The sequence below is a fragment of the Streptopelia decaocto genome, assembly GCF_964273445.1.
Source record: "Streptopelia decaocto genome assembly, chromosome: 24".
Classification (NCBI taxonomy): Eukaryota; Metazoa; Chordata; class Aves; order Columbiformes; family Columbidae; genus Streptopelia; species Streptopelia decaocto.
This window is the reverse complement of record NC_138679.1, coordinates 3,984,454-4,126,181: the sequence shown is the minus strand read 5'-3', so window position 1 is coordinate 4,126,181 and position 141,728 is coordinate 3,984,454. Positions and strand designations below refer to the sequence as shown.

Here is a 141,728-nt window from a genome sequence, read left to right as displayed (position 1 = left end):
AGGAATAGGCAGGAATCATCCTGAGGGGTTTTTCCAATACATGGTCAGATGCTCAGACTGTCGTACCAGTTCAACCTCATGGACCGGGCATCTCTCCAGAAAATCTGTAAATATGCCCTAAGCACGCAGATGACACTGAAGTATCAGGGAACAATTCAAGATGAAGCAACTTTGAAAGGGGGAGCTGAAAGTTTGGGTTGCTCTGTGGGTTGCTGTTTCAGGTCCTTGAAGATTTCAGTGGAAACCCCAGATCTCTGGAGATTTGTGTTCAATGTGGGAACCTTGGACTTGAAAGGCTGGTGGAATCACAGAATCACACAGAATCACAGAATGGACTGGGCTGGAAAAGCCCTCAGAGCTCATCCAGTCCAAGCCTTGGTCCAACTCCAGTCCATTGACTAGATCATGGCACTAAGTGCCATGGCCAATCTCAGTTTCAAAACCTCCAGGGCCGGTGAGTCCAGCACCTCCCTGGGCAGCCATTCCAATCTTGACCACTCTCTCTGCACAGAATTGCTTTCTCATCTCCAGCCTCAATTTCCCCTGGCAGAGTTGAAGCCCATGGCCCCTTGTCCTATTGCTGATGCCTGGGAGAAGAGCCCAATCCCCACCTGGCTAGAACTGCCCTTCAGGTAGTTCTGGAGAGTGCTGAGCTCAGCTCTGAGCCTCCTCTTCTCCAGACTGAACAACCTGATAAACAGACTAATACTCCTGCGCCCACGGTCCTGCCTGGTGGGTCCCCAGACCATCTCTGTCCCCCAAGAATGTCTCCTTGACTCCTGCTACTTCTTCGCTGTGACACACAACAGGTCACAGGCTGCGTGTTTCCGTCCTTGTCACTCGGGGGTGTCAGAGCGATGTTGCTCTCGGTGGTTTTCTTAACCTCTTTAAACCCTCACTTGTTCTTGAAATGAACCAAAAAATATTTACATTGCTGCAGAATATATTGCCAAAATTAAAGGAATTCCGGTTATAGCAGTGACTACGCTGAAAGTATTCCCCAAACTTTGGAACTTTCTTTGGATATAGACTTAGAAATATGCAATATTGCGGAAACTATTCTTTATGGTATAATTAAAAACCAACGCGCACGTTTCTGTGGAACTTGGACGTGGGGGTGGCACTACTTCCACCTGGTAGAGCGTGAGATAATTGAGTTTGTTGTGAGCGTGTGAGGGCTGCACTCACATAAAGCTACACCAGGTTGCCTCAGGTGACACCGTAACTGCCCCTGGAGTGGGAGTTATTAATGTTTGCAAATAGGCAAAGCCCTGAAGAACGGAGACGGTATCTGATGGGGGTAAGAGAACTGATGGGGGTAAGAGAACTGATGGGAAGAGCCGGAGACGTGGCGCTACTGGAGATATCCCAGTGTTAGGTGGGCACCTGGGCGTGTGTAAACACTCTGTGTCGGTAAAATGGGCCTGAACCCACCGGAGAATTAATCTGCATTGCTAGGTCCTTCACATTGACTGCAGGTGGTGGCCAGATAAGATTTGATGTATGTGAAATTTAGGAAAAGCAACAGTGTGAGATGATGCAAAGGGGACGGGTGGAGGGAAAATGAAGAGTTTGCTGATATGATGCTACCAGGTGGTGCTAAAGCAGAATAGCTGGAGAGAGAGCAAGTTGGAGCAGCTGCAATGCTCCAGGAATCAGAGCTCCCAGGGGTGTTTTGTTTTCTGTGCAATTAGCTGGTGGAAAGTATAGCAATGACTGTAAACCCCTGGAAGCGCGCAGAGCAAGGAGTTGTCCCTCTGCCTTCTAGTGGCAGATGTGCTGGCCATAGCGGGTGCTGGAATGAAGCATTGCGGTTGCTCTGAAGTGATTCTGGGCACGTTTGGTGTGGTTTATAACACACTAATATTCATCTATTCCTGTGTAACCTCCTGAAGCGGGAGGGATCAAGGTTCCCGACTTTAAAACAGCAACTCCCTTGGGGACACAACTGGGACAAGACTCATTCTGGGGGCTTTGAAGCGGAGTTAATGTGGAAACAGTGACACTGGGGCAGTTCCCATGAACCAGGGGTCCCCCGTGTGGGCATGGGTGTGGTGCTTTTCAGCCAAAAAAGGGCGAAAAATGAATCATAACACCTTGGGGGAGAGGTCAGTCTTCCCATGATGTGTTTGCTTCGGGCTCGGCTGTTGCTGCTGCCACCACGGGAAGAAAAATCCCAGAGCAGCGGCACGGTGTGGTGGTGATCAGAGCTTGTACATGGGGATGGAGAGGATGGAGAAATCTCCTCCGGTCACACAGAGAATGACAGCAGAGCGGCTGTAAGGACGTTCACAGGTGGTAATTTGCAGACTGGGGAGATCACAGCTCTCCTAAATCCTTTTGTCTCCCCCAGGTCTTGCTGATGGTTTGGCAACGCAGCAGGGCCTGTTGTGATAGGACAAGGGGTGATGGTTTTAAACTAGAGGAGGGAGATTCAGGCTGGACATGAGGAAGAAATTGTTGGCCCTGAGGGTGGTGAGAGCCTGGCCCAGGTTGGCCAGAGAGGTGGTGGATGAACCATCCCTGAGACATCCCAGGCCAGGCTGGACGGGGCTCTGAGCACCCTGAGCTGGTGAAGATGTCCCTGCTCGTGGCAGGGGTGGGACGACATGATCTTTAAGGTGCCTCCCAAACCATTCTGCAATTCTATGAACATCCCGCTCGGTCCCACCTTGAATGCAACTCGGGCAGGGCTGAGCTGAAGCTCCTGGCCCAGGGCCAGGGTGGGAGCGATGTCCTGGCTGAGGCTGCTTGGGGACCATCACGACCTTTTAGCGCACTGGAGACCCCGACAGAAACGCGTCAGTCGCACGAACTGGTTGTGGCCTCAAGCAAAGGCCGTTTCTCCGCCGCTGGCTCCCGCCAGATCTTCCCAGCCCAGACTCAGGGCCTCACATACCCTTTCAGATCTGCTTTTCATGTGTCTCTCCCCAAAGAAGGGCTGGGACAACGCCAGACTCCAGTAAACCATTCTGACCAGTCACCCAGCGCTGGCAGGTTATGTTGCTGGAACAAACTCCATCCATTGCCTCTCTATGATGCTTCTAGTCCAGACATCCTCCTCCGCTTTTTACTGCCAGCATTGTAATGAAAAATGGCTCTTCTATTATGTCTGCTTCCATCTGAATCCCTCTAGGAAAGATCTCGTGTTCTCCAGCCTTTTGCTGCTGAAATTAGCACTGGCATCCTGCAGCATTTCAGGGCTTGACTCTCCCATCTAGCGCTGGGAAGAGTTACTGAGGCTGCAGGGACAAGAGGTGTTTGAGAGCCAAAAGTGTCCCAAAGTAGATGTTTAATAATAACACAGTGCTCCAGCAAGGCAGCAAAACGATCCTGCGAAGAATGAAATATATATGTATATGTTCTTGTGCAATCCAGAAAGGGTTAAGCTGTGGCACAGCATTTGGGACAGCTGCAGAATGCTGGAGTGGGCACTGGGATTGGAACCAGAATGACAGTTTTAGGTCACTCACAAAGCTTTCTAATTACGCTTTTTTGGAAAAAAAAAATAAAATAAAGAAATGGTGTGTTTTATTCTGTAAGTGCTGAACATTCCACAATTGCTGTGTTTAATAAATACAGCGGGGGCTCCTAGGAGACTGAATGGGGCTGAATGAATGAAGTATGTGAGACATCTGAAACCTATTAGTTGGAGCAAACTGTTAGAGAGGCAGGAATTCTTCTCTTTTTGAAAATATTTATATATTTTGCTTTAATGTCAGGCCAACATCTTATTTGGGGTTATGTTCCAGTGGAAGGAAAGGTGCGTCGGGGGGAAACGCAGGGGGAAGGGAGGTACATTTTTGGTTCATTCCCAAAAGGAGCAGCAGGGCTGTGTGGCTTTAGCAGCATTCTTTCCTTTCGGAATCGAACCTGGCGGATGGAGATGTACGGCAACATTGCCCCAGCTTCAATGGGGGATTAATTTCTTGGGACCCCATGAGTTTTGGGTAGTAAAATGGGCTCATCAGACCCAGAGCCGCTTGCCTGGGGCACCAGGAAAACTCTGCAGTCCTCCCAAGATTAGGTTTATGGATGATTTAGCTTGTTTAATCTGTTTTTGATATTTAGAGAGGGATTAGAGCGCACAGCCAGAGTCTTCTCCAACACCCGGACAGCGCTATGAAGTCAGACTGGTGTCCAGACCAGCGAGAATGACGCCACATCCCTTCCTGCTCTGTTCTCTGCGACGTAAGGTTTCCACCCAGGCTTTTCCGTCTAGTGCAGGAATTAGCTCATCTACTTCTTAAAAGGCAAACAAGTAGGGAAGATGGATGGGAAGAACCAGAGAATAAGCAGAGCTAACAGCTCTTTAGGACCCATTGCACAGGTGTCTCTGGAAAGGGGTTCAGCACAGAGGGGCTGACAACACCCAGCTTCAGGCTGGACTTACTTTGAGCTGAACTTGCCCTTGTCTAGCGGCAGAATGCACCAGGGAGGGGACACAGCGTTGTTTTATCTGTTGGACAGATTTTTCCACCCTGGACATGTGTTAATGGGAGTGCCAGTGAGAAACGCTTTGGAAAAAAGTGTCCAAAGTGTGAGCCAAGAGTTTCCTTCATCAGCCTTTTGCTAAGGTGTGTGATTTATCATGACCTTCGCCTTGCTCATACGTATTTCTGAAGGTTTGTGTCATCCAGGCCCCTTGGAAGCACCATTTCTTGATCTTGTAGGACTGTCTGGACACGTTGCCCTGCAACCTCCCACCCTGCAGCTGGACTTTGGGGAGGGCGAGCGCTCTCTTAGCTGGAAACAGGTCGTTAGGAGGTGAAGTGACCCGTGTAACGTGATGAAGATGAGCTGGAGCCTCAGCATTGAATGGAGCAGCTCTGTCAGGTGCTGAGCAATCGCTGAATTAAACACAACTCTGTTTAATTAGAAGCAACTGAGAGCAGCACTCGAGGTCAGGGAAGGCAGAACTGCAGGCTTGGGAGGATGGCAGGGAATTTAAGTGATGTCTCGAACCTTAGACACAGTGACTGCTGGAGGACATTTAATCAGGTCGTTAGAGAGAGTCCAGCGCAGCCACCAAGATGCTGGAGGGAGTGGAGCATCTCCCGTGGGAGGAAAGGCTGAGGGAGCTGGGGCTCTGGAGCTGGACAAGAGGAGACTGAGGGGGGACTCATTCCTGGGGATGTGGAGTCTCCTTCTCTGCAGACATTCCAACCCGCCTGGACACCTTCCTGTGTCACCTCATCTGGGTGTTCCTGCTCCATGGGGGGATTGCACGGGTGAGCTTTCCAGGTCCCTTCCAACCCCTGACATTCTGGGATTCTGTGAATTGATGCAAAGGAAGGTCTGCAGTGGTCATTAAGGGCTCAAAAGAGTGGGCAACACTCCGATCTGATTTATGCGATAGGTAACTCCGGTGTAGTAAGAAAAAGGTGTGTGACACCCAAACCATTAGTGACTCAAAGTCAACAGCAGGTGGATGGTGGTGTGGCTGGCAATGCCAGACAAAGACAACGTTTGCAAACAGGCAGGAGCTCCAGTGGTTTTGTGGCTTCAGGATGTGCAGGTGTGCACAGGGTGGATCCTGGGCAGGAGAGGCTGGGAAGAGCCACTGTTCATAACAAAAATGTCACTTCGGCTGGAGAGCAAACCCAACGCTGGTTAACTCTATGTTGGGAGGCAGTTGATACCAAAACGAGTGACATTAGAAGTAGCTTAACCGAGTGAAATCCAGCCTTACAGAGATGATATTTTCCTCATTCCCCAAATCACACCACTTTAAAAATTTGTCCTGTTAAGAGATTAGAAGTGCAGCTGACTCAGTGTTTTAGGAATTCCAGGGTAGGTGAACAACCAAACAGTGCTCATGGCTGGTTATCACATACAAATAAATGCTGAGTAAGCAGCATTCAGCAATAACTAAAACATCTGTGTGTTATCAACACTGTTTTAGTCACAAATCCAAAACTTCAGTGAGCTACTCTGAAGAAAATTAACTTCATCTCAGCCAGAACCGATATAATTAATTAATCAATAGATGACCTCGAACTGAGGAGGAATCAGGGCAGCATTTCAGGTACAAGGGACATGTTGCTCTTGTTATTGGATCTTCCAGATCTGACAGCTCTGTGCAATGGCAAGATGTGGCCTTTTGGTGATTTTTGGCACAGGTTTATTTTCACAGGGATATTCCTGCTCAGTGGGCACAACTTACCCCACTTTCCTGGACTCCAGCTTCTACTATTTCTCTGGGAGTTTCAGCTGTACATAATGCAGAGGAGTTTTGTGGTTTTCTTGCCTCCATGGGTCAGCCTGAGTTTGATTCCAGCCCTTCCTTGTAGGGAATAACTGAGTGTCAGCACAGTGGCTGGAATAGATAATTTGCATCACAAGAAATAGCCCAAAAGCTTTGACCAGAAGCGCCGCGTTCTCGGGCTGTGAACATCTTGTGCTCGCTCGCTGTGCAAACAGCAAATTCGGGCTCCCTTGCTGCTTGGTTGTGTCTGAACACAGAGGTTAAATACCACAAGAATGGTTTGTTTTCTTGCCAACTTGCCAGAAATGAGGTTCCTGGGAGATATCCAAGCCCGTTGTTAAACCCAACTGGGTTTTGGTTGCTCTGTCGCATGTGAACCTGAAGCTCTGGGGATCCCATTGACCCCACTGCCTCTCCTGGCATCGCACCGACCCTTCACAATCGCTCTGTGTTCACGCCTTTAATTTCTTTCCTATCCATCTTAGAGCAGCTGGATATTTCTCTGGTTTCTCTCTGAGGCCATGAACCATGTCAAACGCTCTAATAAAGCAGAGCGATATGACTCCCAGTGCATTTTGTCTCTTCGAAGCTTTACTCTGCGAACAAAGGCAATTAAACTGTTTTCTCAGGGTGGTTTTCATGGGCCCCTATTCCCCCATGTTCTCCTAAAGCCTCTATTGCTTTGTTAAGCGTAGCTACAGTTGTCAGGTTTTCTAATATGCTCCGTTCCTGCCCATGGCTGCGGTTATCGCTGGCTGGCAAATGTTCTTGTTGCATTATAGGCAGATGTGCCCAGAGTTAATGCTGGAAATGTCCCATTGGGTGATTTCAGGGAAAAGAAGAGGACACAGCACAGAGGCTGAGTGTAAACTGCTCAAACAGGAGCCGAAATCTGATGCAGATGATGTGGAAGTGGCAAAGGAAGTGAGAGGCTGACTCTATATAATATTTTTTAACAGCTTGTAACACTTTGGATAGATGGAACGAGTCCTTCCGCACCCCAAACTGGCACAGAATGAATTTCCTACCTGCCCATTTTCTACCGCTGCAGCGGTGTCTACGTCGATAGAGCAACTGAAACGCACAACACACCTCGATGGGTAATGTATATTTGTCATATATCTCCGATTCCCAATATATGCAACAGGATGCGTTCTGCTTGTGTGTATTATTAAAGACAGGGTTATTTTAAACTGAAGTCACAGTTGTGTGTGTGCACCACTGCAGGTAATTGTGAGGAGGTGATAATTGCGCTGCGGCTCCTGGACCACGACGGGTTGTTCCTTGGCCGAGCTTGAAGGGCCTTGCTGGGCATCTCTTGGGAGCTGTTTTGCCATGTTGCAGTGGCACGTTGGGGCTAAAACACCCCAGCGGGACTTCTGTGTTATGTCCCTAGCGCCAGAAATGCTCAGGCTGAGCCCGGCAGATCCAAACGCGCGGCGTGGGGAAGCGGCCAAGAGCTTGGCCGCCGGCCTGGGCTCCGAGCGGAGCGCGGCCCGAGCTCAGCGCCGTGGCAGCCGTCCACATGGAACGTGACGGCATTGGAGAGCTGCACCTCTGCGATCCCCAGTTCCAGGAATGTTCTAGGAAGTGGGCAGAATCCTACTGGTTTTGGTGAAAGTTGGAAAAAGCCTTGAGATTTCCCCTCGGGGTCTCTCCGAGCGCCCATGTGGCACAGCAGCCCCGTGGTGTTCGGATGATGTTTAGGGGTCCGAGACCCACTGCCCCCCATTTAACCTGTTTTCCTCTCTTTATTCCCTTTCGTTCACCTAAACCTCTTTCTCTACAGCCAGCAGAAAATGGGCTTTTCTACTTAATACCAAAATAAACACATTACTATCCAACGGGGAGGGAAGAGAGAAGGGGGAGAGTGTGGGGTTCAGTTGTAAAAGGAGCAGAGTGGCAGAGAGTGGTACGTCCCTGCCTGGGGAGTTCTGGAGGTGATAAAGTAAAATACCAATGGGCTCAGCAGAGCTGGGATGGGACTTGAGTCCTTTTCCAGCTCCTACAGCCTTAGGAGGGTTAATTGAGGGATTTCTTTCCCATTTTACTTGGGCAGAGACTACGAAACCAGTGCTGAGCATCTGGGGTTTGTTCCAGGGCACTTCTTAGCGATGGGGAAAACACAAGTAACTGCAGCAGATTCATTTCCCTGCTTACGAACAAGACGATGTAACAGGAATAAAACGGGAAGCGGAAAAAGAGGCTGGTGGGGGCGAAGGGTCTTGCAGTGGAATGGCAGAGCGTGGAAATCTCCAGGAATATTCTGGGCATCTGAATATTCTCTCTATCTTAGTCCGGGTTTCATCCACCCACTGGGAGAGATTAAAATCGTGCTCTTATCTCTTGGGAAATTGCTTGTGAGCACCAAGAAAGCATGAAGGACTTTGAAGAATCCGACTCTAGAGGCTGAAGTTGTTTAAGAGGGAAGATTAGATAAAATATTTTGGAGCATATGGGGCTCCTTGACCAGTCCGTTGTTGCCCATCCCCGGCTGTCAGACCCTGAGCGATCCCAGGAGGAGTTAACAGAGACCTGGGCAGGAGCCAAGAGCTCTTGCCGGCAGCTTATCTGCCCCACCAAAATATCTGATGTCTGCGGCTACGGACATGCTATTGTCCTCATAAAACACAACAATAACAACCAAACAAGCCCTGCTATTCACTGCTCAGTATTAAAAAAGGGCAGTGGAAATGTAAGAATATTTATTAAAATGGAACCATGTGTTTCACATAGTCCCATCTTCATAAGCTTATGCGCATCGCATGGATGTTTATGTTCTGCTCTGGTGTGTGAGGGGTTTTTTCCACGCCTGTTAGTGATTAGCCGGAGGGAGCCGGGATGAACTCATGTCTCCAGTGAGCGGGACCAGGAAACCCGGGTGATACGCAGCTGCGGGAGGGACACAAGCGTCCTGCAGAACCGACTCGCTCGTGTCCCTGCGGAAACAGCCGGGGAAACGCAGGAGACGGGGCTGAAAGGACACGGGAAAGAGAGGATTCCAATGGAAAAACGAAAGAGGAGAGAATTGTCCTCTGGCTCGTTGCAGTAGGTGTGAATTCAAGCTGTGGATTGAGAATCTTCTCTGGAGATGTTCCTTAAAGCTGAGGTGGATCTGCAGCGATCCTGTCCGGTTTGGGTTCACACCGGCCAGCATGGAGATGGCTGTGGCCACTGGCCCTGGGTGTTCATGGCTTCACAGAATCCCAGAATGTCAGGGGTTGAAGGGCCCTGGAAAGCTCATCCAGTGCAATCCCCCATGGAGCAGGAACACCCAGATGAGGTGACACAGGAAGGTGTCCAGGCGGGTTGGAATGTCTGCAGAGAAGGAGACTCCACAACCCCCCTGGGCAGCCTGGGCCAGGCTCTGCCACCCTCACCCCCAACAAGTTTCTTCTCGTATTATAGTGGAACCTTTTGTGTTCCAGTTTGAACCCATTGCCCCTTGTCCTGTCGCTGGTTGTCACCCAGAAGAGCCTGGCTCCATCCTCCTGACACTCCCCCTTTCCATACTGATCCCCAGGAATGAGTCCCCGCTCAGTGTCCTCTTGTCCAGCTCCAGAGCCCCAGCTCCCTCAGCTCATCCCCTTCTGCCGGGAGACTCGACAGGTCTCTGGGGTCTCCATCACCCGTGAGGTGTCCTGAGGATGGCAACAAAACTGGAATCACGTCCTCTGAGGAGCAGCAGAGCTCTCTGGGTTTATCTCCTTTGGAGATAAGGAGGTTGAGGGGCCACCTCATGGCTCTGCAGCTTCCATGGAGAGGACATGGTGAACTCACCTCCTTGGGATCTAGGGACAGGATGCCTGGGAATGGCTCAAAGCTGCATCAAGAAGGTTCAGACTTCAGTATTTTTGTTGAGGCTGGGTGTCATGGACCATGGAGGGAAATACGTTGGGTATTTGGGTATTTTTAGTTGAAATTGTCAGTGCCATGGTTGTTATTTTTGTGTGGATGAACAGCCTGGGGAAGGACGGGGAAGTCGTCACACGTACAGGTGCGGTGACATTTGTGTGGTGATACAGCTTCACGGATTCGGAGGCCAGAAGGGATATTAGATCATCCGAAGTGACCTCATGCGCATCAGAGATGACTGAATTTCACCCATTTATCCTGGTACGGAGCCTAATCCCTCCGTCCGACTGGTGCATTTCTGCATTTCCCCCTGCGGGACACCCAGACCAGGGGATCCGCGGCCCCCTTGGCAGCTTGTTGTGATGGCAAATCACCCTCACTATTAAAAACGCTTCCCTTATTTCTATTTTGTAACCATGCAGCTGTTTATGTTTTTTTCCCCAATGGTAAAGAACTATTTTCTATCCCGCGTTCTCCTCCTCCCCCAGGGATATTAATGCACAGCAACCAGTTTATCCCTCAAACTTCCCTTTGTTTTGATAAACCAGGTAGCTCAGCCTTCCCAGCCCTGTGACCAGGGACTTTCCTTAGGCCTTTGATCATTTTTGAGCTCAGCTTTACAGCCGCTGTGGCTCAGCTCATTCCCTTTGATGCCTTATCCATACCGAGAATTTGTCCAATTCAGGGTCTGCAAATACTCCTACCAGTACTTTTACATTTATTTCTGTGCGTCTGATGAAAGGTCAGAAAGCCGTAAATATTGTATGCTCATGATCCATACCAATAACTGTTTTTAACAACTCTTAACGTGTTGAGTACACACCTTATGGGTGTAATTAATGTAGAATCTGCTCTGCCAGTGTTTTCTGTTACATCCACACTGTCCTTGAACCAAACTTATTTATGAAACATTACTGGTCCAGCAAGCTTCGCTGTATGGGCTGATATTAGCTGAACCATTGGCCTTTAACTTGTTATTAAATTACTCCCACAGATTTATATCGTAAACAGTATAGAGAGCAACACAGGCCATATGTGTAAGCCTGTGTTATTCAGGAAGTCAAATTTGGTTGTCGTTTCGTTCCTTCAGGCTTTTAATTCCCTCTCTTGGTGAAAGTCTGGAAAACGCACCCAAAAACAAGACCTATGGGAGCGGTGTCGGTGGAGTTGGGGAATGACCTATTAGAGAGCAGCGCAGGGGAAAGGGACCTGGGGGTCCTGGGGACAGCAGGGTGAGCATGAGCCAGCACTGGGCCCTTGTGGCCAGGAAGCCAATGGGACCTGGGGTGGGTTAGAAGGGGGTGGTCAGTAGGTCAGAGAGGTTCTCCTGCCCCTCTGCTCTGCCCTGGGGAGACCACACCTGGAATCTTGTGTCCAGTTGTGGCCCCTCAGTTCCAGCAGGACAGGGAACTGCTGGAGAGAGTCCAGCGCAGCCACCAAGATGCTGGAGGGAGTGGAGCATCTCCCGTGTGAGGAAAGGCTGAGGGAGCTGGGGCTCTGGAGCTGGACAAGAGGACACTGAGGGGGGACTCATTCCTGGGGATCAAGATGGAAAGGGGGAGTGTCAGGAGGATGGAGCCAGGCTCTTCTGGGTGACAACCAGTGACAGTACAAGGGGTAATGGGTGCAAACTGGAACACAGGAGGTTCCACTTAAATATGAGAAGAAACTTGTTGGGGGTGAGGGTGGCAGAGCCTGGCCCAGGCTGCCCAGGGGGGTTGTGGAGTCTCCTTCTGTGCAGACATTCCAACCCGCCTGGACACCTTCCTGTGTCACCTCATCCGGGTGTTCCTGCTCCATGGGGGGATTGCACTGGATGAGCTTTCCAGGGCCCTTCAACCCCCGACATTCTGGGATCCTGTGAGACCAGCACCTTTGCTGGCAGCACCCCCGTCCTTCGGAGGCCACGTCCGCCGCCTGCGCCGTGTCACACGTCAGCCAGAGCTGCCTTTTTCAAGGGAATAACTCACGGAGCTGTTGGCACTGGGGAAAATTTGCTTCTGCTGTTAGTTCACAGCTGGCACCAGGCAGGGAGAGCTGAGAAGAAAGAGGGTGTTTTGCATCTCCCAGGGAAGGCAGAGAAGTAAGAGCTGAACTATTAGCTCGAGTCTATATATGTTAAAAGGAAACAGATTTGCTGCTGGCTCTTGGTTTATTCTCTTTACACTGAACTGGAAAAGAGACCCTGCAGGCGACGGACTAAAGACATTCGGGTTATTGTGGCCAAACAATGACATCAGCTGATAGACTAACTCATAACAGAGGGCGACGGTGACTCGCACACGACCCTGACAAGCACAGCCTGTTAATGAGCCAAAGGAATAAAAAGGAAAATCTATTTCCCCAGACCTTGAAATATTAATAATATTTGCAAGAGGACAAAATAATGATGCAACTCCCGAGAGGCGCAGAGTGATCTTCTGCCAGACAGCCCAAGACACAGAGACGTCTGCTCTGTGTTTCTGCTGAGGATGCTGAAGGCTGCGCTGAACTCATGATTTAAGACAGGAATTCTGCATCCTCGCGCTCCAAGCCATTTGTAAATGTCCCTGGTAACTGAGCGATTGGTGGACACAGATTTCTTCTCATCTTTCTGTGGTTTTCAGTAATTCATTTTAAATGTATCCTGGATTATTCTTAGACAACAGGGTGAGACCAGTAGCCAAATAGACCCTTGCATGGGGTTGGTCCTTGGTTTGTGATAGTCCAGGTGGATAAACCACCCATACCCAGGTTTGGAGCAAATCAGTGAAAACTCCTCCAGCCAGTTACCATTTACTGTTCAGGAAATAAGTGGGGTCATGGTCCAGTTTAGATGTCACTGCCTGGTTTAATGGTCTGGACATGATCCATGACATAATAGTTGTTTTCAGAGCAGGAGAACATCCTTGTTACGCTAATATGAATGGAGCTACTGCCCTCATCTTTTGGTACAACATGACTTGTGGGTTGCAGAATGGGGCTTTGCTCCAGTGTCGCAGTTTCCTGCAGAGAGAATTCAGGTCTGAATCTGCTGCCGGGGATGGTTGTTGTCTGTGGCACCGGGCTGCAGTTACGCGATGGTAAGAGTGTTCCAGCACACGCTGTACTGTTCCAGCTCCCAGGTTGCCTGTGTGGTCTGGCAATGTTCGCAACGCAGATGCAGTTTTGTGCAGCACCTTCTGTGGAGGCAAATCTCAGGACAAGAAGTGAAGAGAATGTCCAGGCAGTATGAAACCTGAGAGAAGTTTGCGTTTACCAACCGATTCTGCACAGGCAAGCAAAGCAAAATCTGTGGAGCTCCTCTCCTTCAGTTCCAGCAGGACAGGGAACTGCTGGAGAGAGTCCAGCGCAGCCACCAAGATGCTGGAGGGAGTGGAGCATCTCCCGTGTGAGGAAAGGCTGAGGGAGCTGGGGCTCTGGAGCTGGACAAGAGGACACTGAGGGGGGACTCATTCCTGGGGATCAATATGGAAAGGGGGAGTGTCAGGAGGATGGAGCCAGGCTCTTCTCAGTGACAACCAGTGACAGGACAAGGGGCAATGGGTACAAACCGGAACACAGGAGGTTCCACTGAAATTTGAGAAGAAACTTGTTGGGGGTGAGGGTGGCAGAGCCTGGCCCAGGCTGCCCAGGGAGGTTGTGGAGTCTCCTTCTGTGCAGACATTCCAACCCGCCTGGACACCTTCCTGTGTCACCTCATCTGGGTGTTCCTGCTCCATGGGGGGATTGCACTGGATGAGCTTTCCAGGGCCCTTCCAACCCCTGACATTCTGGGATTCTTTGATTCAACAGAGCAAACCAACCATGTGATACAGATGATGTGTCGCTGGAAAAGAATTAGAGAGGATCCATCCAGGGCAATGCGGCTGCATGAAGAAATGCAGCAGTGATGAATGAGCTGCCTGGGATATCAGAATCACAGGATGGTTTGGGTTGAAGGGACCTTCCCAGCCCCCCAGTGCCCCCCCTGCCATGACAGGGACATCTTCACCAGCTCAGGGTGCTCAGAGCCCCGTCCAGCCTGGCCTGGGGTGTCTCCAGGGATGGTTCATCCACCACCTCTCTGGCCAACCTGGGCCAGACAGAACATGGGCACACGGGGACTCCTCCACATGTGAACATGTAGGAAGTGCTGTGTAAATCCTTCGTGGGACGTTGATGAGGTTCTTAGGAACATGGGCTAGTGCCAGAGTTGGGTTAAAGGTTGGACTTGATGATCTTGAGGATCTTTTCCAACCAAAATGATTTTATGATTCCATGACATCCACATCTCTACCCATCCAATGTGCATCCCTGCGCACGCCTAGAGCTCCAAAAATGGTTTAGTTGAAACTCTCTACTTTGAGTAGAGCTTGTACAAGGGTTCGAGAAGGCATCATTTGAAAGAGAACTATTAAAAGGCATTTGCTTGATAGGGAGTGGAGATCCCAAGAAAGAGTCATTGTTACAGGGTGAGATCTATTCAAGGAAGAACAGTGCAGCTTTAACACAGTGTTCTGCATAACTGCAAAAATTAATAAACATATAATGCTTTGTATTTGCTTTTAAAGCCCTTTACAGACCTTGGCTTGCATGCGGCTGAAAGCTGTAGTGCCTGGTACATTCTTTTCAGTGACTTCTCTAGAATTTACTGGGTTGAGATGGGTTGAAAATGCCTGTGTTTGAAACACCAATTGTGCGTCCAAAGGGCAGTGGGAACATCCCTTGTCATTCCCATTGCACATTCACACTCTGCTCCTGCTTTTGGGAGTCCTGAGGAATCACTCGTTTGAAGTACCAAACATAAATAGGTTTTGAAGGGCAAAACTTCAGAGCTCAGTGGTCTCCACCAACCTGAATTGTTGTGTCTACTGAGAAAGGAAAACAAAATATAATATAACATCATGCATTGGCAGAGGATACACCAGATGACCTCACAGGTCTTTTCCATCTGAAAAAAAAAGTCATACACAGGACAGCTTTTATTCTCCAAATAAATAGCTAATTAGTCCAGCTGCTTTCACCTTTACGTAATGGGATGGTTGTTATTTGCCTCTGTGCGATCTGTGAAGAGGTGGGTTCAGTCGGGACTGGACAACGTGTGAGGAGGCACCTCGTTTGGAAAACACTCGTTAGGCGCACAAAGCGATGGTGCCTTGGAAGCCAGCGGGGAGAGGAGCAGCTGGCTCAGGACACGCACGTTCAGGTCTTAAAACCATAGGTTCGAAGGGACCTCCAGAGACGTCAAGTCAACCACCTGCCCAAAGCAAGTCCAGTTTGAGCACATTGTCTGTGCATGTTGAGTGGCAGTTGTCTCCAAGAATGAGACTCCATCGTCCCTCTTCAGGGCGTTTGACCCGTCTTTGTACAAAAACGCCAGGCTGGACGGGCTCTGAGCACCCTGAGCTGGTGAAGATGTCCCTGCTCATGGCAGGGGGGGCACTGGGGGAGCTGGGACGGTCCCTTCAACACAAACCATTCTATGATTCTAAGGTTTTATATTGAAGCTGAATTACCCTTGTTCTAACTTGCATCCATCACATTTTGGCCTTTCGTTGCGCATCTCTGCGAAAAAGCGTCTTTGTCTTCTCTGTCCCCTCCCGTGTGGTGGCCACAGATGGTAACAAGACCCTCCTCCCTTTGCCTTCTCGCTGAACAAACTCATTTTCCACAGCCTCATATATCATGTTCTCCAAGCCCCAACCATCTTGGTGGCCTCTGCTGGACACACTCCAGTACATCAGTGTCTTCCTCGTACTGGGGAGCCAGAAACTGGAGACAGTGTCCAGATGTGGTCTCCCCAGTGACGAATATTGGGGAATAATTGCTGCCCATGACCTGCTGGCCACACTCGTGCTGATACAGCCCAGGATGTGGTTGGTCTTTCAAAGCTGATGGAGAGCAGCCTCGCAGTGACTCCGGCCAGCGCCATCAGCACCTTCAGATGTGTCCCAGCTGGTCCCCTGCGTATTTTTGGGTTTTGGGGAAATAACAAAACGTGAAGTTGCCGCTTTCCAAAAAGTTTACGTGCTTTGTTTTGACTGCGAGAATTTGTGGACGGTTCCAGAACTTCAAACGCTTTTTTTCCAGAAAATTTACTTTCCACAGGAAAACTCTGATCCATCATCACTTGGGATTTGTTTGTAAACTTCATGAAGTTGTGCTTATTGTAGTTTTAACTAATTGGTCATTTTTTTTGCATGGTGTAAAAAGACCAGTAAGCAGCAACCTCTCCAGTCCCTGTGGGTTCATTCCTTTGCTCCGTCTCCTTGCGCCAACTGACTGCTCCGGGCTTGGATTGTGCACAACGATCATGAGCATGAACGTGTATTTTAGTAATTTATTTGCACTGAAAGAAAAAAGCACATTCTTTTTCCTGAGGAATGACTCCAACCTGTGTTTTGCTCGCAGCCGGGCTCAGAAGTGTGTGGATGGGCTTGATCTTCATCTTCAAAACGAGCTAATTGTGGATTTCACCACACTGATGCTTCTACAGAGTGAGTTGTAGGGAGCGATATTACCACTTTCTCTGAAATTCCCCTCTTATTTTCACTTGACATTAGTTCACATGGAATTTGCAGATTTTGGATTTTCTGCTGGGGAAGTTGCTTGTGTGTTGACTGTGGATTAGAGGGGAGAGGTTCTCCTGCCCCTCTGCTCTGCCCTGGGGAGACCACACCTGGAATCTTGTGTCCAGTTGTGGCCCCTCAGTTCCAGCAGGACAGGGAACTGCTGCAGAGAGTCCAGCGCAGCCACCAAGATGCTGGAGGGAGTGGAGCATCTCCCGTGTGAGGAAAGGCTGAGGGAGCTGGGGCTCTGGAGCTGGACAAGAGGACACTGAGGGGGGACTCATTCCTGGGGATCAAGATGGAAAGGGGGAGTGTCAGGAGGATGGAGCCAGGCTCTTCTGGGTGACAACCAGTGACAGCACAAGGGGCAATGGGGACAAACTGGAACACAGGAGGTTCCATTTAATGTGAGAAGCAACTTGTTTGGGGTGAGGGTGGCAGAGCCTGGCCCAGGCTGCCCAGGGGGGTTGTGGAGTCTCCTTCTCTGCAGACATTCCAACCCGCCTGGACACCTTCCTGTGTCACCTCATCTGGGTGTTCCTGCTCCATGGGGGGATTGCACTGGATGAGCTTTCCAGGGCCCTTCCAGTCCCTGACATTCTGGGATTCTGTGATTACCGATGTCCTGAAGAAAATTCCGGCTTCTCTATCTGAAAATGGTTTTTAGGCTTGGCTTTGGCAGATCCGAGCAGTAAGCGGCTTGAAATCCTGCGCACGGCGTTGAGCAGAAGTTCCTAGGATCTGGGGAGCTGCTCCAGCGTTCTCCATCTGTTCCAGCGCCGTTGCCAAGTTAAACTTCTGTGCTGCAGATTGCACAGGGGGGAGAAAAAGAGCTACAAATGAAAAAAATTTTTAAAAAGTTTGAAAAGGGGAGACTTTGAATTCAACCGAGGGAAAAGAGAATAATGTGGGCCTCTCTGGGGCTGGAGCAGCTGTGGTGGGGAGACTTCACATCTGGCTGGAGATGAGCACATCTGGGGGAGACGTCCACCCCACGGCCCCCTCGAGCCAGGGCTGTTCGCAGCCCCCGGCCCACCGGAGGGCAACAAGAAAGGTGTTTGCAGCCCTGATTTGAATTGCACAGGAAACCAAGGGATCGCCTTACTGCTGGCAGGAGAAAGAGGCCATTTTTACATTCTAAACAAGGCAGCTCCCATGTCAGAAGTTCCACAGTGAAATCCCACTGCACTCACTGCATGGCTTTTTATGAATAAAATCTTAATAAATGTCCAGTGCTTGATTTTTCGCAGCAGACTCGCCTGGCTTTGATCTCCACTTGCCTGGGCTCGGCGCGGCCGCTGCTGCCTGCCAAGCTAAAGAGTGAAAAAAAGAAGTTACTTTCCTTAGGTTTAAAGAAAAGTGTGGTTTTTTAAACGTCTTGGCTGTCGAGTTGTGTGTTATACATCATGCCTCGGCCCCAGCCCTTCTCTCCCAATCCAGAGCGCACACTGAAACAATTTCCCTGTGGTTTCCCTCCTTGGTGGAGCCGAATTCCTAGAAAACAAAAGGAATGTTGCAACTGTGGTCACAAGCTCTAAGGCTGGAAATCGTACACACGGACGGGAGCGCTGGCTGGAGCAGGACGCTGATAGCAGCTTATCACGAGCAGGGACCTCGGGGTCCGTCTGTGCGAAGGAGATGGGTCTGTTCGGTTCGGTACGTGTCCCAGTTCCCACAGGAACATCATGACATGTGTGCAAAATTAGGGAATATTTCTACAGCCCCGGGAAAGGCAGAAAGCAGCGTGGATCCAGTTGTCTCTGTTGGCCCTTTTCACCCATCCCTGAGGTCAGCTCAGATCTTCCCGTGGCTTCCAGAGGTAAATCTGTCAGGATCTGGATCCGACCTGGACCTGTCTAAATACCCCAGACTGGAACACAAGCCGCAGGGTGGACACAGACTTATCCAAGTTCATCCACATTGAAGACTTTTGAGCAGGGGCTGTTGCAATAGGGCAGGGGGTGATGGTTTTAAACTAAAGGAGGGAGATTCAGGCTGGACATGGGGAAGGAATTGTTGGCCCTGAAGGTGGTGAGAGCCTGGCCCAGGTTGGCCAGAGAGGTGGTGGATGAACCATCCCTGGAGACATCCCAGGCCAGGCTGGACGGGGCTCTGAGCACCCTGAGCTGGTGAAGATGTCCCTGCTCATGGCAGGGGGGGCACTGGGGGAGCTGGGAAGGTCCCTTCAACACAAATCATCCTGTGACTCTATGACTCTGTGAAGTCAAGCAAAGCTGATAGAGCCAGGAATGCATATCACTGGTGCTCATAGTGGTGACCCAGTTTTCCTCCATGTGCCCAGAAGGCTGATCCAGGGGTGCTGGTGGAGAGCTGGGCTGGTCATGGGAACCTCATCCCCACTGAAGAGGTTTTGCTGCTCTCGAGGCTTGTTCAGAGCCGTGTGCCAGCGTGGCCACTGCCCTCTGGGTGTCAAAGGGAAGCCCTGGGAAGGATTGGCCTCAAGTTGCACCAGGGGAGGTTTAGATTGGATATTAGGAAAAAATTCTTCCCAGAAAGGGCCGTGGGGCATTGGAACAGGCTGCCCAGGGCAGTGCTGGAGTCACCATCCCTGGAGGGGTTTAAAAGACAAGGTTCTTAGAGACACGGTTTAGTGCTGGAGTTGGGTTATGGTTGGACTTGGAGATCCTGGGGGTCTCTTCCAACTGAAATGATTCTATAATTCTATGTGTTTGGAAAACATCATCATCCAGAGCACAGGGCTGTATCCTGCTCCACAGGTGGGATCCTGTCCTGGTGCAGAGGGAAACGTGGACTCATTGCTCTGAAATGACTTTGGTTATTGGTTGGACTCAGTGATCCTGAGGGTCCCTTCCAACCAAAATGATTCAGTGATTCTATGACTCCAGCAGGACCTGAGTGATGCCAACCCCACTGCAAGGGCATCCAAAATCATGGTGGTTCCTCTGCCAGCTTGGAACCGACCCCTGCCAGCCTGAGCAGAGCCCTTTGCTGCCCAACCTCCATCTCTTCTGTCCTTCACGAGTGAGCACAAAATCCAGGCAATGACATGCAAAGGGCAAAACCAATGAGTAAGTGCCATCCGCTGCTCTGTGTTTGGCATTTCAGCAACTTTATTTAAGCCATCCCACTGCTCCTCACACTTCTGAGCTTTTCCTTTGCAGAGCTTTCTGGGCCATGAAACAATCCAGCTGAGAAACATCAACTGTTCCACCGCTTCTTGTTTCTCGGAGGGCTAATGTGCATCCCAATGTTGCCTGAAAGAATGAAGATTTTAGCTCCAGCTCCCTCGCCCATTCCCAGCTTGAGCTCTGCCATGAAGGTACATTGGGTGTGAACGGCAGAGGTAGGTTACACACTTTGGATATTCAGTTTACTCCTCCAGTTTCCCTGGGAACCAGGTAGACCCAGGAATGATTTGGGTGATTACATTATTGTGGATAAAAGCAACGTCAAAACACGCAGCAACCCAGGGGGAAAACAGATGGGGAGCCAGACAAACAAACCACGAGTGTTTGTAACTCCCTGTGGCCAGCAAGAAGGGCTTGATGGCAGGGAAATAAAGAACTGGTTGGAGGCTTGAATGGGACTTTGAAGGAGATCTTGCTGGGATGCCTGGATCCTGGGGCTTGCTGTGCCCTAATCGCATGCAGCTGTGCAGAAAAGCCCTGCTCTAGAAAATCAGGGAGCTAAAAGCATTGTGTTTGTAGAGGTTTGCTTATATTGGGGGGATTAAAACACTTCTTAGCCCCCCAAACTGGAATGCAGGGGGGAAAAGTGAGTATTTCCCTCTTGTGCCAGTTATTTGTAGGGCTGTATCCCACTGCAGCCCTCAGGAAATGTTAATTAAATGTGTTCTCTGGGATCAGATACGTGTGAATTAAGACAGGGAGTGGATTGAGCAGGATTGTACCTGGAGTATTGTGTTCAGTTCTGGGCCCCTCAGGTCAGGAAAGAGATTGAAGTGCTGGAGCGGGTCCAGAGAAGAGCAACAAGACTGGGGAAGGGACTTGAACACAAGCCCTATGGGGAGAGGCTGAGGGAGCTGGGCTTGTTTAGTCTGGAGAAGAGGAGGCTTAGAGCTGAGCTCAGCACTCTCTAGAACTACCTGAAGGGCAGTTCTAGCCAGGTGGGGATTGGGCTCTTCTCCCAGGCATCAGCAATAGGACAAGGGGCCATGGGCTTCAACTCTGCCAGGGGAAATTGAGGCTGGAGATGAGAAAGCAATTCTGTGCAGAGAGAGTGGTCAGGCATTGGAATTGCTGCCCAGGGAGGTGCTGGACTCACCGTCCCTGGAGGTTTTGAAACTGAGATTGGCCATGGCACTTAGTGCCATGATCTAGTCAATGGACTGGAGTTGGACCAAGGCTTGGACTGGATGATCTCTGAGGGCTTTTCCAACCCAGTCCATTCTGGGATTCTGTGTGATTCTGTGGTTGTGCCAGTGGTGAGACACGGGACAGCATCTGTTCTAAGCACAAAGAACAGTCTTCACTACCCAGATACCCTAGACCCAAATAGAATGTAACTGGCATTACAAATGCTTTCCAGAAGTAAAGATCTGTGGTTGATGGAGCACCTGGAAAAGAAACAAGAAAGCTCCTCCATTTGTGTAATACCACCTGTTTTGGACACTGGAAAGTCTTTCTTTTTAGATAAGTGGTGTTGCAGTTAAATTTCTGGGAGCTTCTGCAAATACAACGAAGCCTCTGTGTGCATTTCTAGGTGCCTGAATACCTTTAACTATTCAGTGCTCACATAAACAATGTGGTGCTCACAATATAGGAATTAGCAAGGATTAAACTAGACTCAAAAGGGACTCTTTTCCCTTGACCTGCTTTCTGTGCCCTCGAGAGGGAGGAAAATGCAGTTTCTTGCACTTTCATTGCTATTCTGCTCTATACGATGTCCCGGTTCTGCCATTCGCAAGCAGGTAAAGTCCAGGTTTATTTTAAACTGAAATAGGTGTTGCAGGATCAGGCCCAGGAAATAGTTTGTGTATCTCGTGGGGCTCTGCGGACGTGTTGACAGAGCTGCATTCCTTGCGATGCTCCATTATTGGCTGCCTGGGCAAACCAGCTCTGCCTTTTCCCTGTTAGTCCCCACAAGTTTGCTGTTAATTAGGCTGAGCATCATCCTGACTTCTATAAAGCTGGCGGGGGGTTGATTAGGAAGAGCAAAAAGAACAAAGGAGGCAGCGAGGACATTTCAAAGGGAGGCAGGAGGAGAAGGGACGATGGTGTCCCCGTCAGCGTGGGGCTCACCCTGCAATTTCTGCACCTCCGGGAGCTGCGTTTGAGCCTCCTCGGCTGGGTGGAAGGAGGTAACGGAGCCCCGAGCCAGATGGTGGGATCACAAGGGGGGATTCGCCAAACGTGCGCAGCCGTTTGGTGCAAGAAACTTCTCTGGAGCTCTTTGAGCTGAAAAGCGGCTGGATTGGGGCTTTTTGGGGAGGCTTCTGGCACCCATCTGTCCACACTGGGGGACTCCAGCCCCGGAAAAGCTGCGGGTGTGCGGTAGCAGCAGGAGCTCAGATGGGGGGGCATGTGCATTTTATTATATATTATTTAAAGAAAAGCCATCAGTAATGATTCCTAAAGCAAAGAGGCAGAGGAAAGATTTTTTTGCATTAGGCTCAGAGCTGACATTCAAAATTCTTCCTTAGAAGAAAGACTCAATACTTCCTTTTAAGTATTTAAGTAAGTAATCTTACTTTTTAAAAAATATATATATTTCTTTGGAGAAAATGCTTCTAACTTCAAAGATCTCCTGTGGAGCCGAGGTGACTTTTGAGCGTGAAGGTCCTGGGCTGGGTCACCTATGCTTCAAGCCATCTGTCTCTCCTTAATTGTTTCACATTAGTTGCTCTAAGTATAGGAAAATGATCAGCGAGAAAAGTGCATTTACTTGAAATATTTTATTGTTGTTATTAACACAATATCATGAAGAAAACAAAACACACCAACAAAACAACTGAGGAATGAATCCCGCATTGCAAACTAATTTTCCCCAACTCTTTTGATGTGAAGTCGCTGTCACTAATGCCCTCCTGCCTCCCGCAGCTCCGACCCTAAATTCGGGACGAGCGCCCGCCGCATCCAGCCGAAACGAAAAGCATTCCCTAATTAACCGCACCAAACGAGCCCTGGGCCGGGAAGGTGATAATCATGTCTGCGTTTGGGAGGCTCTTGCTAAATAAACCCAACCTCTCCCCCAGCCCCTCCTTGAAGTTAAGAACTTTTGGCTGAAGAATGCGGTTGGGTTGTCCTTTCGCTACTCCCACTCCTCCTGCACCCCTTGGCCCTCCCCCTGGCCAATTTGGATCAGGCTGTACCTTTTCTTCTCTCCTTCAAGAGTGAGGGTTTTATTCCCTTCTTTTCTGCCCACATCTCCACTAAACAAAGGAGCTCTGGGCACATCACCAGTTCCAGGACGTAAAGGTATTTAAACAGCTTCAGACTAAATCCAGAGCGGCGTAGCTAAGAGCTGATTTATTTCTCTTTATCTGCCTAGTTATTTGTCTGCCTAATTGTATTTTATTGTGTTCCGCACATTTTTTGGTAATTGATTTAATTTGCACCCTCGCAGGCATGGGTTTGAAATGTCTTTCCTGACTCCCTCCAAACTTGAAAAATCAGTTTAAAAATCAGATTTAGCGACTGATTCTCTCTTTGCTTTCTCAGTGCGTTTCTTACAAGTGCTGTTCGATGCGATTTGTATGGGCTGAAAGTCACTTTTAAGCCTCTTTTTTTTTAGCTTTTTAAACTGTCTTTTGATGGCGCGAATGACTTTTCCATCCCCTCAGTAAGACTCGTGTGAGCGCTCCCCGAGTACGTGCCCGCTTATCGATCATTTGTCACGCTCCTCATTCCTCCGCGAGGAAACGGACGCATCTGGACTTTCTTCGCTTTAAATCTCTGCACCCAAGGCTGGACATTTCTTGAAGGGCAAATGTTATTTTGATTTCTTTTTAGGGCTTCGTTTTCCATCTGGGCTGCACCTCGGGAGCTCGGGGGGCAGAGGAAGCGTCTCCTTTTGTCTTGCTGGAGAGAACAGGGTCCCAGGCTCTCCCGGCCGGGCGTGCGGAGCCGAGCGCGGAGCTGGGGGCTCAGGAAGGGCCGTTTCTTTGTCTCTGCTCCCAGCCCTTCCCACTCGTCTTACTCATTCACTTACATTTGAAATATTAGCCTGAAAAACGCGTGCCCTCCGGAGCTCGGTTTCCCAGCTGGGAGCAGGGGGGTTTTGAGCTTTTTTGGGTGTTTTTTTTTTTGTTTTGTTGGTTCGGACACATTTTGTGCCTTGTCTGGGCTGATTTTTTCTTTCTTTTTTTGTGGTTTTTTTTGCCTGCTTTGGGGCTGGGCTGGAACGGGAAAAAGTGCTGCTGTGGGAAAGCAAGGGGGACAGTCAGGGGAGGCTCGGGGGCCCTGTCCCTCCCCACAGCAGCCGGTGCCTCTCGCCAAGTATTTCCAGCTCTGGGAGACCCGTGAGGATTCATTCCTTCCCTGAAGGAACAAACTTTTTGGGGCCCGAGGTGAGAGATGCTTTCCGACCCTCCTGGCAGGAGGGGGAAGGAAGGAAGGGGCTCGCCGGCCCCGTTTGCACAGGCAGGGCTGGGAGATTTGGGGAATGGCGGAATGGGGGGACGCGGGGCCTGTGGGGAGCGGGAGGAGGGGGTGCAGCCTGTGGAGCGTGTTCCTCTCGCCGTGTTTTACAGAGAGTTTTGCTTGGGATGTTTGGTGTCTCCCACCCTCGGCCTGGCCTCCCGGCCCTGCCCGCCCTCAGCCCGGGGCCATTTGTCTCCTCACAGGCGGCACCGCGACTCCCGGGGGTTTTGCTGGGATCTGAACCCCCCACCCAGGGCTGTTTCCCTTTGCCACTCAGTGCCTGGAGATTCTCAGACACAGGACGGCTGTAAGGACTAAAATAAAGCTGCTTCAGGCAGGGACCTCAAGACCCCTCCGCCATGTCACCTCCCCCGGGGGACACAGGGATTGTGCCTTTTTTCCCCCTGGAAGGGACCGTGTTCATCAGGATGGGCTTGCTCAGGGCAGAAGGTCGCTGGGGGGGTGAGGACATGCCCTGGAGTGATTGGGGGCCAAAGCCTGGATCTGTCCCAGCCCAGGGGACATCTCCCAGGCTCAGTTACTGGCAGAACTGGTCACGCTGGGCTCGCCCCCAAGGGGCGTCCACAATCTGAGGTGTGAGGGGTCTCCTTGCCGCCTCCATTGACCCGCTCCCTGCCCTGCACAGAAGCTTTGGACCCCGTGTCATCCCCCTCCCCATGGCCTCTCATGCTCAGCAGCCTGTCCCAGCTTAGGGGCTCTTCTTCTGCCTCCCTCCACCTTCTCTGTCCCTTCACCCCCCATGGAAACCAGGCTTAGCTTAATGGAGTGTGTCTTCACACTGAAGCCCCACCTCATGGTCTTCCATCTCACTCCAAACTGCTCCCCTTGGCCAGCTGGAATTACCAGGTGTCTGGGAGGCCGTTTTCCAACAACTGATTGACCTCCATGCCATGGCCCATCTGGACTATAATGTAGTAAAACAGAGCTGTGGGACCTGGGCAAGTGGTTCATAAATAGGATCCACTCATTCTTGAAGACATGGTCTCTTCTTGCTTTGTAGCCCTGCATCTCCTGTTGCGTCAGTGTCATAACCCACCGCTGTGGGCAGGCCCAGGACAGATGTGCTTTTGTCCCTCTTCATTTATCCATCAGGAGGGCAGGGAAACAGACGCAAGGGTAGAACTGTGACTCTTGGCGATCTTCTTTTGGTTTCCAGCTCTTGGGAAGACATGTCAATGCTGTGGTGGAGAATGACAGCGTGAGCATGTTGGCTGCAAGTACGAGGAGCCAAACTCAGTGTGTCTATAGGACCCCATTGTATTAACTCCAGGGAGGCGCTGTCTGGGGTGATTTTAAAACAGAAAAAGCCCTTAAGAACACTTATATCTCTCTCTTTCTCTTTTCTCTGTTTACTTCTAGAAAGGGAACGGCAGGACGGCACCTCGGCACTTAGGGGCTGCTGCCAAAAACCATCCTCCACCGAGGCAGCAGGGACCCTCCAGCTGGAAGAAGCTTTCGGGGCAGCCAGGGCAATCGAGGAATCCGCGCCATCATGGGGGTGTTGTGGCTGGCCAGGTTCATGCTGGGATGTACAGCGGTTATGTATGTGGAACGAGCCCAGGGTCAATATGAAGGGGACTTGCATACCGACAGATTTGCAGGCTACGAGGAAAGACCGCCAGCAAACAGAGTGAGAAGAAGAGGCCAAGACAGTTTACGAGGGTAAGTTTAATGTTCTTTTCTATGTTACAAAGCAGAACTCGGTTTATTATCGTAGCACACAGAGACATGCTTGCAGAAATGTGTTTTCTATCCTTTCCTCGAGCTCAGCAAGGAGTCTGCTTTGCAGTAGGAGGAAAGCGCATGCCACAGGGGGACAACCAAGCAGAGTGGGAGCTGTGTGCTGAGCTCTGCTGCTTTGTGCAGGGGATCGAGGCACCTCAGAGCTCACCCACCAGGACTGGGACGAGACATCCCCGCTCTGCCTGTTTGTGGGAGGGATGCTGTGCATTTCCCTGCAGTGATGGCTGCGCTGGGCTTTCCACTGTTGCCAGCAGGGATGCTGTCAACTCAGGTTTTGACCACGGGGTCACCTTTGTCTCTCTGCTGCCAGTCAGTGCTCTGGGCTCTATTGAGAGGTTATTGCCTCTGGTGGCTGCTTTTACGTGATGATTGTTGCTAAAGGAAAGGTGTCACACTAAAGCCTTTGTTGTGAAGCATGGTTGTGGCCTCATCTATAGACAAATGAGCGCGAGAGCTGGACCCGTGAGCGTTTTCCACCTGAGGAGGGAGACAGGGCTCAGCTAGGAAATCCCGCAGCTCGTACTGGAGCTCGGCTCTATTTGCATGCTTTCAAGATGGTTCCTGGCCGCGGCGTTGATCCTGGGTTATTTTAAGTCTGCCTGGCTGTAGTTCTTGGAAAGTGTTGCTGTGTTCAGTGGGCAGAATCGGAGCAGAACGTGATACACGCGCGAAGCCTGGGCCGTGCCAGAGTGCTCCGGCGCTTGCTGGGGAACGCGTCGTGAATGGGCTGGAGCGCCGCGCAGGCCGCCCAGACGGGCCGAGGTGTTTGGGCTGGAGCCGGAGCGCAGAGCTGGGCCGAGGAGCTGCCAGGGGCAGGGCCCTGGGGCTGGCGGCGGCCGCGCTTGGGATTCCAACCTGCGCGGCCGCTCCCTCCCGCCGCGGCGGGTTCGGAAAAGATGGACAGCGAGTGTCCCAAGGGTTTGCTCTTCTCAAAATGACCTTCCGAAAGCAGCCGTTAGCTCACTCGCAAGGTAGGGACACCCTGTGTCACCCCCATAAATGCTTTTGCTATGTTCTTCTCTTTGAGTCCATCATCCGTCAGATAAAACATCCCAGATCTATACGACTAACGGAGATAAAGGCCGTTCCTTGGAAAGGATGGCGTGACAGTCTACCAGATCTTGTTCATCCTGGCTGCCCAGGGCTGCGTGTGTTTGATCACTGTGATCGTAATGGGTATAGAAAGGATTGGAAGGAGTTGACATGTGCACCGATAATCACAGAATATTAGGGATTGGAAGGGACCTTGAAAGGTCATCTAGTCCAGTCCTGTCTCATGCAGCCCTGTGAAGAGAAAGGATGGGTAGAGCAAGGAAACGATGGGTGTTTCCATTCCCCACAGGACCTGAGAGAAGGTCACTGGTGTCCACTGGCACTCAGTGGCTTAAGTGACCGGATCCTGTTTTCAAAAATTATTTACGGCTTAAATCCTTTTGACTCTTGGTTTGTCTGGAGGATCCAAATCCCAAGTGCAATCCCAGATTCCCAAGTTACAAATCACTTCTGAAAACCGTTCTCCACTTTAAAGCCTCAGACGTGGCCCAACATGTAAGCAAAGCAATGCCAAATTATCGGTTGTGTAAGTTCTCAGCGGCCACACAGTAAGTTTGGGGCAGGATCAGGATCAGACCTGAAGTGTCTGGCTCCCAGTCCCCTGCAGAGAGCTGAGGACCACACTGCTCCCTCCCTTTTCTCTTCTGCAGCAATTGCTGTAGGAAAAGAGAAAGAAATCCCCACTGGGCTAAGTGCAAGGTCTGTTTAAGGAAGTCTGTGCGACTGTAATTTAAGTCGACTGAAGAATCATTGTTCCTTGGCCCTTGGGAGTCTTGTTTCAAGGGTGGGGATCGTGGTGGGCAGCAAAACGATGGCAAAACTCAGCGTGGCTGGAGCTCCTGCCCCCGGCGCTTCCCATGCTCTGTGGCAAGTGACCCTCACAGTCCCCAAGGTTTTGTGTCCAAACCTCTCCTTCAGGATTCCCAGCCCTTCAGCAGTCTCGCTCTCTTTTAAAATCTCTATTTTACAAGCAGAGAAAACCACTTGAGATGAGGAGCCTACTGAAGAGTGACGGTTTAAGTAATGTTCTACTGGGCTCAGAAAGCAGCTACAGATGTCACCAGCTGGAGATGGGTCTGGCAGCCGGTGAAATCCATCTCCTGCAGAGTCACAGACCCAGCAATTTTTGCTGTAGATCCCCCCAAACAGTCCTAGTCCCTCATCCTCATGCTCTGGCTTTCAACAGTTCTGTCGAGTTGCAGCTGTGGATCAACATCTTCCCTGACCCGAGTTTTGCTGCCTTGAGGTATCGGGATTCTTTGCTGCTGTGAATTTTAACCGAGTTGCATACGTTTGTTTGGGAAAATCAGATAAGTCCTAATTTAAGGTTTGGTTTACTCACAGACCAAAGGAATGAATAAACAGTGAGTTTTCTTGGTAGAACTTTGAATGTAAAGGAAGGTTGTATTTTTCAATTGGGTGTTATTTTACAACATAGGCATGCAGGTGGCTTATCTTGACGACTGCAATTTGTGGAATCATGTATTCTGTAATGCCGCACCTCTAAACACACATCTAAATCTCCAAACATGTTTACTGTGGTGTATATTTTAATAGCTCGTGGCACCATTTCAAATATTTGCTTTGGCACTTGCTTTCAAAGACCCACAACTTTCTTTTTTCAGAGAGATACACTGATTTCAGTTCAGCTTTCATCTGGAATAGCTTTGGTTCTGAGACTTTCTTTGGTTCTGAGACTTCCTTTGGTTCTTAGTCTTGCCTGGAAGCAATTTAAATAGAACTGGAATTAAAATAGAGCAAAGCTTATCTGCATCACACGGGCCTAAACTGGCAGGTTCCTTGGTGCCACCACCCCCAACCGCTGCCCTCGACACTCCGGGTTCTTTGAGAATGTCCGAAAGTTTCTATATTGTTCCAAAAGGAAGGAAACAGCAAACAGATTTGGAGGATTTGCTGGGTAGATCTAAGGGTGGTGCAGAGTCCTCTTCTTTGCGGAAACCTTCTGCTCGGGGCTTCTGGATTCTCCATGGCTCTGTCTTATTCATTCCTTGAAATCATTTGTTTCCCAAGCACAAGTTTTGAAGAGTTTTCCTTTCATACACGATGCCGGTATCTTCTATCCTGCCATTTGCAGATCGTTCTGCCCATGGCAGAAATACTTTTGCTCCCAGGTAGATTAGAGGACTCCAGGGACAACCATCTATCTCGACAATCTAGACCTGGCTTTTGTTCTACCTTTTCTTCTTAAAGGTGCCTCCTTCTCTCTTGGGTGGATGCAACCATGGGTTCCCATCATCTCTAAATTGTGTTATATCATAATTTAGACAAGAAATTAGCATCACACCAGAAATGCACAAGGAGGTGCGACCCAGATGTCTTTATAGGGAAATTTCTACCAACTCTGGAAAAATCAAACACACAAATATATTTGGTGCTCCTTCCTCCATTTTCTCTCGAGTATCTCCTGCTCCTAGTACTAGGAACTTCTGTGGGTTTCTCCGGAAAGTCTTGAGTAAGCCCAAATGCACAGAATATCTGCTCTCTTTTGGTGGCAAGTTAGTTGCTATGAAGTCTTAGTCAATTAGTATTAATAGAAATGCGCTCAATAACTTAATATCATAGAGACTGTAGTGAGAAACCGCTCTCAGGTAACTCCAACATGACCAACACGAGCTCTTCTTGCTGATGCCTGGAGCGAACGGGCTGAGCGTGAGGACAGTTGTAGGTGTTTTCTTGGTAATGCAGGAGGAAAGGTTGTATATTTTTCTGCTGGAAACGTATTTATCTGGAGCTCTGTTCCCACCCCAGTCTCCGTTAATGAAGGGAAAAGTATGAAGTAAATGCGAAGCATGAAATAAATGCAAAATAAACAAGCCCGTTATTCACCAGTGCTTTTACAAATAACAATAAAGTAATGTGGAGTGATAAATCACAGCTAAAGCCAAGATTTAATCTGTCCTTAAACTCATTAAAGTAGAGACAATTTAAAATGACCGTCTCCTGAAAGGAACAGCACTGACAAATCCATTTATGAGGCAGGATTTGAATGGGCTTATTAGTTTAATGAACTACTGAACAGTTTCCAAGAGCAAGAATGTGTTTAACAAAGGGGAAAGAAAAGATGATTAGTGTGCAGCCAGCTGAGCTCTGTGCTGGCAGGAAGATTTCCTGTAAGTTCATGGCTGCCTGTTTTTTCAACTAAGAAGAAAGGCTCAGCTATAGCCTGACTTTAAACACAACTCATTATGTCAAGCCCATTAATTATGAAATGGCCACTGCAATTGAGAAGATGGATGAAGAGAGGAGGTTTGGGGAGGCGTTTGCCGTACCTCTTCCATCGCTCTGACTTAGGCAAAAAGACAGAGGTGTCTAAATTAATTGTGGGGAATACGAGGAGTTTCCAAGTTGCTCTCCTGTAGATTTTTGACACCTTATTAGTTTCCAACTCGACACTGGGGAATGGAGAGGAAAGGCACGTTGTGACTGCAAAAAACCAGCACAGGAGGAGCTGCTGGGATGTGGATGAACTCTCCATCCACCACCTTAAGCTTTGGAGCTGATTCTGCACCACACGGCACCAGTTTAAACTGGAGCTGATGCCGGGATGATGGTTAATGTCATGGGGAGACTGGACATAGCAGAGACGAGCTTCACCACTTGCGCGGTTTGCTTTGAGACGTGCACCGAGAGCACATGAGCGTTGTGATGTGACTCCATCCCTGACGTTGCAGTCCCACAAACGTCTTAGTACAGGAATTACTAAAGGTTTTTTTGGACCAATTGTAATTTCCTTCCCTCTCACTTTACATTTATCAGAAACACGGGCTTTTGAAAAGAGCTGATGCCCAAAACACAACCAGCGCTGTCTGTTGCTTCGTGGTTCAAGCCTTGATTCTGCATCTGCCAAGTTCAAGTGTAACATTTGAGTTGACTTCATTGGAAGGAATTAGCCCCACATGGGGGTCAGCAAATCTTTTCTGCAGTGTTTCCAACCCTGCTACTCCTGGAAATTTAGTAAGAGATATTGATTTCCTCCAAATCTCAGAAAGAAGTCCTTTAAATGCCAAAGCTCAGTTTTAATTCCTTAGAGAAAATTGTTTTCTTGACCTCAAAGTTGTAGGAAACTTCCTCGAAAATTAAATCCTCTTTAGAGTAAGAACCAAGGTGCTACTCAGAGGCAGTGGAAGTGAAAATCACAGAATGGACTGGGTTGGAAAAGCCCTCAGAGCTCATCCAGTCCAAGCCTTGGTCCAACTCCAGTCCATTGACTAGATCATGGCACTAAGTGCCATGGCCAATCTCAGTTTCAAAACCTCCAGGGCTGGTGAGTCCAGCACCTCCCTGGGCAGCCATTCCAATCCTGACCACTCTCTCTGCACAGAATTGCTTTCTCATCTCCAGCCTCAGTTTCCCCTGGCAGAGTTGAAGCCCATGGCCCCTTGTCCTATTGCTGATGCCTGGGAGAAGAGCCCAATCCCCACCTGGCTAGAACTGCCCTTCAGGTAGTTCTAGAGAGTGCTGAGCTCACCTCTGAGCCTCCTCTTCTCCAGACTGAACAAGCCCAGCTCCCTCAGCCTCTCCCCATAGGGCTTGTGTTCAAGTCCCTTCCCCAGTCTTGTTGCTCTTCTCTGGACCCGCTCCAGCACTTCAATCTCTTTCCTGAGCTGAGGGGCCCAGAACTGAACACAATACTCCAGGTGTGGCCTCCCCAATGCAGAGCACAGGGGAAGGATCACTGCCCTTGGCCTGCTGACCACGCTCTCTTGGATACAGGACAGGATATGTTTCATCTCTTAACTTAATCCTGTAGCTGAGGTAGCCAGACCTTGTCCTGCTCATTTTGTGGGTGTTTGAGAAAAAGACCCTGTAACTGTGGTGATTTGAATACTTTAAAAAAAGCAAATTTGTGGGGTGTGTCACTAACTACACCAACTGAAACTACACACACGTGTAGCCAAAGAGTAACAACAGGACTCCAGTACTTACTGGAAATCGCTGTCTGATATGGACTGTGCTGCCCACATGTTAGACTTAGATGATCATTGTAGGTTCCTTCCAGCAGAAATATTCTATTTTATTCTATCTTCAAGGAGGTGGCATCTCCACTTAGAAATGATGAGTAAGACCACGGCGAGGAAGAGCATGGTCAAACTCTAGCAAAGCTTTCTTGCCTTTTCCCTCCACATTCCTGCCCTGGGTTTACTAAAGCCGGGCTTAGAGTCAGCATCCATCACCTCAGTAAAGGTACAACCGGAGCCGCTGTCACCGTGACCCAGTCACTTCATATCTTTGCTGCTTCCAGGTCCACACATGAAAACCTTGATATTTATTCACAGAGCCAGAGATAAGATACTACAAAGAACAGAAGGACCAAAGTGAGGGCAGTAGTTGGAAACTTCTGACTTAAGACTCCGGTTCCTAAATTTTCCTTGTGTCTTGATTTATATCGTGAAATGGTTGATCTTGGACTTCTGGCCTAGACTGGTTTCTCTTGTTATTGGCAGAAAAAGAATGAAGGCAAATATTGGCATGGCAAAAGATTATCTGGCACAGAAGTTAATAGGTTGTAGGGGTTTTGTTTGGAAGTTTTAAGAACTGGATTTGAAGTGTTGTTTTATTACAGAATTTAGGGGGATAAAAAAGAAACGGTGGAAGAGTTGCTAATGCTGCTTTCCAAATGGAAGTGTGAAGCAGTTCTTGGAAATCAGTTGCATTTTAGTCTTTTTTCAAATGAAAGTCTTCTCTATGTTTCCTTGCTGGGTTTGCCTGGATAGGAACAGCTGGTTTCTCTGCTTTCTCATTTGCAAATTACTTATCAAACTATGCATCGCATGAACATATATAGGCCTGGGGACATAAGCAGTGAATGTACAGATAGCGGAATGTACAGATAGCGTATCCCTCGACTCATAAAACTGATAAATCACCGAAATAAATACTTGCAGTACTTCTGAGGGATCTTTGAAGTCAAGAATAGGAGGGCACAGATATGCTCCCCTTTAGGCCAGGGATCCAGAAGTCAGCATTGTTTCCAATGTGTTCTCACGCCATGACACAATCCCGAATCCCTCTGGGCGCGGAGGCGCGTTATGAAAACCACTCTCACATTTGGCAGTGATTATTTTCCCCGGTGATCTCCACTGAGGCCGAGGACGGGCGATTGCTGCTGTCGTGTTCCCCGGTTATTGCGAGAGATGATCCCAGCACAGAATGGGGCTGAGATCAAAACCAAAACTCATCGTGAGCCATAGGAAAAATTTCCAGCTTGGATGGAGTGGTAGGATCATAGTTCCTGGAAAAGCCATGTGCTTAAGTCATACAAGACCAGAGGATGTAGTGATGATATTCATGTACATTCTTTTGATTTGACGCTTTGCACAGGCCTGAATTTCATGATAAGGGGAGGGCTGCAGGGGGGAGCAAATAATCTATAAAGAAACCTCTGTCTTTTCACTAAAATATCTCTTCTGTGGATAGCAGGCAGCCCTGCTTCTTGCAGTATAAATGAGAAATCCTCATTAGCCTGCTGTTAGCTAAATTGCCATTGAGTTGATGAAATTACAGCAAAAGGTAACTGTGAATGGTCTGGGGAAATCTAGAGCAGGATTTGGGACAATGGCCATTCCTAAAGCTGGACTAGCAGAAGTGCTTTGAGAATTGGCCAGATCTGCTGCTGGATGGTTTGATTTCCTCATAAATATTTCTAAGCTGAAACTTGAAGGCAGGAAGAACCTGAAAATAAGGGCCAGGGAGGGTAGTCACTATAAGTTTCCATTCATCCCATGTAAATTGTTGGAATTGCTGCACCCAAACCTGGATGTGTTTGTAGAGCAGAAGAGAGATTTTCACGTCGCTGAAGGTACCCAGAGGACAGAAAGAGAGAACTGAGACTGGTCAAGCTTAAGAGAATCTGAAAATTAGGAGATGATGCTCAAGCAGAAGCGGGTGAGCTGCTGGCCGTGCTTCTCCTCATCTATCCTAGGACGTGGTTTCCTTCTGTTGTGGATTTCTCCTCCTCTGATGAATCCGTCCCACCTATTTTGAGGACCGGTATCATGGATGAAGTCTCTTACCTCTCGCTCATTAGGTTTCTCACTGGGTATAGTGAAGCTGTGGTGCTTCTCATCCTTAAACCACTGGGTGTTGATCCCATGTGCTGGTGGGAAAGTTGCTTCTCAGCCTTTTATTATAAAACCCTGGGCTCCAGCCCTACTACGAGCCTGCACGGTTGTACTTTGGCAGGGCAGGAGGGTGGTTTTTACTGAGTGTTTTGTTTGAAACACTTGGAGAAAAAGGAATTTGTGCTTGGTCACTTGCCCAACTTACATCTGGGGCCTGGTAGGAGTGCACGCCGTGCTTCTATTAACGAAGTCTTAGTTTACAGGATGAAGCGGGATGAATTTCTGAGCGCGCCTACTCTGTAACCATGACTTGTTCTCATCCTAAAGAGCGCAGAGAAGACCTGCAAGAGATGTAAAGTGCTGGCATCTCTGCCCTTCCCAAAAGACTCAAACTGGTCCAGAAGATCATTGCTCAGTGCAGCCAGAGCCTCTTAGCTTGGATTCCTTTTCCCGTTGAACAGGGAATATCTTGGAAGGTAGAGCTCAGGAGACAGTCACAGCGCCGAGGAAGAAGGTTTAGCGTGTATCAAGGTGGGAAATAAAGAATGACTGTGATAAAGAAGGAAAAGGACCCCGTGCCCAGCCCAGGCACTTCCAGGCAGACACAAAGAAAAGGATGAGCTGGGAGAAGCATTTGTGCCGCGGAACATGCACCCAAATGGGCTAATTACAGCGTTACATGCTCAGGGCATCTCAGTCACTGCGCAAAGGGCTCTACTTGGTGAGAAGAGCAGGAAATTGGCCCAAAGTAATGTACTATAATGAATTCTTGCTGAATTAATATGTTGAATCCCCCTGGATGAGGCCAGCGAGAACACGGGGAGCGAGGGAGCGATCTCTGTGCAGAGCATTGCGGAGATCTCCCCCGGCCCTGGCAAGCCACCAGTTTTCATTCACTTCTGTCTTCCTTTAATTTAAGGAATGGAATTACCACTTCTGCAGGCCAGTGGGAACCGAGGTTCGCTGATTGCTCATGACAGGGGAGACAAATCCCGCTCCTGCTGTCTGGAAAGCACACGCTACATGTAGCCAAGGGTTCGTTAGCTGGGGGTTTTGCTGCACGGCAGAAGTTCTTACAGGACACTGCGGTTGTCACACAAATCATAGAATCATTTCAGTTGGAAGAGACCCTCAGGATCATCGAGTCCAACCATAACCCAACTCTGACGCTAAACCACGTCCCTGAGAACCTCATCTAAATGCCTCTTAAACCCCTCCGGGATGGTGACTCCAGCACTTCCATGGGCAGCCTGTTCCAATGCCCCACAGCCCTTTCCTAATATCCAATCTATACCTCCCGTGGCACAACTTGAGGTGATTTCCTGGCTGCCATCACACTTGTGCTCCAGCCCCTCACCAGCTCCGTTCCCTCCTCTTCACTCTCTCTAGTCCCTCAACGTCCTTCATATGACGAGGGGCCCAAAACTGAACACAGGATTTGAGATGCGGCCTCCCCAGTGCTAAAATCAGCCCTTAGTGACTGTGCAGGGCTTTGTGAAGGAGGTTTGAAGGGTTCATTCTAGCTGGAGATTCTTTCTCCATGGCCGGAGGAGCAGACAAAGACCTGCATGTGTATTGAGGGTGTTGCTGTGGGTGAGCAGGAAGCTCAGGGCAACTTGACTTGTAGTTTTTGGCTGACGTCTGAGTCCGCAAAGCATCCTCAGCTGGGACTTCACACTCTGCCCTTTCCTACCTTTAACGACTAATGCGATTTTGCTGGGGTCACATTAGGCATCTGACATTAATTAGCAGGACCGAGTCCTTTTTGGCCATCCCTCAGCTTATAGGCAACAATTCTCTGCTCTGGGCTGGGTTTCTCAGGCTGCTGCAGCCCCAGCCAGGTGTTGCTTGTGTCATGTCCCCATAGTTTGGTGGGATGGACTGTGTCGTAGTCCTTGCTGGTTCCTCTGGCTCCGTCATGGATGTGGGAGCAAGGCTGCTTGTGCGTTTTCATATTGTGCAGCCATGGCTCTGCTCTGCTCCAGTGGGGTTTTGTTTCTTGGCATCTCCCCGTTCTCTGATGGAGCCACCGCCAGCAGGCAGCGTTTGGTGCCATCAATTGAAATTCAGCCTTACTTTGTCCCTGTTTATCTCTATAATCGTGTTGTTTATTTAAAGTGGACAAAGAAGACGCTGTGGCCAGCATTGCTTTTCCATCTGCCCTACTTTAGTGTCACTCTTTTGGCTGTGTTTACTTTCATTTAAAGTAATTCTCTTTAGCTGTCGAGCTCTTTTCCTGCACTGCACAGAAGGTGATGGGGGAAGATCCGCCTCATCCTGGCAGGTCTGTTTTTGCGTCGGCTGAACCGTGGAAGAAGAAGAGGAGGCTTAGAGCTGAGCTCAGCACTCTCTAGAACTACCTGAAGGGCAGTTCTAGCCAGGTGGGGATTGGGCTTTTCTCCCAGGCATCAGCAATAGGACAAGGGGCCATGGGCTTCAACTCTGCCAGGGGAAATTGAGGCTGGAGATGAGAAAGCAATTCTGTGCAGAGAGAGTGGTCAGGCATTGGAATGGCTGCCCAGGGAGGGGCTGGACTCAGCGGCCCTGGAGGTTTTGAAACTGAGATTGGCCATGGCACTTAGTGCCATGATCTAGTCAATGGGCTGGAGTTGGACCAAGGCTTGGACTGGATGACCTCTGAGGGCTTTTCCAACCCAGTCCATTCTGGGATTCTGTGGAGGTGGATCAGCAGCACAGTCCCTTGCCAGAAAACATCGCTAGAAAGGACTGGCACAAATATGTCAGATTATCTCTGTGCTTCTGACACCCCAAGAAAGAGTCGTGATGGCGTTGGCACCATCTCAGCAGCACAACTGTGTCTCTCCAGGTCTATAAACAAACCAACACTTCTTGATTTTTAATTTAGGACTGATTGTTCTGAAGCTTCTCGATAGTTCTGAAATATCAGTGGATTATCAGAATGTTGTGGGCAAGTTTACTGAATATAAATGATTTTTCGTCTAACCTTGACTTTCACATTTCTCTTCATCACAAGCTGTGATTGCCATTTTCTCTTTAACAACTAGATGACGTGTCTCTTATCTCCACCTTCTCGCTGCTGAGAACAGGTTTCCAGCTTGTATTTCCCAGCATCAACATAACTGCTATTAATTTAAAAAGCCATTTTGTCATAACTTTGCTAAGGATGTTATTTTTTTCTTGCAAACCAGCATTGTTTTTGTTGAGCTCTTGCTTTGGAATCTAATTTCATTCTCCCTCTAGGTCAGTTCTGTGACACCATTAATTTCAACCCATTCAAAATAGATTCCCCCCCATGTTTTGTTTTGCAACTCTGCTAATTTTTAGCATATGTTTTTGAAGGTTTGGTTTGGGAGGAACAATTACGATCTTGTGGTTTATCCTCCTGTGGAACAGGGTGCCCAGGACCTCTCCCAGGATCCCTGATCTATCTGGAACTTGATGAAATCCTCGTCTGTCTTTTAGAAAGAGGTGGTACCATAGTTTAAAATACCCACTTCATTATCAGTTTAATTCAAGCTCCACTTCCGTTCTAGTCTATGGGACTAATGCCAGTTGCCTCTTCTTCCACTGATTTTTGACAAAGAAAACCCCTCTTAGTCTTTTGTCTGATAAAATGTCTCTATAATATCCTTTAATCTTCAACAAGGCTTGAAGCAGCCTGAGGCCGGGTGTGAAGATCATTAGTGCACTGAAGTTAATGACTTCTTGCCCCGTACTGCTTTTCACATCCAGGTGTTGAGAAGGGATTCAGGTGGAAGCCAAACTGCAATATTTGGTGCTTGGTTGTGAGTTCTCTGGGTGCCGTGGGCGTTGTATGGAGAGTCCTGTATCAAGAAAAGGTCACCCACCCATGGTGCTGGGAAGCCTGGCTGAAACTAAGCTTTACAGGTCCCCCGTCTGCTCAGACTGCACTGATCTTCCAAATTAATGCCAAGCACAGGCATGTGTCTGCTTCTCCCTGGAGATTTACACTTGAATTTCGATGGCAGTACTAGATAGCTCTGTATCTTATCCAGCCTAACGCAGCCACGAGCTGCAACCCAAGATGTTCCCCCATCTGCAGGGAACCTTAAACCATCCCAGCAGAAACGGTTCAGCATTCAAGGTCTCATTTAACTTCTAAGCACAGAAGAAGCAACGGACGCCCAGACTTTTGGGAAATCAAAATAGAGATTTACTCTCTGCCTCCAGCCGTAGAACCAAATGATTTTAGCAGAACGCCTGATTCCATGTTTGCAGGGCTGGTGAAGGACTCTCCGCTTAGCACTGGGCAAAAGCAGGTCGTACGGAAAGACAAATGCCACAGTTTTACAGGGGTCATCGTGCGCTTGGGGAAAATGAGGGAAAACCTGGTGGTTAAAGCAGTTTCTGCAGCACCACGGGCAATGGTTGGGGTGTTGTTGTGAAGGAACGGAGGGAAGCTGAGACAGTACCCGTGTTATGCACGTTCCTTTCTGGCAGCAGAATAACAGGGAAATAAAGAGAGAGTGCTCCTTGGAAAATTAACTTAATTTGCTGGCCGGGGCCCAGGCGGGGTCTAAACTCTGTCTACACTTCACCTCTCTGCCGCCTTCCCCCATCTGTCTGATCCCGCCTTAGAGCCCCAGCATCTCTGCAAGGGGCTGCGTTCTCATGGCTCCGCGCTTGACAGCCTCACAGGAGTATGAACATTTCAAAGGTTTGTGGTTTTCATGTGTTCTGTTGGGAATTTCTCTCGGGAAGTCTGTTAGTCTGGGTATGGATGTGTAGCATGGCACGACGTGGTGTAAGTGCCCTGCTGAGGTTTTTGCTCGGGTTGGGTTTCCTGTTGTATTTGCTACGTGATGTTAGTTAAACCATCCAACATACATCAGGGTCGACCTGGCTGTGCTGCGTTTCCTCACCCCTCCGTATGGTCACCAGAAAGTCACCGTAAGATGCACGGGGAGCTCAGAAGTCGGTTATTAAAATACTTTATGGTGGCTCCTTTTGGTGGGAATGAAACCTGTCTTGTTCAAATGGAAAGGAGTTTGGCAGAGAAACGTCCCACGAGAGGCCGTTCAGCTGCTCTCCTAGCACGGTGATACATGTTGAATTTATCCAATGGCGCTGCACAGAGACATAAGGAAAAACTCTTTTTGGTTTTCAGCCCCAATGTCTGTGGTTCGAGGTTCCACTCCTACTGCTGCCCCGGTTGGAAAACGCTGCCCGGAGGGAACCAGTGCATCGTCCGTGAGTATCTGCGGGACCTGGACAGGCTGGAGAGTTGGGCGGGGAATAACCTAATGGAATTTAACAAGGGCAAGTGTAGAGTCCTGCATCTGGGCAGAACAACCCCAGGTTCCAGTATAGGCTGGGAAATTACATATTAGAGAGCAGCGTAGGGGAAAGGGACCTGGGGGTCCTGGGGACAGCAGGGTGACCATGAGCCAGCACTGGGCCCTTGTGGCCAGGAAGCCAATGGGACCTGGGGTGGGTTAGAAGGGGGTGGTCAGTAGGTCAGAGAGGTTCTCCTGCCCCTCTGCTCTGCCCTGGGGAGACCACACCTGGAATCTTGTGTCCAGTTCTGGGCCCCTCAGTTCCAGCAGGACAGGGAACTGCTGGAGAGAGTCCAGCGTAGGGCAACGAAGATGATTAAGGGAGTGGAGCATCTCCTTTATGAAGAAAGGCTGAGGGAGCTGGGGCTCTTTAGTTTGGAGGAGACTGAGGGGTGACCTTATTGATGTTTATAAATATATAAAGGGTGAGTGCCATGAGGATGGAGCCAGGCTCTTCTCGGTGGCAAACAATGATAGGACAAAGGGTAATGGGATCAAGCTGGAACACAAGAGGTTCCACTTAAATTTGAGAAAAAACTTCTTCTCAGTAAGGGTGGCAGAGCCTGGAACAGGCTGCCCAGGGGGGTTGTGGAGTCTCCTTCTGTGCAGACATTCCAACCCGCCTGGACACCTTCCTGTGTAACCTCACCTGGGCGTTCCTGCTCCATGGGGGGATTGCACTAGATGATCTTTTGAGGTCCCTTCCAATCCCAAACATACTGTGATACTGTGATCTGTTCTCCTGTTAAAGGCACCAAGGGCCGTGCGGGAAGCAAAACGCATCTCACACTTCAGCAGATGACACAACATCTCATAATCCACCAGGAGAGGAGCAGCAATGGCTGGGAGCCCTCATCCCTGCTACCCTTGATCAGAGCAGGGTGGTTGCCATTGCTCCCGTTTATCTTCTTATCCCTTTTATCTTCTGCCAAATTGCCACCGTGTTCCTCGTTGCCTGGTGGCTTGTGCACCTGCTTTGTGGCAGATTAGCCTCAAAGGAAAGCCTTCTGAGAAAGTTCTTGCAGAGCTGCTAGTTTAGATGAAAGAATTGAGTTGCTAGAGCAGCAGCTGGATGCTGACATGGCAAACATCACATCACGAGACAGTGCCCACAGGCAGCAATTTGCATTCTTCTTTGAGTGGCCGTCCAAAGCAGGACGCTGATTTAGGTAAATCACAGCTCTGTTTTGGCAGGTAGCTTTCCTGGTTGGAGGAGAGTGTTACTGGACTCTCAAGTGCTGATATACACCTATAAAACCCATCAAGGGGGCGATGTGTTGTATTTGTGTAGGTTATAAGCAAAAGCTATAGGGCGATGGAGGGGTCTGCCCTTTGGTGGATGCTCCCAGGCGAAGTGAAAGTCAGCTCTGGCTTAGATAAATGTGATTCTAATTAGAGATAATAGGGGTAGTTGTAGCTGCATTGGTCACGCTTCATTCTGAAACACAGTAAATACACGGTGGTCTGGGGATATTAAGCATAATCTGGACATACAGAATAGCAGACAGTACTATGGGATGTTTGTATCTCCCAGTGTTTTTGCTTTCTGAATAAATCTTCTGCATTAAAACACACTTGGAATTGTATGCGAATGCACTTTTCTAAATCTTCCTAAAAATAACTGACAAATTGAGGAAAACAATAGGCTCCTCTAGCAGGATCTCCCCCATCATACAGATCACATATTCCACAACTTATTCCATGTTCAGAGTCTAAAACTCAGCCATCTTAGAGAGAAATGCCTCGTGTTTCCTAATATAGAGCTGTCTAGGACCTCAAATACACCAAACCACGCCCAGAGCTGCAAATATTCTCCTCTCAAAGGAAATGGTGTCTATTGTGTTCTGAGTGATGGGGCCAGTTGATGTGTCCTTACACACAATGAGTAACCAGTGCCAGAATATGCCATTCTACTTGTTAAAAGGCAACAAAGAGGTGCGATAACTCAAATTTAAATGCATCTGACTTCAGCCGGGGTGATGGAAAGTTCTGTGCCCTTCTGTATTTCCCCATGAGAACAAGCGAACTCACCAAGTCCTTCTCGCCATCCCATGAAGAGCAGATGCCCCACCAAGGCCTGAGCTCAGCACAGGCTGCAGCGAAGGGTTAAGGAAATCGCAGCCAAATCGCCGCTCTGTGGCATGCGGGGTTAGCGACATTTCGGGCTTGTCTGCTGACTTTTCTCATAACTGTAAAACATGCCATCTGGGCTGGAGGTCCTCGGGGGACCGCGGGTTGTAATTGTATTTATAAAACACACGGAGACGAGATATTTGTGTGGGGCTCTAATAAAATCTGTGCTTACACAGGTGGGACAGGACTGCCAGCTATGCTCTTGGCTCCCATGGCACAGGAAGGGGAAGAGATTAGCAGGGGTTCCAGGCAAGAAAGGATGGGGAGGGATGTGAAGGCATCCTGCTGGTGCATCTCTGGCTGACTCAGGCTCAACCCTCATTCAACAGTAACAGCCAGTTTCCTCCATGCTGGAGCATGGACTGCAAAATGCTTTGGGAAAGCACCAAGATTTGAAGGAAAAGAACAACCTGGCTCAGTGTCAATGTCACTTGTCTCTGTTGAGAAGCTTTTCTAGCAGGCAAAAGTAGGGAAGTGTGACTCCCCCACCCTCTGCTGCTGAAAAGTGAAGTGGTTGCAGGACCAGACACAGTCTGTGATAAAAGGAATGTGTGTCTAGGAATTCTCTGTGAACCATGGAATCACAGAATGGTTTGGGTTGAAGGGACCTTAAAGCTCCCCCAGTGCCCCCCCTGCCATGAGCAGGGACATCTTCACCAGCTCAGGGTGCTCAGAGCCCCGTCCAGCCTGGCCTGGGGTGTCTCCAGGGATGGTTCATCCACCACCTCTCTGGCCAACCTGGGCCAGGCTCTCACCACCCTCAGGGCCAACAATTCCTTCCTCATGTCCAGCCTGAATCTCCCTCCTTTAGTTTAAAACCATCACCCCTTGTCCTATCGCCACAGGCCCTGCTCAAAAATCTCCACCCAGTCTGTCCTCCCCACTGTGGTGCTGCCCACACCAGTGTCCTCAATAAGCATCCCAGCTTCCTTCCCAGGTTATTTTTCTTAAAAGAGACAAATTCACACCCTTTCGGCAGCCAAAACCACATCTGTGAGCAAATTCACAGCACGTTGTGCTAATCACTGTGTCCTTTTCCTCCTCCAGCAATTTGCAGGAATTCTTGTGGCGATGGGTTTTGTTCCCGGCCGAACATGTGTACGTGCTCCAATGGACAACTGTCTCCCAACTGTGGCTCAGCTGGAGGTAAGAGGACGTTGCTGGTGATTCTCCTCTCTCTGGAGTGGTTACGTACTCACTTAAAAAATGCCCAGTCACAACAAAAGGAAACGTCTCTCTTTGCATCTCTGAAATATTTTGTGTTTTGGCAGCCAGGTTCTAATCTGAATTGGGCAGTAGTCGTAAAATCTTGCATTTCTTGGGGTGCTTTTACTAAGGGTCTTCACTGCTCCTGATACCTGGAGAAAACTGACAACCTCCTTGCAATTTCTGCTACTTTGGTGTGAGAAATCCTTCAAAAAGCACATCTCACAGCAGCAAATAGCAAAACTGCTGCCAGAGAGTCCATCCAACCCTGGGTGTTCTTTGAAGCAGAATTAAATCTGTCACTGCTTTTCTTAACCAAAAAAGTACTTTTTTCCAATGGAAATAAAAAATATGACATTGTTCTTAGGCTGTGATTCAGATGCCAGGGAGAATTTCCCAGCGTTTTTAGCAAACTGCAGTGACATGATGAATCCCAGAATGGACTGGGTTGGGAAAGACCTCAGAGCTCATCGAGTCCAAGCCTTGGTCCAACTCCAGCCCATTGACTAGATCATGGCACTAAGTGCCATGGCCAATCTCAGTTTCAAAACCTCCAGGGCCGGGGAGTCCAGCACCTCCCTGGGCAGCCATTCCAATCCTGACCACTCTCTCTGCACAGAATTGCTTTCTCATCTCCAGCCTCAATTTCCCCTGGCAGAGTTGAAGCCCATGGCCCCTTGTCCTATTGCTGATGCCTGGGAGAAGAGCCCAATCCCCACCTGGCTAGAACTGCCCTTCAGGTAGTTCTGGAGAGTGCTGAGCTCAGCTCTGAGCCTCTAAGCCTCCTCTTCTTGATGGAATTCTGTGGAACCTTTCAAGGTCTCCAATGGCCATTGCTAGAGACAACCCACAAATTTTCCATTGTTGCCCATCTGTAGGCAAGCTATTGTTAATAAAGTGACTTGCAGGCATCTGACTGAAGGCCAGAGAATCAGCACAGCCTCCCCCCCCCCCAAACCTCAAAACCACATTCGGGGTGTGACTCCGAGAAGGAAATTCCCAGAATCTGTTTCCAAAGTGCCACGTTGTGCTCCGGCCCCGCCGATGTCCCCAGCGAGCGCTGCTCCGCAAACCTTCCCCGCGCTTCGCTTTGCTGGGAGGAAGGTGCTGGAGACACAAAGGTTTCTGGAGCGAGGGTCCATATGTTTGCAATCACGGAGGAATGTAAGGAATGCTGTAAGCTGTATATACATTTGGGCGCAGACCTGGCGTTCCCCTGAGCCTGGCGTGGATTTCAGCGTGTGCTGGAGGAGAGGGGGGGTCCGTTCCTCTGCAGGGGCTTCCTCAAATCTGGCATTCATTGTGGGGATGTTTGGATCTGCATTTATCATGAACGCTTCAGGGGAGGTAAAGCAGACAAATTGTGCATTCCACAGGCAATAAAAGCCACTCTGCCTCTCTGTCATAACAAAAAGCTTGGTTTCCTACTTTGGGGAGTAAAGATATTTTAGGAGTCATTTGCAAGTGACTGTTTAGATAGTAGCAGGCAGTAAGCAGACAGAAAACCTGCCTGCAAACACCACGACTGATGGCAGAACAGCTGCAGCCACTGATCCTTTAAAACAAATTGTAGAACTAATCCAATCCAGCCCAATCACGGGAAAAGTGAACTAGGGCGAGCTGTCGTTCTCTTCTTCCTGGAACTTTGGTCTCTGCTACCCTGGAAAAACCCGACAAAGCGTAACAGGCCTTTAAATTCTTGGTTGAAAGATGTTCTCCTGCGCTCCAAATCTGCAGGGGGTTCTGACAGTGTGAGACTCGGAGATAAGTCAGACAGCGATGGGACCTCAGGGCTTTTGGGATTGAAACAGAAGAGATGGGACTTACTCTCTGTAGGTCTAGGGATACTCTTTGCTAATTAGTTGGAAAGTTTCTGGATGAGCATCAGGGCTCTTCTTATGTCCAGACCCTGAAAACTTGCCAATTTTCTCAGCTTTGCTAAACATTACCCCTTGGTGAATGCATCGCCCGCGAGGCTCGGGATGCTGCGGAGGGAAGATCTCCGACAGACGGACAGCTCCGACAGACAGACGCTTCCTCGCTACCTCTGGGCAGCCCTCCCAGCTTTGCTTTGTGTAATTGCTTTCCCAGGGCTGATTAATTGTAGCGAGGGGTGAGTGTGTGTTGGAAACGGCGCCTTTTCCCAGAGAGGCCGCTCTCCCGTCTGACAATCCGGGCAATGCTTTGAAGCCTCAAGCTTAGTTTCCTTAATGATTAAGCTTTCATCTAAATTTGGCCTGATCTCTGGCCGTAGAGCCATAGGAAGGATAGTAGACATCACGACTAATTCAAACCACACTGTGGATTAAATGTACAGCACATGTGCCGAGCGTTCTGAACACAGCGACTTCCCGCTTCCTTTCGGGCTTCCTATGAACAAGGCGTCAACCAAATAATTGTCCCTATCGGACACTTGTGAGTCCTGCTGCCTTTTGGACAGACACCTCGCTCTTCCCTGCTTGGAACTTTGCGGAGGAGACATCGGCACAGCTGAGCATCCGCTCCCATCCAGCCCCATCTTCTTCCAGCCGCCAAGTCCCGCTCCTCCTACCCCTGGCAGACACAAACCATGGTGTACATGCCGACAGAAACAGCTTTCACAGAACCCGCTACAACCCCAGGCACTTGCAGTTGGAATCGTCACATCTTACAAAGGAAAAATGCATCATTCCAGGCCCTTTGGTCAAGAATTAAAGCTGTTTGACCTGTGTTTGTAACCCAGTGTTTAGTAGATGTGCCATTCTGGGCTCTTCTGCTTTAATACCACGTTCCTTAAACATTGAGTAGTGATGCAACAGTTAAAGCAAACACTGGCTTTGTGGCTACATCAGTATAAAATGTCCCTACTCTTATTTATTGCTATTGTTTTCCTACAGTGTGTTAGTGACATTCAGTGTGTCGTAATCTAGTGTGAAAAGCTGAACTCTAACATAGGAAGAATAGACAATACGTGCTTTTCTGTTCAAATTTCTTAAAAAAGCTCTCTTGTATTAAATCTTGCAAATAAGGCCACATAATAGTTGTAAAGGGAAAAGAAGTGTCTTAAAACTTGATGATTTTCCTCCACCAAAGAAACTGTATCCTCTAAAAACTGTTTGCCACAAGAGAACCATGGTAATTCGAACACACGTTACATGGGAGGTGTTCGTCTCCTGTCGCAGCCAACTCATTGCATCCTCGTGTAATATTTCCCTGCTCTTCTTATAAAGAGAAGAATTCTGCTTTCCAGCAAGTTTGCTGGTGACACCGAGCTGGGAGGAGTGGCTGACACTGGAAGCTGTGCTGCCATCAGAGACCTGGACAGGCTGGAGAGCTGGGCAGGGAAAAATGGAATGAAATAGAACAAGGGCAAGTGTAGAGTCTTGAATCTGGGCAGGAACAAACCCAGGATCAGTGTAAGTTGGGGAATGACCTATTAGAGAGCAGCGTAGGGGAAAGGGACCTGGGGGTCCTGGGGACAGCAGGGTGACCCTGAGCCAGCACTGGGCCCTTGTGGCCAGGAAGCCAATGGGACCTGGGGTGGGTTAGAAGGGGGTGGTCAGTAGGTCAGAGAGGTTCTCCTGCCCCTCTGCTCTGCCCTGGGGAGAGCACACCTGGAATATGGTGTCCAGTTGTGGCCCCTCAGTTCCAGCAGGACAGGGAACTGCTGGAGAGAGTCCAGCGCAGCCACCAAGATGCTGAAGGGAGTGGAGCATCTCCCGTGTGAGGAAAGGCTGAGGGAGCTGGGGCTCTGGAGCTGGACAAGAGGACACTGAGGGGAGACTCATTCGTGGGGATCAATATGGAAAGGGGGAGTGTCAGGAGGATGGAGCCAGGCTCTTCTGGTGACAACCAGTGATAGGACAAGGGGTAATGGGTTCAAACTGGAACACAGGAGGTTCCACTGAAACATGAGAAGAAACTTGTTGGGGTGAGGGTGGCAGAGCCTGGCCCAGGCTGCCCAGGGGGGTTGTGGAGTCTCCTTCTCTGCAGACATTCCAACCCGCCTGGACACCTTCCTGTGTCACCTCATCTGGGTGTTCCTGCTCCATGGGGGGATTGCACTGGATGAGCTTTCCAGGGCCCTTCAACCCCTGACATTCTGGGATTCTGTGATTCTCCACAGTTCAAACCTGCAACGTGAGGTGCATGAACGGCGGAAGCTGCAACGAGGAGTCGTGTCTCTGCCAGAAGGGCTACACTGGAACGTACTGTGGGCAGCGTAAGTACCTACAAAACCTGCTCTGGCTAAGGCTGGGTTCAGGTTCTCAGGACTAGAGAGGTTATTTGGGTGGCGGGGGGGGTGTGTCATTTTTTAGATGTTTATTTGACAATGCTGACTTTCTATAGGGAAACCTCAGTATAGTCTTCAAAAGTAATTTTACAATGTTTTATGACTTGGTTTTCTGTTTTGTCAAAGCATTTCATAGAGAGAAATTGAATTTCTCTCTCCTAGTTTCCCATGAAAGGTATTTGGCAATTTAAAATCATTGCTCATGCACATTGCAGAATTAACCAGACAGTTTAGGCGTCATCGTTAATAAGTGTCTAATTAGCAATGGTTTTGAAAAAATCTCTGATCAAATAGAACTTTCCAGGCAAATCCCTGTATCAGAGTCAGAATCACTGAACTTCTCCATGAAGTCTATGAGAATTTATTTAAAGATGGGCGAAACACCATATTTCCCCTAAACTTATCCTCAGCTCTGACAGATTCATTTTTGCTGAAACTTTCCAAAGGTTCAACTAAAGGCAGACGCACCATATGGAAAATTTCATTCTGAACAGCTAAAGCTTGGGAAAATTATAAGTAAAAGCAAACCAGGGCTTATAGTGGAATGCACTAGGCAACCTTAATTATGTGCTGCTACCAGCTCCACCTATAATATCCTCAGTAGAGTTTTTGGAATGGTTCAGACATTGGCAGGACAGCGCTGAGAGGGTGGGGAACAATAGAGAGTCGGGTGTAGCCTTTGAAGGCTGAGAAATGCAGCAGCACCTGCCTGGTTGAGGGCTGAGGTGTCAGATAAGATTGCTGTAGACATTTAATGAGATTATATTCTTCTTATCTTTATTATGTCATTATTAAGTCTGATGGGAGCAGCTGAGGGACCTGGGGGTTCAGCTGGAGAACAGGAGCTGAGGGGAGACCTTCTGATCTCTGAACTGCCTGAAAGGAGCTTGGAGCCAGGGGGGTCGGGCTCTGCTCCCCAGGAACAAGCGCCAGGAGCAGAGGAAACGGCCTCAGGTTGCGCCAGGGGAGGTTGAGGTTGGATTTAGGAACAATTTCTTCCCCAAAGGGCTGGGGACTCTGACCTGGCTGTGCTGTGATTATGGGCTACCTGTATATTTGGAACAATCCCCAGGGATTGTGGGGTGCTGAGGGATGAGAAGAAGGTCACTGTGAAGTGCAGCTTTAGTCTGGCATCTCAGGTCATTTTCTCTAATGAGATGAGACGAGGTTCTCAGGGACATGAGGCAGTGCCAGGGTTGGGGTGATGATTGGACTCGATGATCTTGAGGTTCTTTTCCAACCCAAATGGTTCTGTGATTCAGTGCATCAGTGTTGGCAACTGAGGAGCTCAGAGAGTGAAGCTCTGCATAGGAACTTTAATAGTGTCATAACAGGACTCCTCTCATTAGTCATTACAGCCGCTGAGATTTACAGAATCACAGAGTGTCAGGGATTGGAAGCGACCTCGAAAGATCATCCAGTCCAATCCCCACTTTAATAGGTCAGTGGCACCTGTGACAACCAGCAACCGCTCACGTCCCATGCAGAAGTGTTGCTGCATCCCGTTCAATTAGCTCAGCCTCAGCACAGAACCTAATTAGCAACCTACTCCTTTGACTTCAGTCCTAGACTGTTGACTGCAGGTTTTCAACTAAGGCTCTAACAGGTCTAATTTTAAGTCAATGAATACTTGTGTGTTGATCAAACTGTTCCTCTTTGCTTTGGGTAAGTGGGATTAAATGGCTGAGTAGTCTCCTCTCCTCTCGTTTCACTGTTGTCATTCGTTAAGCATTTGCCTTTATGCAGTTTCTCATTTGTATTAGTTCATCTTGACCTTGACATTTAAATCCCAAAGCTGACCCGAGTGAACTGAGATTCCAGAGCGCAGGAAATCCTCTCAAGTGAAATAAGAGTTTATGGCCTTTTTATAAATGGTTTCATTCATAAACAGGAAGTAATTTTCCAGGAACAAAAATATCAGCCTTTTCTCTGTATGTTCGCTGTGTGGAGGAGACTCCTGATGGGTGAGCAACATGAAGTAGATGACGTTCCAAGTCCCGCCAGCACCGCACGTCTCACCTTGTGGTTTCACTCTGAGCAGAAGTCACTGATTCCTCTTTCTGTTCCAACGCAGCTGTCTGTGAGAACGGCTGTCAGAACGGGGGGCGATGCATCGGGCCCAACCGCTGTGCTTGCGTCTATGGGTTCACCGGTCCGCAGTGCGAGCGAGGTAAGGAACACGTTCTCATCATGTTATCACCGACAGGAGTTGTGTATTTAAGGATGTGTATTAAAAGTCAAATTCCTGCAGCAAGTCAGTATATTGCCTGAATTTGACCTGTCCCGTGTGCTTCAGGAGACAGTTACATTTGGGCGAAGGAGGTCAATACCATGTTCCATCAAAAATTGAAACTAATGATGTCACCAATGCTAACAGCCAATAATTTGAAAATGAACGTGGACCTGAAACCCCAAAAGTCAATATTCCGACCTTTGCAAAACGATTTGTATGGTTTAGTACTAGATTTACTTGAAAATTATGACCAGAACGTAAGGTTTTCCATGAAAGAACCTTATTTTAGTAGAAGTGTTTTGAAGGGAAACATAAGCCAGCTCTGGTTTATTGAAAACCTCACGCGGTTCGATGCCAGCTGCTCATCCAGTTTGAATCGGAACAGCTCCAGTAAGAACCACAGCTTTCACCAGCTCAGAGTGTGGCTCTTCGGCACATGTGGCTTCGCTGTATTTCGTCCAGCCAGTGTGTGCCGGGCGGGTAGATCAGGTTTACATTTGGGCACTGAGGTTTTGGCTGAGACACGACATTTCTCCCTTTCCTGTTGGCTTCAATAGACATCTCACAGCACTGCTCCGATAGGAGTTTTGGCAAGAGTCAGAGTGGCACCGAGCAGAAATGAAACCGAAACACGAAGCCAACGTGCAGACTCCCAGGATTAAGATCAAAGCACCCTGGACATATCCTGCTTTTCTAGCCTCTCGCTTTCCTGAGATCGGACTAATTCTTTTTAACTCCATGTCCAAGAATTGGACAGTTCTTGCCTTTACTTTTTTTCCCTTTTCTTGGGATTCTTGGCAAAGTGGTTTAGAGGGTGAGATAGAAACAACAGTTGGTTTCCGGTACCCAGGCATCAGTCGGCCCTGTTGAACAGCGGCCAGCAGAAATACTACAGCTCCACAGACTTGTGCAACGTTCCCCGCGTTGCAAAACTATCTACTTGAACCTAATGGTGCAGGTGCCCCGTAAAAGGCCTCTGCTGTGGTTTGAGCTTCGCATTTATTGGACGCAGAGAAGGGAAAGCTCTTTAAAAGCCTCCACACGCATTTACTGAAATAACCTTTTGTTGTTGCAGTCTCCTTCTTTGTGCTCTCCTGCAAACACAGATATCGGTGGAGCGTTGTGGTTATATATATATTCTTTAATCCTTTTCTCTGTCTTCTTCTAACACACGAACATATGTGGGCACACACACATGCACACGCGGATATTAATCGCTGTAGTTTTGGAAAGGTGTGATGATAACAGCCTTTGTCTTTCGAAAACTCTATGAGACTCCTTCTCCTAAACCCAAACTCCAGCACTGTGTCTGTAGAGCTGCTTTGGGGTTTTTTTCCTCGCTCGCGGGTATCTGAAGGATTGAGGCTCGTGAATCGATAGGGGCATTGGCTGTGTTTGAAAGGAAAGCTGGAGGGTTCTTAAAGAAACTTCTGGATGCAGAAGGGACTGAAAAATCCAACTGTCCTCTGTAGAGGAGGGGGTGGGAGAGCCAGGGGTCTGAGCAGGGGCAGACTTTGGAGACATCTTGTAATGTATAAAATTCTTTAAATAAAGAGAGCATTTTTACAAAGCCTTTAGAGATTTGGTTCAGTCCAGACTTGTACTAAGAGACAAAACAAGCTCTCCAGCTGTGTATACACAGGTCTTCCCTGCCAAGACAAACAGAGCGCTTTGCTTTGCTGAGAGATGTTAAAAGTTACACTTTTCAAAGAGGCTCCTGGCTGGGCCGGCTGCGAGTTTGCAGCCAGGTGAGGTGCTTGGGACTGACCTACCGAGAATAATGAGCGTGACAGCAAAGAACTTAACCCTTCCAAGGAGAAAATGAATTCCTGCTCCATCACAAGGCCTGTTAAGATGAAGTCTCCAAGCACCAGACTTACTGGAGACGTGAGTGCTGCTGAATTTCTGTTCCATTTCTCCATTTAAAGCAGCCATGGTATTTGACATGTTTAGAAGCATCCTTGGAAGTCTCTAGTAACAGGAGACTCAAGTAGCAGTCTTGGAAGCAACATGGATCATCTGTAGCTCTTGGTGTAGTTCTGAGTCTCATTCCTGAAGATATATAGATAGATATATATATATGTATATATTTAAGAAAGATTCATTCAAAGCAGAGCCTGAAAAACCCACTGGCTTCATCTGTAGGTTTCAGCCCAAGGCTCCGTGGTGATGCTCTCAGCACGGCTGGGTACCGCTTGAGCAAAAGCACCATGCAAAGGTACTGACTTGTTTCAAAGAACCGATTTATTTAGGGTTTTAATTCTGCTACAACCAGAAAAGCAGATAATTTCACTTTTAATCTATAATAAACTAAATTCCTGAAGGCTAAAGCAACAGCTTGTGCTGCCGTAGCCTCAAGAAACTGCGTGTCCAGCAGCGCGGGGCTGCAGTAAGAGGCTGCTTTGTGATGGAGCAATCTGACCGCCTTCACACTTCATTCAGGAAATACGCCACTTTAGAGGTAAATACCTTAATAGCTCGGTACTCAGCGAATCTTAGCATCATTTCCTCCTCCTACTTGACATCTTCAGGGATGAAGAACTAGTGAATGTGTTGTATAACCCCAGCAGCCTTTGGTAACATGAACTCGCATTACATCAGTGTCGGAGGAAAAGCCGCAGTACAGAAAAAATGAATCTGTGGGGAGAGAGGCCAATTTTGTTTTAATAGTTTTGCAGCAAAATGAAACATTTTGATGTCATGTCTCTCAGTTCGCCCTCCTTCAAGTAGGAAAAAATTTGTTGTAAAAAGTTACAACATTTGAGTGAGGTGAAGGTGTGGAGGCTCCTCCTGTGTTCCGAGGATGAGGTTTAAACAGCTTGTTTTCCATCCAAAATGTCGAAGTCTTCATGGATGCCAGTTGCTGTCTGTCATGAAAGAAACGTAGAGTAGAGTAACGTGCTTGTAGAGTAACGTGCTTGATCTTGGTGGAGATTTTCTGTGGTTCCTATGGCGTGGCTGGGTCAGAAGGCCTTTGCTCTATCTGCTTGGCCCCTCCTCTTGATGGTGCCAGGTTTCCAAAAGTTCAGCCGACAAACCTGCTGGGACAGGAATTATCAGGGCTCGTTTGGAGAGCTTTAAACTGGACTCGAAGGGGGATGGGGTTGTAGCTGGGCTTGCATCAGTGGGGCATCGCTCTAGAGTTGATGAAGGCGGGGAGGCCTCCCATAGCCCTGGGTGAAATGGGTGTGCTCAGCTCGCTCTCTGAAATGCCTGCACACCAATGTGTGCAGCACGGGGAATAAGCAGGAGGAGTTAGAAACCTCTGTTAGGGCAGGAGATGACGATCTGGTGGCAGTTATGGAGACATGGTGGGACAGCACACATGGCTGGAATGTGGTCATGGATGGCTGTGTCCTTTACAGGAAGGACAGGCCAGCCAGGCGTGGTGGTGGAGTTGCTCTTTATGTGAGAGAGCAACTACAATGCATTGACTATTGTCCAGGCATGATGAGGAGCGAGGTGAGAGTCTATGGGTGAAAGTCAAGGGGCAGGCTGGCAAGGGTGATACTATTGTGGGCACCTATTGTAGGCCACCAGATCAGGATGAGCATGAGCCAGCACTGGGCCCTTGTGGCCAGGAAGCCAATGGGACCTGGGGTGGGTTAGAAGGGGGTGGTCAGTAGGTCAGAGAGGTTCTCCTGCCCCTCTGCTCTGCCCTGGGGAGACCACACCTGGAATCTTGTGTCCAGTTGTGGCCCCTCAGTTCCAGCAGGACAGGGAACTGCTGGAGAGAGTCCAGCGCAGCCACCAAGATGCTGGAGGGAGTGGAGCATCTCCCGGGTGAGGAAAGGCTGAGGGAGCTGGGGCTCTGGAGCTGGACAAGAGGAGACTGAGGGGGGACTCATTCCTGGGGATCAAGATGGAAAGGGGGAGTGTCAGGAGGATGGAGCCAGGCTCTTCTGGTGACAACCAGTGACAGGACAAGGGGCAATGGGTTCAAACTGGAACACAGGAGGTTCCACTTAAATATGAGAAGAAACTTTTTGGGGGTGAGGGTGGCAGAGCCTGGCCCAGGCTGCCCAGGGGGGTTGTGGAGTCTCCTTCTCTGCAGACATTCCAACCCGCCTGGACACCTTCCTGTGTCACCTCATCTGGGTGTTCCTGCTCCATGGGGGGATTGCACTGGATGAGCTTTCCAGGGCCCTTCAACCCCTGACATTCTGGGATTCTGGGATTCTGTGAAACCAGAGGGGGAAGAGCAGGTGCCAGGTGTGAACAAGACATAGTACATAGGATAAAGGACAGATAGCATCGTAATCACTGTTCAGTACCTTTTACTTTAAAGCTGTTGCTAATCTACATCTGTTTTCTTCCTGTATCTTCATTATTCTGCTTGTACCAAGGTCCAGCTTTTTATATTTTAGCATATACATAACGTGAGGATCTCCTTTGATGTGCGTTCAGGAGGATTTATGAGCCTCCACAATGTGTCTGTGCCAATGTTTCCAAAGGATTTTGGTATCATGTGAATCCAGGGGTCCTTATAACACGTACAATTCCAGTCCTGGAAGAAATCTCTGTTAACAGTGAGTCAGACTAATACAAGTCCCCAGATTGGCATATTTTTATAGGCTATATCGATTTCCCAAAGATCCTTATTGTATAGGACAACAGTTCTTCTCATCCTCCTCATTTCACTGACTTTCTATCAATCTAACTGCCACTCAGCCATTGTCCTCATGTATTTAAGCACTAGAAGAATTGTGTAAGGAGGATGCGGGTTTTCATATCTGTAGGTGTTTAGGAGCAAATTGTACAAACATTGGTTCAGTCTAACTCTGGTTCTCAGTCTTGCCAAAGGGAAAGAGGAATCCAAAATGCTCTCTGGCGTTCCCTCCAGCCGTAGCTTTTCTCGTGACAGACACCCCAGCCATATATAAACAGAATACATGATCAAAACCACCATCTCGTACCATACAGATGGATGCTAGCGCATGTCTCACCATGAACTGCGCTTTAATCCGCTCTGATTCCCAGATGGTGGGAATATTACTCTTACTTTTAAGGCCTCTCCACCCCCAGTCCTGAGAAGGGTTATTATGAGTGGCTTTGTCTCAGCTTTTCTGTTTCCTCTTCATAATGATTTTAATTTTTTCCCAAATTTTCAGGCTTATTTGGAGGCTTAGGAGAAATGAAGCAGCCACATGGGATGTGTCTGATCCCTGTGCGTGCGTCAAAAGGGCGTAGTAGGACGGAGCCAACGGCAACGTGGTCCCTTTGTTCGCTCCTGTCCACCCCAGGTCACAGCCCTGAACCTTCAAAATGCTGCTCCTAGTCCAGTCAGCAGTGGAGATATATGTATTTGATTCCATAAGTGATGATTTCATACCTACAGCTGGAACCCCCCCCAGAGCCAAGGCACGCAAGAACATACATCATGCCAGTGAGAAAGGGGCAGCAAATAGTTAATGAAAATTCAATGGTATCTGAGATAACTCGGCTCTTTAATCTGAACTTTTGCGTTTTGGAGGAAGAGACATCAAATTCATTAATTAGAGCTGCCCAGTAGGATTTTTGTTCAGGTTGGCAGAAATATCTCCTCCGTATAACCTCTGGCTGTGCCTGAGGTCCGTGCACGCTGTGGGACTGAGGAATGCTATTGGCAGGGTTAAGATTCTTCCCCCCAGATGAGATTTTTTAACAAAAGACTGTGTTTACAAAGAGATTTCTCATCCTCGTTAGAAAGCAGCCGTTCAGCTGATTTTTCCTAGTGCTCTGCTGATCCAGATGTTAAGACATAAAGCAGAGCTCATAGCTGAGGTACGTGATGGAGTTCCTTCTCCTCGGCCCACCGCTGAATCACAGAATGGACTGGCTTGGAAAAGACCTCAGAGCTCATCCAGTCCAAGCCTTGGTCCAACTCCAGTCCATTGACTAGATCATGGCACTAAGTGCCATGGCCAATCTCAGTTTCAAAACCTCCAGGGCCGCTGAGTCCAGCACCTCCCTGGGCAGCCATTCCAATCCTGACCACTCTCTCTGCACAGAATTGCTTTCTCATCTCCAGCCTCAGTTTCCCCTGGCAGAGTTGAAGCCCATGGCCCCTTGTCCTATTGCTGATGCCTGGGAGAAGAGCCCAGTCCCTGAAGGTGAGGCGTAAGCTCCCATTTCTCTACGTTTGGTAGGAAAAGCATTTTGATAATGAACTGTAGTCCGAAGAGCTCCGACATCTACTGCTACAACTTGTTTGTGTTTATGCAGAAAGGTCTGGCATAAACGTCCCAGTGAGCGGAGTTCAACTCCATACTCAACTGTAGGTTGCCATTTTCCTCCTGCAGACAGGCTTCCTTGATAAAGTAATTATAGTTCTGCAAAACCACATTTCCCTCTGCAGAAAGCCAGTCACAGTCTGCTGGGAGCGCCGATGGGATGTAGATGCATCCTGCATGTATAATTTTCCTGCATGCCCGTGGGCTTTATGGTACAATCTGTAATGAGACAATCACAGGCTACATCTCCCCCTGCCAGCGGGTGGTCAGGACTCCCAAAACAGCTACTTAATATCTTCGTTTTCTGCTTGGTGTTCAGCGTGTTCAGAGGTTCACTGTGCACAACGGGAACCAGCCTCTGCAATTGGAATTAACTTCCCCCAGAAACCTTCAGGGAAGTAGCATTCCCAAGATTTATCTTAACCTGACAGGAGTTGTTTTGACTGGAATTGTCCAAAACTGCTTAGCCTGGGTAGGTAGAATTTGGCAAAGTCATTGCAAAGTGGGTCTTTGCAGAGAGATGCACCAGTTGACCTTGTCCATAGACAAACCGTATGTGTTGTGTTGCCACCAAGAAAGACAGGAGGATTTGAGTCGGCTGTAGCCGAGCGAGCTGAGGAGGCCAGACCATCACAGGTTGGGACCTTCTTGTCACTGCAGCTGTCACCTCATTGCGTGCCCTGCGTTGGGCGGGAGGTGACTGTCTTATCTTCTGACCTTCATCTCTCTTGGATGCAGTGACATGTGGCTTTCTGTCCCTCATCCTGTGGAGAGGGGTGTCCGTGAGCAAAGAGATCCTGATGTTGTCGATCCTGCTGATCCTTGCGGGAGAAAAGTGGCATGAAGATAAATGCACGGCCTCACATTTCACCCAAATGTGGAGATTCTCTCTGCGAGGGCTGTGAGCAGCGTGGCGGAATGTCACATCGCGGTCAGTGCGGCACGTTTGGAGGTCAATGCATGAGTGTCAGCCGTGTGTGCGCTTTGTGCTTCAGGTACTGCTGGAGTGGAGAGCCCTTGGAGGAGAAATGTGCATGGACCTCTATCTCAGGTTTCATCAGGCTAAGACTTTGACAGGAAACTGTAAAAATAGGGCAGGAAAACTTTAAAAAGTTCTCCCTTTACTGTTTCCTTTGAATATGTTTTTTCAGCACTTGGAATGTCTGGCCTTATAAACTGCTCCAGCCAGCTTTTTCTTTTCTGCAAAAGTCCAAACAGTTAAACATGAGGAATGTGGCTGTGTTTGTATGAGGTAAGGAAATGACTAGGTGGAGAAAGTATTCCATGAGAAAGGAGCCCTTGACGGAGACCCTCGCGCTGTTCTCCCCGCGCCCGCCGTCCCCCCTCCCGCCAAATCCGTCACGTACCGGCACAGCCCGAGCGGCTCCGCAGAGCCGGAGCGTCGCTGTGTGCGAGACCCGCGGTCGGGGTTGGGAAACCCCCGCGCTCAGAAATAATCGTGGTTGCATCGTCTCCGTTGGTTGTTCGGCCGGTGGCTTTTGGGTGCTGCTCCTGGGCTGTTTCAAAAAGACGGTCCCAGTTTGAAATCATCTCTGAAATTTGGCCCATCTCTTTGAAACACCCTCTACTTTCCCTTATGTTCGTGGCCTTTGAGCAGGGCGTGAATTTCTCTATTAAGCATTTAATTTGCTCTCCGGACAGGTCCCAGAGGGCACAGCCAGCCATGGGCTCTCTGGGGAACACTCCCATGGCAGGCAGACAGAATTTGGAAACATTTTTGGGTAAATGTTTAGTGCCAGCTTAGTGCCTTGCCCTGTTGCATCGGCTCTCATTTCCTGTTCCCCTCCAAAAACCCCAGAAGGTCCCAGATAGACAGAATTGCAAGGCCTGGGCAGGGGGCAAACCTCCTGCTGATGGAAATCGTTCACTGGAGTGAGAAAAAGAGATATCAGGCTTGATATCCACCCTCCTTGCTTTCCTAGAGGGGCTCGCTGGAGCTTTGGGAAGCGATGTGGAAGGAGGCCAAGGCCTGGGGCCTGTGTCATGGCGACCTCAGCCCAGCGAGGTCCCCCCGGGGGGGACTCACAAGCAACGTTTGTCCTCACTGTTTGAAGAAAAGGCCTTCAGTGAAAGCATTGTTTATTATGAGAAGGAATTCTGATTTTTAGCAAAGCAACAGAAATCTCTTCTTCCTCGCCGCTCTTATTTATTTGATAAAGAAGGAATTCACCCGGCCCATGGCTTGGCTCGTGAGGGGATTCCAGCCAAACGGTACCAGAGGAGGGACGGGCTGAAAGGCGGATTCGTGTTTCTAGGATTGTGGTTTTAAATAGCAAGGAAAGTAGTGGAATTGTTCCTGCTTTTTTGCATTTTACCCAAGGATCTGAATTCCCAATGCAAACGGTCATTGACTTGGTACCACTCCACCGTGTAGATGGATGTTAGACAAGAGGGGAAGACTACCCTTTTTCTTGTGAAAACTTCCAAACAAAGTGCTTCTTTGCCAAAAACTAGTGCTTTTCCCAAAGGAACAGTGAGAACCAGTTAAAAGGGAGGAAAAATCTTAGATGTTTGGGTTTTTTTTCCTGCAGCAAAGCAGTAATTTAAATTGGAAATGAAGCTGTAAGCAGGTTCAGATGCTGTTGCAATTCAGGTGTTACACGACATTTGAAAAATGTCCTTGCTTGTGGAATGGTTGGTTGGAGATCTCTTTCGAAGAAATCAGTCTGAGTTGCTGAAATTGCCATTTCCAGGCAAAATAATAGCATTGAGTGATGCTGTATGTCCCAGGGACGCTTTCCCTGCTAAAGATTTCTGTTGTTTTCATGTAGCATTGCAGAAACTGAGCAGCAGAGCCGGTGCCTTCCAACTGCTGTGCATAAATGGTTGATAGCCTCATAGTGGTAATTTTCAATAGTCTGCAACTGATTATTCTTTTTAACAAGACCAAGCTGCATTTCTGGCATAAATTAGAGCCATGGTTGGCAAAGAGCTGTGCATCATTCTTTATTACCTCTTGTAGGAGCTGAGACAGGTTCTGGCAAGGCGAGCTTGGGTTAAGTAGGGTAGGTGAAGCATCCCTGGACAGCTTAGCACCCCAAGTGCTGGAATTGGGGATAAACACACACAAAAATACGGGTTTTGTGCTGGCTCGGCTGAACCAGAAGTACTTGAACCCACTTAATGCACTTTATTGTCCCTCCCCTTCAAGCAGGACGCCACGCAGCCCGTTGGTGAAGGCAGATGTCCACAGCAACCGTGAATCGTACCCCAACTTCCATCCCAGACACACTAATGAGGAGAGTTAAAAATGCCTACAGGGATGTTTTCAGGAAGCCGTTTGCAAGTGCAACAGCGCGGCTCAGCGTGAGAGCATGTGTAATGGCAGAGATCCCACCCAGTAACTCCCCAAGGCTTTGCGGCTTGGAAGTGTCAGGAATGACCGCTCGTTGGCCATGGGGATTCCTGACGATCTCTGGGACAACCGGCCAAACATGGAAACCGGGATTGAGGTCTATTCCTGTGACGCTTCCTCTTCTGAGCACATCTGGGGCCTGTGTTGGGCGCAGGGTTGGGTCGATAAGACTCGCTGGAGCCCCAGCCTGGTCCCTAGTCCAGGGTGGTGCTCCAGAGCCTCGGTGGGGTGGGGGCGGCGAGGGCTGGAAAACAAAGAACACGGCAAGGAGTCGGATTTCTGGTGATGAATGGGAACACCTCGACGCTTCCGGGCTGGTTCCTCGGTGCCTTTTGCAATTGGAGCACTCGCCCTCCGCGCTGGCCGCTCGAGACAAGCGGGCACGGGTAGTAACCGAATCTAACGCTGCGGAGATAAGAAATCTGCAGGTCGGGTGTGCCAGGCACGATCTGCCTGCAAATGAATAGGGAAAGAAAGAGAAGAAGGGAAAGGGAAAGGGAAAGGGAAAGGGAAAGGGAAAGGGAAAGGGAAAGGGAAAGGAAAGGAAAGGAAAGGAAAGGAAAGGAAAGGAAAGGAAAGGAAAGGAAAGGAAAGGAAAGGAAAGGAAAGGAAAGGAAAGGAAAGGAAAGGAAAGGAAAGGAAAGGAAAGGAAAGGAAAGGAAGGAAGAAAGAAGGAGGGGAAGGAAGGAAGGGGGGGAAGGAAAGTAAAGGGGAAAGGAAAGGGAAGGACAGGGGAAAGGAAAGGGAAGGACAGGGGAAAGGGGAAGGGCAGGGGAAGGAAAGGGGGAAGGGGTAAGAGAAGGAAATGGAAGGGGAAGGGAAGGAAGGGGAAGGGGGAAGGAAAGGGAAAGGAAAGGAAAGGAAAGGAAAGGAAAGGAAAGGAAAGGAAAGGAAAGGAAAGGAAAGGAAAGGAAAGGAAAGGAAAGGAAAGGAAAGGAAAGGAAAGGAAAGGAAAGGAAAGGAAAGGAAAGGAAAGGAAAGGAAAGGAAAGGAAAGGAGGAAGATCAGTGCATGGATGAGGCTGATGACAGATGCTGTGAGAGCAGCTCATGTCAGTCCTATGCTGAGTATTTTCTGTTTGCAAAACTGTTTCTGGAGAGGTCAAGTCAGGCGCTGAGCTGCCATTTTTTGCAGCTCCAATTGATCGGTAAAGGACCAGATACGTGTGGCCCTGCTGTGTTAAAAAACCTCTTCTGTAGAGGTGGAAAGTTTCTGACGGATTCCCAAAATAAAGCCTGATCTGGTATTTCTTGCAGTCTCTTTAATGAGAACTTTACCTGCAGATGGAAAGGTGGAACCGATCCAGATCCTACCACTGGACACTGTTATTGTAGGGCTGAGTAAGCTCGACAGAGGGAACAGGATAAAATCTCAGCTTTTGGTGAGGAAGACACTTTCTCTCTGTTTTTTCAAGAAAAGTACCAGCAAAGACCAAATTTCTGAAGGACAACTACCTGTGACACGGTTCCTGGAAGATGGGATCCCATACATAGACTGTGAAAGGGCTTTAGACATCTCCTAAGTGTGCATATTTCCTTAATAAATTTTGCTTGGTGCCTCATTAAAAATTTAATAATTTGACCATTCAAATTAGCAACAGATGGGAGCTGGAGTGCAGCCAGGCTTTCTGGACTCCAGACTGCAATTTCCTTGGCTTCATTCCCTCCAGAGAAGTCATCTACATATGAAAATCTATTTTTGTCAATTATTTGTTTTAAAGGGGGTGTTCTCCTTACAATCGCGCTTTCATTATCAATCTCAAGGAATTGTTGCTGCGGAGATGCGATCAAGTGGGAGGTACAAATGTACCCCTTTTCTATCTGTCTAGCGCTGCCATGCCTCAATTTTGGGTTATATATTTGTATTATATTTATGACCTTCTAAGTCAACCAGAGCCCTTCATACCTACACCCCACAGTGACATCAGACACGCGTTACCCTCCACGCTCCTTTTGACTAAGAAAGGGGGGACCAAACCCTCTTTATTAAGTGTTTCTGCATCGTCCTGGAGGTACCAACGCTTCAGAACAGCTCATCAAATGGATGATATTTCACTGTCCTGACCAACCCGCAGGCCACCAAACCGCAGTATGGAACGCAGAGGCTCCAGCTGAAACGGTGCTGCAGCACAATCCTGAACCAAAACCAACGCGAACATTTAGAATAATTGTCCGGATGGCTTGCAAAGTGGTAAGAGTGGATCGACAGCTCTTGCCCTGGGTGACTTTGTGCCTCAAAGCTTTGGCAGCATCCGTAAGTGTCTATGGAACAGTATAAGAACAGGGCAATCCTATATGATCCTCCTCTATCCTGGGCTCCAAGAAACTGTACCTTGATTTTTGACAATTCACAACATCCTCTGTTAGAATTCCCCTGTAATTGCCTGAAAAAAACCCCAAACCAAACCACTTTCCTCCATTTATCTTAAGCCAGCATCACTTCTTATCTGCCTGTGACACCTCCTGGTCCTGGCCCTGCAAGTCTGTTCCTCCTTAAGCCACTCTGAATTTTGCACCCTGCTATCAGGTCTCTCTCCAGCCGTTTTCCCACACCTTTTATTATCACTTATTATTAACACTTATTATTATCACTTATTATTAACTTTATTAACATCACCCTTTTCTGCTCCTTTCCCAATTCTGCTTTTGGAGTTTTGGAAGGTGGAAGCAAACCGTGAGTTTAGTGGTGATGCTCTCGTTTGCTCTTTATTCCTCTCCTAAGCCTCTAGTACAGTCCATTAGTCTTTTTGTCGTTGTGGAGTTGATTTCTCCACTGACATACGATCACAAAGCAATTTATTTCGTAGCTCTTTGGGCTTGATTGTTGAGAAGATTGGAATCGTTAGTGTGGTGATGAAGAGCTCTGCTCAGCTGCTTCCTCAACGCTGAAAATTTGAGCAAGAATCTCAGTTTAAAAAACCAAAAGAACCCAAAAAACAAAACACAAGTGAGCAAACAACTCCAATTTTGTTGGTTTCTTTTCTAGACGTGAACTAGAACAAACTCAAGCTTTGCACTTGGCGTGGCAGGAGACATTAATGAGGACCATGTGCTTTGGTATCTTGTTAAAATTTAGGTCAAAACCCAAAAGGTGATTATTTGGTAACTCACCATTGCAAACATAGCACATATTTCTGTTCTGCTTTCCAAACAAAGGCATTTTTATGAGATCGTGACACCTTTACACCAATGTAAATTCAATATAATTGCCCTTTTACATTTTTTTCTCCCCAATCCCTCTTGCTCTTTGCCTCTCGCTGACATCCACAAACCAAACTTCTTTTGACACTTTTATCAGCATTAATTTATAATATGACTGCGCTCCCAACTGCTCAAGAAATATAAATCAGAAGGAGCATTAAGCTGGAAACAAACAATTATTGTACTAATTGATTCTTTCCCAGACATAGGGGAGGATTTCTTGTGTGGTTTCCATGTAGCTTATGCTTACCCTGCTGCCAGGTGGGACGATTACCTTACCTGCTGCCAGGTGGGATTGGGATTGAGACCATCATCAGCAAATTCGCTGATGACACCAAGTTGGGAGGGAGCGTGGACCTGCTGGAAGGCAGGAGGGCTCTGTAGAGGGATCTGGATAGACTGGGAAAATGGGCCGATTCCAATGGGATGAAGTTCAACAAGGCCAAGTGCCGGGTCCTGCCCTTTGGCCACAACAACCCCCTGCAGCGCTCCAGGCTGGCACAGAGTGGCTGCAGAGCAGCCAGGCAGAAAGGGACCTGGGGGAATAATGGACAGGAAGCTCAACATGAGCCAACAGTGTGCCCAGGTGGCCAAGAAGGCCACTGGTGTCCTGTCCCGTATCCAAAAGAGCGTGGTCAGCAGGACAAGGGCAGTGACCCTTCCCCTGTGCTCTGCATTGGGGAGGCCACACTTGGAGTATTGTGGTCAGTTCTGGGCCCCTCCGGTCAGGAAAGAGATTGAAGTGCTGGAGCGGGTCCAGAGAAGAGCAACAAGACTGGGGAAGGGACTTGAACACAAGCCCTATGGGGAGAGGCTGAGGGAGCTGGGCTTGTTTAGTCTGGAGAAGAGGAGGCTTAGAGCTGAGCTCAGCACTCTCCAGAACTACCTGAAGGGCAGTTCTAGCCAGGTGGGGATTGGGCTCTTCTCCCAGGCATCAGCAATAGGACAAGGGGCCATGGGCTTCAACTCTGCCAGGGGAAATTGAGGCTGGAGATGAGAAAGCAATTCTGTGCAGAGAGAGTGGTCAGGATTGGAATGGCTGCCCAGGGAGGTGCTGGACTCAGCGGCCCTGGAGGTTTTGAAACTGAGATTGGCCATGGCACTTAGTGCCATGATCTAGTCGATGGGCTGGAGTTGGACCAAGGCTTGGACTGGATGATCTCTGAGGGCTTTTCCAACCCAGTCCATTCTGTGATTCTGTGATTATAACATAGATTAACCTCACACAGCTTTTATTTACCACTCGATGAGGAAAGTTTTCTGTCTCCATCCACTTATTTTATGGTTTTCCTTGCTTTTTGTTCTTTGCATATGTGTGTTGGGGTTTAAATAGATGGGAGCTGATTGCAAAGATCATGAGTGGGAAGATTTGTATCTGAGAGCTTGCAGGCCAAGAAGTGGAGCTTTGCTTTGTTGAGCGTCTATATATCAGTAATAACAATAATAATAGAAAATGATATTATTATGTTATTATCATCAATACCATTGATAATATTATTAATAATATTAAGACATTTCTGGAAACAGAGCTATGATTAGATGTGGGTGCCGGTGCTGCCTGTGGCTCATGGTTTAGGTATAACCACCCTCCACACAAGATTTTTGTTGCTTTGCATGTCAAATTCAAATGTTTCACTGCAGAGACAGCTGGGGGCTAATCTAGGTATTTGGGTTCACAGGCAGTTACTAATTACTGGGCGCTCCAACATCAAAATTCTCTAAGCAATTTCGCCAATCTCAGCCAGACTATTTGAAATAACAGCTATTTGACCAACAACTAACTGCCTTAGACAGTTAACGTGGAATTTTCTGGTCTGACAATAACATGGTTAAAGGTCCTTTTTCCAGCCACAGATCAAACACTTGTATGCACTCATCTATTCCCAGGAGAAGGAAAAAACCTCTTGTTCAAGAATTTTGTTTCCTGATGGATGCCTGCTGTGCTAATATCCCAAATCAAGGGTCACAAGAGCCCAGACAGTGGCAAACCCACATTCCTTTGTGCAAACAAGCCCTTCAAAATCTCTTTGGTTTTAAGGGATAGGAGGATCCCGTTGGGAATGTGAAACAGGCTGGCTGTTTCTGCCATATCTGGGTTTTAAAGATCCAGGAATAATTGCCAGGAGTTAAACCAAAGTAATTAATCCCAATGAGGGGTATTTCTGCAGGAAATCCCGTTGCGGGATTTACAGTAGACATCACGGAGGAAGGTTTGGAATTTCTCTCCCAGAATGTTTTGTGGGCAAGATCTAGGGCTCTTCCTCTGCCAGCCAAGCAGAAGCGATGGGCAGGAAGGTATGTCCATCATCATATACGTATACATGACATGGACTCATAGGCCCTAAGGCTGTCCGTGAGATGCGTGTATCACGTCAGCTCCATATGTACCTTTGCCCCGAACTAAAATGAAGTTTGAAGGCTTTGCTGACCCCAGCGCTTCCACAGAACAGGTGAACTTGCAGCCTTGTCGTTGCCCCTTGCCTTGATGTTTTGTATTTTGAGTTTGTTGTAGGGCCGGTCTTTAAAGAGAGCGACTCAAGGCATATTACTACAATAGGTATAGTTCATGGGATGAGCCTGAGGGACACCATGAAGAGCTGGCTTGGAGAACCTCTAGATGAGCGCATGAAGCACACAGCAGAAAGGAGGTCACCACCTCCAGCTTGATGTTCATTTTTTGTTCTTTTCATTATTTTTTCCCAGAATTTGTTGACTTTGAAGGAAGGAAATAGACACTCTGTGTGTCAGCCGGAAAACCTCGTGTTCGTGTCTTGATCTAACCGGTGGATGTTCTTGTTCTCCCTCAGACTACCGTACCGGTCCCTGCTTTAGCCAAGTCAATAACCAGATGTGCCAGGGCCAACTCAGCGGGATCGTCTGCACCAAGACCATGTGTTGTGCCACCATCGGACGGGCCTGGGGCCACCCGTGCGAGATGTGCCCTGCCCAACCTCACCCCTGCCGCCGAGGCTTCATCCCCAACATCCGTACTGGAGCCTGCCAAGGTAAATGCCCTGAGCATCTCCAGGGTGTTCCCTTGTCCATCCTGATGTGCGCTGGAAGGGTGGGTGATGTATGAGTGCCAGGAGCCCCGGTACAGAGATCAGTTCTCTGTGTAAACTTCGCTGAATCCATCATTGTATGTTCCAGAGCATCACCACAGGTCTCTTACGGGATCACTTATGATCTCTTAAAGATTCTGGCCATGCTGTGGTTCTCAGGTGATGTTCCTCCATCCCACAAGATGTAGCGAATCAGGCTGGTGTTTCTCCAGGTTTAAAACTAAGCTACAGCCTTCCATATACCCTCATTCTGCGCTGCTGTTGTTGTTGGAGCTTCTGTCCCAGCACTGGAACATGATCACTTGTGCTCTGTAATTGCTATTGTTAGTTCAAAACAGAAGTTGTAGCTCCTTTGATATCACACAAGCAATTAAAATATGTGTTATTCATTCCGTTCTCAGCCTTTCTGGAGTCGCTGTTGCTTCTCCCCACTGATGGGTTTCAGGGGTCTCCATGTAGAGTTGCCTGGATTCCTTTCTGCGTCTAATTTCAGCCTTTAAATGCCACAATCAAAAGCCAAAATTGCAGCCCAGATCCCACATTGGCAAGTGTCTATAGGGTAAAACTGGGAAGGCTGAAGAGGAGAACTCTCTTGCTGTCTATTGTAACCTGCATTTTATGGTCTTGTTGCAGCGGTTGCACTTTCTAACGTCTTTGTTCTTCTTCCTATAGATGTGGATGAATGTCAAGCCATTCCTGGCCTCTGCCAAGGTGGCAACTGCATCAACACGGTGGGTTCTTACGAGTGCAAATGCCCCGCGGGACACAAGCAGAGCGAGACCAGCCACAGATGTGAAGGTAAGAGCGCAGACCTGTGCACGGCTTCGCCAGACTGCTCAGCACGGCGTGCCCGGATACGCGCCGAGAGCACGACGGCGTCTGAAAACTGGAGAATCTCCCGTTCCCAGAGATACTCTGAGAGTATTTAAAAACTTGAGAATTATTCTGCTCACAGGGCATCTTCAAGGCTGGCAAAGTTGAGGTGGGAAGTTGCTCCTATGCCAGCCTTGATCCCAGCTTCCAGGTAGAAGGGAGGACTGCAAGCATCGAGGCATGTTGGAAAATGGACTCGGGATAAGTTGATCTGCTGTTTTCCTTAAATTCAGGACTCACCTAGACAGTGAGAAGCCATGTCTGGTCTGTGCTGTAGGGCACACATTTCTGTAGCACAGGCAGGATGAGGTGCATTCTATTAAAACTTCCCAGTGCCACCAGTCCGAGCCCTCTTCATGAGTCTGCCTCCAGTTCCTTAATATCCAAGCTCAGCATCTCCTTTATCACTGCTCAGTGTGTCTCCAAGGGGTGTGCGGAGCTCTCTAGGGACGACACGCTCTCCCCAAGCATTTTGTAGCGGTGCTCGTGTGCCAGACACACACCTTGCCAGGCAGGCTGCACCTCTCAGAAGCAGGGGAATAAACATTTGCTGTATATTCCAAACATCTGGCAAATGAAAAGGAAAACAGCATTAAACTTTTCCTGCCTTGGTTGTTAAAGCTCTTTCCCACATACCCTAATGAAACCCGGCTGGCGTGTTTGCCATTTTAGGGATAAAACGTGTTTGTTGCGTTGGTGTGGCTGCATCCCACCTTACTGAGCTTCAGAAACTCCACTCCCCTTTCATTCTGCTCCAAGGCTCTGTTGTAACCAAGACAAGAGATGATGAATGTGCTAGATTCCAGACATTTAACCTGGAATTTGTTTCCAGGTGGCAAAGTTACACAGATAAAGCTCCTAAAGGAGTCAGCATCACAGCAACCCACCCCATGGCACCGGGGTTTTGACAGCACGTGTTGTCCCATGAGGTTTCTCCCAACAATTCTTGGAGAAAGGAGCGTCACTGCTCCTCCACCCCCTGCAATCTGGACTTATCCCTTGCTGGGATAACTGCAGTAGTCTCTGTGTCAGTGTGTGACCTGCGTTCAGCCCACTTTTCCAAAGTGAGACACCAACTGTAGAGGTTAATCCTTCTAGTGGCGGACGGACATGATGTCGAGAAGATCTCTGTGCCTGTGGATCTTCCTCGGCGGGATGCCAGGACGCTTTCTAATATGTTAACAGAAGGGTTTCTTGCAGTGCTCTGCCATCCAAGTAGAATCCAAACCAGCCTTTTTATGTGCATTTTGGGCAAAGAACCGGTTCTCCGTACCCAGGGATGCCCCGTGCAATTGGCCGGCCAGCGGGCCAAGGCTGGACTGCACTAGAGCCGTGGGCCTAACCTCAGGACACAAAAAATGACTCTTGCCTTGCTCTGCCTCACCCGTGCTGGCTGGGGACCAGGCAAAGCACATATGAAATCAGTTTAGCTGGAATCTCCTATATACCAAGATTAAAAACAATCCATTGTCTGAATCTGTCATCCAGATGCGAGGGGCCTCTGTGTGGGTCCCCGCTTCCCAGAACGCCTGCAAAAGCAGCGTGATGTGGCCATAAACAGTTTCCTTTCACTCTCCTTCCTGGATGGCCATAAAAAGAGACATCTCCAGCATCCTCAGTGTCTGTTCCATCACTTATCTTGCCTCAGTTGCTAAGGAGACCACCAAAAGAGGATGCTTTCCTTTGCTGTGATTTACTGGCCTATGGGTCCTTGTGTGGGAATGACATAAACATGAGCGTCGCTCTAAACTGGTTGTTTTCGACGTCTTGTTTCCCAGACGTGAATCACCAGCATGTCCCCACCAGGCAGTCGGGAGGTGAAGGGGACACCTGATGCTGATACAACACCAAATTCCTGATTTGCTGAAATTATCTGTACTGCCAAAGTTGCTGTAATCAGTCCACGTAACCTCCTCACTCAGCCAAGGGTTTTAATCAAAATAATGACCACAAGCAGAAGATTATATTTTCTTTACGCAGGTGTGCTCCAAGCCTAAAATCTCAGAGCTGCAGGAGTTCTCTTGTTGAGTGTGTTTGCACTAACTTTATAGCTGGTGAAAGGAGGGATTTCTCAGCTTGCACTGAGACCATCTTACTGTAGGAAAAGGAGGCGGTTTCCTCTTGTTTTCAGATGCCTTATCCAAGCCTAGCATCCAGGAAATATTAAAACTAGATTAAATGTGGACGTTAAATTCTTCCCTAATTCCCAGGAGCTTGTATTTTTTGCTCAGAAGAGGGAGTGAAGTCAGCAGATGGGATTGCGTTTGAGCCAAAGGTCAGAGCTCGTGTCACTGTGTCTGCTGATTAATGACGTCTCCCTCATTAACACAGCAGCATGTACCACTAATCTTCTCTGGGCTGTTTATTGGTGGGAATAGGCAGGAGTAGAGATAATGTTGTTTGTTTCCCATAGTGATAGTTATCTCTTAACACAAATGGCACCTGGTGTTAAGGCTCCGTTTTCAGTCCCTGAATCCCTGAAGAATGAAGATGCTTTTCTTATGCGAGATCTTCTGTGCTGATAATGGAGGGGGCTGCAGCTGGATACACTGGATGAATTTTGGTCAACGCCAGAAGGAAAACGACGTCCTTTTTCCATCCGCAAAACAAAAAAACGTGCGCACGACATCGCGTTTGGATTTGAACCTAAATATCCTCCAAGTTCAGGGTTGCTGCGTTCCCGAGTTATTTCTGCAGCTCATCTCTAATGAATGTGACACTTTCAAATAGCGGCTTATTTTATGCTCTTGTTCATTGTAATCTGAGGGGAGCTTGAGGGATCAAGAGTTCCTGAGCTTGGAGCTGCGCAACATATAATGAGAAACTCCTGGCACAAAGAGCTGCCTGCTCGCTGTCTGAACGATCCACGAAACGCAGCGGTGGGGAGGGATGGATCGAGGGTGGCGAAGGGGAAGGCTGCAAACATAACCAGCTTTGCAAATGCCAAAGGATTTTTGCGTTTATATCGTGTTTGTATGAAAAGATGAGCAAGGAGGGCAGATGTTGCCAGCTTAGCGCTAAATTGACAGATAATACGTTTGTTTTACGGGAGGACTGGGAAACTGCAGGATCCACTGGGGTTTGCAGGGGGATGAGAAGTGTGTGAGCAGCAAGAGGAGGGCGGTTTTATACCCAGCTGACTTCTTGGCACTGCTGGAAGACACAAATTGTTGAGGAGGACACAAGAAAGCACTCCCAGCAATCATAGTGCGAAATGAAGAGAGGAGACATCAAAGCTGAAATCAGACGCGTTTTCCTGCTACAAAGACGTTTATCAATAAATCTTAGAGGGCCAGCGGTTGTTACACAGAGCGGCATTATCCAAGAAGCAACCATAAGAATTACGCTTAAGGGAACAATTCCACAGGGTGGAATCACCGGCTGGATAAAGCTTTTCTTTCCATAATTTTAGTGGTTCTCTGCCAATAGTTTAACTTATTTTTCTTAATAGCCCTTCCTCTACTGCATAACAAAGCGCTAAGCCGGCTCCGTTATCAGTGAAGTACGTAATGCCGGTATCTCACCCAGGATGCTTTCCAGTGCCCCAAAAGGAATAAGTGTCTCACATCCAAAATTGTTTCAGGATGATAACATACAAAATACAAAATAAAAAGGACATGGAAAACACCAGGCAAGGGAGTGAAAGCCAGTGCAGGCTTTGTGCAACAAGCTCCGCTCAAATCTGTCTGGGGTAGATCCTTGTTGAGTCTTTGGCATCTCCAGGAGATTCTGCCAAGAGAGAAAATATCCTGTAATTATGAATCTCAACTCTTTTTTTCCATCTCTTTCTATTTAGCATTTACAGGGTGACATATTAGATAGCACTTATGTCCCTACAGGCCGGTCTTTTGTCACCACCGCACAAAATACTGAATTTTCTATGGAAGACAAGGTTCTTTTTTTACTCAGTCGAATCTCCTTCATGTTTCTGAATTGGGAGGAGCTTTCCTGCATTTTCCATGAGCGAAGCGGGTAGTCTGGCCCACTTTCCTCACAAATGGAACACGATAGCCGCTTTATTAGCGTGTTTTCAGCTTGCTTACAAAACGTCCACAGAAGAGCCCATTGTTTGCATCCATTAAAAGCTCATTTCCATGGATTTGGTGTGGTTTGGAGGGTTCCGTTCCCCTCCTCTGTGGTTTCTTTGTGCTCGCTGGAAGGCCAGGCCCGCGCGGCCCGGGCGGCCGATGAGGCCTGACCTCTGCTACGTGACACACGGAGATTTCCTCCCTCAATCCCTGTGTTTTCTTTAATAGATGGAAAGGTTGGGGTTTCAACATGTCTGTGGGCACCGTGTGGGATGGGCTTTGCAGGCAACTCTCTTTTCCCGAAGCTCTTGTAGCCTTTGGCTTCCAGCGTTTTCAGCCTTAACGATCAGGCCAACTCCAACCCAGCGAGCTGGAGGCCGGATCCAAAATCAACGTTTGCGTTGAATTCTGCCATTGTCTGAAGAGCAGAGCGCACAGAATGTCGCTTTAATTTTTAACAGAGAGTTGGAAAAGTTGTGAAGGAGCCAGGTTGGAGTTGGAAGCGTTCCCTACCCGGGGCTGGTGTTAATGAGAGGTGTACAAACCCGGCCCGCTGTGTCCAGCGCTCCGTGGGCTTCAGCTCTGAATGAATCAAAACTACGAGACGCTTTACAAAGAGAAAATAAAGGCGGCAAATGCGGTGGGGAGGAACGGAAACAACAAAACGCAGAGCTCGGTTTCTCAAAGTACAGGATGTGCGAGGAGTCTTGAGAAATTCTGGCTTTATTTGCCCCGTTTCTCGGGTTGCGAACGCTGCTCTTGTCTGAGCTGCGATTTTCAAGGGGAAAAAAAAAAGCTGAAGTTTGATTTAACCTTTTGAATTAACTCTGTTTTTCCTTAGGAATGGAATGCAATTGCTGCCCCCACAAATTGTCTGCTTTTTCTTGGATGACTCAGGCTATGTTTAAGTCTCGGCGATGCCTGCCCGTCAGCTGGCCTCCAGATCTCCGGTACAACAAACCAGGAGAGCTGTGCACAAGTTTTAAGCTCTTATATCTAATAGCACAACCAGCTTTCGCTTCATAAAGCTCTTTCCCTTCCAGTGCTCTGCAAATTGTAACCAAACACAGGCCTGTAATTAAAGGACAGGGCAGGCTGTAGTGATAAAATCTCTTTTGGCTGCAGGGGCCCAGGTGGGGGAAGTGTTTGCTGGAGATTTGCGTTGCTGCCTGTGGAGGTTTCCAGTCCTGTCTGTCTGCTGTGGGGGCTCTGAGCATCAAAGGAGCTTTGCAAGGACAGAGGTGACAGCTCTGCTGCTTGCTAAAGGTGGCTGAAATCTTTGGCTAGCTAAAAGCTGCATTTCAGAGTTCCTAAGAAGCCAGACAGGAACGCGTCTCCCCAGCTTGATAGATGAGCGTATAACCTGCCCTGTGCACTTGGGCTTAATTTTGTGCACGTTGAAATTGAGATTTCACTTGGTTCTTCAGGAATTGTTTGTAACAGGGTGCGTGAGCGAGGAGGGGAGACTGAAGATTATTTCGGTCTCGGTCAGTACCATGAGCCTCACTTCAAAATGCAGCTCAGCTCAGCTCATTTCAACATGTACATTGTCAGGGTCTGTCGCTGAGCTTTCTGGCCAGCCTGGGCCAGGGTCTCACCATCCTCAGTGTCAAAAATTCCTTCTTTGTGTCTAGTCTGAATCCGTCCATCCCAGGCCTCAGAGAACTAGAGGGTAGGTAGGCCAAAGATTATTTACGATCGGTGTAAGTCTATCCGCTTCATTCCATTCTGCATTTATAACGTCTCAGCTTCGGTTTTCACCTTCTCTTTTGGGGACTGCAGAGCACTGCGCTCTCAACACCATCCTGTGTGTTTCTCCCCTCCATCTGCAGGGCTGCACTAGCATCGCCAGCCACTGCATGGCACTGTGCGATTGCACTCACGCATCTCCTTCCTAACTCCAGTTTTTCTCACTTTCACACTGGGCACACACAGCCCACACCCGTTTGTTACAGAAATGTCTCTGACCTGCCCTTGCAGCTCATTTCCATCATCGCAGCCGGGTCTGCGGGTCCCAGCACAGATCTCTCCTGGTCCCGATGGGTGGGTTCAGGTGCCTCTTTCCCATGGCTGTGTGCTGCCTTCAGCGCTGCATTCTCATCAATGTTTACAGATATATAAAGGGAGAGTGTCAGGAGGATAGAGCCAGGCTCGTCTCGGTGACAACCAGTGATAGGACAAGGGGCAATGGGTGCAAACTGGAACACAAGAGGTTCCACTTAAATTTGAGAGGAAACTTGTTTGGGGTGAGGGTGGCAGAGCCTGGCCCAGGCTGCCCAGGGGGGTTGTGGAGTCTCCTTCTGTGCAGACATTCCAACCCGCCTGGACACCTTCCTGTGTCACCTCATCTGGGTGTTCCTGCTCCATGGGGGGATTGCACTGGATGAGCTTTCCAGGGCCCTTCCAACCCCTGACATTCTGGGATTCTGGGGTTCTGTTGGATGAGCTCTCCCCAGGTCGTCCTCCATCCCTGCTCCCGGATGAGAGGCCTGTGCTGTTCTGCCTTTTTCTGTTGTTGTTCAGATTAGTTTTTGCCCTGCAGCAGCTCCAACCCCCACACATGCTAATGCCATCAGACCGTGCTGTTCACATCGGAAAAATCCCCTCGGAGGAGCAGAGTTTGACCAGTTCCTTTTCATTACTTTCCTGCCAGCCCCAGGCAATTGCAATATAAAAATCTCCTTATCCATTCACAACAGCACGATAGATTTAAAACACAATAAATAAAGGTATAAAGAAATAATTTATTTTACCTATTGCCAAGACTTTTTTTTGCCATTGTAAAAACTATCTGGCAAATATTCCTTCTGCCTTTTACCAGCACCTGGACCATGACCACCAAGCAACTGCTTTGGGTGGATTAATTAGAGGTTGGATTTTAATTCCATCTCAGCTTCTGAAACAGATTTCAGTTGGCAATAGAAAAAAATATACAACCCTGCACCCAGACGAGTCCTGAGAGTCAAGTGCCCACACACAGGTCACTTGATTCATAGCTCGGAGCTGACTTACGGTCTCAAGTGTCCCATGACAACCTGTAACACCAGCTGCTGTCCCCTGAGATCCCAAATCTGGTCCCAGACCCACACTGCAGGTAGGAGAGGAGATGAGAGGAGATGCTTTGCATGGAGACAAAACCACTGTTGTGTTTTTATTTCCTAGATGTGGATGAGTGTGGCGCGATCTCCGGCGTGTGTGACGGCGGCGAATGCACCAACACCGCGGGCAGCTACGTGTGCACCTGTCCACGCGGCTTCATGACCAGCCCCGATGGATCGCGCTGCATTGGTAAGACACTAAATAGATCTCAGGACCACAACAACAAAGATGCTGAAGGGAGTGGAGCATCTCCCGTGTGAGGAAAGGCTGAGGGAGCTGGGGCTCTGGAGCTGGACAAGAGGACACTGAGGGGGGACTCATTCCTGGGGATCAGTATGGAAAGGGGCAGTGTCAGGAGGATGGAGCCAGGCTCTTCTGGGTGACAACCAGTGATAGGACAAGGGGCAATGGGGACAAACTGGAACACAAGAGGTTCCACTTAAATATGAGAAGAAACTTGTTTGGGGTGAGGGTGGCAGAGCCTGGCCCAGGCTGCCCAGGGGGGTTGTGGAGTCTCCTTCTGTGCAGACATTCCAACCCGCCTGGACACCTTCCTGTGTCACCTCATCTGGGTGTTCCTGCTCCATGGGGGGATTGCACTGGGTGAGCTTTCCAGGTCCCTTCAACCCCTGACATTCTGGGATTCTGTGATTGTTCCTGCCATAGCTGGAAAATGCTTTTTTGTGTGTGCCGTCCTTGCACATGCAGTGGCTGCCGCCGTCTGTCCCAGTCACAGGTTTTGATGCTGTTGCAGTTCAGAGCTTCCTCCATCTCTGTAACTTGGACTGCAGGTGCCTCAGTGCTTGAAATGTTTGACAAGGGACACGAGGAGGAGGACTGGGCTGGGAGGTGTCTGGCTGGGGTAGCAGTGTATTTGAGGAAGGATCAGAGAATCACAGATGGTTTGTGTTGAAGGGACCGTCCCAGCTCCCCCAGTGCCCCCCCTGCCATGAGCAGGGACATCTTCACCAGCTCAGGGTGCTCAGAGCCCCGTCCAGGCTGGCCTGGGGTGTCTCCAGGGATGGTTCATCCACCACCTCTCTGGCCAGCGTTTCAGTGTAAATTCCTCATCCCGCAGACTGTAAAGGCTCGATGGGGCTGCTGGGTGCCGCTCCACTGGCTCCGTCCCTGTTCACCCCGTGCTCAGGGTGTCTGTATTTCCAAAACTTCCCCGAACTGGCGTCACTCCAGACAAGCTTCCCCCAGGCTGCCGAGCTCTCCTGTTCCAGACTACAGAGCCTGGAGTGAATCTTGCATGTTTAACACATCAAAATTCCTTTTCAAGCCTTGTAAATATTTGATGGTCCGTTTCTCTTTGTTACAGACAACAGTTTCTGTGATAAATAGATCAGCTTTCTGTTTACTTGCTCTCAGTGGGGTCACTTCACTTTTGTCAGAATGAATCCCAGGGTTTGTCTGCTTGTTTGGAAAGTTCATTCACTTTTAGAAAGGCAAATATGCAAGGATTTGTAAAGAGAAACTACAAAAGAAAAGGCAAAGATCATTGTTAGTGCAACGGGAAATGTCAGGTACAGCTTTCTGTTGGGAGTCCTGAAAATTAAGACAGAAAGAAACCCCCAAACATTTCCAATTTATTTTATATCCGTAGAACCTGGACTGAAAATTAATCATGTTCTAGTTCCGGAAAGAAAAATGTTGTAAAGTAGAACATACGAGTCACCGTGTTTGGGAATCTGATAGAGTTTAATGAGAATGAAATTCTTTTCCTCGCTGTTTCCCAGCCCCAGAGGGTGTGACGGCCGTCGGATGAGTCATATGGACATTTCCCCACTTCCCTTGAAACCAAGTGCTTCGAGAAACGAGCACCAAATAAAATTAGAAAGCCTACATTTAAAAATAGTCCAAAGCTTAGTTAGCTGCAGTGGGCTATGACTGCATCTGAACTCAATACATCATGCTCCAGCCATTTCCCTGAGCTCATATATTCTGCTCGTGTGCTGTCACATTTTGGGACAGACAATATTTTCTCTGGCAAAATGCACCGTTACCATCGGGGTGTTGCTGCCCCGGGATCCGTATTTTGCAACCTCCGCTTCTATCGTTTGAGGGGGTCTTAGCGCATCTTTGGAGAGCGCGGGGTAGTTTATGCCCGCGATTTACATCCTATGACATAAATCAAATAAATAGTTCGGAAAATTGAGAATTAATAAATAATGCGGCCACCCTTAAAGCACAAACAGCATCAGGAGAGAGCAGAAGAGATTGTCACTGCCACCTCTCAGATGTTTAGACTGGAAATGACCACAGTGTCTCATATATCACGGGGCACCAGCACTGCGTATGTGGTGACTTTATGGTGGCAGCCGTGATATATTCCCATCCCTTTTCCCTCCCTTTTTACTAAAGTAAACACCTTTTTATTGCATTTGAATAATCTCCTGTAGTTTTTGCAGCTGAAACAGCAAGACACTGAGCTTGAGCTGATCCCAAATCTCATTAGCTGCTTGCAAACAGCAGCGTAGCTGGAGAAAGTCCGTCATAGCTTGAAATGAACATTTATTCATTTATTAAATGATTCAACCACCTGTGCTTGACACAAAGAATCCAGTTCCACACATTTTCATATAACAGTTCCATTCATTTTCGCTTGTAAAAGGCAGGCTCGGGGTTTTGCAGGCAGCACAAGGATCTGCTCCAGCAGCCTGCAAGCTTTTTGGAAGTTTATTTTCCATTATGATGGGTTGGTTTTCAAGAACAGCTTAGAAGAATAATTTTCAAATGAGAAAAATGGCCTTTTAGATGCATTTCCAGACATGCACATGGTGCTCCCGTGTTCATTGCAAGTCAGCGCTCCTGCGCTTCGCTTTCTTTGCTCTTTTTCCTGATAGTGCAGCAAAGCTCTGAGAGATTTGGGGTTTATCTCTTCTTGGGCAAAATCAGCAGATTTACTGCCCGAAGATCCAGGTTGGGCCTGATCTTGCTTATCATTGCAAATCCTGGGCTCAGAGAAGGTTGTGAGGGTGTTACTGAGGGCATCACCTGCTTGGAGAAACCTTTTGTCCAGGAAGGGAAAGAGCAAGGGGATAAGGAAATATGAGGAGACAACATTTCCGAGGGCAAGAAATGACAGAAGGGATGTGGTGTGAGGGTCAGAGGCTCAAAAGAGATCGATAAGGAGCTGGGGAGGGATGTTGAGCTCTGCCTGGACATCTCCAGGAGCCAGAGGGTGTAGAAAGGCTCCGTAGTGTGAACCTGTATAGGAACGTAGACTGCGAACTGGGTCATTCAGTCCAGATTTGTAAAGCGTTTCCTGCTGGAGACAACCAGATTTTATCAGATCATTTCAGGGATGCGTCTATACCCTGACCTTACAACAGTTGAACTGGGAGGTGGATTTGGGGAAGAATGAACAGCCAGGGGCTGAATTTCTTTAGACCACTTGCGAGCAGTGAAACTGTCCTGCAAGAACACCCAGAGCTGCCCTGTTTTCACCGTGGTGGGTCAGCAGGAGCGTTGGTGGCCAAGGTGTGCAGTGGGCATCACACTTTGGTGGGACCTGTGCCTAGAGGGATGCTTTGTGCCTTTGGCCTGGCGTGGCTCTTCACCAAGACAGATGCCGCCATCTAATCTTACCCGGGCAAGACTGAAATAGGTCAGTTTTCCAGAACCAGAGAGCACATGATGGCATCGTTGGTCCAGACTAAGTGTCCCCACCGCAGTATGAGGTTCCTTTCGCACCCTTTTTCCTTGCAAGCCAAGCACCATTGGGCATCTTGGGTGGGAGAAAGACCTTTGGCTCCATGCTGCTGTGTTGCAGATCCATTCTGAGATGTTAATAATAGCCCTCAGGTCCTTTGTAGTCAGAGCCTTTTGCAAACAGTAATTTGTCTGGGTTTGGTCACTTGAGTTTCTCAGGGACAAGACACAGAGTGAGAGGAATCCTCACCCTTCAAAGTTCTCCCCTGGGAAGCGGTGCCAGCACTTTCTATCCCTCCATCTCTCCCTGCCCCGCCACCAAATAAACAAACCAGGGTTTCATCAGGATGAAAACTGCAAAATCACTCCCAGGTGCGCTTCAGGTCTTGGACACCTTGCACACATCCCAGAGAGGAAGTCGTAGAATGATTTTGGTTAGAAAAGACCCTCAAGATCATCAAGTAGAACCGTTAACGTGACGCAGAGATGAGCCGTGCTGGATTGTCACTCTGGGGGTGCAGGTCCTGGTGCGGGGCTGCTCCTGCCGTCGGGACACACACCCCAGGCCATCCCGGCCCAGCCAGGTGGGTGCAGATTGTGCCCGAGCCCAGCAGGAGGGTCCAGCTTGGAGTCGCTCCTGTCCCGCTACCACGAGCAGACCAAACTCCATCTCTTGCTGTCCCGCTCCTGGCTGGACCTCATCAAGCATCTACAGCCTCTCTGAAGCAGAGATTCCAACAGACCTGTGCCTCTATCCCCCGCCTCTGCGCGCCGTCTAATCTCACGGGGAATTTTACCTCCTTCCTCGCCTGCAGCGTTATCTGATTTACTGAGGTTATTGTGCAAACCTGTTCCCTTAACAGCTGCAGAGGAAGGCGGAACAAAACCACGGCGGCTTTGTGCTCGCACCTCCAGCGTGTGGGTGGTCGTGCAGGAGGTCGCAGAGGGACCGCAGGGACCCGCCGTTCTTTCCATCCACCCCTCTCTCTGCCCAAGGCAGCTCCAGATGAGTTTTCAATTAGTTGTGACCTTCATTTCTGAGCGAGATTATTACAAACTGCAGCAAGACAGCTGAATTGAATAAACATTTGTCCAGATGAATACGGGCTGGACCATTCCCTCCCTTACACAAACTGCTGTGACCTCCCTGCCTTGTCAAACTTGTCAGCACTTGTCTGCAGGGAGGGAGGTTGGGTGCTCCAAATCGCTCTTTGTCCCTGTATCACAGCTTTTGGGGCAGCGAGCATCCCACAGGAGAAGAGAAGGAGCTGGGTGGGATCCGTCCTCTCTAATGGCCAAAGGGTTTATTCCAAACTACCACCCTCAGATCTAGAAGTTCACTTAGGCTCAGCCCTAAGCCCTCACTTAGCTAAACACCCGTCAAGGGTTTGAGGTGCAGCTTTTCCGAATAGCCCCCGCTCTCCTGCCCTGGCTTGTTCAGAGAGCAGGGCTTGAGGTGACCTGAACACCCATGTGGCTTGGACTTCATTAGGATTAGGAGCTAATCCAGTGTTGCATTCAATCCTCTCATTCAGGTTTCCCTTCTCCTGGTCTGTCTGTCTTTCTGCAAGTCCCTTGGTGGAGAAAGTTTCCTAAAAGGGACTAATCCTGCCGAACTCGGTGCTGTGGAATGGCGGAAAGGGCGTATCTGGGAAAAGACCTGCTGGTTTAGTCGCCCTGGCTTTAAACGGGGTCACTGTCCTCTGCAGGTCGCTGAGCTGTGATTAGAGAAGAAATGTAACCACAGCCCACAGATCAAACAGCTCCATGCAATTAATTTCAATTATATTTCAGGAAAGTGTCAGCCTGCTGGCTAATGTCAGTCTAGAGGCACAGATGACAAATCAGACTAGACTTTCCCCCTCATTAATTTACTTGAGAAACAAGGACGGGAGATGAATGAGTGGAAGATTCCAGGTTTTCCTAGAGGACTTGGTGCCAGATGGAACTTGCTAGACATGAGAAAGACCCTCAGTCTCCTGGGCCTTGTCCAGAAGCCACACACACCAAGCGCCAGTGCCAGGCTTGGTGTCTGTGGCTTTGGCCAGGCTCATAGGCTTTGACCACCATCCAGGGCTCGTTCTCCAGTCCAGGGTGTGGGAACTAACTCAGGACCTGAAACAGCATCCACCGGGAATGGGAGCGATCCGGCTGGGGATGCGGAATTGCGAACAGCTCCGTTTGTTTGGTGGGAGGTGCTGGGACCACTGGGACCTGGTGGGGAATGCTGGGACATGAGAAGGCTGGGACATGGGACATTTGACATTAAATCAATTCTGGGAAGGAGAGTCAGGTCCTTGACAGGCTTGAGATGTGCAGGACTGCGCTGGGCAGTGGTGGCTGTGGAAAGGTCATAGAATCATAGATTAGTCTGGGTTGAAGGGACCTTCCCAGCTCCCCAGTGGCACCCCTGCCATAAGCAGGGACATCTTCACCAGCTCAGGGTGCTCAGAGCCCCGTCCAGCCTGGCCTGGGATGTCTCCAGGGATGGTTCAGCCACCACCTCTCTGGCAATCTGGGCCAGTATTTTACCCTGAACCTCCCCTCCTTTAATTCTATGATTCTATGATCTGGGAAGATGAGGCAGAACAGGAGGTCAGACTGGGACACTGGAAGGAGAAACCATTGGGAACAGCCAGCGAGGCCCTGAGCAAGAGTACGGCGATAAGACGTTATGGATGCGTCTCCTTCTCTCCCTCTCCGCAGACCAGCGGATCGGGACGTGTTTCTCCGCTCTGATCGGCGGGCGCTGCGCCGGGGACCTCCCCGGCCAGTACACCAAGATGCAGTGCTGCTGCGACTCCGGGCGCTGCTGGGCCATCGCCCAGACCCCCGAGATGTGTCCTGTCCGCGGCTCTGGTAAGTGCGACACAAAGGAGCTCTCCTCTACACGCTGCTTGGTGGCTCCCATGGACCCGGGAGTGCCCCAGGCTTGCGCAGACGTGGAAAATCATCAACATTAACACCCAGAGAAAGGTCACACGGGGATGCTGGCTCTCCTACGTGGGTCTCAGCTGAAGTTGAGCCAGATGAGTTCAGCCAAGGCAAGAATTCATCATCCCTTTCCTCCTACCTCTTCAGCTCGCTTTGGCTCGTGCTGTCGCTGAAACTCAGGGCCAAACGAGGGTGAGCCCGGGAGGCCTTGAGGAGGCCCAGCACTGTAGATCGATCTCTCTGCCTGTCTTCTTCCATCGCCAGCTCTGAGCAGGGCAGAGCTTTAGTGTCTGGCACCCTCCTGTGTCCTGTCCTTCCCTGCATGAAGGGAGCCCACAGTGCCAGCTGACCCACACGCACCGAGAAGCTGTTGCCAAACCCCCTGGCAAGCTCTATCTCATCATCTGCTCCAGCCCAGAGGGTGTTAAAACCCTCCTTGCCCATCTGTCCTGTTCCCATCAGCACCCACCCTCTTTTCTCCCCATCAATCCGTCTCCATCCCTCTGTTCTCTGCGTTCTGGCAGAAGCAGGAGAGGGATCCAGGCGCTCTTGGAAAAAGCGCTAAGGCAGCTGTTTTGTTTCAGATGAGTACCGCAGGCTTTGCATCGAAGGACTCCCAGTCGTGCCAGGGTTCCCTGGGAGCTTTCCAGGAATTCCTGGATTCGGGCCCAATGGTGTTGGACCGGGACTCAACGGGCCTGGAGGCATCGGACCAAATGGGGCAAATGGACAAGGCGGGATCCCAGGTCTCCCTGGAATGGGCCCAGGAAGTTCAAGCATTGGTAATTAAAATGACTTTCTTACTGTGCTGACCCGATTTGGCTGCCTGTCTCAGAACACAGGCAGCGCGTCTGCCTGCGTGCTGGCCCGCTCCTCCGAGCCCTGCGCACACGAGCAGAGCGCCTGTGCTCCACGCCAGCTACGAGGTTTATTTTGACACGGGGGGAGCGGTGGGATGTGACACTAACGCTGTGCAGGATGCTGAGCCCAGAAGCAGATCAAACAGCGTCTGCTGGCAGAGCAGGGGAGCTGAGGCTGGCTCCGGTGCAGAATATCTGTCTAATTACCAAATAGGAACGAAGCTTTCATGTCACCACCTTGCTCTCTGCCTCCCCTAGACAAAACTATTTCTCCCACCACCTTACACACCCCTCTCATGTGCATCCCCGGGTAGCCCTGCTAAGGGCTGAAGCCTGTGATCATGCACTGGGTGTCAATAAATATTGATTTCACCTTGCTTCTGAGAGGCTGTACCATCGTGTGCATGTCAGTGGGGTAGGGCCAGGTACCACAGCGACTTCAGAGGCAGCTGAGTCTGCAGCCCCATGTGTGCAGGGCACAGCAACATCACTGGTCTGTCACCAAGTCCCTGGGGACAATTAGGGGAGCTGCAGTCCAGTCCCTGATGTTGTCTCCGTGCTTTCCAGGAACCGCCACTTTGAATCAGACCATCGACATCTGCAAGCACTTCACTAACCTCTGCTTGAACGGCCGCTGCATCCCCACCCCGTCCAGCTACCGCTGCGAGTGCAACATGGGCTACAAGCAGGATGTGCGCGGAGAGTGTATCGGTGAGTAAAGTATTAGTAATTGGAGTATAGGTAACTGGAGTAATTAGTAATTGGAGATTCCTTACTGAGAGGTACTGCAGCGCCCAACTGCCATCAGACAGTTTCTCCAGACACGAGCTCACATTTGCAACATCACTAAGGAACTGGTGAACCCTCCAGATTATCCTCCACTCCTACTATTCCCTGTAGGGTCTAATGATACTGCAACAACACAACTCAGAACCACCGAAAGAGACTGTATGTCACTGAGAGCAATGTTAAAAAGAACCTGGAGCACAGGTGGTGGTCTCCTCTGCCCTCCCAATTGGGGTTCCAATTTAACATGTGAATGGCTGGCTGCACAGCTGGTGTCTCACTACCTTCAGCATCAACAATTTCTTCCTCACGTCCAGCCTGAATCTCCCTCCTTTAGTTTAAAACCATTACCCCTTGTACTGTGTACAACAGGCCCTGCTCAAAAGTCTGTCCCCATCTTTCTTATTGGCCCATTTTAAGTACAGAAAGGCCGCAATAAGGTCTCCCCAGAACCTTCTCTTCTTCTTCCCTTCCCTTCCCTTCCCTTCCCTTCCCTTCCCTTCCCTTCCCTTCCCTTCCCTTCCCTTCCCTTCCCTTCCCTTCCCTTCCCTTCCCTTCCCTTCCCCTCTTCCCCTTCCCCTTCCTCTTCCTCTTCCTCTCCCCTTCCCTCTCCCCTTCCCTCTCCCCTTCCTCTCCTCTCCTCCAGCCCTCGTTGCCTATCCTGGCAGTTTGCTGTGTGTAACAGTGACTCACGGGTTGGGTTTTCCTCCGTGCAGATGTGGATGAATGCTCCAGCAGCCCCTGCGTGCACGGCGACTGCGTGAACACCCCCGGCTCCTACCACTGCAAGTGCCACGAAGGCTTCCAGAGCACCCCCACGAAGCAGGCGTGCATCGGTGAGTGTTCTCCGCCTCCTTTCGGGAGGACGCAGGGTGCTGCGAGATGGCCAGCAGGTTTATCAAAGACTCAGGTACCAAAGGAAGATGGTTGTAAAGGGAAAACAGAGTGAGGAGTCCCTAGCACAGGTGGGATTTCAGAACAACTTACTTCAATTGCCAAGTGTCCTGAAATCTGTCTAAAAGAAGAGGTTTTCTTTACCTTTATCTACCATAAAATTGGTTAGCAGCAATGAAGGAACTTACAGAGTCCTTTTCAAGAGCAGAGTGCTATTTAAAGATGACAACACTTCGTTTTGAAAAAAGATAGGATTTTGAGGCATTTTTATATCAGCGTAAGGATTGTGGTTTCTAGCAACGTTGTTCTGTCACTGTCTTGCAGCAAGATGGTGCTCTAGGTGAGGGACTGCTAAAGAAGAGTGATGGGAAGGTGACGTCCCATGTGAACAAGAAGCAAAGGCAAATTTCCCTCTCAGTGCCTGATCTTTGATTTTTTAAAATTTACTTATTTATTTTGCTGTCCAGTGGCTTCTGCTGAAGGGGTTTCCAAAGCCCACCCCCACTTGCCTGACAATGGGAAAGGCTTTTCCTGATTTCCAAACTAAATCTTTTAAGCTGAATTATTTCTGGCCATGACAAATTGCTTCGTCACTATCTCATTTACAACATTGTTTTACATCTTGGGAAACTGCAACTTGTAACCCCCCTGTCACATCTCCCTTCTAGACTAAACAAATGCCATTCTCTCAATCTCTCATTGATAAGGTTTCCAAGCTTCTCATTGTCCTTGTTTTTATCTTCTCAGCTTCCTTCATTTTCTCTTTATCTTTTCTTGCCAAAATTGGATATGGTTCTTCGGCTGTGACCTCTGTAGCTGTCAGGACAAGAATCTGGCCCATGTGGGTCACACAGCACTTCTGTTGAGGTTTCCTTCTGTGAAGGGACACCCTGTTGCATCTGTGATTCAGATCCTTTTCTGGCTGGCCTCAAGCTGATTTTTCCATGTTAGGAGAAGTCTCCATGGACTTGAACAGCCCTGGGATAGTTTGAACTGCAAAGGTGGCCCTGGGGCAGGAGGTTCACAAAGATGTCATGGAGAGGCTGAGATCCCAGAGCTCTAACCTCACAAATGTCATTCTTGCTGCCTCCAGAGCAGACAGAAAGCTTTCCCCACATCTTTTCCATCTCCTGAAGTTTGCACAGAGTGTGATCCTGGAGCAGGGCACGCTCTGAGTGTCTCAGAGCACTTGCTTGGTGTTCTCATGCACCAGATTAAGCTGAAACCACTTCTCACTCCACCTGCCACTACTTTCTTCCATTTCTTTCCCCGCCAGATATCGATGAGTGCATCATGAACGGAGTGATGTGCAGGAACGGCCGCTGTGTTAACACTGATGGCAGCTTCCAGTGTATCTGCAACGCTGGCTTTGAAATCACCCCCGATGGCAAGAACTGTGTTGGTAAGCTGTTCCCTGATCTGCCATCATCTGTGGCCTTGGAGAGGTTGGGACTGAGCTGCAACTATGTCCTCCTGGGTGATTAATCTGTGCTGTACTCCCTTCATCTCAGGTAGACACTGCTAAGGCAGAGTACATCTTAAAATGAGAGGAAAGGCTACAGTCACACTGAAATAGGAAGGCATTTTGTAAGGGTGCTTGTGCTCCTGGAGTTTTTGGGGTCCAGGAGCGTGAGCAGGACATTCTCCATCACTGTGAGAGTTGTTGCCTCCAGCAGCAAGTGTCTAAGTCCTGTTACAAGCTGCACCAACCGACCAGGGTACCGAGAGCAGCAGGGATGAAGCAGGACAGCTGAGGATTAGCACCCGCTGCCATAAGGAATAATATGACCATGAAATGGGGGACAGGGAGATTTTAAGCACAGAAGAGTCTTGCTGCAGCTCTCAGGCTCAGCTCATGTTCTCTGTTTATCCTCCCTAGATCATGACGAATGTGCCACCACCAACATGTGCCTCAACGGGATGTGCATCAACGAGGACGGCAGCTTCAAGTGTATCTGCAAGCCCGGCTTTGTGCTGGCTCCCAACGGGCGGTACTGTGTCGGTGCGTAGCTCCCCAAGCCTGGGCTCTGTCCTCTTCCCAGCCTGCTGTCCGTGTTCCTGGAGACTTGAGATGTGTCTGAGGCCAAGGAGAGCTCAGAAAAACCAAAGCTGTTGCCAGACATCTGCTCTGCCACCAGAAATCAGCCCCTCTCAGCAGAATGGGCACAAAGGAAAATGTTCTTGCACCTCCACTGCTTTGGAGCAAATTAGAGCTTAAATCCTCTTCCTGAAGGAGGTTAAGTGGGGTTTTTAAGCTTTGTATGGCCAAAGTGAGCTGGCAGTGGTCATCTCCATGGCTTTCCCAGCCTCTACAGCATGTTCCACTACAGTCTGTGTGCCACCTCCCAAAGCCAGGGAGGTCAGGATGGGAAGGCAGAGTGAAGAAAGGAGGAGAACACAGCATTTCTTTGCTATGCCGCTGTGACACAGAGTGAATTCTCTGGGCGCTGCCCAATTAACAGCAGAGACAAAGCTACTCTGAGAATGGGCTGGGTCTCAGGAGACTGAAGAAGTCCAGATCCCTCTTCCTTCCCTTGAACCACAAGGGACAGCAGAGCACACAGGGGATGTGATGCTCTGAATTGCTCCTCTAGCTCCCTCTTGGTCTCCAGGTTTCCCTGAAAAATAGCCCAAAGCCCCTGTCTGCGTGTCCTGCTGCCCATGGGTAGGTAACACCCGGTTTGTGCTTCTTCTTTCAGACATCGACGAGTGCGAGACGCCGGGAATCTGCATGAACGGCTGGTGCATTAACACCGAGGGCTCCTTCCGCTGCGAGTGCCTGGGGGGCTTGGCGATCGGGGTGGACGGACGGGTCTGTGTGGACACCCACATGCGCAGCACCTGTTACGGAGGCATTAAAAAGGGCACGTGCGCTCGTCCCTTCCCAGGAGCCGTCACCAAGTCGGAGTGCTGCTGTGCTAACCCAGACCATGGCTTCGGAGAGCCCTGCCAGCCCTGTCCGGCCAAAAACTCTGGTGAGCTTCTCTTCTATCCGAGCTTGCAAAAGGCCAGGAAAGTGTTCAGAGACATCCTGGGGCCCTGGAACATTCTTCTGAGATGGCCCAGGCAGCTTGGCAGTGACATGATGAGGTTCTCAGGGACGTGATTTAGTGTCCCTGTTGGGTTAATGGTTGGGCTTGGTGATCTTGAGGGTCTCTTCCAATCAAAGTGATTCTATAGGAAAGCCATAGGTGGGGGAGAGGGATGCCATACATCAACAAATTTAGGTTGGATCCATGAATCTGATGCTGATCTCACTGCAGGGATTCTCACAGTGCTAGGCTATTAACTGCCATTATCAGCTCTAAAACAGACGCTGCATAAGTATAAACAGACACTGCTTGGAAGCTCAGAGCTGACATTTTAACAAACAATAATCCAACACTACCCAGAATTCATGTTCCTGTGCATGAACTGTCTAGAAAACCTAATGTTGTGCTTTCTCCACAGCTGAATTCCAGGCTCTCTGCAGCAGCGGCATTGGAATAACAGCTGATGGCAGAGGTATGTGCGTCCCGTGTCCTGTATCCCAGACAGGCACATCTGATGTTGGTCTCAGCTCTATAACTGAGTGTGCGTGCATCCGTGTGACTGTGGGAGCGTGTGCTGTGAGAGACTTGGCACTGTGGAGGTTGTGCGAGAAAATCAGCACGTTACGCCCGTGTACGTGAGAGCTGGTTGTGAGTAAGCGCAGGGCAGCTCGCACAGCCTGGGTGGGTGGGAGTGCGTGCAAGAACCTCTCTCTGTGCTCATGGGTGTCTGTGGGTGGGATGTGAGCTCTGGCGCAGGGGGAGAGGGGATGTGCGTTTCTTTTCTCCTCCCTAAAGCACCACGAGTTAACGTTGAGCAACCATCCCCAAGGGCTGTGCTTTGAATCAAGCAGTTGATTCCTGGCACCCTGCAGGAACTACATTTCTGGGGATGCACATGAGGGGTTTGGCTTCCCTCCCTGCTTTGATGGGAATGAAGAGCGTGACCAATTGCATCCTCTTGCTTGTTTGCCCTCCAGCTCCCTTGGTTTCGGGAGAAGAGGGTTTGCGGTCTCCCAGGGAGGTGATAAGCGCGTGTTGGGATGTGTTGCCAAGGGGCTGCTTTGAATTCAACGGCCGCACGAGAGGTCAGGCCGGTGGCTGCGCTGCCAGCCCTGGGCAGTGCTTGGATCAGCAGGGAGAGCACAAAGCAGCCAGACAGCTCCGGCCTCGCAAAGCTTTCTAAATGGGAACGAGCCAGAGGCAAAAACCCTGGTGACTTCTTGGGCTTCATTCCAGGGCACCGTGTCTTGGCCGAAGTCAGTCTCAGGCTAACGATAAGATGCTTTCTAGCAAGAAGCAAATGTCAGACGTGCTCTGGTCGGCCCATCGCTGCCCACAACCCGGGCTGTGTGCACTCAGCGCTCTCCAGGGCTGCGTTTCCCTGGGGGTGTAACTGAACTCCAGCTACATGGAGACAAAGGCCAGCAGTGTCTGGGAAGCCCTGGCCTGGGCAGGAGGTTTAGATTGCATATATTGGGAACAATTTCTTCCTGGAAAGGGCTGTCGGGCTTTGGAACAGGCTGCCCAGGGTAGTGCTGGAGTCACCATCCCTGGAGGGTTGAACAGACGGAGATGAGGTTCTCAGGACATGGGGCAGTGCCAGGGGTAGGTTATGGTTGGGCTTGATGGTCTTGAGGGGCTTTTCCAACCAAAACCATTCTATGATTTCTGCTGAGGGGTGCCCCAGCTGGCTCTTGACACCAAGGAACAATGAAGAATTAGGAGGTCGAAGTTTTCTGTATTTGTGTTTGCTGTGGCCCATCTCATTTGACTTCTTTCTCTGTACAGACATCAACGAATGTGCCCTCAACCCAGACATCTGCCCCAATGGCATGTGCGAGAACCTGCGTGGGAGCTACCGCTGTATCTGCAACCTGGGCTACGAGTCAGATCCCACGGGCAAGAACTGCGTGGGTGAGTTCAGGGGAGAGGGTGGCACACACAGCATGAGGCGTGAACACAGCGTGTGAGGCTGCGAGCCAGATGCAGACCTGGAAAGGGCTGTGGGGCATTGGAACAGGCTGCCCAGGGCAGTGCTGGAGTCACCATCCCTGGAGGGGTTGAACAGATGTGGAGATGAGATTCTCAGGACATGGGGTAGTGCCAGGGGTGGGGGAACAGTTGGACTCGATGATCTTGAGGGTCTTTTCCAACCAAAATGTTTCTATGATTCTATGAAGAGCACAAGGTGCTATCCAAGGAACTACTCATATGAATTAACGTCCATGCCAGAGCTCGGTAGGGCTGGCAGAGTAGAAGGGTGGACACTGGTGGTGTAGCTCAAACCCCATGTCTCTGCTCGCAGACGTCGATGAATGCACCGTCAACCGCCTGCTGTGTGACAACGGACTGTGCCGCAACACACCTGGCAGCTACACCTGCACCTGCCCCAAGGGCTTTGTCTTCAGGACGGAGACAGATACCTGTGAAGGTAACATGACTCTGGAGGCAAAGGAGAACATCTTCACAAGATGTTAAGCATGAGATATTGCTCAAGGTCCCGCCTGAAAGGCAGCTCAAGGTCTGATGTGTCTTTTGTTCCCTTTTGACCGCAGTGGTTTAAACTGGAGCAGGTCCAGGCTTTGGGTTTGTGGGTTTGGGGTTTTTGTTTTTCCTAGGCAGAAATTTCACAGTTCATTCAAAATGGTGGCCGTCCTAACCCAGAACATCTGGGCTTTTCAGTGCCTGAAAACCAGGACAATTTCCTCTAGGCCCCCAAAATTTTAGCTAAAACCTGACCAAAATTGCACGTTTTGGGGATTTGATTGCAAGCTTTGAGTTTGGAGTGGGGGAAATTGTTTCATGACCGCAAAATCCTCAAACATTTGAGAACTGGTGCTTTGCACTTAAATGTCTGTTTGGAGAAAAAAAAGGGATTTTCTGTAAAGAAGGTGAAAAACGGCACATATCCGGTTCAGACAGGTACATGAAGGCCAAATCCAACGCGGTGGCTGCTCCTGTCTTAGCCAGGAGCAACCCTGAGTGAGTCCATCATTCCCCAGTAGTCCCACCAACCACTCTCAATCCCTCCGTTCCCTCAATCCTGAAGGTCAGTGATTTCATGGTCTCTGCTGTCAGTGCCCACCCTGTTCAGATGGTGAACGCTTGAGCTGTACATGCAGAACACTTATGGCCTGGCCTGTTGATCCTCTGAACAGCTGAAAAACTCTTTTCTTCATGTTCTTTGCTTCTAATCTCCCCCAGAAAACTGGGGCCTCTGACACTCAGGAGTGATGTTCCTTTTCTTCCTGCAGATATCAATGAGTGCACCTCAAACCCTTGTGTGAACGGCGTCTGCAGGAACAACGCCGGCTCCTTTGCTTGCGAGTGCTCCCCGGGCAGCAAGCTGGACCCCAGTGGCACCATCTGCGTGGGTGAGAATGTGACCTTCTGATACCAGCCGTTCTGATACCAGCAGTGCTCATCATCACCCCTTGTTGGTCATCTGAAGCGTGTCCTGTGCTCCTGGTTTGGGGATGGTGATCCTTTGCGGCCTCTGTTTGTCACCTAGTGTTTCTGTAACAATTAACACCTCTCTTAATGATCTCGGAAGCCCAAAAGCTACACACTCAGGCAGTGCTCTGAGCAGCATGTGTCAGACACAGAAATCCCCAACTGTGCTGCAGGAAGACAAAGCACAGACATGGGCTCCCAGGGGATGCTGATGGGTTCTCATCCACCAGATGGGTTTGTGGTGTGCTGACATTAAGGCCCATCAGCATGAAGTAGAACCCTCTCAACAAGATGACAAGTCCCTGCTTCCCACTCCTAGATGATCAGGACCTTGCAAAGCATCGCAGTGATAGCTGGAGAGAAAGGAGGTTGTAGCGTGGAGAGTGTTGGTCTCTTCTCCCAAATAACAAGGGACAGGATGAGAGGAAATGGCCTCAGGTTGCACCAGGGGAGGTTGAGGTTGGATCTGGGGAACAATTTCTTCCCCAAAGGGCTGTGGGGCATTGGAACAGGCTGCCCAGGGCAGTGCTGGAGTTACCATCCCTGGAGGGCTGGACAGACGGACATGAGGTTCTCAGGGCATGGGGCAGTGCCAGGTGCAGGTTAACAGTTGGACTTCATGATCTAGAGAGGCTTTTCCAACCAAAATAATTCTGTGATTCAGTTGTATCACAGAAATACTGCTGCACAGCTCAGCAGTGGGACAGGGCTGTGGGGAACAGCACGGTTGTGTCCGCGTTGCAAAGCACTTGGCCCCACAGCCTAAAAGACAATTGACACCAGAGAGCAACAGTCACATCGCAGCTCAGGGACAGTTTCTCCAAGCTGCTTCTCGTGGCAACGTGGCTCCCACATTGCTGGGAACCTCCATCAAGGATCAGCTCTTCGCTCACACCTTGACTTTGCTCCTACAGACAGCATGAAAGGGACGTGCTGGCTGAACATCCAGGATGGCCGTTGCGAGGTGAACATCAACGGGGCCACGCTGAAGTCAGAGTGCTGTGCCACACTGGGGGCTGCGTGGGGCAGCCCCTGCGAGCGCTGCGAGATCGGTGAGGCTCTGCTCGGCACGGCGGTCGGGAAGGCAGGAGGCAGCCCATTTATTTGCTGACATTCCTCTGTTTTGTCTTCCAGATACTGCCTGTCCCCGGGGATATGCTAGGATGAAGGGGGTCACATGTGAAGGTAAAGTGCTGCAGGACACAGAAGGCTTTGTTTTTTTGAATTGGGAACATGGTCATTGTTTATTTGTTGCCATCCTGCATCTTTGAGTCTGGGGGGGATCTACATGTCCTGGCACTTTGTCGGACTCTCTCCAGTATGTCCATCTCTCTCTCATACTGGGGAGCCCAGAATTGGACGCAGCACTCTAGGTGTGGCCCCACCAGCGCAGAGCAGAGGGGAAGGATCCCATCCCTTGGCTTACTGGCTGCACTCCTCCTAACGCAGCCCAGGATCCCATCAGCTTTTTTTGCAGCACGTTGCTGACTCACGTTCAATTTGGTGTCTACCAGGACCCTCAAGTCCTTTTTCTGCCAAGCTGCTGGGTGACCCCCAGCATCTCCTGGTGCGTGGGGTTGATCGTCCCCAGGGGCAGCCAGTTCAGTCCATCTCACTCTTTGCTCATCCAGTCTGTACATCAGCAGCTTGTCTATGAAGATCTTATGGGACATAGTGTCCAAGACCTTACTGGAGGCTTGGTAGACAATATCCACTGCTCTTCCATCGCCTACCAGGCCAGTCATTTAATCACAGAGTTATATCAGGCTCATCAGTCATGACTTCTCCTTGGTCAATTCATGCTGATGATTTTCTTGCCATTCATGTGCCTGGCAATGGGTTTCCAGGTTTAGCTGCTCCATCAGCAGCACTCACGTTTGTGAGTCCTGGTGCTGCTCTGCCAACACTGTGCCAACTATGGATGTGGCAACAGGACCACCCTGTCTGTCTGTCTGACTCTGATGAGGCTTTATAACGCAACCTCCTTGCAAAAGCGTCTGGGCATGGCTCTGTGCATGGAGCATGTGTTTTTCATTGTGACAAGTTGCCAGTTTGAGGCTGGTGGGCAGCTCTGGGCTCCTTCTGTCTCCAGGAGCCCCTCAAGGCCCCACTGGGTTGGCGATATTCCACTCCCATGTCTGTATCTCTTGCTTTTGTGCCGGCAGATGTGAACGAGTGCGAGGTCTTCCCTGGCGTCTGCCCAAACGGACGCTGTGTGAACACGGCCGGCTCCTTCCGCTGCGAGTGTCCACAAGGACTGACCCTTGATGGCACTGCCAGGACCTGTGTGGGTAAGGATACATCTCACCCAGCCCCTGGACCGTGCTCAGCCCTCTCCAGAGATCCAACCACCCCCTACCCAATTTGAAATTGCTATATCTCTGCAACTGCCCATGAATGAAACTCTTACAGTCCGTACAGCAGGTGGAGGGAACATAGAGCATTTATAAAAAGCTCACTGAAACTTGTTAACTCATTAAACCGTTTGTAAGTTTTTGTATAATTGTAACACGTTGGGTCTGTCTTTCTGAAGCACCCTGTATTATGTCTCACACAGCATCCCAAACAAGGTGGCCTCATCCAACCTGGCCATTGTTTGGAGGATGCTCCAGCCAAAGATCTTGCGGGAACTTTGCTGACCGTGTCATAGAAAATGATATCTCTGGTTTTGCCAGAGGTTGAGCGCTGCAGCGAGGGCTGAGCTCCGCTCTCTCCCCAGACGTGCGCGTGGAGCAGTGCTACATGAAGTGGGACGAAGACGAGTGCACGGAGCCTCTGCCGGGCAAGTACCGGATCGACATGTGCTGCTGCTCCGTGGGCTCCGCCTGGGGCATCGATTGTGAAGAGTGTCCCAAGGTCGGCTCCAGCGAGTACAAAGCCATCTGCCCGAGGGGCCCCGGCTTTGCCAACCGAGGAGACGTGCTGTCAGGAAGACCCTTCTACAAAGGTGAGAAGAAGGAGGGGAGCTACAGCCCAAAGAACCTGCTGCCCTGGGAGCCCCGGTTCATTGCAGACATCCCCTCCCTGAAACGCTGCTGTTGTGCCTTCACCCACAGATGTGAACGAATGTAAAGTGTTTCCTGGCCTGTGCACTCATGGGACGTGTCGAAACACCATTGGCAGCTTCAGGTGTCTCTGTGGCAATGGCTTTGCTTTGGATGCTGAGGAAAGGAACTGCACAGGTAAGGGAAGAGTAACCCCCCTCCAGACCCCTCTTGCTGCCTTGCCTGCCTTGTGGGACGTTTAGCATGATGGTGAAATCTGGAAGAGTCGTGGCAGTTATCTCGGGGACATGCTGAGAAGCCAAAGGCAGGACCATGAGCTCCTCCTTCCCTTGGCATGAAGGATCAGTCCTGCACCACTGCAAAAGCTGAACTGCTGTCTCTCCCTTCAGGACAAAGAGTTCCCTGGTGTGCTGGGTCAGACTTGCCAGTCCTTGTAATTGAGTTTGATGTGCAGAACAGGCAGCCCAGTGCCAGCTGCGATGGTGCTTGTAGCCTGTGCTGCCTCCTCCAGCTGGTTTTGTCCCCACAGACATCGACGAATGCCGCATCTCACCGGACCTCTGTGGCCACGGCACCTGTGTCAACACCCCGGGCAGCTTCGAGTGCGAGTGCTTCGAAGGCTACGAGAGCGGCTTCATGATGATGAAGAACTGCATGGGTAAGGACTTGTCCCCGGGCAGGGCAGCACCCTCACTCTTTTACAACAGGGGAGAAAGTACCTGGTGCCAGATCTGTCAAAGGGGCCAAAACTGGGAACCGTCCCTCAGAGACCTCTGCTGTGAGGTCCTTGTGGGACAGAGGCCGGACCCCATGCTGGCGGTGCCCCATGGGCTGGGGAAGGAGACCAGCAGCCCAGGCCAGCTTTCCGAGGACTCTGGGTGTAGCGCCAGGCCCAGGGGGGCATTCTGGACTCTTCTTGACATGACACTCATGGGACATCGTTGGTCCTGCCCTGCCACCTCCTGGCCACCGTTCCTTCAGCTGTGAGAGCCCACGGGGCCACCGACCAGCTTTTCTCAAGTTCTTTCCTATCCCTTTCCTGCTTGCTTTACCCAAGGGGTATAGCAAGATTTATCCCTGCTATGTTGCCTTCCTTTTTTTTCATGTAAATCTAAGGCCTTATATCTCTTTTTCCATCTCATGCAATGTTCATTCTTCATTTTGTGCTCTTTCTTCACTTGAATCCTTGGATCCTTCCCTCTTGTTTCAGCCACCAGCAGCTGGAGCTTGAGCCTGGCATTGCCACACAGGATCCCTGCCTGGTATTTTTGTTCCTGCTCCGCAGGGAGGTGGCAATCTTTATTCTGGGGATTGGCAAGTCCACAGTGGAGCTCTGCCAGCCCAGCAGCTTGAACTCGGTGACTCTGAGCTCCAGTTCTCCTCCACACTTGGCTGTTTCCCTTGTGTGACGTCTCCTCTCCCTCTGCTTCCCATCTATTATTTATTCTGCCACTGATTATTTACATATCCACACTCTAAACCTACACCCGTTTCCAGACATTATTAATATCATATGTTCAACCCTTGCATGAAACCATTTATTTTAAAACACCACTGCAGAATGTTTCTCAACTTGTAGATGTTTTTCTCTGGAACGCCATCCATGCCACCATAATTGTCTTCTTAACTTGGTTCATCTACGTGCCCTAAATGATGTCCCACATACCACACTGGTCATCTTAATCCAGTTACATGTAGCTTGGTCCTGTTTCTAGATAATTTATGTTCCTTGCAAGTAGCTTTCAGTTATATCATCAGATCACTGCTGAGATTAGTAGACCTACTATTTCCATTCCTTTACTAGAGTGGAGATATAAATATATTAAGCTTTTGTCTGTATAGCACTGTGTGGCTTCCCATTGTCATTGTCCATCCTACAGCCACGTGCCATTAAATCAAATACCTCCACTGGCGTGAGAACATGGAGATAAACCTCGCTCAGCAAGAGCTTCACTATTTGATAGCTTGTGTCTCTTCCAACTCTGAATCTTGCTGATTTATCCAATTTTTCTTGGGTTGCTTTCCACTGAGTCTTTTCCAAAATGACTTGCAACCTGGTATCATATATGATATGTAATCAACTGCTGCTGTTTCCACACCTTTCTTAGGATCTGCAGCAACTTTGTAGCAGCTTCAACCATTAATCAGGCCCATGTCCACTTCCCCAAACATTTACACAGGTCAAGTCCTTCATGAGAAGTTCTGATAGACCATCCGCATTCCTCTCCATTTCCACTTAGATTTGTAAGGACTTCCTTTCTCCTGCCCATTTAATCATCCTTTATCCTCAGCTAATTCTTTACAGCTCCTCCCATCTGGCCAACGCTTGGTTTTATTCTGTCAGATCCTCATCTGTTTTCAATTTAATCATTCTTCTTTGGAGCTAAAAAATGAAATCCCATCCATGACCTCAGTGCCTGAGTTTGTCTCCAACAAGTCAGCCAGACTCTTGCTGTCCTCTGATTCCTGGCGTTCCGTGTTCCTCGTCCCTGTCTAGCCAGACTCACTTGTCTGACTGACCTAGGCTTAATATTCTGCTCTTTCTACTTTGGCTTGGACTTTCAAACCACATCAATCTGCGGCACGATTCTATACCATTTATTTATTTTTCATATTTGATTCTCTGGGTTCTTTAAACTATATCCCCACTCTGCCACTGGCATGGGTTTCTGTCTTTGTAGAGTGTGTACGAGGGTTATCACTGATCATCTTCCTCCTTCTCCTCCTCCATTTCTGAGATATGGAGAAAGTCACAGTCCCCACTGATGGCCTGCTGTTTTGTTGTTTTGTTTTGTTTTAATTCTTGCATTTATTAACTTTTCTATCACTTCTTAAAGATGATTTTTAATGCCAGCAGCCTGGTTTCCTCTTTGCTTGGCTGGATCACATCTCTCTCACAGCAGTTGCATTTACTTCAGGAATTTCTCCAGTTCCTAGTCAATTCAATCCGCTTGTCCATATGTGATTTTCTTCAGAAATGTACAGACTATTTCCTAGCCCTGTGTGTGTGATATGGAACTACTCTGAAGGCTGTTACCAAGACAGCCTGTCTGTTGGTCTTCTGTCAAAGAAACTTAACGGTTTCCAAGGAACAATCCCTCTGCTGATGGGACTTGTGAAAATGTACTAAGATGGGTGGGATGTGAGCTGGGAACTGTCCTTCTAGTCCTTGCTGGCTCATCTGCACAAAGCCGATAACTTCTTTCCTCCTGACGTTCCACTTCATGTCCTACTGAGCTCAGGGTGAGAATTGCGACTTCCCAAAATGCAGAGTTCAACCATAAGTCCACGGGACTCCCCCAAGCCCTGCATTCACTGTTCCATTAATATTGTGATGTCCCTCTGTTTTGGGATATATAGAATCATTTTGGTTGGGAAAGATCTCTAAGATCATTGGGTCCAACCATTAAACCTCTCTGGTGCTGGGACTGTGGTACGTGGCACCAGCACCATCCCATTAGCTGGAAAACCCAGCTGAAGGGGACAATCCGCCACATTTCGTGTTGTTCTCTGCAGACATCAACGAGTGCGAGCGGGACCCGCTGCTGTGCCGAGGTGGGATCTGCATGAACACAGATGGCAGCTTTGAATGCATCTGCCCCCCGGGCCACGAGCTGACATCTGAAGGGAACACTTGCATAGGTGAGATGATGGAAAGTGCGATTGTGACCGGAGCCTGTGCAAGGAGAATGGTCCAGGGAGACTTGGATCTCATGCTGGACACATGAAGTGGGTAGAACACACTCATGCAGGGAGGACCGAGGTCACTCCTAGAGTTCTGTTGATTTGTGATGTCTGTTTTATCTGCTCTTCACTGAAGACTGACACATGGGGCAATGCCAAATTGGGTGTGGTACCAAGGATGGGTACCAAACGATGCTCAACGTGGCCAAGGCCAGCTGCTCAAACTGCTTTTCCCACCACAGATATCAACGAGTGCTCCCTTAGTGACAACCTGTGTCGCAATGGCCGCTGCGTCAACGTCATCGGTACCTACCAGTGCGCCTGTGATTCGGGCTTCCAGGCCACGCTGGACCGGCAAGGCTGTGTCGGTGAGTGCTGCCCTTTGGCAAACAGCCATGCCAAGACCCTGGTACGGATCCAGAACCCTCCTGGCCTCACACTTCTTGTAACGCTTAGTGGGTGTCTGAGGGTAGGACACGGGGGGAACCTCCTGGCTGAGCTACAGCCGGTTGGTGCTACTGGTGAGAGGCTGTTGTCAGCTGTGACACTTCTGTGAACTGCAAAGGGTTGGCAGAGAAGGCAAGAGGTGCTTTCTTCTGGCTGGAGGAGCTTTGTTTCCTCTTCAGCACCTCTCCCACCCTGTCTCTGTGTACCACACCATGTCTGAACAACCGCCTGACCTCTCCCTTCTCCCCAGACATCGACGAGTGCACCATAACCAACGGCGGCTGTGACACGCACTGCTCCAACTCGGAGGGCAGCTACGAATGCAGCTGCAGCGAAGGTTACGCATTGATGCCGGACAAGAGATCATGTGCAGGTGAGTGCTCAGCTTGGCTCTCATAGGTGCTGCCCAGGGACCTCTGGTCAGCCACAGTGTTGGCTTCTGAGTGAGGTGGTCTCTGGTTTCAGTCACTTCCAGAGAGGTGATTTCCCTTCACAGATGTTTTTGCTTTGCATTGCAATGTCCAACTCTTTATCACAGGCTCCAGAGTTTTGTAATTACATAGAATCATCCTTCTAGCAGCTGTACGTGAAGATTGTTAACAGCTGGACACAATCTTAAAGGTCTTTTTCAACCAAAATGATTCTGTGATCATCAAAGGATGATGCCTGATCTCAGCAGAAAATAGTGGCTTTTGTCTGGAAAACTTTTACTAACGTTCCACACAAATTTAAGTCCAATGCTAGCATGTCCACTAGTATGACATTTTAGAGCCACTATATGCACAATATTTAAAATGCATTTATCTTCATGATGTTGAGAACATTTAGAAGCAAGTATATTGATTAATATGAGCTTCAGCATAGGTGAAACTACTACATTTGCCTGCGTTCAAGTTGGAATTAAAGAAATCGCTAAAAGAAAGGAGACAAATAGGGATGTGATTTGGAGCAAAGCCCCTCCTGTGACTCGCTCCTGCTCCCACAAAACCCTTTCACTGCCTCTAATGTCTTTACTCCGGCAACAATCTCCTCTCTCTCTAGATATTGATGAATGTGAGGATAATCCAGACATCTGTGATGGTGGGCAGTGCACCAACATCCCCGGGGAGTACCGCTGCCTCTGCTTCGACGGCTTCATGGCATCCCTGGACATGAAGACCTGTATCGGTGAGGACAAGGGGGATGTGCCAGCACCGTGTCATGAGGCTCCTTGGAGGGAGGAAGGGATGCAGCAAGTTGCCCAAGAGTCATGCCATGGTTCTTGTGGTGTCACAAGCAAGTGCTCTTTCTCTTCCAGATGTGAATGAATGTGATCTCAACCCGAACATCTGCCTGCACGGCGAGTGTGAAAACACGAAGGGCTCCTTCATCTGTCACTGCCAGCTGGGCTACTTCGTCAAGAAGGGAACCACGGGCTGCACAGGTGGGGACGGGCCAGACCTGCACCTCGGGGTGCTGGTGGGAGCCCTCACAAACAGCTCCTGCCCTGGAGAGCTGTGTCCGTTCTGATGTCCTCCTTCCTTCCTGCAGACATCGATGAATGTGAGATCGGGGCTCACAACTGCGACATGCACGCCTCCTGCATCAACGTGCCCGGGAGCTTCAAATGCAAGTGTCGGACAGGCTGGCTTGGGGACGGGCTGAAGTGCAACGGTGAGTTCTCATCCCAGGAGAGGATGTTTGTGTGTCCAGCTGCTCTGTGGGCACCTCTGATGTCTGTCTGGGCTGAGTTGACACCTGCACTTCCAATGCTCATGAGCCCCAGAAACCCTGCATGAGGATTTATAGAAGCGTGGAGAGATGTGGGTGTGACAGAGGGGGACTGTAGGTGTGGACGTGTGGGTGTTTTGCTGTCAGGCTGTACAGCTGTGTCTGTGAAGCCATGAAAGGGGCTGATAAGAAAGATGGGGATAGACTTTTTAGCAGGAGATGTGTAGGGATATGACTGAAATCTCCTGGGCCATTAATGTCCCCTCCTGGGCCCTACACGAGCTGCCCAGGCTTAGAGGGAATGCCAGAGGCAAAACCCTGATGAGGGTGTTCTTCTCCCTGCCCAGATCTGGACGAGTGTGCAACCGAAGAGCATAAGTGCAACCTCAATGCCAACTGCGTCAACACACCGGGCTCCTACCGCTGTGCCTGCCGAGAAGGCTTCAACGGGGACGGCTTCTCCTGCTCAGGTGAGGCCCGTAGACTCCATTGGCAGCAGGAATTTGGCCTGGGTGTCCGGCTGGGACATGGAGTCACCCCCTCTTAGCCAGCAGCCTGGCTCAGCATCTGGCTGCCTGTATCTGGGGTTCCCTAAAGTAGATGTCCCCCAAAGGCCACTGCAGCTTGTCCTGCACCACAGCCTGCTCAGATACCTTCAACTGAGATCCACCGTCTTCTCGGTGGGTGTTTGGGGAATATCAAGGCAATGAGAAGTATTGTAACCTCCTCTTCACAGCCTCTCAGGAGACAGTTAGGGAAATGCTTGTGGGAATTTTCTGGGCAAGCAGAGGAACGCTCCCATCTTCATGTGGACACCATGTCGGTCTCATGCTTGTCTCTCTCTAGATGTGGACGAGTGTGCAGACAACGTGAACCTGTGTGAGAATGGACAATGTCTCAATGCACCTGGGGGTTACCGCTGTGAGTGCGAGATGGGCTTCAACCCCACAGAGGACAGCAAGGCCTGCCAGGGTAAGTGCCCAGAGTTCCGACCGCTGCTCCAGGAGGTCCAGTGTCCACCTCCTTTCCGGCCTCGGTCTCTCCATGGCACTGTCACCACCTGATCCGTTACTAAGGAAGACCCACCATCACCTGGTGGTGTAAAACTCCTGAGGTGTCAGCTCCTCCACCTACAGGAGTTGGTCCCCAGCCTGCAGAGAGGTTGGGCTAAGCCAACAGTCCATTTGAGATGTGGACAATGAGCAAAACAGGAGTGAGGGGAGAGGACATACACACAGGAGATGGTATCCCATGGCACCAGAACCATCCTGAGATGGGTTACCCTGGGCTGTGGCTCTGCTTTGAGGTGGAGCAGGAGAGGCCTGTCCTCGTACTTGGCCAGATTCTGAGTCCCCAGCTCTCCTTGTTTTGCAGACATTGATGAATGCACCTTCCAGAACATCTGTGTCTTTGGGACCTGCCAGAACCTGCCCGGGATGTTCCGCTGCGCCTGCGATGATGGTTATGAACTGGACAGGAGCGGAGGCAACTGCACAGGTACAGGACGTTGACGGGGCTGTTGGATGAGGATCAGTGCTCTGTGACCTGCTGGTGTGAGCTTGTCCCAACCATGACACGGAGTGGCACTAGCAGCCTAAAGCCAACTAAGTGTCCCTGGGTGATGTGGTGATGTCTTTGCTCTTGGCAAGGCCTTGATGCTGCTCTGGGTAGGGCTGGGGCTGTAGTTTCTGTGGCAGTCTTTATCTGTTTTTTTTTTTCAGTCTTCCTCTTCCTGTCCTTTCAGACATCAACGAATGTGCAGACCCCGTGAACTGTATCAATGGCCTGTGTGTCAACACCCCAGGCAGCTACCTGTGCAACTGTCCGCAGGACTTTGAGCTGAACCCCACCGGTGTGGGCTGTGTGGGTGAGTGGGGACCCGTGTGGAGACCACACCTTCCATCCAAGACCTTGGTTGTTCTTCTTGTTGATCCCACGTAGCTGGAACTGGCCACTACCAGGGACTGGGGGGACTGACCACTGTCTGCCCTGCCAGATCCCTGGGTGTCCATGATGAGTATCCACCTGTTAAACCTGGCCCACCTTCTGTCACTAGTGTGGGTACTCTCCTGGTTGAAGCAATTTTATTCCTGGGCAGCTCTGGAGCTGTTCTTTAGTCTTTTATTCTCAAAAGGCCCCAGGTTACTGGCAGCATTATTTGGTTTGTGTTCCTTGGCCACGCTGAAGACATGCCACCATACTATGACCTCTGTATGACATAGTGTGGCTTTTACCAAGTGAGCTGGGCAAGTGTTATTCTTGAAGGGTTCCCAAAGTTACAGGGACAGTCTGGATGCGGTTTATTACAACACAGGTACCTGATAGTGTGGACATGTGGTTTAGGGCCATGGCCTTATTCCTCTCCCTGCTTCTAGAGGCAACAGAGCCATTCATTCCCACTGTGCACACAAGTCTTTACAGGAGAGGCTTTGCTGATCCACCGCTGTCTTTGTGCAGATACGCGTGTTGGGAACTGCTTCTTGGACACCCAGGATCGAGGAGACGGAGGGATCTCCTGCAGCGCAGAAATTGGAGTTGGGGTCACTCGGGCATCCTGCTGCTGCTCACTGGGTCGTGCGTGGGGCAACCCTTGCGAGCTTTGTCCTCCTGCCAACACGAGTGAGTTGGGAAAATGTCTGGGATGAACTTGGGCATGGGCCAGCTGGGCAGCGCACAGCAGAGGAGAGATGCATCCACTTCCCTATGAGTTCTAAACTCAGGCTGGGGGTCAGGATGTCATCACGATGGAGCAAGGGGAGCTGAAGGGAGAGGTGAAGTGGGACGGGAAGACCAGGCTGGTTGTGCCTGAGGGATTCAGGTTGGGATCCTTTGTTCCTCGTCCAGTGGGCTGCAGGAGGGCAGTGGATGTGGAATAACCCCAGTTGAGGGTGGGCAGGCAGAGACAGGGCAGCCAAGTTGACTCGGCATGCGCTGGGAGTCAGGCTGCTCCATGTGGGCCACTAACCCCATCCTCATGGCCCATTTCTCCTGGGTTTCTCCTGGTTCTTCCTTACCCCTCCTGCTTCATGGGAGCCCGCTCAGCTAAGGATTCCCCTGACTGACTTTTTCCGCAGCCGAGTACAAGACCTTGTGCCCTGGAGGAGAAGGTTTCCGGCCCAACCCCATCACCGTCATCCTGGAAGGTAAGATGACCCTGGGTACTGGTAGAGCCCAGCCCCATATGGACACTGTCTGCCATGGCACTGGTCTGGCTGGGTGCCTGCTGAGCCCCCTGACCACAGAATGATAAACAGCAAGTGTGTGCTCTCCTCGGACGTGCTCCGGGTTCCAGCGAGGGCTGTAAGTGGTGGGATGAACCCAACGCATATCCTGGGGTGAACATAATGCCTGGGCTGGGCTGACAGGCGGTCACACCTCCCGAATTCTCTCCCTCTTCAGATATCGATGAGTGCCAGGAGCTGCCGGGTCTCTGCCAGGGTGGCAACTGCGTCAACACTTTTGGCAGTTTCCAGTGCGAGTGTCCCCTTGGCTACTACCTCAACGAGGACACGCGCATCTGTGAAGGTACCTGCACCCCGGTGCCTGTGCTCGGCTGTGTGCCTGGCGCACATGGCAGCCCCGTGCGTGGGTGAAACAGAGCTGTACATGTATCTAGGCTGCCCTAGGAGCAGTTGGCAGAATTCCTCCCCACTTCTCTTCCAGATTTCCCACCCCCATCACACACCCCGTCCCCTTTTCCCAGTGCCAGGCCAGCCTGGTCCCCATGCCAGGCCTGTCCGTGCTTTGTGCAACCCCATGTCCGGCCGTTCTCTACCTGTGCCCAGTGCTTTGACCTCCCATCTCCTTTATTTGGCAGATATCGATGAGTGCTCTGCTCACATTGGGATCTGCGGCCCTGGGACCTGCTACAACACCCTCGGCAACTACACCTGCGTGTGTCCCCCCGAGTACATGCAAGTCAATGGAGGAAACAACTGCATGGGTACGGCATGGTCCAAATCTGTGGGAAACTAGACTCAAGGAAGAATTCTTTTCATGGTGAGGGTGGTGAGAGCCTGGCCCAGGTTGGCCGGAGAGGTGGTGGATGAACCATCCCTGGAGACATCCCAGGCCAGGCTGGACGGGGCTCTGAGCACCCTGAGCTGGTGAAGATGTCCCTGCGCATGGCAGGGGGGGCACTGGGGGAGCTGGGAACGTCCCTTCAACACAAACTATTTTATAATTCTCTGAGGGGGTCTGGCAGTGCTGTGCCTGGGCTGTGCAGTGGGCAGCACGGTGTGGGCAGCTTCAGCCCAGCACTGCAGCCACTTTGCTGGGCTCCCCTTGAAGGGCCTGTGTGTCACCTGCGGTCCCTGAGCGCCAGGACAGGACAGGGTGGCATAATGAGCACCCTGGGGCTGGCAGAGACAATGTCTGGGCTGCTTTTGCAGATATGAGGAAGAGTGTGTGCTATCGCAATTACAACGACACATGTGAGAATGAGCTGTCCTTCAACATGACCAAGAAGATGTGCTGCTGCTCCTACAACATTGGCAAGGCCTGGAACAAGCCTTGTGAGCCCTGTCCCACACCAGCCAGCCGTAAGTATGGAAAACCATCTCGATATGGTGGCTGCCCTCTTGCTTTTCCAGCAATCCCATGCACTTCAAGTCACGGGCACTAACCAAATAGAGGGGGAGAAGGTCTGGGAGGCAGCACTTGTGGTGCCCAGAGAGGTGGTGGATGAACCATCCCTGGAGACATCCCAGGCCAGGCTGGACGGGGCTCTGAGCAACCTGAGCTGGTGAAGATGTCCCTGCGCATGGCAGGGGTGGGACTAGATGAGCTTTGAAGGTCCCTTTGCCTGGTGCCATATGTGTCTTTGGGGTTCCCCATGTGCTGATCCCCTCCTGCTGTCACACCCCCTCCCCGCTCACTCTAACCACAGCTGCCCTTGTCCCTCTCATCCTTCCCTGCGCCCGCTCTGGCCATGACCTTTGTGTTCCCCTTCCAGCTGAGTACCAGATCCTGTGCGGGAACCAGGCCCCTGGCTTCATCATCGACATCCACACAGGGAAGCCCATTGGTGAGTAGAGACCCCGCGCCCTGCGGAGCCTGGGCTGCTCTCTGCCCCTCTGCTTTCCTCCTGCACTGCCCTTGAGCACCTTCCTTTCCCCTCCCTTAGAAAATTAAGCCCTGAGCAGAGGAGAGGCAAGGAGAAGAGGTGGCAAGCATGGCTGCAAGCAGCTGGCCAAGCCTTCAAGCTGATACCTGAGTGGCTGCTCTGTTCAGACCTCCCCACATTTGCAATTGTCCCATTGTTTCTGTCCCATCTGGAGAGATAGGTGGCCAGTGACCACAGATGGTGGCCAGTGGCCAGGTGGATCGAGACCTGTGGTAGCTCTGGTGCTCACTGCCAGGGCACTGCTGAGAGCCAAGGGTTCCGGTGGTGTGTTGCTAGATGGGAAGCCAGAGGAGCTGTTGAAAGTCCTGGGATTTGTGGGCTGTCTACAGATATTTTGCAGTTTTCAAAGACAGACTTGCTGGTAGTTTGTGAGGCAAATGGACCAGTTAATCCTTGCTTCACCTGGTGTTGGCAGTGCCAGCTGGGGACAGAAGAGGAGATGAGTTCATCTCCTGCCCCCAGGAAGAAAGCACAGCAGAGGGTGTTTCTGCCGAGCAGCCCCAACCCGGCATGACCTGCAGGATCCAGCATCAATCCTCCAAAAGCTGCTCCACTCTTTGTCTTGTGGCCCTTTTCCTGCTAGTCTTCTTTCTAGAAGGAACAAGGGCAGCCATCTCCCAACTCTGGGGGATGTTCTCCTCCCTGCCGCCTCCCCGGGATGCTGAGAGATGTTTGTCTGTGCGCAGATATCGATGAGTGCAGCGAGATCCCCGCCATCTGCACCAACGGTGTCTGCATCAACCAAATTGGCAGCTTCAGGTGCGAGTGTCCCATTGGATTCAGCTACAACAACATCCTGCTCATCTGCGAAGGTAACGGGGCAGCTGGGGCAGCAGCCAGGAGGGTGCTGGGGGCTCCCAGTGTGGCATTGGCACCTCCCCAGCTCATGGGGCATCACGGGCAGGGCTGTCAGCACACATGGATGGAGTCTACATGTTCTCAGCCTTCTTGAAATCTTCTACATTTTCCACATCAACAGTTGGACAAAAATTGCTGGTTTTCATTCATATTCTTGTCTGGTTTTCCCTTCCTCTGTTTGTGTGGTTTTTCGGTTAGAAAAAGGTTGCAAATATGAGTGCTTCAAGGTTTTTGAGTTGTAACTAAAATTCCCATTATATTATAGCAAAGCCATAGAAAAAGGTTGAAAATTGACCCTGATCAGAGCAAACCAAGGTTTAAAATTGACTCCACAAAGCCACTCCAGCCCTACCAGGATGTCAGTGCCCGGTGAGCGCTTGGCACACTCAAGGTTTGCGTTTGCTCTCGTCCTGCAGACATCGACGAGTGCAGCAATGGGGAGAACCTGTGCCAGCGCAACGCCGACTGCATCAACATCCCGGGCAGTTACAGGTGCGAATGCTCCACTGGATACAAGCTGTCGCCCAGCGGAGCCTGCGTGGGTAAGATGGGAGCTCTTTGCTACCTATTCCAGAGACACGTGTGCGAGGCGCTGACACCCCTGCCTGGGTGCTCCAGGTGGTTTTGGAGGCCACCCTGGGTGGACCCAAGGAAGGACAGGATGCAGGATGTGAAAGGAGGTTGTAGCATGGAGGGAGTTGGTTTCTTCTCCCAAAGAACAAGTGACAGGATGAGCGGAAACAGCCTCAAGTTGCGCCAGGGGAGGTTGAGGTTGGATGTGGGGAACAATTTCTTCCCCAAAGGGCTGTGGGGCATTGGAACAGGCTGCCCAGGGCAGTGCTGGAGTCACCATCCCTGGAGGGCTGGACAGACGGACATGAGGTTCTCAGGACATGGGGTGTGGTAATGGTTGGACTCCGTGGTCTTGAGGAGCTTTTCCAACCAAAATGATTCTATGATGCTCCTCTGAAGGACATGCCAGTCCCATGCATGTGTTCTTGGTCTCTTGTCAAGCCTGGGGACTCTGACCTGGCTGTGCTGTGATTATGGGATACCTGTATATTTGGAACAATCCCCAGGGATTGTGGGGTGCTGAGGGATGGAAAAAAGGTCACTGTGAAGCGCAGCTTTAGTCTGGCATCTCAGGTCATTTTCTCTGATTAAACTGCCTTTTTTTAGAGATGACAGTGCATCAGTCTTGTCCTCAGTGAAGCCAACTCTCAGAAAACAGAAACCCTATTCCGCTGTGCTGCTACTCAGGCACAGCGTCCCAGCAGCAGGCAGGGCTCTGCAGGAGGCCAGTGCCTCGGTTCTTCCCATTTGCCCCATCCCTTCTGCTCGCTAATGCCCATTTTTGCTTTGGTTTAGGTCGCAATGAATGCCAGGAGATCCCCAACGTCTGCAGCCACGGCGACTGCGTTGACACCGAGGGCAGCTACGTCTGCATTTGCCACAACGGCTTCAAGGCCACGGGGGAGCAGACCATGTGCATGGGTCAGTGTGGCTGCACAGCCCTGCCGGGAACCAGATATTGTTGTCCCAAAACCAGGGTCCACCCCCTGCGCAATAAGCTACATTTGCACACAGAAACATGATATTGTTTATTACAGAGCCGCACAAGTCTGGACGCTGGAATAAAGCCAGCACACCAGAAAGAAAAGTGACAGGTGTTATATACAAAACCTTATCAATACATTTGCACCTTCAGGGCGGTCCTGAAGAGCCAATTGGTCACACATTTGCATATTGGTTACACAATAATTTTAGCATATAATGAGCAACATTCAGCTAAAGGACTCTTGATCCAACAGTCTCGAGTTATGTGTTAAAACAAATTGTGCAAGGTCCACAATGTCTAAAGTGGCAAGGTCAGTAATCTCTAGTTTCTGATTTGGTGTTTTGTGAGTCCCTCTTTGTTGGAGAAGCAGACGGACCTAAAAGAGAGAGGATTTACATATCTTAAGGTTAGGAGTTGCCAACGGGATTCATTCTTATAAGTGGTAGTGGCTACAATATCAGGATGGACAGGAGCTCTCTCCAGCACCCACTGGGTAGTGCCAAGGGCCACTGTGTCCTCTCCATCCCAGGCTGTCCCTGCAAGCACAGGGTGTTGTGCAGCTGCCTGGGCCCTGTCTACATAGCGAGGACGGTGGCTCTCAGCTCCCTCAGCCCCTGCATCAGCCGTGGCCTTCTCTCTGCAGATATCGATGAGTGTGACCGACAGCCCTGTGGGAATGGAACCTGCAAGAACACGGTCGGCTCCTACAACTGCCTCTGCTTCCCGGGCTTTGAGCTCACACACAACAACGACTGCATGGGTGAGCTGAACGACTGTACAGATTGCTGCCTGCGGTCAACATGACAATGGCTGTGGGGCACGGGGTGTCACCCAGTGGCATACCGGGGGTCAGCTCTGGGTGTCACCTGGCAGTGGCTGTAGGGGTGGCTGTATGTGTCAGACAAGGTGGCACACTGACACATTCTGTCCATATTATTGCTCCCTACAACTGCCTGAAAGGAGCTTGGAGCCAGGGGGGTCGGGCTCTGCTCCCCAGGAACAAGCGCCAGGAGCAGAGGAAACGGCCTCAAGTTGCCCAGGGGAGGTTGAGGTTGGATGTGGGGAACAATTTCTTCCCCAAAGGGCTGTGGGGCATTGGAACAGGCTGCCCAGGGCAGTGCTGGAGTCACCATCCCTCGAGGGTTGGACAGACGGACATGAGGTTCTCAGGACATGGGTCAATGCCAGGGCTGGGTTATGGTTGGACTCAATGATCTCGAGGGTCTCTTTCAACCAAAATCATTCTATGATTCTATGATTATCTCTTCCTGCTATGCTTATCATTTCCCTCCCACAGACATTGATGAATGTTCATCCCTGGTGGGGCAGGTGTGTCGGAACGGCCAGTGCATCAACAGCATCGGCTCCTTCCAGTGCCTGTGCCAAGAGGGGTATGACCGGACCCCTGATGGGAAGAACTGTGTAGGTGAGTGTCTGGACTGGCCCTGTGAGCTGAGCTGGAGGCTGGTGTGGCTGGCACTGGGCAGTGCTGTGACACCTGGTCCCCAAGCTGGTCCCATCACAGGCAACTGAGCAGTGGACTCTCCAGAACCATTCACTACTTAAAAGGGGACAATGAGAAAGATGGGGACAGACTTTTGAGCAGGGCCTGTTGTGATAGGACAAGGGGTGATGGTTTTAAACTAAAGGAGAGAGATTCAGGATGGATATAATGAAATTGTTGGCCCTGAGGGTGGTGGGAGCCTGGCCCAGGTTGGCCAGAGAGGTGATGGATGAACCATCCATGGAGACATCCCAGGCCAGGCTGGACGGGGCTCTGAGCACAGACACTATCACTGGTTATTTCTTCTCCTCTGCAGACATCAACGAGTGTGTGAGCCTGCCTGGGACCTGCTCCCCGGGCACCTGCCAGAACCTGGAGGGTTCCTTCCGCTGTATCTGCCCCCCTGGGTACGAGGTGCAGAATGACAACTGCATCGGTAATTTTGGCTCTTGGCCTCCTCCATTGCCAGCACAGCATGTGGGCACCTCAGACTATTCCCTGAACAGCCTATTCCTCCTCCGTGGGCTGGGGCATGAATCACCACCCCCAAATACCTTCTTGAAAGCAATGGGACACTGAGCGTGGCAGGGGAGGATGGGGGGGTTTGCTGTGCCTCGGCCCCTTCATTGTCCTGTTTCCCCTGAGGGTGGGTTAAGGGTGAGGACCAGAGTGAGGTCCTGCAGGCATCAGAGTTCCCCAAACATCACAACTTCAGCTGATTTTGATGCAACAAGGAAATGAGTGACCTTTGACTACTCTGTAAGTAAAATATCCCTGGTGCTCCCAGATATCAATGAATGTGAAGAGGAACCAAACATCTGCCTCTTTGGGACATGCACCAATACCCCTGGCAGCTTCCAGTGTGTCTGCCCTCCAGGCTTTGTGCTGTCTGATAACGGCCGACGGTGCTTCGGTGAGTGCAGCTCGTCACAGTGGGGAGAGGAAAGGTGCACAACCACCCCGGGTGTCTGCAATGTCCCCGTCCTCCTACAGATACTCGCCAGAGCTTCTGCTTCACTCGCTTCGACAACGGGAAGTGCTCTGTCCCTAAGGCCTTCAACACCACCAAGGCTCGGTGTTGCTGCAGCAAGATGCCAGGAGAAGGCTGGGGAGATCCCTGTGAGCTGTGCCCACAGGAGGGGAATGGTAAGTGTGCTGGGACCTGGATCCGTGGGAGAGGTGCTGCATGTGTCCCCGACAAGTGCAGACTGTGGGGAAGGTGTGCAGGTCAGGTGAGACAACCAGCAGTGCAAGTGTCCGGCTGCATCCAGCTCTGGGTCCTCAGCACAGACACACATGGACCTGCTGGAGAGGGGCCAGAGGAGCCACAGGAATGATCCAAGGCTGGAACAGCTCTGCTGGGGACAGGGGAGAGAGCTGGGGTGTTCAGCTGGAGAAGAGAAGCTCCACGGAGACCTTAGTGCGGCCTTTCTGTGCTTAAAAGGGGCCCATAAGAAAGATGGGGACAGACTTTTGAGCAGGGCCTGTGGTGACAGGACAAGGTGTGATGGTTTTAAACTAAAGGAGGGAGATTCAGGCTGGACATGGGGAAGAAATTGTTGTCCTGAGGGTGGTGAGAGCCTGGCCCAGGTTGGCCAGAGAGGTGGTGGATGAACCATCCCTGGAGACACCCCAGGCCAGGCTGGATGGGGCTCTGAGCACCCTGAGCTGGTGAAGATGTCCCTGCTCATGGCAGGGGCGGCACTGGGGGAGCTGGGAAGGTCCCTTCAACTCAAACCATCCTGTGATTCTATGAAAGTGGGCTCCTCCCTCTGGAGAGTGCTGCCTTGAAACCCAGTAGCCCTTACTTGGCTGCAGAATCCCTTGGATCTCCAGCAACCACAGTCAGGCTCTTGAGAAATGGATTGCTTTTTCTGCATTGGATCTGCTCACAGTTCTCTGTGGGGCTTTAGATAATGCAGAAGCACCTCAGTGCATCCAGATCCATGGCAAGCACAGGTGTTTCCCAGCCAGCCTGGGTTTTGTGGCTTCCCACGGACAGTGAGCTGTCAAGCTCTCAGTCATGCGCTAGAAGCCTCCAAAGCACATTTCTCCTTCTGGGAGTGGAAACACTTGTAATCACATCTCATTTTTCTGCTTTCTTCTAGTTGCTTTCCAGGAGCTGTGTCCATATGGCCACGGAGCCATCCCAGGCCCAGGTGACACCCGAGAAGGTACGGTCTGATCTAAGGAGGAGAATAAATTTGGGTTTTTTTGGGGGGGTTGCATAGAAGCAACCAAACTTAGGCTATTTGGAGAGTAGAGCTGAATCCCAGTGGTGGGAGAGGAGGGACGTAGGGCTCCCAAGGTCAAGGTTGCTGACTGCTCACCAGCAGTTCAGCGCCCAGTTCTGGAGAGGGAGTATCTGGGATTGGTGGGCCAGCCCTGCGAGGACAGGGATGATTCTGGCTTCATGCCCACATGAGGTTTCATTGCCTTGTTTTCCTTTTCCAGATGTTAATGAATGCTCAGAGAACCTGGGTGTCTGCATAAACGGAGCCTGCATTAACACCGATGGGTCCTTCCGCTGCGAGTGCCCCTTCGGCTACAACCTGGACTACACCGGCGTCAACTGCGTGGGTGAGGGTCTGCGTGGGGAGCACCTGCTCCCTCCTGCTTTTATCCTCCTCGTGCCAGAGGCCGTGAGCGTGTTTGTGCCTCTGTGTGTGTGTGGAGAGAAGGAACGTGCTTCTCCCCTGCCCCTTTGTGTTTTACTCCTGGCTTTGCTGGTCTCTGGCTGCAAGAAATGCCCAGCCTGCACATTTCAGGTCCAACTCATTCACCTAATGTGGTCCTGGCTTCCTCCAGATACCGACGAGTGCTCCATCGGCAACCCGTGTGGGAACGGCACCTGCACCAATGTGGTGGGAGGCTTCGAGTGCGCCTGCGACGAGGGCTTTGAGCCAGGGCCCATGATGACATGTGAAGGTAATGCTGCTGTGGGGCAACTCATTTCATACTAGGCCGTGTATGTGACCCCACTGGATCACCACCTCCGATGGACAGTGCAGAAAAGCTGGCTGGGGCTCATCTCCACATGAGTGTGCACATCAGCGCTGGTCCTCTTTGGCCTCCAGTGAGGCCTGAGCTCAGGACTGAAGTCCTGCCTAAAAGCAGGAGCTGCCTCCCCAAAGAGCCAAGACCCTGTTCCTGTCAAAGCTGCTGAGACACCAGGTGTCTGTCTGTCCCTCTGCAACCGAAAACCATTACAGGAAGCCTTGGGGGAACAAAGTTCTCATGAGATGAATGCTTGGGGTGGGGGGAGTCTGTGCTGGGAAGATCCCCCCGCTATTATTACCCAGCTGACTCTGAGCACACAGGGTCGAGCTCTCCCCTCTCTCCTGCCCCCAGATATCAACGAGTGTGCGCTGAATCCCCTGCTCTGCGCCTTCCGCTGCATCAACACGTTCGGCTCCTACGAGTGCACCTGCCCCTCTGGATACGCCCTCCGAGAAGACAGAAGAATGTGCAGAGGTAAAATCCCCTTCCGAGCTCCCACACCCTCCCTGGGCCCCCACACTTGGCCAGTCTGGTGCTGTTTGGAGAGGAGGCAGGAGCTGATCTGGTGAGACCCCCTGCAGTGCTGGTCCAGCTCTGGGTCCTCAGCACAGACACACATGGACCTGCTGGAGAGGGGCCAGAGGAGCCACAGAAATGATCCGAGGCTGGAACAGTTCTGCTGGGGGACAGGCTGAGAGAGCTGGGGTGTTCAGCTGGAGAAGACAAGGCTCTGCAGAGACCTTATTGCGACCTTTCTGGACTTAAAAAGATGGGGACAGACTTTTGAGCAGGGCCTGTTGCGATAGGACAGGGGGTGATGGTTCTGAACTAAAGGAGGGAGATCCAGGCTGGACATGAGGAAGAAATTGTTGTCCGTGAGGGTGGTGAGAGCCTGGCCCAGGTTGGCCAGAGAGGTGGCGGATGAACCATCCCTGGAGACATCCCAGGCCAGGCTGGACGGGGTTCTGAGCAACCTGAGCTGGTGAAGATGTCCCTGTCATGGCAGGGGGGGCACTGGGGAGCTGGGAAGGTCCCTTCAACACGAACCATTCTGTGATTCTGTGATTGACCTGGTGTCTCTGGGATTGTGCTCACTCTCACCTACCTCGCTGTCTGGGCTGTGTGCCACCAGCCAGCACAGACCAGGGCAGCAGGGACTGGCAGAGCGGTGAAGATGTGTCCGCTCAGTTGTCCCCACAGTGGTGCAGAGCTGGCAGGTTGAACATGGTCCCATGAGGTCGTTTCTCGGTTGCAGATCTGGATGAGTGTGCGGAAGGACTGCACGACTGCGAGTCTCGAGGGATGCTGTGCAAGAACCTCATCGGCACCTTCATGTGCATCTGCCCCCCAGGAATGCAACGCAGGCCTGATGGAGAGGGCTGCACAGGTACCAAGGATGGGTTCCCTGTGGGGCCAGAGGCCATCCTCTTCTAGACATTGTCTCTGTGGCTTTATTTTATGTCCCTCTATCCAACAGCTCCTCCTTGGGGCTTCCCATGTGTCAGAACGTCCTCTATGTCCTACCAGATGCCTGCACACACAGAACTTCTGTTCCTCTCTGATCTGCACAGTTCCAGCACAGGATGACACAGCGTTGTGCCGTGTGCCCTTTCTCTTGAGTTTTCCCATGTCTGTGTCAAGCTTTTTTGCACTGAGATGCTTTTGGAAGGGTCAGTCTGCTCCTAGACCAGCAGCTTGGCCACTTGCAGGTGGAGAATGTGCAAAGCAGAGAAGCCACCCTGCTCTGGGGGAGGTCCAGGGCAAGTGGCCGTGGTTCTGAGCTGGCTGAGGATGTGGAAATGGTCCTCAAGGACTGTGTGAGGGCATTTCAAACAGTGCTAGCGTGAGGACTCATGGAAAGCTGAAATTTGTCCTATGCCTCACCACAGCTCTTTGGTGGCTCCTTCTTTTCTAGATGAGAACGAGTGTCGCACCAAGCCTGGAATCTGCCCCAACGGCCGCTGCATCAACACGATGGGAAGTTACCGCTGTGACTGCAACGAAGGTTTTGAAGTCAGTCCCTCTGGCACAGAGTGTATTGGTAATTACCACGTCCTGGTGGGTCTTGAGTAGCCTCTTTTTAGTAGCACATGATGCTTTTCAAGTGTTTCAGGTTTCTGTGGAGAGAGTTGTTGGGGCATCACCTTTACTTTTGGCATTAGTATGTCCAAATCATGCTACCATGTGCTGGACAGGCTGCTGGGTTATCCGTGGTGCTGACACTCAGATCCTGACCTTGTTTCCCACTGTCTCCATCCAGACACCCGCCAGGGATTCTGCTTCACTGAAGTGCTGCAAACCATGTGCCAGATGTCCTCCACCAACCGCAACCTGGTCACCAAATCCGAGTGCTGCTGCAACAGCGGGCGCAGCTGGGGCCCCCAGTGTGAGCTGTGTCCCCTCCCTGGAACTGCCCAGTACAAGAAAATGTGTCCTCACGGGCCAGGTTACTCCACCGATGGCAGAGGTGAGCTGGGAGGCAGCAGAGATGTGGGTACAGGCACAATTCCCCTGGGAACTCGTCCCCACTGGTTCTTCCTCCCGCAGACATCGACGAGTGCAAGGTGCTGCCCAACCTCTGCAAGAACGGCCAGTGCATCAACAGCATCGGCTCCTTCCGCTGCCACTGCCGGCTGGGCTACACCGCGGACATCACGGGCACGGCCTGCGTGGGTGAGTCGGGACAGGGAAACCCTCGGCATGTTCCACCCCTTCTTTTCAGGAGCCCCATCCAACAGCACAACCTGTGAATGCTGATGTATCCTGTCTCCTGAGTCTAGATTTGGATGAGTGTAACCAGTCCCCTAAGCCCTGTAACTTCATCTGCAAGAACACAGAAGGCAGCTACCAATGCTCCTGCCCCCGAGGGTACATTCTGCAAGAAGATGGGAAGATCTGCAAAGGTATTCACCAAGCAGAGAGCTCTGGCAGCACAGGGGGGATGGCAAGAGCCAATTAACCTGGTCCAGAATAGTCCAGTCTGGGATTTGTGCATCGCAGGAGAGGCAGAGAAAAATCTCTGCATCTTTTAAATGCATCTGTGTATGATCAGCAGCTGAGGTGGGGAGAGGACTTGTGATTCTCATGCAAGAGTTTCGTGTGTGTTGTTCCTGAGGCTGGTCCGTGTCAGGTCCTGCTCTGCCCAGGGTCGCTGTGTCACCACCTACATGCAGGTGTCACAGACTCAAACTGCAAAGATATCTCAGTAAGATAAATTCAGACACATGTTCTTGTGCTTGTTACTTTAGATTTGGATGAATGTTCCACCAAGCAGCACAACTGCCAGTTCCTCTGTGTGAACATTATCGGAGGATTCAACTGCAAATGCCCTCCAGGCTTCACTCAGCACCATTCGTCCTGCATCGGTGAGTAGAGGCATTCACTGCTCTGCTCTACAGCATGAGCGAGGTCCCTGTGGGTCATTTTTAAGCCCAGGAGAGTCTTTGCAGCCCACTAGCTCTAGATCTAGAGCTCTGCCCCTCTCCGGTTGGCCTGGGGTTGTGCATCTGGCTTGTGTATCTGCTGCTCAGACAGGACTGAGCTCCACAATGCGATGTAGCTGTCTGCAAAGCTCACACGCAGCCACGTCCTTAGGGACGGACTTACACGCGGCCACCGGTGTTTTGCAGACAATAACGAGTGCACAGCTCAGCCCTCTCTGTGTGGAGCCAAAGGACAGTGTCTGAACACGCCGGGCAGCTACAACTGCGAGTGTCAGAAAGGATTCTCCCTGGACAGCTCTGGTGTCAACTGCGAAGGTGGGTCTGTGTCTCTGGGGCTTTGACAGAAACACGGTCCACATGGAAGAGTTCCTGGTGCGCTCACAGTCTCTTAGGCAGCTCTGTCCAGCCAAGAACGGACTAATCCTTACAGTGGGGCACCAGAAACCCACACGGGAAGCCCTGGTGCCCGACCTGCCTGGAGAAACACTGGCTCTTGGACAAGGAGATGAAGGTCTTGGTGGAGCAACCAGAGCAGCCAAGGGTGGGAAGCGAAGGGTCCTGTGTCTCAGTAGAAGAGACCTCATGCTGGCCAAAACCCACCATGTGCTACGCTAAAGAAAAGCCTGTGTTCAACACAGGCAGCCTGAAGCAGAACAGATCTGGTAACGGTCCGGGCCAGACTTTAAAGCAAAAATATCCAAGCAGGGGATGTGTGTGGGCCTTGGGGCTGAGGGTGTTGCTCAGGACCAAGCTGCAGAGACATAATTAGGCAGAAGAACCTCCCACCCACGTGAGCACCCTGAAGGATGCCGAGTGCTGGGCAGGTACCATGTGCGCATGGTCCCTGGGCACCCAGCGCTGCCCGCAGCTCAGGGAGAAGTTTGTCTCACCACCACCTGTGTTATGTTGCTGCAGATGTGGACGAGTGCGATGGAAACCACCGGTGCCAGCACGGCTGCCAGAACGTGCTCGGGGGCTACCGCTGCGGCTGTCCGCAGGGCTACGTGCAGCATTACCAGTGGAACCAGTGCGTGGGTGAGTGTGGGAGGGGGGCTCTGGTGTCCTGTGGCTGTGGGCTGGTGGATCACGGGATCACAGAACTGTTTGGGTTGGAAGGGACCTTCAAAGGCCATCTAGTCCAACCCCCTGCAGTGAGCAGGAGTTTCCCTTGGCCATGCAGGGTGGGGAGCACCAGCAGCACCTTCCACCACAGTTCTGACTCGTTCTGTCTTTGGGTGCAGATGAAAACGAGTGCTCCAGCCCCACCGCCTGCGGCTCTGCCTCCTGCTACAACACTCTGGGGAGTTTCAAGTGTGTCTGTCCGTCTGGCTTCGATTTTGACCAAGCCTTTGGCGGGTGCCAGGATGTGGACGAATGCTCAGCCGGCGGCAGCCCCTGCAGTTACGGCTGCTCCAACACAGACGGCGGTTATCTCTGCGGCTGCCCTGGGGGCTACTTCCGAGCGGGACAAGGGTAAGTGCAGCCAGAAGGTTGTCCCCACGGGCACCTGGACATTGCTGGGGCAGATTGCAGGCTGCCAAGTGTGCGGTGCCCACAGACGTGCTCCATCATCACATTTCTGACACAATTTGAATAAGCCCCAGAAGCAAGTAAGTTCCCATTCCCACATGAGTCCTCAGCTTCTCCATGCCAGACTGTTCCTCACCCATCACAAGATCCTCCTGCTGATGCCCATCTCCTCTTCCAGTTCACTAATCCCATGGTTAGTGCAGCTGCCAGCACTGTAGCAGATGCTCTGCAGGTCCATCTAGTCCAGGGTGCAGAGATTAAACCTGATGGACACATCTAAACAAGAAGTGGCCTGATGTTCCTCAGACATGTCCTGTGTCCAAGCCATCCCTGTCTTGTATCCGGGCGTGTTTGTGGGTGCCACATGGAAAACCTCTGAGGGAAATGGTAAGATTCCCATCTTGAAGCGTGAATCTGAGATGGGTCACTCTGCTTTTCTGCCACCAGACACTGTATTTCTGGCTTGGGTTTTGGGAAAGGCTCCTACCTTCCTGCCCCGCAAGAAGAGGATGAAGACAACCTGCTCTCCCCTGAAACCTGCTACGAGTGCAAGATAAATGGCTACCCCAAGAGGGGTCGGCAGCGACGCAGCGTCAACGGCACTGAGAAGCACCAGGTAAGAAGTCGGTGGCATCCTGGGTGGGGTGGAGCAGAAGGAGAGCTGGGGCGCTCGGGGCATGTCTGTCTGGGGTGGATCCCACACGATATGGCTGTTCCCATGGGGCTGTTTTGGTCCAGAGGCAGCAGCTCGCTGTGTACCTGCCCGTGCTGGGCGCTTGGGTATTTGTTAATGTCATTGAGTCCAGAAGTCCTGCAGAAATGGAGGCTCTTGCACAATACCTTAGAGAAGGTCAGGACAATCTTAAGTGACATACACTTGTGTGTTTTGACCACAAATGAGTGCAGATGGAAACAAGAAATAAAGTACGTGTTTCCCTGCAAGGAGAGCTCATGGGGAAACAGCTCCCATGGGGCCATAAAGGATTGTCAGCCCTTGCTGTCTGACTCCAGACTGAACCTGTCACCATAAATACAGGTTCTTCCTTGGAGGGAAGTTCTGGCTTCTGTCCAAGGCTCCCCCAAGAAGTTCAAAGGCCTGGGCAGGACAGATTGGACTGGGAGGAAAATGTCCCTGAATTTATTGGTTCCTCCCATGAAGACAAGGGCTGTGTACTGGCTGGTTCAGTCTCAGAGACACAACCAAAAAAACACTTAAAGGGAAGCAAGGGCCTTCTCTGAGCTGCTTTGGGGTGACCCATGGGGCCGAACTCCTCTAAATCAAGTCCTTCTTCACCTGGCCATGTGCTTTTCCTGGTTTCTGTCAGTAACATGCTTGGTTCCTTCCGAAGGATCACACCGTGAACTTGGCCAGCATGGATGTGGATGCTCCTCTGTCCATGACGCTGAACCTCTCTGACCTGGCTCACAAGGAGCACATCCTGGAGCTCCTGCCGGCTGTGGAGCCCCTGGAGAACCGCGTGCGGTACCTCATCTCCCAAGGGAACGACGATGGCTATTTCCGCATCCACCAAAAAGAGGGGCTCAGCTACCTGCACCTCGGCCGCAAGAAAATCCTGCCTGGCACCTACCTGCTGGAAATCGTCAGCGTGCCCCTGTACCGCAAGAGGGAACTGCAGAAACTCGAGGCCAAGAACCACCTCAACTACTTAGCAGGGGAGCTGGGCCAAGCACTGAGGATGAAGCTCCAGCTCCAGCTCTACTAACATCCGTGAGATCCACCCACCCAAGCGACAGTCCGGTCCTTCGCCTTGCCACCCCCACCTGGAAACAAGTGCCTCTTCTCTCGCTGCCCCCCCTGCCACTGCCTCCCCACCCTGCGCTGCACAACTGATGGGACGTGTCCCTCCGGGCTCAGCACCCACCCACGCAGGGATCCTCCGCTTCTCGGGGTGCTGGAGTCCAAAACCCAGCCACACCACCAAAGAGCTGATGAAAGCTTGGCCAAAGGTCCCAACCCTGCTAGCAGGGACTCCCTCCCTCTGCTCGGCTCTTGCCGGGCTCCTTTAACCAAGATACTGTTAGTCCGAGCTGGTAAGGGCAGGACCATGGGGAAGCCGCGCGTCCTTTGTGGTCACAGCCCGTACGTCACCTGTGAGGGGGGGTTGAAAGCAGCACAGTGTGGGATCAGTGCATTTCCCAGCAGCTCATGTTCCTCCTTTGCTTCTGCCTTGTGATGGTGCTGCAGAAACCATCCCATCCCTATGCTGGCCGGGCTCTGTCTTTCTCTGTCCTCTCCATGTCCTCTGGTCCTTTTGGGCTCCTCTGTCAACCAGCACAGTCACCTCTGAGTGCCAGGACAGTTCAGGTTGCTGACCTTCCATCCTGAAGCAGCCAGACCGTGGGACCACAGGCTCTTGTAGGGAACTGTGGGTTTTCACAGAGCAATAGAACAGTTTGGGTTGAATGGACCTTCCCAGCTCCCCAGTGCCCCCCCTGCCATGACAGGGACATCTTCACCAGCTCAGGGTGCTCAGAGCCCCGTCCAGCCTGGCCTGGGATGTCTCAGGGATGGTTCATCCACCACCTCTCTGGCCAACCTGGGCCAGTATTTTACCATCCTGAGTGGTAAAACTGTGCAATTTTCATCTGAAAGGGCTTTTCCAGAGCTCCAGCAAGTCCCGGGGTTGTGTCCTTCTGTAGAAGGGGAGGAGCTCTGGGGAGAGGCAATTGCATTGTTGAGTGTGGCTGGACAAACTGAACTGGCAAGAAAATAATATTATGAGTCTGGTTGAGAGCATGTGGACGCGTCCCATGACAGGGGACCTGGCAGGACACGTGTGACATGCTGCGGGGACACATTTCCTGGCCGCCACCCCCGTGAATGTTTGCAAATCCCATGCGGAGTTCCCCAGCAGCAGCAGTAAGATGGGGATGGGGGGTGTCCCTGCAGCCCGAGGAACCAGGCAGAGCTGCCTTTGCCAACAGCCCAGCTGTGTGACCCCAGGCAGAGCCCCTCTGAAAACACAGGGCCTGCGCGTCCCTCCCTCTGCTTGTCACATCTTGGTCAGTCCAAGGTGACAGCGGCGATGGACGGTCTCTGGTTAATGCGGACAAACGAAATGCACTAAAAAAAAAGAGCCTGGAAACTATTAATTGAGTGAATCGAGGTCTCCCTGCTGCCTCGCTCTGTCCGGGTGGGCTTTCCTTCCTCCCTCCCTCCCCCAGCTGCTCCCTGCGATGCCCCTTGTTCTTTTTGCATGAATTCATTTTCAGTGCTACGTCAACCCTCGTCAACAGGCGAGAACGGTGCTAATTCACTCCGGTGACACACAGAACTACCTTCTCCACACAGCCACGGTGCTTTCGGGAGCTGGTGCTGGGATGGACTGGTCAGCGTTGGTGCACTGCACCCATCCACCCTCTCGTATTTATGTATAACCACCAAAGTGACGGTTGCTCGGTGTTGTGAGGAGTGCGTATTCCTGTAGCTTTTCTATTTCATTTTTGGTGCTTGGGGGGGTTGTTTTATGTCCCAGCACGCCCGGGGTGGGGGGGTGTGTATACTGTATTTGGGCTCATGTCAAACTTGAAAACTCTTTTACATGATGCAGCTCCAGACTCTGGATTGTGCAAGAGTCCCAGAGCTTGTGACAGGATGGGTGGCCTGATGTTTGGGTTATTGTTTTTTTTATTATTATTATTTTGGTTTGGTTTTCCAACAGGTGCTTTTTTTTAAAAAAACAAAAGAAAAAAAAACTATTAATAATAATAAATTAGCAGAGATGGGTTTGTGTGTGTGTGTTGAGCCAAAAGTCTCCAATGAAAACGCTCAAGGTTTCCTTCATTCCTCTCTGGTGCGGTGTTTCTTTGGTTTATTGTTTTGTATTGACATTTCTTACTGCTTGGTTTGGTTTGGTTGGTTTATTTTGGGGGGGAAGCCTTGAAACCCAAAACCTGTGCCCCTTGTCCCGCACAGAGAGGCGGCTCTTTGTGGAATTCCTTTTTTGTATCAGAAGCAACAGCAACAATAAAATTATTTTGGGTTAAGTGGTTGTCGTGTCTCCTCCTCGGGGCGGCGGTGGCTGCGTCCTGCCCGCTGCTGTCCCCTCAGCACTCCTGGGGGGTTTGGGGTCCTTTCCTGATCGTTTGCTGGTTCCCAGTGAGGGGTTTCTCTCTGGGGACACAGCGGGGAAACAGGGACCACATGGAGTCACCTCACCCCTCCACCATATAGAACCATGGACTAGTTTGGGTTGAAGGGACCTTCCAAGCTCATCTGATACAACCACTGCCATGAATCCCAGAATCCCAGAATGTCAGGGGTTGGAAGGGCCCTGGAAAGCTCATCCAGTGCAATCCCCCCATGGAGCAGGAACACCCAGATGAGGTGACACAGGAAGGTGTCCAGGCGGGTTGGAATGTCTGCACAGAAGGAGACTCCACAACCCCCCTGGGCAGCCTGGGCCAGGCTCTGCCACCCTCACCCCCAACAAGTTTCTTCTCGTATTTAAGTGGAACCTTTTGTGTTCCAGTTTGAACCCATTGCCCCTTGTCCTGTCACTGGTTGTCACTCAGAAGAGCCTGGCTCCATCCTCCTGACACTCCCCCTTTCCATATTGATCCCCAGGAATGAGTCCCCCCTCAGTGTCCTCTTGTCCAGCTCCAGAGCCCCAGCTCCCTCAGCCTTTCCTCCCACGGGAGATGCTCCAGTCCCTTCAGCATCTTCGTTGCAGGGACATCTTGACCACGGGTTCATTCCACCCTTTAAATCCCTGTGGGTTTTTGGCCAAGAGTCAAGAGCTAGAGATGGGTGGTGGATGGGAAAGCACCAGGAGTGTCTGAAGCAGAATCAGAGTCTGATCAGGGAAAGTGGCTGGAAAAAGTCTTTGTGTCAGCTAGAAAGGAATTTCTGGATACTAACATTTCAGGTATTAGAATCACAGAACGGTTTGTGTCGAAGGAACCTTTCCCGCTCCCCCAGTGCCCCCCCTGCCATGAGCAGGGACATCTTCACCAGCTCAGGTTGCTCAGAGCCCCGTCCAGCCTGGCCTGGGGTGTCTCCAGGGATGGTTCATCCACCACCTCTCTGCCCAACCTGTTCCATGGCACCATCCCCTGCAGAGCAGCTCCGGGGAGACGTGGGGTCTTGGCTGAGATGGGACATCCCACCACTGCCTGGGCACCTGCGGGGAGGCAGCAAAGAGCAGCAGGAGAGCGGTGTGGGGTTAGCACAGTGCAGCTTTATTTCCGTGGTGGGGAAGAGTTTCTCCTCCCTGGGCTCAAAGCCCTTGGTACAAAGCTCCTTAGTGACCACAGCCATAACCCACCCTGTCCTTCGCTAGCCCTGTGGCTAGCTGCAGCACCCCTGCTCACCGGGCATGGTTCCCACAGAGGGGCAGGAAGAGAGCTTGGTTTTCCCCTCGAGAACGTCCACAGCCCTTTGGATGCCCAGATGCGGGATGGCCAGGAACGTGTTGGCCACCCCCAGCAGCCCAGGACTTGGGACATAACCCCAATCCTGCTGGAGCAGGGCCTGGCCGTGGTGGGATGCTGGTGGGAGGCTGCCAGGCTTGGGCTGGCTGAGGAGCATCTCCCAAGCATTGTGTGGAGCTCGGAGCCCTCCTGGGGTCCCAGCAGGGCCACCCAGGCAGGTCTGTGTGATGGCACCACGTTCAGACCAGTTTCACCAGCTGGGCAGGGACAGGTCACTACGGTGTGAAGCAGAGAGCAGGCTGCAGGGCTGGATGCCAAAAGGGGGCTGCGCATGGAGGGGGTCACCATCTCCCCCTCTCTTCTTGGAGGGGGCACTTGGGGCTGCCACACACTGAGGAACAAAGCCAGCACTTGGGTCTGGTGCCTACAAACCCCCCAACGGACACAGCTCAGCTACAGGGACACACACACGCGCACTGGACCACGGCAGCGCTCCCGGGGGACACAGACGGGGGGACACGGGGGGCAGGAGGAGGTGGGGGTCAAAGCTCTGGTTGGGCAGCGGGCAGAGCCGCCCCGAGCAGGAGCCCCATGGGCCGTGGCCAAGGGCAGGTCCCGCCGTGCCCTGTCCCATCGCCTCCTGCCCCACAACACAACCGGGGGACACGGGGGACAGCAGGGACCACGAGTGACGTCACCCCTCCAACACATCTCTCCGAGAGTCCCGCGGGCTGCCAAGAGAACTGAAAAGTGCTTAGAAAAGAGAGAAACCCCTAGAAAACCCACGGTGGCCACAAGCCCGACCTCACCTCCCTGCCCGGAGCATCTCTGGCGGTCCGGGGTGACACCACCGAGGAAGGGGTGGCCGGGGCCAGCGGGGTGGGAGGCACAGAGAGCACCCGGGCTCGCCCCGTCCCTGCCCCCTACACCAAGGCGTAGTCGAACTGGCCCCTCTCCAAGCCCTCCTTGTGGTCGGTCCAGGAGGAGGCGGGCATGCGGCTGTAGGGGTCCAGCAGGATGCGGAAGCAGCGCACCATCAGCATCACCAAGAAGACCAGGAGGAAGATGACGAAGGCAAAGACGGTTTTCTGCTCGGCGTCCATCCCCGCGGCGCCGGCTGGGTGCTCCACCAAGGAGGGGGAGAGCAGTTCATAATCCATCGTCGATGCATCATTCATGGCAGAGGCGAGGAGCGCGGGGGCTGGGGGCGTTCAGCCGCCCGGCGTCAGGTCCCGCTGCGCCCACGCACCGACGGCGGGTTACTCCATCGCTGCTGCGCTGAGCTCGGGACTCGCTCCTGCCCAGGACAAGAGCTCCTGGAAGGGAAAGCAGAGATGGTCAGGGAGGAGAAATTGGCCACAGGCTGCACCAGCTCCTCTAAATAACCAGGGGCAGGGAAGTTCACAGGTGGGTCCCTGGTTTTCCAGAAAGCTCAAGAAGCCACTCACGAGGGTGGCAGGAGACCATAAAATCAATCACAGAATCATTTTGGTCGGAAAGGACCCTCAAGATCATCAAGTCCAACCATAACCCAGCCCTGGCACTGCCCCATGTCCTGAGAACCTCATGTCCGTCTGTCCAGCCCTCCAGGGATGGTGACTCCAGCACTGCCCTGGGCAGCCTGTTCCAATGCCCCACAGCCCTTTGGGGAAGAAATTGTTCCCACATCCAACCTCAACCTCCCCTGGGGCAACTTGAGGCCGTTTCCTCTGCTCCTGGCGCTTGTTCCTGGGGAGCAGAGCCCGACCCCCCTGGCTCCAAGCTCCTTTCAGGCAGTTCAGAGATCAGAAGGTCTCCCCTCAGCTCCTGTTCTCCAGCTGAACCCCCAGGTCCCTCAGCCGCTCCCATCACACTTGTGCTCCAGCCCCTCACCAGCTCCGTTCCCTTCTCTCCACTCGCTCCAGCACCTTGGCACAATGAGGGCCTGTGTTTTGGTACCAGGGATAGAAGGACCCAAGTCCCGATGGAGAAGGACGGCACCTACCTCAGTGTGGCTGCACAGGGACACCAGCATTGCTACTGCAGCAGAAGGCTGAGTCCACACAGCCACATCACTGAGGGAGGGTCTCCAGGGTCCAGCTTTCTTGGGCTAAGGATGCAAAGCAGAAGGACAAAGACAACAGAAGGGGTTATAAGGACCACAGTCACTAGGAGTCACAGCAAAACACCACAAGGCACCTCTGAAGCTCACAGTGTCTCTTGTCAGAGCAGCACTGGATGGAAAAGACCTTCAAGATCATTGAGTCCAACCATAATCTAACACTAGTACTACCCCATGTTCTGAGAACCTCATGTCCGTCTGTCCAGCCGTCCAGGGATGGTGACTCCAGCACTGCCCTGGGCAGCCTGTTCCAATGCCCCACAGCCCTTTGGGGAAGAAATTGTTCCCAGATCCAACCTCAACCTCCCCTGGCGCAACTTGAGGGAGGGCAGGAGGATGGGGGTGGGTGGACTGAGCTGAAGGAGCCTCCACCTGGGCAGGGAGCACTTGGGTCTCCCATCCCCAGTCGACAGACAGTGACTCCACGTGGTCCTGTCCAGGGGAGAAACATCCACCCATGGAGGAGCAGGGAGGGGACGCAGCATCCCGCTCCTCTCCATGGAAGCCGTTGGGGACAGGGACTGTTCTCCAGAGCCTCCACCTCCTCACAGCGTGCTGGTGCCCTCAGGAACCCCCTTCCCACAGACATGTCCCCGTTAAGAACATTCCCCTTCACGGTTCTCAGAGATGCAGCACAAGCCCTGCTAAAATATAAGTGACCCAAGCACAAATCATGTACCTGGAGCTGCCCAACCGACTTACATCACAAGTGCAGCGAGGAGAAGGCACATTCAGGACAAAAATGCAAGATTTTCTGCTAAATAGTATCCCCAGTATTATATCCCATAGTATTCAGGATAAACAATTTCCCCCACATTTGGGATGTGTTGCTTTTTCATTACTGTGTGAAAAATCAGATCTTAATTTCCCAGGAATTTTGAGCAGAGCAAAAAAAAAAGGATGAGAGAGTTAAATGAAGGCAGCTGTTATTTAAGGAACATTTGATTGAGTTTTATTAAGATTCATGTTCCCTTAGTAACTAAAAAGGATCCACGAGCAAAGAAATTGCTTAAATAGGGACAGAACTCACACCAAAAGAGGATCACTGTCAACAATTCAGCGACGCCGCAGTGAGATTCTTCTGGGTATGAAACACGAATTAAATGTTAATTTGGGCAAGGCAAACACCTAATGAGATACTTCTTTTGAACCCGAGGAGGGCGGTGCGGTGTTGCCGATGCGGGATGCCATCTCACCTTCCCACTGCAGCGCCCCCAGAGCGGGGGGCGAGTGGGCAGCGAGGGGGGCGCTGGGCTCCCGCAGGGATGGGTGACTCAGCCCGTTCCTGGACCGCGGGCTCATTCCACCCTTTAAATCCCTGTGGGTTTTTGGCCAAGAGTCAAGAGCTAGAGATGGGCGGTGGATGGGAAAGCACAAGGAGTGTCCGATGCAGAATCAGAGCCTGATCAGGGAAAGCAGCTGGAAAAAGTCTTTGTGTCAGCTAGAAAGGAATTTCTAGATACTAACATTTCGGGTATTAGAATCACAGATGGTTTGTGTTGAAGGGACCTTAAAGCACCCCCAGTGCCCCCCCCTGCCATGAGCAGGGACATCTTCACCAGCTCAGGTTGCTCAGAGCCCCGTCCAGCCTGGCCTGGGATGTCTCCAGGGATGGTTCATCCACCACCTCTCTGGCCAACCTGGGCCAGGCTCTCACCACCCTCAGGGCAACAATTCCTTCCCCATGTCCAGCCTGAATCTCCCTCCTTTAGTTTAAAACCATCACCCCTTGTTCTATCACGACAGCCGCTGTTAAAACGTCCGTCCCCATCAGACACCCGCTGCTCCGTGGGGGTCAGGGCTCTCGCAGGACCCGGCTCCATTAGTATTCATTGCATCTCTGCACAACCGCCTGTTGCAACCAGCCAGCAAACGCGATCGCCAGGGAGATCCGAAAGCAAACGCCCTCGCAAGGATTGCAGGCAAACAAGCTTCTGCCTCAGCAGGAGGATTTCTAGGACCTAAGCTCCTTAGAGATGGGAAAAGGCTTTACTTGCAAGTGCGGCAGAGCTGCGGTTCTCCCTCTGTCCTTCCACTCCTGCGCTCCCAAAGCAAAGGGTCCGTCTGTCCGTGGCGCATCCGCCCGTCCCTGCTGGGACGGAGGCAGATAGACGCCTTTTTGGGAAGAGCGCCCTGTGCTTGGCACCGTTACACGGGGGTCATGAGGCAGCTGAATTCTTTGCAGGGTTTCTGTTGCCTTTTTCAGTAAGCGCTGGTTCAGCCGGACGGCTCCCGCAGGGCTCCCGCGCTCTGCCAGCTCCAGCGCCGCCAGGGATGCTCAACTTCCCGCGGGCTGCGGAACCCCCAGCACAGAGCTGCACGGTGGCCTCGGGGGTGGTTTTGCCCTCGTGAACCTCCTGGCCGGCCGAGGCTGTGAACACAGGGCTGTGTTCTCCAGCTGCTTTATGGGGTGCACTCTGGACTTGAGAGCAAACAGAGCCGGGACTGTCCAAATGGATTTCTGCCTCCCCGTGCATCCCAAAGCCAAATTGTGGACATCTGCTCCTGGCTTTGCCAGGGGGGTTGCTGAGACCCCCTCCAGCCTTCAAATGGGCTGTGTCTGAACCACCTATGGGTGCATCTGGCCCTGTCCATATGGGCAAAGAGCTGCCGAGGGAGAGACAGTGCAAGGGACCACAGTCCACATCTGGGCTCCCTCTTAACTACAGCAGGATGCTGGAGGCTCCTTCACGAACCGTCCATCCCTCATCACCTTGGCCTTGTCAGGGCTTGGCACGTGAAGGGACAAGGATGTCCAGGGCCCAGGAGACATCCTGCCATGGGTCTGGCCCAGCTGCCAGGACCCGCACCCAAGCGAGATGCCAAGTGTCAGCAGGATGTCCCGGGTGGTCTGGTGTACCCAGAGGTCCCCTCACCCTGCTCTCAACATCTTCACCTTCCAGCATGAGGAATGGCAGGACAGGCTGGGACTCCACCCCAGCACATCTGTACCCCGAACCCTGACGTAAGAGCTCGGCCAGTCTTCTGCTAAACCAGCCCATGGCCAAGGGTAAAGCCACCATGTCCACCACTGCTTCTCCAGCCCCGTGCAGCCACCATAGGGGGGCTGTCCCAACAAAGCAGCTTTACTGGGCAGGAATGTGCACACCCTGGGCTTGGAGGGGACAACCGAGCAGATCAGACAAGGGCAGGAGCCTGAGATACAGAGTGTCATGGATGTCCCATCCACTTTGGTGCAAGCAGAGGGGACAACCCTTCAGCCCAAGGGGAGGTTCAGCACAGCAGAGATGTTTGCCCCCAGATTCCAGGCTCTGTGGCCCCCTCATCCCCCTTGGCAGGGGGGTCACAAGCCTGGCCAAGCTCTGCAGAACACCCTTCACGAGTCTCTGCTCCATGGTCATCCCAGAGCACATGGAAAACCTACCGCTGCCAACCCAAGTCACCCAGAAACAAGATAAACCCCCCGGAAAGGTTGTTCCCACCCCAAACACCAGCCTCCTGCTCTCTCCACCTAGACCTGACAACCACCACCAGAAGATCCACTGGTCTCCAGCATCACACAAACATCTGAGCCCATTCCCTGAACCCACCACTGCAAAGGGTGGGGGGCGTCCCTGGCAACAAGGAACAACCCCCCCCTTGTCCTCCCCAGCTCTGCAAGGCCACCCTGCTCCCCACACCGCGGGGACACGGACGGTACCTGGTTGGCGTGGGCTCCTGGCTCCATCACTTGCCATCTTGAGGGAAGGAGCAGCCGCCTCTCTCCTGGAGAGCACGCAGGGAAGGCAGCTGCTCCTCACTCGCGCTGGAGCGGGTTCCTATGGCGATGCAGAATCAATTATAATAAAAGGTGGAGCACAGCAATTGGAGACGGGAGAAGTTTCGTGAGCTGCCTGCCTGGGGAGGCCAGACCGGGGAGAGCGCAGGGCTGGGCTGAGCCCGCCCGTGCGGGGACCACAGCGCCCGCATCCCTGTGTTCCCCCAAAAAGCTGCTCTAAACCCCCAGGCAACACGCCTGCATCGCTGCCCCTCCAAGATGCAGAATCAGAGGATCATTTTGGTTGGAAAAGACCCTCCAGATCATGGAGTCCAACCATAACCCACCCCAGCACTGCCCCATGTCCTGAGAACCTCATGTCCGTCTGTCCAGCCCTCCAGGGATGGTGACTCCAGCACTTCCCAGCCCTGCACCCTGTTCCTCTGTCCCTGACCAAAGAGGAGCCATGTCTGTACTGGAAGCCAAACCCCAACTGCTCTAATATGTTTGCCTTGAAATTCTTCTCCCCCCTTAAGTGTCAGTTAAAAGGTCCATGCCTGGGGGAGCAGCAATGTGGGGAGCTCCCCACCCTGCTCCTTGGAAGCGTTTCAGAGCTGAATGATATCCTTCTGCTGGAGAATTTGCCTCTGACGACAACAACATCAACAAAAAAACACTGGATGAGCCTCAGGGAAACTCAGGCCACAGGTTCCCTGGGGCACCCGGAGGCCTCTGGCATTCAGAAATATCGATCCCCACTGCACTTGAGAGCACAGATTTAATGCTGCACCGCAGCCTGCACAGTCACTGCCCCAAAAAAGCACCGGGAAGGGTGGTCCAGGCTTTAGATTATGCTAAACTAATTGCACCGTGGGGACAGCAAGAGTTTGTTCTGCCTGGACTTAAAGGACTTGATAATTAAATGAGGTTCAGCCTTTGCATTATCTCACCACTCGGCCAAGCACTTTTGAAAGCAAAAAAAAAGCAGAGTGTTTCTCTAATCAGAAATCTATTCACCTATAAAATGCAATAAATCTCAGAAAGGGATCTAAGCACTTTTTTTTTTTAGTGCTGACGAAGTGATATTGTAAAACACTGCAGTGGTTGCACAGGGTAAAACCCTGTGGCATGGAATGACGGCTTTTGTCTTTGAGGACAGTGGCTGTAAACGCACACTTGGATGCTTTGGTTCAAGGCAAAAATGGTTGCCCGTGGCTCAATGCAAACCGTTCGTTATTCACGCGGCTTTCACAGATTGAAGATTTTAAATTTACCTGCCAATGGCAATTAACGAAGATTAACTTGTGATTTATGGCAGGGCTGGATTGCAGCAAGCGCTGCTGCTGCTTCCCAAGGGCTGGACCGCTTGGGAAAGCTTCTGGGCTCTCCCTGGCCTGAAGGCAACGTGCCGAGGTGCTGCAGCCTGCCAAGGCGGGCGGACGAGCCAGGGCACAGCCACCAGCCCCCTCGTAGTCCCCTGGGACTGGCAGGGCTGGTGGCACAATCCCATCCCCTTTCCTGGAAAGTACCGAGCGCCGAACTGAACCGTCCTTCCCAAGGCTGGGGACACGTTTCTCCTGCTTGGGTGACGAAGAGGGAAGAGATTGTCTTTTCCTGGGCTCGTCCGGAGCACCCGGAGCAGCTGACTCCTCCGTGCGGCAGCTGATCAAGCAGAGAATTGCACTTCATTGCTCTTCCCTGTGAGCCAAGTTCAGCTTTGCAAAGCTATTATGGATAACGTGAATGATGCTTCATAGCTGACCTGTTCTTTGATATCTGCACTTAAAAGGGGCCCATAAGAATGATGGGGACAGACTTTTGAGCAGGGCCTGTTGTGATAGGACAAGGGGTGATGGTTTTAAAAAAAAAGAGGGGAGATTCAGGATGGATATAATGAAATTGTTGGCCCTGAGGGTGGTGAGAGCCTGGCCCAGGTTGGCCAGAGAGGTGGTGGATGAACCATCCATGGAGACACCCCAGGCCAGGCTGGACGGGGCTCTGAGCACCCTGAGCTGGTGAAGATGTCCCTGCTCATGGCAGGGGGGGCACTGGGGGAGCTTTAAGGTCCCTTCAACACAAACCATCCTGTGATTCTATTCTATGACCAGTGGGGAGATCTCCAGAGCAGATCAGCCCACGCCTGGTGCCTGTTGCACCCTCCTGACGCTTCACCCCATCACGACTGCTGTGGTGGACAGGAGCGCTGAAGAATCACCCCCCAGCCCCAGACAGAGGGCGAGGACAGACAGGGAACACAGAAGTCTGGAACCTTCTAATTTCCAGCTGCTTTGTCCCACCCAGTACATGCACAGATGCCCAGACCTTCTGGTCACCAGGGACTGTGTGACACAGGCTGAGACTGGGCTGGTACCTCAGGGCTGGCACGAAACACGGGCTGCTGCTGTGGGGCAGAGAGGAAGCATGTCTGCTTCACTCTAATTAGCATGAATCATTAAATAAAATGTCCCCTTCCTGACTTCAGCATGTGTTAGCGAAATAGCTCTATCAAAGCCGCCTTGTCAGGGGACAAGAAGTATCCTTCTGCTGGGATTTTACAGTTGCGGAATTATCCCTTGCCATTGACAAGAGCAATTAATTACTTCAAAGTCATTTGCAGTAATAAATTAACTTCTCTTTTTTCCCTCCCCGTTAAGCTGGAGTGTAGCTGCTGAGTAAACAGACGGATCTGGGCAGGCACACGGTGTCAGCTTGAGACCCCTGTGGCCGGGCTCTGAAGCAGATAAAGGCTCAGTTTTGCTCCCTGAAGGTCTCTACTGGGTTCCAGACATGCAGGAGGTTCCTGACAGAGCTCCAGGGTCTCCTTGTCTCACAATGTCACAGCCATGGACACACACAAGCTTTCCACCACTGCCCTGAACAGGCACCTCCAAGCTGCAAAAGAGTTCGTGCCTCGCAACCCAACTCATTCGTGCAGATGGGGTTTACCTGCCCATTTCTACCCAGACATCAGCTAGAACAGCACAGAGAGTTGCCCCAAATTGTCCTGACGTCTCCCTGAACTCCTCCCAAAGGTGACCACATGTGATGGGCGAGGGTGCCTGCTCGGGGAGTCTTGTCTTGGGCTGGGATGGGTGGAGGTTGAGGGGCTGGAAGGGGTCCAGAGGAAGCTGAGGAGGAGAAAGAGGTCCTGGAGCAATAGTTTCCAGGGGCCAGGCAGCACAAACAAATATAAGGAAGAAAGCCAGACCTCGAGTCCCAAGGAGAGGATTTGAGGTCTCTCCAGACACCCACTAACAGGGGGAACTGAGACCTGAAGTGAGACGGGCAGCGGTGAATGCACCCACGGCTGCAGACAACCGGCCTCCAAACCAAATTCCTGCAGCTTTCAGCCCAACCCAGCCGTTTTCTGGTTGTGCACGAGTGGTTTATCTGAGGGACCTGTGGGTAAATGGAAAAGAACAAATGCAGGGCAGCTCCCCGGGCAGACTCATGTCCAATGGAGTGTTTCATGGGTGTCTCCTGCCCCGCGGCTCTTCCTTGAGTCCTGGTGGTGCAGCAGGACAGAGAGCACGGGAGGACATGGGCACAGCAACGTCACCAAGCGCTTGGTCCCACCAGCCACGTGAGGACAGCCCTGTCAGATACTCATTGGCAGGAACTGAGCCATCAAACCTGCAGCTTTCTGGCTGCTCTTCTCTTGCCATGTGTCTGCACGAGTAGATTTCATGTCCAGTTTAAGCCCTTGGCCCATCTCCTGGCTCTGGAGGTGGTTCTTTCAAAGCCAGGCCCACGCAACGGCAAAGGGAGACGCATCTGCAAAGCAACATGGTTTTCAACAGATATATTCAAATGATGTGTCAGCCCAGGTGACATGGAGGCTCCAGGACACAAATTGTGTTGACACGTTCACTGGGAGACATTAATCTGGTCCTAGATAATTCACACAGAGAGTCTAGTGATAAAGAGCAGCATTCCCTGAGCAGGCTCTTTCTGAAAGAATTTGTCACCATCAATAAATTGCTGGGAGATTTATTTCTGCCAGCCCTAAAACTGCACACAAAGTAATGCGATTTGTTCAAACTCTTTAACATGCTGTTCTCCTTGATTTAAAGTCTGTTGAACTATCTTTATTTTCTTAGCACATTATTAATTCAGATTCTGGCTCTGACGTGAAGGAACTGAGATGCCTCTAGAGTCTGTAATGTGGGAAAGAAAGGAGGAAAGGGCACATGGAAGGGCTTAGGCAGCAAAAAAAACAGCTCAGCCCAACTTCAAGCTGGGAATAAGCAAACTTAATCCACATCTTGCGCCTCACTTACATTCTTCTTCATGCCTACAGCTTTGACCACATCAAGACAACCCAACTTCAGAGCTCCCAAGGGGTCTTTTCATCCAAGACTATGTAAATGTACTTTAATCTCCTCAACTCCCCGACTTACAACCCCAGTTCCAAGGCCAGAACAACAGCTCTGAGACTTCACTGAGCTGAAGTGCTGGCACACCAGACAACGGCCGTCTCCAACCCTTCGGGATGGTTTGCCAGCTTTTGCAAGACACCTGATCAGCCCACGCACAATTTAATCAATCTTTCCTTCATAGCAGCACCTCTGAGGCCCACGGTGAGGAATTTTATGCTTTTAACTCGGCTTTGTGCCACAATCTATGGCAACATCTCACCAAAACTGGCAGCTCCAGCATCTGCTGAACCCAGAGGAGAAGGGGTGAGAAGCTGGGAAGTGTCCAGCCCAGGATGGAGCTGGATCTCTAAAGATCCACAAATAAGCATGGAAACACCCCACAAATGGCAAGAAACAGGTCTTCCACTATTTTTGTACAGAACCAGCTGACTTCCACCCCTTTACAGTGGGTAAATTGCCTACAGGAACCTTCCTGCCGTTAACCTCCGTGTCCCTGAGCTGCGCAAAGCAACTTCAGCAATTCCTTGGTTGAAAAAAAGCTCCTGGTGAACATCTGTTCTGAAAAGCAACAACCCTTCACCGTCTCATTAGCAAATTCCCCAGGTGAAGGAGCAACCTTTGCAGGCTCTCAGCTTTTGTTGGCTGTGCCCTGGCCAGGAAGGATAATTCTCGACATCTTGGGCCAACACGGAGCAGGGTGTCACCCAGCCCAGAAAATGGAGCTGCAGCCCTGGGTGGGTGCACTGAGCCTCGTTAGTCTCAGTGCTGAAACCAGGCTGCACAGTCACTGCTGCTGTAGATGGGGACTCTGCCTCATCCATCCCATCACCTTCTCTATCAGTTCACGGCTTATCCCACCCAGTGCTTCAAACTGTTTATCCTCAAATACTAAACAATCAGCCCAGGAAGAGAAGTGTGGCCACATCAGCCACTCTTTTGAGTAGGGGCTGTTACGATAGGACAAGGGGTGATGGTTTAAACTAAAGGAGGGATATTCTGGCTGGACATGGGGAAGAAATTGTTGGCCCTGAGGGTGGGGAGAGCCTGGCCCATGTTCCCAGAGAGGTGGTGGATGAACCATCCCTGGAGACACCCCAGGCCAGGCTGGACGGGGCTCTGAGCACCCTGAGCTGGTGAAGATGTCCCTGCTCATGGCAGGGGGGGCACTGGGAGCTGGGAAGGTCCCATCAACCCAAACCATTCTGTGATTCTATTCTCTGATCAGTGGGGAGATCTCCAGAGATCTTCTGGTGCCTGTTGCACCCTCCTGACGCTCCCCGGTGCGATTACACTCCCGGCTCATCCATCCATCCACCTCCCAGCCTGTCAGCTCCCGCAGCATCCCGGCAGCATCCCGACCAGCCGGTGGCCGACGCAGGTTGCCATGGTACCCACAAGGTACCTTAACTGCATTGACATTAACCGCAAGGTTACGACGCGGCTTTTCTACTCGTGCTGCTCTAGCTCGGTGGTCTCCAGCCTGGCACAGCGCCCGGGCGGGGTTCAGGTGCTCAGACCCAACCGCTGGCTCTATAGAGCTTACTCTGCCTTGAAAGCGAGCCGAGCTCAGCGTGGGATCACTGCCACCTCCCTCACTAGAGTTTTCTTCTTTTTCCCCTTAAATCACTGATTCATATTCTCAGTTTTAATTGCATCATAACCCAGTTTTGCCTGGGAATCTATTCCAGGAGCAGAAGGGTGCCTAATATAAAGTTACTGGAATAACTGCACCTGTCTGCATCTCCCGGGGGTTGTAGCGTCATTACAGCAAGGGCTGGTCCCAGCAGAATGTGTCTATCAAAGGAACATTGTGCAAAAGGGCCTTGATCAACACACTCGAGGAGCTTGGAAACAACCCCAGTATTTCCCAGTTCTCCCAACAGGGACGGTGCTGCTCCTGTTGGGTTCCTCTGGATCAACTATGGAAAACCAAGTTCCAAGACACCCACCCAACATCTGCTTACGGTGTCCCAGGGACTCCAGAAACTATGGGCTATGGCTGCTTTTCCCAGAAACTCAGCAATACCAACAAGAGAATCATGAAAATCACAGAATAGTTTTGGTTGGAAAAGACCTTTAAGATCCATAAGCCCAACCATTAACCCAGCAGTGCCAAGTTCATGTCTAAACCACGTCCCCAAGGACCTCATCTGCAAAGAGCAAATTCAAACTGAACTTTGTTTATTTTCAACTCACTCTTCACAGTTTAATGTAAATTGTTAATTAACGGTGCTCCAGACTCAGAGTCTGAACAGTGAAAAGCTGCTCAAAGAGAAGGGAAGCTGATGCCTTGTTTTTCTTCAGATTACCTAGAAATCACAGGAGAGACGACCCTGGGTGGCAGGTGGACCCGCTGGGTCCCGGCAGGCACAGATGTCCTGGTTTTGCTGGGTTTTGCTGGGTTTCGGAGCGAAGGGCTCGTGCGTTCACCTGAACTGCCCCGGGAGCCTGAGCTGTAGCCAGGGGGATGGAAAAAGATGCCAATTCAGAAAGAGAGACAGGCACTGGGCCAGTGGGAACAGCTTGGGTGAGCTGAGCATCGGTCTGAGACCCAACACGGTTTAATCAACAAGATCGGGTAATCTATCCTGTGTCTCCTTTGGAAAACTAGCACTTAAAGTCAGGAATCGTTAGCTGGGATTGCTAATCACACAATCACTTTGGTTGGAAAAGACCCTCAAGATTGAGTCCAACCGTTAACCCAACCCTGGCACTAGCCCATGTCCCTAAGAACCTCATCTATACATCTAATAAGCGTGTTGAGCCAGGATATGTGATTACAGGCTATTGATTACTCTCCTTCTCTTTCTGGAGAACAGCAAATATAGTTCCTGGACTGAAGAAAGAACAGTAGAGACAGAAGCACCTACAGACTCCACATAGACCAGCTACAACAGCACTAAAGCTGGGAACAAAGCAAAGATGTATATGTGAAATAAGATAACACGCTGCAGCACCGGCAGAGTGTGCCCATGCCAGGCAGGCTGACGGTTCTTTTCAATAACGTCATTGTTTACAGGAAGAAATTCCAATTAATGTCATCCACCAGGATTCCAGCAAAGCACATGGCGTGGTGAGAAATCTGTACTCAGGCTGGGGGTGATGGTGGGCAAAATAGGATGAGCTGTCCTGAAGGAAGAAGATGGGGAATGAAGCTCGATATTCTCCACAGGCTGATTTTAAAGGTCTTTTCCAACCAAAACAGCCTGTGCTGCTCAATTATTTAATTTTAATTTGCATTTTTCCTCTTGTTTTTAATACCCACTAACAGAAGATGGGGCACATGCCTTCCATCAGCACAAATACAGGGAGAAGTTTACAAGATAACTGCCTAAAAGATATGAGTGTTAATGCTCTGTGCAAAAAAACCCACAGAAATGCTGACTAATTCTTATAAGATGGTAAGTAGCTGTATTATTTTTAATTAGCAATTAAATTACTTAGTAATTTCTTGCATTTAAACAGTAATATAAGTACAAACAATGCTAAGCAAATCGGGTCTTTAGCATTTAATTACCAGGCTCTCCTATGAATTATTTAGCAAGTGGGCAAATACACTACTCCAAAGAAACCCATTGCTGCAATTAAGTGATGTTTTAAATTGTTTCCTTGGGTTGCTGGCCTGCCTGGCACCATTCATGTGCAACAGTACCCATAGCAATGCTGGGGTATTTCTGTGGAAAACGGAGCTGGATTTCCAGTAAAACCACCCAGGCTGTAAATGTGCAGGAGTTGTGTTGCCCACCCCATAGGTCTGCAAGGTACCATTGGCATCGATAAATCACAACAAGCTACTCTAGAGCTGTTTTCTACTTTCAGCAAGATTTTAAATGTGGAACATCCTGGGCTCATGGAAACATGAGGATCTCCAAACCCCACCAGCTCTGGAATAAGCCCAAGGATGCTCAGAACAGCCACTTGCTTTGTTAAAACACAGCTGAAGGGGATTCTCCCAGAACTCATCGCCCATCTGCACCTCGCTCCTCTCTAACCTAAATCTCATTAGCTCCCAATTAAACTGATCACTTCTCATCTCGTCCCAGCAGATGCGAAAAGTATTTGATCCCTTTATAACAGCTTTATGTGTTGGGAAGAGCTTCCCTCCCTCTCTTTGCTGATCAAATTCAGCTTGTTCCATCAGCCTTCCTGGTCCTTCTTCACTTTCTCAAGTCCTGCTGCTTTCTCCAGCGGGATTCAGCTCCAGCAGGACAGGGAACTGCTGGAGAGAGTCCAGCGCAGCCACCAAGATGCTGAAGGGAGTGGAGCATCTCCCGTGTGAGGAAAGGCTGAGGGAGCTGGGGCTCTGGAGCTGGACAAGAGGACACTGAGGGGGGACTCGTTCATGGGGATCAATATGGAAAGGGGGAGTGTCAGGAGGATGGAGCCAGGCTCTTCTGGGTGACAACCAGTGACAGGACAAGGGGCAATGGGTTCAAACTGGAACACAAGAGGTTCCACTTAAATTTGAGAAGAAACTTGTTTGGGGTGAGGGTGGCAGAGCCTGGCCCAGGCTGCCCAGGGGGTTGTGGAGTCTCCTTCTGTGCAGACATTCCAACCCGCCTGGACACCTTCCTGTGTCACCTCATCTGGGTGTTCCTGCTCCATGGGGGGATTGCACTGGATGAGCTTTCCAGGTCCCTTCAACCCCTGACATTCTGGGATTCTGTGTGATCACAAAGTTGAGATCACACAGGGGTCTGCAGAAGGATGAACCCCCACTCAGGAACCAGGTCACCCAGGAAAAATTCCACCAAGGTTTCCTGCCCCCAGCCCTCTCCATGGCTTCTCAGCCCAGCTGTAGAGCACATTTCTGAGGTCTGACAGAACGTGGGACACCCAAGAAGAAGACACCAATTGCAAGAGGACCATCCCCTCCCATCGCATCCCTGCTCGGTGGAAGGATGGCCAACTCTCCTTTGCCTGGGATGCAGCCAGACACGGCTGGATCACACCACGCTGTGCCGGAGAGACGATTCCTCTGAGCTCTGTCAGAGGGGAGGAACTGGAGCCTGGCAGAGTCTGTTCCGGGGCTGAAATTGGATAATTTCTTATCAATTGTCCGTTTCTGCGTCACCACTGAAGCCCAGCACCTGCCAAGCAGTGTGTTCAAGTGCAGCTCCAGTTTCAGAGAGAGGTAACATTAACAGAGGCAGCCTTAAATTAACACATTGCCCCACACATTGCTCCCTCAGCTCTGTGCATCAGCACGTTTCAAATGAGCAAACGTCTCCTGGAGGACTCGAATCGTTCAAGCCATTTTGGCCAGGTAGCTCAAGCTTTGCCCAAAGAGTAAATATCCTGTGTTGGGCTGCTGAATGCTCTGGAATTTATCCCTTCCACCCATACCCTTCAGTGGCAAATGGGAGCAGGAGAAGGATGGAGAAAAGTGAAGGCAAAACCGCACTGGAACTGGTTGAATGGGGCCGCCCAGCCAAACTGCAGCCCCCTGGGAGGGTTTTAACCCGGAGAACGTCCCCCCAACACTTTTGCAGGCAGGTGTGTGACATTGCAGGGCCAAGCAGAAGACCCGAGGGGCTGAGGTGACCAACAGCAGCCACATGTGGACAGAGCTGCTCCCTCCGCAGCGGTGTCAAAACATCTCCCGTCGCTGCGATGAGCTGATAAAGATGCAGATCGATGCCAGGGCTCCAGCGCGTGTAAATCGATGCTGCTCCCGTGACTGGAGCAGATTGCTACTAACTCCAAGCAATGTTATCTGCCATCAGCAGGAAGAGCCACAGAGCTGCGGGAAACCAGGGGATCCCATTTCTGCCTCCCTTAGGGAAGGTGTGAATCGAATGTCACTTGTGTCACAGTTCCCGGCACCTGGAGCACTCTCCTGGCCCAACCGAGGCTTCGACAAGCCACAAACTGGCCATGCAAAGGAACTGGGAGCTACCATGTGGAAGGAGCATCCCCAGAGCTTGAGCCTCAGGCAACAAATAGATCCCCAAATCCTTTCAGCCCGCTGCTGCAACACTTTTCCCTTCCTGCATCCACTGTGCCAGCCTTATTCTGCATGTGCGGACAAGCAACAATATCAGGGGCAAACAGGAGGGGACCTTCTAACCCTCAGTCCTGCTGTAAAAGGGCCATGGTCAGAGGAGACCTGTGTCCCATTCATGGCGATCTGTGTCCCCTCAATGGAGACCTGTGTCCCATCTGTGGGGACCTGTGTCCCCTCCACCCACCTGCTCCAGGTTGCGGCGTTTCGGTTGCACCGAGCGCGGCTCCGGCACAGCGCCAGGTCCCTCAGCTCCCGGCGCTGCTCCGTCTGCGCTCGCCTTGCAGAGCGCCCCTTGTGCCAGGACACTTTGTGCCATCTCGATGCCAAGCACTTGTCATCGCTTCTTGATTTGCTTCCCCACCACGTAAAAAGCTGAGAAATGCATCCCCACGCGCATTCCTGGAAGCAGGTCGGTGTTGCCGCAGCAAACTCCTTGCACCCGCATCATTGCGCCTTTGGTTGAAAAGCAAGGCTGGACAGACAGTGCCAGCACCCTGCCAGACAGACGGACAGCATCCCATGCCCAAAACACATATTTCCTCCCAGATATTCTGTGTGTGAGTTGCAATGCCCCTGGAATGTGCGGGGAGAACAGAGCTCGCTTTGCTCACCAGCCTGTGAACGCTGCTCAGAGATATTTAGTGCTACAGAGCCCATACAAAGCTGGAAGAGAAGTTCAGTAATTCACATCCTGCCTGTTCTGGAGCTCCCAGGAGTTGTTTGTTCTTTTCCATGTGCTCAAGCAATCGCTCTCTTGTGGGCGCAATGATCTCCGCTCTTTAACACTTAGATTAACTGGGTAATTCAAGCAGCAAAGTGTGCTTCCAAATACAGCGTCTGAGTACAAAAACCTCCGCAAAGGAGGTTCTGCTTTGGTGTCTGGGATGTAAAGACCCAGTAGGCACTAAGCCCTGCCAGGATAGGAAGAGAAAGGCAAATAGGGCTGAGAGGCCATAAATATCCATGGCTACATCTGTATTGCGGGATGCTGGCAGCTTCCCAGGCTCCAGGTCTACGCCTCGGTGATGTCTGAGCTTCACAACCACATCCCACCTCCCCACACACAGAAACCTTCAACCTGTGCTGGGGGGCGGGTGCAGAACGGCCTGAGCTCTCTGCTTCAAAGCCAGTTCAATGGTGTTTCAACACAATCAGGTAAAGAACCGTCCAGCAGCTCCAGCACCGCGGCACGGGCAGGAGCTGGATCCGGTGCCCAGTGTGGGATGGGACAGAGTTAATGCTGGTTTTCCTGGCACATGCAGCCCCCAAGTCCTGCCCGAGGAGCTGCTCTGCTTGCCTCAACCGTGCCATCAAACAGAACCTCAGGACAAAGCTGGGCAGCAGGTCTGGGGCCGATTCCTGTCGCCAAAAGGGTCCACAAGCAGAACATACTGAGAGCAGAGCCAGGACTGGGGAAGCATTTTGGTCGGAAAAGCCCCTCAAGATCATGGAGTCCAACCATAACCCACCCCCGGCACTGTCCCATGTCCTGAGAACCTCATGTCCGTCTGTCCAACCCTCCAGGGATGGTGACTCCAGCACTGCCCTGGGCAGCCTGTCCCAGCACTGCCCCCCGGATGCTCGGCCATCTCAGACCCCCGTTACACATCATTCCTCGGGTCACCACAGCTCTGCCCTGGCAGGTACCGGCTCCTCCTTCCCCAGACCTCCAGCAGCTCCCCCAGCTCTGCTCCAGGTCCCCGCGCTCCCCGAGCAGCCAGCCCCCCACCCTCCACCCATCTGGCAGCCCTCTTCATTTATCTTTACGCCCTTAATTCTCCCGTTAAATGGCACAGCTCTGCACTCAAAGCTGGAAAAAAACCCCAGCCTAATGGCCATTAAGTTCCCCTACAGAATATTAGATTCAGATCCATCAATTTTACTTTGTAGAGGATATTTGCAGTAAAAATCAGAGCAGCTCCCAGGCGCCTGACAGCCCAACAGTGTTTTCTTCCTAAGAGCAGCTGTTCAGAAAACACATCGGCTCAGATTTACTGGCAGTTGGCAATAGGAGATAGTTCAGAACTGCGAGCCAGAAGATGCCACCCGCTCCTGCCACTCATGTCAGCATCCGTGAAGAAACCACAGAGCCAATAAAACACGCCTGCTGCTCTAACCCTCCAGCGTTTCGGCATCCAGCCCTGGTCACTGGTGTGCAGCCCAGTTCATCCCCAGTGAGCACTGGGAAGGCTGCCCCAGCCGTGCTGCAGACAGTGCAGCAGAACCGGCCAACTGCTAGGGGGATAAAATAAGAAAGAGCAGATTTCTCTGGCAGAAACGCGGCGAGGAAGGCAGCACGTTGCCTACATTGCCCAGCCGGTGCCATCCGCAACAGGTTGATGGGAGCAGCCGCCCTCTGCCAGCCCGGGGAGCCGGTTTGCAGGCAGACAGCGTGGTTGTGCATCCCTGGAGATGTGCCAAATCCTCTCCAGGAGGACCTGCATTTCACCCGTGCGATGTGTTTGCAGCTTGCAGAGGCGATGCCGGGTCTGTCCCTTCCCCTCCTGGAGCAGCCCTGAGCACACATCCCGCAGCAGCGGCCCCTGGAACTGGGGAAGAGCGCGGCCTTACCCTGAGATTTGCACAATTTCTGCCCGCAAGCGTCAAGCTGGGGCTGCGCTGCTAAGGGCAAGAGCAGAGGTGGAACAAGATGGAACCTGCTTCACCCAGCCCACCTGCCCGGACAACCTTCCCCCTCCCGTCCCACGCACCAGCCCTACCAGAGCATCACCAGAGCCTCTCACAGAGCAAAACCAGAGGATCATAGAGTCATGAAATTATTTGGCTGGAGGAGACACCCAAGATCATCGAGTCCAACCATTCCCCACCCCTTTCCCTGCCCCATGTCCTGAGAACCTCATGTCCATCTGTCCAACCCTCCAGGGATGGTGACTCCAGCACTGCCCTGGGCAGCCTGTTCCAATGCCCCACAGCCCTTTGCAACCTCCCAGCTGCAAACGCAATGACCAGACATTCTTAATTATACTAACAGCAAGAAACACCACCAGATTCATTTTTTAATCTTACAGAGCCCTACCTGCCTGGCCCCAAACTGGACATTAAAGGGACAACAAGCTCCCACTGGGTGCACTGATTCTGTTCAGCTTAACATCTGTGCCCCAAGCTGGCAGGTACTAAACTGGGCAAAGCAATCAGAGGCCTCGAGTCCCTTGTTACAGCATCGCAACCTGAGCTTGGGGTGGCTTGCAGCACATACAGAGGGACACTGGGCAAGTAGAACTGGAGTCACACTTCCCCGTGTACTGCAAACAGGTCTGCCCCGCCAGGCTCAGGATTTCACGTCCTCTGCTTTTGGGCAGATTTATGGCAGATAAATAATAGCTGGGAGAAAGCAGAGCATCTCTGGGAAGGGCAGGAAGGTAAGGATGGGAGTCAAGCGCTGGGGAGCCCCTAACCCTTGGCAAATCCACACCTGCCGCTGCCAACAGCTTTTATCCTCATGTTTAACATGAAGCTCTGCACCAAAAACTGTCCCTGGCAAGCCCAGTTTTCGCAGGGCTCGGGAGAGCCGAATCCCCTCTGCCACGGGCAAGGCTCAGCGACACTCCCAGCACCGCATGGAGAGTTCCCGCAGCTCCAACTCTTCCCAAGAGGGCTGAAATTCAAATTCAACCAGCTCTTTTGTGAGGCCGCTTTGGCTCGTTCCTTTGTCCCAGGTCTCTGTGCAATCCTCCCCTGGTTCCGCACAGGCCCGCGGCTCCAGAAGGGAGAAATCAGCTCGATTTCATTCAAAAGTTTCACACCCCCCCAGCAGCCCTCCAGTATCCTCCAAGGCCCCCCAGCACACGGGGGGTTTTGCAGTCACCTCATCCCTTCCAGCGATGAGAACTCTCAAATCAGCAGTTTTGCAGCAGCTGCAGAAATTCCCTGTTTTCCACTTCTTCTTCCCCACAACGCCCAACCCCATTTTCGCATCTAGTAGCGGTATTGCTTCCTAAATCCATATTATTTTCACCCCCCCTCCAGGTTGTCACAGACCCCCGGCAGCGCATCCACCCCGGGGATACCTCAATTCTCCGGGACCCCCTTCTCCGCAGGGCACCCCGGAGCCTCCGGGAGCCCCACCGGGCGGTGGCTTTGACCTGGTGGGGGGAGCAGCCGGTACCGGGAGCGCTACCCCCCGGCCCATCCTCCCCCCGCCTCCCCTGCGGAGCCGCTACCGGGCGGTTCCCGGTGCAGCCCCGGGCTCGGCTCAGCCACCGCCCCGCTGATACCGCGATCAAACTTTGCCGGGAGCCCCCCCAGCCCCGGCTCTCCCCCCGGTTCTCACCTGCGCTCCGGGCGGCAGGCGGGGGCCGCGCCCGCCCCGCGGCTCCCCGAGCCCATCCGGACCGGCCCGGCCCCGTTCCCGGCCGGGGGAGCGGAGCGAAGCCGCCCAGTGGTTGCGGGGCCGGGGTTTGAATTCGTCCAACCCGCCCTGATTGGGCTGCGGAAGGCGGGGGGACACACACACACACGGGGTGGGGCCCGGGATTGTGGAGAGGGGGGCGGAGTGTGGATGCGGAGTGGGGGGGGGATGCAGCGGCTGCGAGGAGGCAGGAGGGTGTGGGGGGGATGCGGGGGAGGTGGCAGCGTGGGGATGGGGGGGCGAGGGGTGGGATAACTCGGGGATGCGGGAAGGTGTGGAGAATGGAGTGCCGGGGTGTGCAGGGGGATGTGGTACCCTGGGGATGCAGGGAGATGTGGTACCCTGGGGATGCAGGGAGATGTGGTACCCTGGGGATGCAGGGGGATGCAGGGAGATGTGGTACCCTGGGGATGCAGGGAGATGTGGTACCCTGGGGATGCAGGGGGATGCAGGGAGATGTGGTACCCTGGGGATGCGGGGGGTGGGGGGGCATGGTGGATATGGTACCCTGGGGATGCAGGGGGATGCAGGGGGGTGTGGTTCTGTGGTGATGAAGGGGATGCTGGGGTGGAGGGAGATGTGAAACCCTGGGGATGCAGCGGGTGTTGGGGTGCAGGGGATGTGGTACCCTGGGGATGCGGGAGGTGTGGGGGCTGCTGTCAGATGTCCCCACGGGGGTGACAGCATTGCTGCTGTTTGTGCTCAGCGCCAGCTCGCAGCTGGGAGCGTGATTTGCTGTCCAAGATCAGCAGAGCTCCCCTGTCCTGCTGGGCCATCTCCAGGGGACTTGCAGGGCCAGCACTGGGTGACAGCAGGGACAGGAGAACAGGGATGGAGCTGCTGGTCCTCTCCAGCCAATTGCTACCAGCACACCCTCAGCCCATCCCTGCAGCCAAGCGTAGTTGGTGCTGCTGCACCATAGCCATCATAGAATAAAATCAGAATGGTTTGGGTTGAAGGGACCTTCCCAGCTCCCCAGTGCCCCCCCTGCCATGAGCAGGGACATCTTCACCAGCTCAGGGTGCTCAGAGCCCCGTCCAGCCTGGCCTGGGATGTCTCCAGGGATGGTTCATCCACCACCTCTCTGGCCAACCTGGGCCAGGCTCTCACCACCCTCAGGGCAACAATTCCTTCCTCATGTCCGGCCTGAATCTCCCTCCTTTAGTTTAAAACCATCACCCCTTGTCCTGTCACAACAGGCCCTGCTCAAAAGTCTGTCCCCATCTTTCTT

At 51.1% G+C, this 141,728-nt stretch overlaps 2 protein-coding genes across 3 annotated transcripts; one reads left to right on the top strand and one right to left on the bottom strand.

Annotated features, from left to right (window-relative positions):
* Window positions 1-25,689: 25,689 nt before the first annotated feature.
* FBN3 (fibrillin 3) lies at window positions 25,690-118,527 on the top strand (the record flags this gene model as incomplete). The annotated part of the gene is made up of 64 exons (XM_082071837.1): window positions 25,690-25,859; window positions 39,186-39,268; window positions 42,535-42,633; window positions 46,799-46,894; window positions 49,041-49,136; window positions 64,795-64,992; window positions 65,722-65,847; window positions 73,113-73,238; window positions 79,413-79,565; window positions 80,225-80,422; window positions 81,068-81,211; window positions 82,003-82,122; window positions 83,457-83,582; window positions 84,060-84,182; window positions 84,880-85,155; window positions 85,631-85,684; window positions 87,001-87,126; window positions 87,518-87,643; window positions 88,467-88,586; window positions 89,580-89,717; window positions 89,800-89,850; window positions 90,831-90,956; window positions 91,385-91,612; window positions 91,722-91,847; window positions 92,200-92,328; window positions 95,187-95,312; window positions 95,597-95,722; window positions 96,052-96,174; window positions 96,843-96,968; window positions 97,099-97,224; window positions 97,332-97,454; window positions 97,859-97,981; window positions 98,358-98,483; window positions 98,886-99,008; window positions 99,256-99,378; window positions 99,969-100,130; window positions 100,586-100,654; window positions 100,911-101,036; window positions 101,329-101,454; window positions 101,903-102,052; window positions 102,466-102,537; window positions 103,323-103,448; window positions 103,911-104,036; window positions 104,863-104,988; window positions 105,696-105,812; window positions 106,350-106,478; window positions 106,873-106,992; window positions 107,344-107,469; window positions 107,550-107,702; window positions 108,665-108,730; window positions 109,011-109,136; window positions 109,365-109,484; window positions 109,908-110,030; window positions 110,812-110,943; window positions 111,472-111,597; window positions 111,817-112,023; window positions 112,104-112,229; window positions 112,337-112,459; window positions 112,805-112,921; window positions 113,186-113,314; window positions 113,915-114,034; window positions 114,241-114,472; window positions 114,977-115,145; window positions 115,879-118,527. 64 exons carry the CDS (start codon window positions 25,690-25,692, stop codon window positions 116,251-116,253), a joined length of 8,622 nt encoding a protein of 2,873 aa, XP_081927963.1. The 3' UTR covers window positions 116,254-118,527.
* Window positions 118,528-119,743: 1,216 nt separating this feature from the next.
* Window positions 119,744-140,555, bottom strand: CTXN1 (cortexin 1). Of its 2 annotated transcripts, none has more exons than XM_082071838.1 (3): window positions 140,420-140,555; window positions 121,908-122,012; window positions 119,744-121,239 (listed from the first exon to the last, which is right to left on the bottom strand). In XM_082071838.1, exon 3 carries the CDS (start codon window positions 121,099-121,101, stop codon window positions 120,847-120,849), a length of 255 nt encoding a protein of 84 aa, XP_081927964.1. In that variant the 5' UTR covers window positions 121,102-121,239; window positions 121,908-122,012; window positions 140,420-140,555; the 3' UTR covers window positions 119,744-120,846. The 2 variants fall into 2 exon arrangements, with proteins under 2 accessions (XP_081927964.1, XP_081927965.1); XM_082071839.1 differs by lacking the exon at window positions 140,420-140,555 and adding an exon at window positions 124,018-124,086.
* Window positions 140,556-141,728: the final 1,173 nt, after the last annotated feature.

Excerpts from the sequence above, each read along its gene's own strand:
- CTXN1 (XM_082071838.1), bottom strand. The coding sequence starts at position 121,101 with ATGAATGATGCATCGACGATGGATTATGAACTGCTCTCCCCCTCCTTG.